The sequence below is a fragment of the Elephas maximus genome, chromosome 7 (assembly GCF_024166365.1).
Source record: "Elephas maximus indicus isolate mEleMax1 chromosome 7, mEleMax1 primary haplotype, whole genome shotgun sequence".
Lineage (NCBI taxonomy): Eukaryota > Metazoa > Chordata > Mammalia > Proboscidea > Elephantidae > Elephas > Elephas maximus.
This window is the reverse complement of record NC_064825.1, coordinates 134,273,547-134,417,195: the sequence shown is the minus strand read 5'-3', so window position 1 is coordinate 134,417,195 and position 143,649 is coordinate 134,273,547. Positions and strand designations below refer to the sequence as shown.

Sequence of the window (143,649 nt, the reverse complement as noted above, 5' to 3'; positions counted from 1 at the left end):
AGCTAATCAGCCTTCCTAACGGTGTTTATTGGAATAAGGTTAAGAACTGCCCTGAAGTGTACTTACATACGGGAAGTTTTCATGGGATATACTTGGTCTATCTAGATGAACTTGGAATTTATAGATTTAAGGATGTACAGAACGTTACTGTCATCTCCGTAGTTACTGAAATAAATTTGAATTATCGAGTGTTAAATGTATTACAAGTAAAATAGATTACTTATCAGCTATTGTACAGAATAATAGTCTTAGATTTGAAGTTTATAATTTTAAACTTACTAGAAATTATCACTCTTATATTTTGAGAATTATAAACATTCAGAAAATGAAATTATAATTAAAATGGACAGAATGTATTTAAGAAAATGATTATTTGTTAAATATTTGTTGATAAATGCCTCCTTTGTTCCAGACCCTGGGGCCATTACAGAGACTAGACTGGATGGAGAGAAAGTCACGTCAAGCACAATCTGCTGTGAGAGAAGCACCAGGGCTCATGGCAAAGCCACGGCCTGAGGGAGGTGAAAGCTGAGGTAGTTACTCCAGCGCGAATAAGAGCCCGGAGACAGGATGGTGCTTTCACAGCATCGCTTAGGTTTCTTCCCGCGCAGATGCTGAGACATCAGACGGTGAAGTCAAACAAGTACGGTCACAACTAACAGCTAAAGGAACGAGGCGAAAGTCTGGGACTGTGATTTGTCAAGAGAAACAACAGAAAGGTCAAATAGTCACTTCATAGGGAAAATACTCAACACAAAATAGTCTCTAAGCATGAGGGTATGGAGCCCTGGCAGTGCAGTGATTAAGAGCTATGGCTGCTAACCAAGAGGTTGGCAGTTCAAGTCCACCAGCCACTTCCTGGAAACCCTATGGGGCAGTTCTATTCTGTCCTACAGAGTTGCTGTGAGTCGAAATAACTCATCCCTGATTCAGAGGTTTCGGTTCATTTCCATATCTCCATTTCCACAGGGCGACCATGGCAGCAGACCCCGGGAGTTGTTTCCTGAGCCCAGAAATGACACCTGGAGCTCCTCTCCCATACCACATCCATGGCCATAAAAAAAAAGATCCAAGAAATGGGTCTGAGTTACCAACAGTGCCAAATCCAACAATGAACAACACATCAAATAGATACCGTTATGATGTCTTTCTCTACTTAAAATACACTGTTTATCTTCTCACTCTCTTAATTAGCCTCTGGGGGTTGATGGGAAATGAAATTGTCATCTGGCTGCTTGGTTTCTCATCAAGGAAAACCCCTTCTCTGTTTACATCCTCAACTTGGCAACTGTTGACTTCACCTATTACCAATATCATATGGATAATAAATTTATTTTACATGATATTAATATATTTAACACATTTTTAAGTATATTCACCTTCTTGTTCTCCCTGGAAGGTCTGATTATCTTAATGGCCATCAGCACTGAGGGCTATCTCTCAGTGTTCTTCCCCCTCTGGTACAATGCCGCCACCCAGCGTGCCATCGTGTGTGGGCTCATCTGGGGACTGTCATTTTGTTTAGTGATATTGATGCATTTAGGTGCTTACTTTTTAGATTTTGTAGTATTTCACCCCTTAGTATTTTTAATATGCTGAATGACATTCTTCCTTGTGTTTTCCGTGGTCTGTGTCCAGCCTGATCCTGGTCATCCAGGTCCAGCGCTGCTCCAGGAAGAGACAGTCTACCAAGTTCTATCTGGTTACCTCTCTCACAGTCGTGGTGTTCCTCATCTTCAGCTACCTCTTGGTGCCACCGTTGTAGCCCATATATTTCCACCATCATCCCTTGATTCTTACAAGTTATTTTACATCTGGCTACCTTCCTTCTGTTGTGAACAGCAGTGTCAACTCCACTATATACTTCTTCGTTAGAAGGATGAGGCAAGAGCAGGTGCAGAAGCCACTCAGAGAAGTTCTCTAGAGTGCTCTGATTTAGAATACTGAGCTGAGCGAGGGGCAGATTCATCATCCTCAGACACAACATAATATTCACTACAGTGGGTAGCTCAGCTGTGGCCTTAACATATGACTCTGTTCAAAGGACACCTTTCGGAGAACTCCAGTAAAAAAAAAGAAATAATACTCAATGTCACCAATGATGAGAGAAACGCAAATCAAAATGATAATGAGCTACCACTTCATAATCACTTGTTGTTAGATGCCATCCAGTTTGTTCTGTTGTGCACTGGTCGGGGTTACATAGGGTCACTAGGTGCAACAGAACAAAGCACTGCCTGTTCCTGAGCCATCCTATGTTTGATCCCATTGTTACAGCTACTGTGTCAAGTCATCTCATCATGGTTCTTCCATTTTTTTTTTTTTTTTTTGCTAACGTTCTACTATACCAAGCATGATATCCTTCTTAAGGGACTGGTTCCACCTGATAACGTGTCCAAAATACATGAGACAAAGACCTGCCATCCTCACTTCCAAGGAGCATTCTGGCTGTACTCTTACAAGACAGACTTGTTTATTCTTCTGGCAATCCATGGTATAATCAGTATTCTTTTTTTTTCCCCCTTAAGAAAGTGTGATCTTTTTTTTTTCAATTGTGCTTTAAGTGAAAGTTTACAAATCAAGTCAGCCTGTCATACAAAAAGTTATACACATCTTACTAGGTACTCCTAGCTGCTCTCCCCCTAATGAGACAGCACATTCCTTCTCTCCACCCTGTATTCCCCATGTCCATTCAACCAGCTCCTGTCCCACTCTGCCTTCTCATCTCGTCTCCAGACAGGAGTTGCCCACATAGTCTTATGTGTCTACCTAAGCCAAGAAGCTCACTCCTCACCATTATAATTTTCTGTCTTATGTTGTTGTTGTTAGGTGCTGTCGAGTCAGTTCTGACTCATAGCGACCCTATGCACAACAGAACCAAACACTGCCTGATCCTGAGCCATCTTTACAATCATTTTTACGCTTGAGCTCATTGTTACAGCCACTGTATCAATCCACCCCGTTGAGGGTCTTCCTCTTTTCTACTGACCCTGTACTCTGCCAAGCATGAGTCCTTCTCAAGGGACTGATTCCTCCTGACAACATGTCCAAAGTTTGTAAGACGCAGTCTCGCCATTCTTGCTTCTAAGGAGCATTCTGGTTGTACTTCTTCTAAGGCAGATTTGTTCATTCTTTTGGCAGTCCATGGTATATTTGATATTCTTACCCAACACTACAACTCAAAGGCGTCAGTTCTTCTTTGGTCTTCCTTATTCATTGTCCAGCTTTCACATGCATATGATGAGATTGAAAACACCATGGCTGGGTCAGGTGCACCTTAGTCTTCAGGGTGACATCTTTGCTCTTCAACACTTTAAAGAGGTCCCTTGCAGCAGATTTACCCAACGCAACGCGTCTTTTGATTTCTCGAGTGCTGCTTCTGTGGCTATTGATTGTAGATCCAAGTAAACTGAAATCCTTGACAACTTCAATCTTTTCTCTATTTATCATGATGTTGCTCATTGATCCAGTTATGAGGAGTTTTGTTTTCTTTATGTTGAGGTGTAATCTATATTGAAGGCCGTGGTCTTTGATCTTCCTTAATAAGTGCTTCAAGTCCTCTTTCCTTTCAGTAAGCAAGGTTGTGTCATCTGCATAACACAGGTTGTTAATGAGTCTTTCTCCAGTCCTGATGCCCCGTTCTTCTTCATACAGTCCAGCTTCTTGTATTATTTGCCCAGCATACGGACTGAATACATATGGTGAAAGGATACAACCCTGACACACACTTTTCCTGACTTTAAAACAATCAGTATCCCCTTGTTCTGTCCAAACAACTGCCTCTTGATCTATGTAAAGGTTCCTCATGAGCACAATTAAGTGTTCTGGAATTCCCGTTCTTTGCAATGTTATCCGTAATTTGTTATGATCCACACAGTTGTATGCCTTTGCATAGTCAATAAAACACAGGTAAGCATCCTTCTGCTATTCTCTGCTTTCAGCCAGGATCCATCCTACATCAGCAATGATGTCCCTGATTCTATGTCCTCTTCTGAAACTGGCCTGAATTTCTGGCAGTTCCCTGTCGATATCCTGCTGCAGCCGTTTTTGTATGATCTTCATCAAAATTTTCCTTGCGTGTGATATTAATGGTATTGTTCTATAATTTGCACATTCGGTTGGATCACCTTTCTTGGGAATAGGCATAAATATGGATCTCTTCCAGTCACTTGGCCAGGAAGCTGTCTTCCATCTTTCTTGGCATAGACGAGTGAGCACCTCCAGCACTGCATCTGTTTGTTGAAACATCTCAGTTGATATCCCATCAATTCCTGGAGCCTTGTTTTTCGCCAGTGCCTTCAGAGCAGCTTGGACTTCTTCCTTCAGTACCATCGGTTCCTGATCATATGCCACCTCTTGAAATGGTTGAACATCGACCAATTCTTTTTGGTATAATGACTCTTTGTATTCCTTCCATCTTCTTTTAATGTTTCCTGCATCATTTAATATTTCCCCCATAGAGTCCTTCAGTATTGCAACTCGAGGCTTAAATTTTTTCTTCAGTTCTTTCAGCTTGAGAAACGTCGAGCGTGTTCTTCCCTTTTGGTTTTCCATCTCCAGTTCTTTGCACGTGTCATTATAGTATTTTACTTTGTCTTCTCGAGACACCCTTTCAAATCTTCTGTTCAGTTCTTTTACTTCATCAATTCTTCCTTTTGCTTTAGCTGCTTGACATTTGAGAGCAAGTTTCAGAGTCTCCTCTGACATCCATCTTGGTCTTTTCTTTCTTTCGTGTCTTTTCAATGACCTCTTGCTTTCTTCATGGATGAAGTCCTTGATGTCATTCCACAACTAGTCTGGTCTTCGGTCACTAGTGTTCAATGCATCAAATCTATTCTTCAAATGGTCTCTAAATTCAGGTGGGATATACTCAAGGTCATATTTTGGCTCTCGTGGACTTGCTCTGATTTTCTTCAGTTTCAGCTTGAACTTGCATAGGTGCAATTGTGGTCTGTTCCACAGTCGGTCCCTGGCCTCTTGTTTCTTTCCACAGATGTAGTCAATTTGATTTCTGTGTGTTCCATGTGGCAAGGTCCATGTGTATAGTCGCCGTTTATGTTGGTGAAAGAAGGTATTTGCAAGGAAGAAGTTGCTGGTCTTGCAAAATTCTATCATTCGATCTCTGGCATTGTTTGTATCACGAAGGCCATGTTTTCCAGCTACTGATCCTTCTTTGTTTCCAACTTTTGCATTCCAATCTCCAGGAATTATCAATGCATCTTGATTGTATGTTTGATCAGTTTCAGACTGCAGTAGCTGATAAAAATTTTCTATTTCTTCTTCTTTGGCCCTAATGGTTGGTGTCTAAATTTGAATGATAGTTGTATTAATTGGTCTTCCTTGTAGGCGTATGGATTTTATCCCAGCACTGACAGTGTTGTACTTCAGGATAGATTTCTATCTTATAGTCCAGTCCAATCCCTGTCTGAAGAATTGGCTTCAGAAATGGTTCCAGTCTTGGACTAACAAAGAGTCCTGGGACCATGACCTCCAGGGTCCCTCTAGTCTCAGCCAGATCATTAAGTCTGGTCTTTGTACAAAAATTTGAAATTTAAACTTGAAACGTTCTTTTTGACGATGAACGCAACATCATTCCTCTTCAAGTTGTCATTCCCAGCATGGTAGACTATTTGATCGTCCAATTCAAAATGGCCAGTACCAGTCCATTTCAGCTCACTAATACTTAGGATATTGATGTTTATGCATTCCATTTCATTTTTGATGATTTCCAATTTTCCTAGATTCATGCTTTGTATATTCCAGGTTCTGATTATTAATGGGTGTTTGCAGCTGTTTCTTCTCATTTTGAGTCATGCCACATCAGTGAATGATGAAATATGCATCCCACAGTTATCCTGCTCCATCAGGGAATCTCTGTTCTGTTCTCTGTCAGGGCAGTGATTGGTGGAAGCCTGGCACCATCTAGCTCTTCCTGTTCAGGCTGATGTAGTCTCTGGTTTATGTGGCCCTTTCATAATCAGTATTCTTTGCCGACAACAAAATTCAAAGGCATCGGGTAGGATGGGTATTATCAAAAGAACAAACATAACAAGTATTAGAGAGCACGTGGAAGAATTAAAGCCCTCATGCATTGCTACTGGAATGTAAAATGGTGCACCCACTGCTGAAAACAGTTCGGAGGTTCTTCGGAAAGTTAAACAGAGTCACCGCATGACCCAGCAATACCGCTCCTAGGTATATACACAAAAAACTTGAAAGCCAGGAGTCAAACAGATACTTATACACCAATGTTCATTGCAGCACAATTCACAATAGCCAAAATGTGGCAACAACGCAAGTGTTCTTCAACAGGTGAACGAATAAATAAAGTGTGATCTATCCATATACTGGAACATTACTCAGCTGTAAACAGGAATTAAGCTCTGGCACATGCTACAACATGGATTAACCTTGAAAACATTATACTGAGTGACATAAGTCAAACACAAAAGGACAGACAGTGTTTGATTCCATTTACGTGAAATCTGTAGAATAAATGCATAGAGACAGAAAGTAGACCAGTGGTTGCCGGGGGGATGAGGAGAGGGAGAGGGGGAGCTACTTCCTCAGAGGTACTGAATCCCCGTTTGGGGTGATGAAAAGCTTTTGGAAATAGTGACGATGATTGCACAGCACGGTGAATGTAATTAATGTCACTGAATTGTGCACTTAAAAACCATTAAAGTAACGATTTTTTTTTTTTATAATAACTTTTATTAAGCTTCAAGTGAACGTTTACAAATCCAATCAGTCTGTCACATATAAGTTTACATACATCTCACTCCCTACTCCCACTTACTCTCCCCGTCTTGAGTCAGCCCTTTCAGTCTCTCCTTTCTTGACAATTTTGCCGGCTTCCCTCTCTCTCTATCCTCCCATCCCCCCTCCAGACAAGAGTTGCCAACACAATCTCAAGTGTACACCTGATATAATTAGCTCACTCTTCATCAGCGTCTCTCTCCCACCCGCTGACCAGTCCCTTTCATGTCTGATGAGTTGTCTTCAGGGATGGTTCCTGTCCTGTGTCAACAGAAGGTCTGGAGAGCATGACCGCCGGGATTCCTCCAGTCTCAGTCAGACCATTAAGTTTGGTCTTCTTATGAGAATTTGGGGTCTGCATCCCACTGCTCTCCTGCTCCCTCAGGGGTCCTCTGCTGAGCTCCCTGTCAGGGCAGTCATCGATTGTGGCCGGGCACCAACTAGTTCTTCTGGTCTCAGGATGATGTAGGTCTCTGGTTCATGTGGCCCTTTCTGTCTCTTGGGCTCTTAGTTGTCATGTGGGGTTGGTGTTCTTCATTTTCCTTTGCTCCAGGTGGGTTGAGACCAATTGCTGCATCTTAGATGGCTGCTTGTTAGCATTTAAGACCCCAGACGCCACATTTCAAAGTGGGATGCAGAATGATTTCATAATAGAATTATTTTGCCAATTGACTTAGAAGTCCCCGCAAACCATGTTCCCCAGACCCCCGCGCTTGCTCCGCTGAGCTTTGAAGCATTCATTTTATCCCGGAAACTTCTTTGCTTTTGGTCCAGTCCAATTGAGCTGACCTTCCATGTATTGAGTGTTGTCTTTCCCTTCACCTAAAGCAGTTCTTATCTACTGATTAATCAATAAAAAAACCCTCTCCCACCCTCCCTCCCTCCCCCCCTCGTAACCACAAAAGTATGTGTTCATCTCAGGTTTACTATTTCTCAAGATCTTATAATAGTGGTCTTATACAATATTTGTCCTTTTGCCTCTGACTCATTTCGCTCAGCATAATGCCTTCCAGGTTCCTCCATGTTATGAAATGTTTCAGAGATTCGTCACTGTTCTTTATCGATGCGTAGTATTCCATTGTGTGAATATACCACAATTTATTTACCCATTCATCCGTTGATGGACACCTTGGTTGCTTCCAACTTTTTGCTATTGTAAACAGAGCTGCAATAAACATGGGTGTGCATATATCTGTTTGTATGAAGGCTCTTGTATCTCTAGGGTATATTCCGAGGAGTGGGATTTCTGGGTTGTATGGTAGTTCTATTTCTAACTGTTTAAGATAACGCCAGATAGATTTCCAAAGTGGTTGTACCATTTTACATTCCCACCAGCAGTGTATGAGAGTTCCAATCTCTCCGCAGCCTCTCCAACATTTATTATTTTGTGTTTTTTGGATTAATGCCAGCCTTGATGGTGTGAGATGGAATCTCATCGTAGTTTTAATTTGCATTTCTCTAATGGCTAATGATCGAGAGCATTTTCTCATGTATCTGTTGGCTGCCTGAATATCTTCTTTAGAGAAATGTGTGTTCATATCCTTTGCCCACTTCTTGATTGGGTTGTTTGTCTTTTTGTGGTTGAGTTTTGACAGAATCATGTAGATTTTAGAGATCAGGCGCTGGTCGGAGATGTCATAGCTGAAAATTCTTTCCCAATCTGTAGGTGGTCTTTTTACTCTTTTGGTGAAGTCTTTAGATGAGCATAGGTGTTTGATTTTTAGGAGCTCCCAGTTATCGGGTTTCTCTTCATCATTTTTGGTAATGTTTTGTATTCTGTTTATGCCTTGTATTAGGGCTCCTAGGGTTGTCCCAATTTTTTCTTCCATGATCTTTATCGTTTTAGTCTTTATGTTTAGGTCTTTGATCCACTTGGAGTTAGTTTTTGTGCATGGTGTGAGGTATGGGTCCTGTTTCATTTTTTTGCAAATGGATATCCAGTTATGCCAGCACCATTTGTTAAAAAGGCTGTCTTTTCCCCAGTTAATTGACACTGGTCCTTTGTCAAATATCAGCTGCTCATACGTGGATGGATCTATGTCTGGGTTCTCAATTCTGTTCCATTGGTCTATGTGTCTGTTGTTGTACCAATACCAGGCTGTTTTGACTACTGTGGCTGTATAATAGGTTCTGAAGTCAGGTAAGGTGAGGCCTCCCACTTTCTTCTTCTTTTTCAGTAGTGCTTTGCTTATCCGGGGCTTCTTTCCCTTCCATATGAAATTGGTGATTTGTTTCTCTATCCCCTTAAAATATGACATTGGAATTTGGATCGGAAGTGCGTTAAATGTATAGATGGCTTTTGGTAGAATAGACATTTTTACTATGTTAAGTCTTCCTATCCATGAGCAAGGTATGTTTTTCCACTTAAGTATGTCCTTTTGAATTTCTTGTAGTAGAGCTTTGTAGTTTTCTTTGTATAGGTCTTTTACATCCTTGGTAAGATTTATTCCTAAGTATCTTATCTTCTTGGGGGCTACTGTGAATGGTATTGATTTGGTTATTTCCTCTTCGGTGTTCTTTTTGTTGATGTAGAGGAATCCAAGTGATTTTTGTATGTTTATTTTATAACCTGAGACTCTGCCAAACTCTTCTATTAGTTTCAGTAGTTTTCTGGAGGATTCCTTAGGGTTTTCTGTGTATATAATCATGTCATCTGCAAATAGTGATAACTTTACTTCTTCCTTGCCAATCCGGATACCTTTTATTTCTTTGTCTAGCCTGATTGCCCTGGCTAAGACTTCCAACACGATGTTGAATAAGAGCGGTGATAAAGGGCATCCTTGTCTGGTTCCCGTTCTCAAGGGAAATGCTTTCAGGTTCTCTCCATTTAGAGTGATATTGGCTGTTGGCTTTGCATAGATGCCCTTTATTATGTTGAGGAATTTTCCTTCAATTCCTATTTTGGTAAGAGTTTTTATCATAAATGGGTGTTGGACTTTGTCAAATGCCTTTTCTGCATCAATTGATAAGATCATGTGGTTTTTGTCTTTTGTTTTATTTATGTGATGGATTACATTAATGGTTTTTCTGATATTAAACCAGCCTTGCATACCTGGTATAAATCCCACTTGATCAGGGTGAATTATTTTTTTGATGTGTTGTTGGATTCTATTGGCTAGAATTTTGTTGAGGATTTTTGCATCAATGTTCATGAGGGATATAGGTCTATAATTTTCTTTTTTTGTAATGTCTTTACCTGGTTTTGGTATCAGGGAGATGGTGGCTTCATAGAATGAGTTGGGTAGTATTCCGTCATTTTCTATGCTTTGGAATACCTTTAGTAGTAGTGGTGTTAACTCTTCTCTGAAAATTTGGTAGAACTCTGCAGTGAAGCCGTCCGGGCCAGGACTTTTTTTTGTTGGGAGTTTTTTGATTACCGTTTCAATCTCTTTTTTTGTTATGGGTCTATTTAGTTGTTCTGCTTCTGAATGTGTTAGTTTAGGTAGGTAGTGTTTTTCAAGGAATTCATCCATTTCTTCTAGGTTTTCAAATTTGTTAGAGTACAATTTTTCATAATAATCTGAAATGATTCTTTTAATTTCATTTGGTTCTGTTGTGATGTGGTCCTTCTCATTTCTTATTCGGGTTATTTGTTTCCTTTCCTGTATTTCTTTAGTCAGTCTAGCCAATGGTTTATCAATTTTGTTAATTTTTTCAAAGAACCAGCTTTTGGCTTTGTTAATTCTTTCAATTGTTTTTCTGTTCTCTAATTCATTTAGTTCAGCTCTAATTTTTATTATTTGTTTTCTTCTGGTGCCTGATGGATTCTTTTGTTGCTCACTTTCTATTTGTTCAAGTTGTAGGGACAGTTCTCTGATTTTGGCTCTTTCTTCTTTTTGTATGTGTGCATTTATTGATATAAATTGACCTCTGAGCACTGCTTTTGCTGTGTCCCAGAGGTTTTGATAGGAAGTATTTTCATTCTCGTTGCTTTCTATGAATTTCCTTATTCCCTCCTTGATGTCTTCTATAACCCAGTCTTTTTTCAGGAGGGTATTGTTCATTTTCCAAGTATTTGATTTCTTTTCCCTCGTTCTTCTGTTATTGATCTCTAGTTTTATTGCCTTGTGGTCTGAGAAGATGCTTTGTAATATTTCGATGTTTTGGACTCTGCAAAGGTTTGTTTTATGACCTAATATGTGGTCTATTCTAGAGAATGTTCCATGTGCGCTAGAAAAAAAAGTATATTTTGCAGCAGTTGGGTGGAGAGTTCTGTATAAGTCAATGAGGTCAAGTTGGTTGATTGTTGTAATTAGATCTTCCGTGTCTCTGTTGAGCTTCTTACTGGATGTCCTGTCCTTCTCCGAAAGGGGTGTGTTGAAGTCTCCTACTATAATTGTGGAGGTATCTATCTCGCTTTTCAGTTCTGTTAAAATTTGATTTATATATCTTGCAGCCCTGTCATTAGGTGCGTAAATATTTAATATGGTTATGTCTTCCTGATCAATTGTCCCTTTTATCATTATATAGTGTCCTTCTTTATCCTTTGTGGTGGATTTAAGTCTAAAGTCTATTTTGTCAGAAATTAATATTGCTACTCCTCTTCTTTTTTGCTTATTGTTTGCTTGATATACTTTTTTCCATCCTTTGAGTTTTAGTTTGTTTGTGTCTCTAAGTCTAAGGTGTGTCTCTTGTAGGCAGCATATAGATGGATCGTGTTTCTTTATCCAGTCTGTGACTCTCTGTCTCTTTATTGGTGCATTTAGTCCATTTACATTCAGGGTAATTATAGATAAATAAGTTTTTAGTGCTGTCATTTTGATGCCTTTTTATGTGTGTTGTTGACAATTTCATTTTTCCACATACTTTTTTGTGCTGAGGCGTTTTTCTTAGTAAATTGTGAGATCCTCACTTTCATAGTGTTTGACTTTATGTTAGTTGAGTCGTTACGTTTTTCTTGGTTTTTGTCTTGAGTTATAGAGTTGTTATACCTTTTTGTGGTTACCTCATTATATACCCCTATTTTTCTAAGTAAAAACCTAACTTGTATTGTTCTATATCGCCTTGTATCACTCTCCATATGGCAGTTCAATGCCTCCTGTATTTAGTCCCTCTTTTTGATTATTGTGATCTTTTACCTATTGACTTCCATGATTCCCTGTTATGTGTATTTTTTTTTTTTAATTAATCTTAATTTGTTTGTTTTTGTGATTTCCCTATTTGAGTTGATATCAGGACGTTCTGTTTTGTGACCTTGTGTTGTGCTGATATCTGATATTATTGGTTCTCTGACCAAACAATATCCTTTAGTATTTCTTGTAGCTTTGGTTTGGTTTTTGCAAATTCTCTAAACTTGTGTTTGTCTGTAAATATCTTAATTTCGCCTTCATATTTCAGAGAGAGTTTTGCTGGATATATGATCCTTGGTTGGCAGTTTTTCTCCTTCAGTGTTCTGTATATGTCGTCCCATTCCCTTCTTGCCTGCATAGTTTCTGCTGAGTAGTCAGAACATATTCTTATTGATTCTCCCTTGAAGGAAACCTTTCTTTTCTCCCTGGCTGCTTTTAAAATTTTCTGTTTATCTTTGGTTTTGGTGAGTTTGATGATAATATGTCTTGGTGTTTTTCTTTTTGGATCAATCTTAAATGGGGTTCGATGAGCATCTTGGATAGATATCCTTTCGTCTTTCATGATGTCAGGGAAGTTTTCTGTCAGAAGTTCTTCAACTATTTTCTCTGTGTTTTCTGTCCCCCCTCCCTGTTCTGGGACTCCAATCACCCGCAGGTTATCCTTCTTGATAGAGTCCCACATAATTCTTAGGGTTTCTTCATTTTTTTTAATTCTTTTATCTGATTTTTTTTCAGCTATGTTGGTGTTGATTCCCTGGTCCTCCAGATGTCCCAGTCTGCATTCTAATTGCTCGAGTCTGCTCCTCTGACTTCCTAGTGTGTTGTCTAATTCTGTTATTTTATTGTTAATCTTTTGCATTTCTACATGTTGTCTCTCTATGGATTCTTGCAACTTATTAATTTTTCCAGTATGTTCTTGAATAATCTTTTTGAGTTCTTCAACAGTTTTATCAGTGTGTTCCTTGGCTTTTTCTGCAGATATCCTAATTTCATTTGTGATATCATTAAGCATTCTGTAAATTAGTTTTTTATATTCTGTATCTGATAATTCCAAAATTGTATCTTCATTTGGGAAAGATTTTGATTCTTTTGTTTGGGGAGTTGGAGAAGCTGTCACGGTCTGCTTCTTTAAGTGGTTTGATATGGATTGTTGTCTCCGAGCCATCACTGGGAAACTAGTTTTTCCAGAAAATCCGCTAAAAAAAAACTGCAGTCAGATCCCTATCAGAGTTCTCCCTCTGGCTCAGGCTATTCAGATGTTAATGAAGCCGCCTGGGGAGGGTGGGGGAGGGAACAGAGAGATAGGAGAGTAGCACCTCAGAATATAGCCAGAGTTGCTTGTCTTGCTTGGAATGACTATTATATCTGAGATTCCCGCGGGCGCGTCACCTATGTGTGCTGTCTGTGTGGAGATTGCCCCCGGGGGGTCTGGCCCGCTGGAGTCACGGTCAGATCCTCCGCTTCCAGCCCCACGCCCAGCGTCAAGGCTCCCCTACTGGGACGATGCACTCTCGACTCCAAAATCAGTCGCTGCCTCCCGGGGACTTCTCGTCCCTCCAGCCGCGTGGCCGTGCCGCCCCCGTGAACCAGGTGGGCCCCCTCCCGGGGTTAGTTCAGATGGGTGGAGTAGCTCCCCATGCTTGTGCCGCGACCGAGTGTCCCGGCTGGAACGCTGTTCTCCCCGCTCCAATACCAGTCGCTGCCTCCCGGGGACTTCTCCTACCGGCTGCGTCCCACGCCGCCCGCGCGACCCGGATGGTCACCTTCCCGGGGTTAGTTCAGGGGGTGGAGCAACTCTCCGTGTTTATGGCGTACCTGCGTGCAGTCCAAATCCCTGTGGGACGGTTCCCCGGCTCGGATGCTGCTCTTTCTGCTCCAAGATCAGTCACTGCCTCCCGGGGACTTCTCCTAACGGCTGCGTCCCACGCCGCCCGTGGAACCGGCTAGTCCCCCTCCCGGGGTTAGTTCAGGGGGGTGGAGCAGGTCTCTGTGCTTGTGCCGTACCTGACTGGTACGCTGGCTCCAGGCTCTGGAAACAATCGCTGCTTCCCCGTATTAGTTCGTTCTCCGTCTCTAAATCTGTGTTTGTTGTTCAGGGTTCGTAGATTGTTATGTATGTGATCGATTCACTTGTTTTTCCGTGTCTTTGTTGTAAGAGGGATCCGAGGTAGCGTCTGCCTAGTCCGCCATTTTGGCTCCGCCTCCCCTAAAGTAATGATTTTTTTATGTGTATTTTACCACAATACAATTTTAAAGAAGACAGAACTAAAAGCCGTCCAATTTATTGCATGAATTAATTATGAGAAATAAATATGTTTTTGTTGGATTGATCTCAGCACTGTTCCTTGGTACTTTCAAGCAGGCTGGTGTTACTGTGTCCATTTTTATGTACCTTATTTCCCATTTAGAATCTTCTCTTCCTATTTTGTTTATCCCAGGGTTTCTGAGGTTTCCAGAACCTCTTGTCATAATGGAGGGGTTGGGCACAAGGCCTGTATGCCCACAAGGTGTCCTCAGCACAGGCAGGAATCCAGCCAGCCATTTGCTATTGCTGACCCCTGGGTCCTGACCCCTCAGCATATTAAAAGACTGTCAGAGACGCAGACATACAGGAAGGACGGCCATGTGAAGATGCATCTAATCACCAAGGAACACTTGGAGCTGAGAGAAGCTGGGAGAGATAAGGAAGGGCCTTCCTCTACAGTCTTGGGGAGAGCATGATCTCTCTGACACCCTGAATTCAAACTAGCCCCCAGAACTGCAAGGATAAATTTCTGTTGCTTTGAGCTGCCCATTTTATGGTATTTTGTTACGGCAGTCCCAGGAAATAAAGATGACATTAAGGGTAAAGTTGGCGCGTGAACTAAAGTTCAAATTCCAGAACTACCCCTTGTCAGTGGGTGAACCAGAGCAAGTTGCAGACACTCTCTAAAGGTCATGTTCCAAGCAATAAAAGACTCTTTAACAATAGCGTGCACCCCATGGAGTTGCTCTGCATGAATATGTGTGAAGTGTGTAGAACATTATCAATGGCATAAAACGTTGCTGGCGATAAGAATCCTGCCATCTTTCATCATAATCGGTTAGAAGTCATTCTGTGCACAATTGTTACAATGACTCATTGGTGTCTCTATGACTGGGTCCAACAAATTCACATAATAAATTTTCCTGAAACACAAAAGGAATCAAAGGGTATATTTGAATTAATTCGGTCACACTGGATCACATTCTGAACTCCATATTCCCCTAACTGATTAATCTCAATGCCTAGAAGTGGGACAGACTGAAAAGAGGAAGTTATTTCCTAGGGTGCACCGAGCTTCTGTTAATGGTGATGGGAAACTTTGGAAGTGATTAGTGGTAATGGCTGCTGTCTTAGTTATCTAGTGCTGCTATGACAGAAATACCACAAGTGGATGGCTTTGACAAACATAAATTTATTCTCTCACAGTCTAGGAGGCTAGAAGTTCAAGTTTAGAGTGTCAGCTCCAGGGAAAGGCTTTCTTTCTCTGTTGGCTCTGGGGGAATGTCCTTGCCATCAGTCTTCCCCGGACAAGGGGCTTCTCAGTGCCGAGACCCTGGTTCCAAAGGACACGCTATTCTCCTGTCTCTTGTTTCTTGGTGGTATAAAGTCCCCATGTCTCTCTTCTGGCTTCTCTCTTTTATGTTCAAAAGAGATTGATTTATGACACAACCTAATTTGTAGATTGAGTCCTGCCTCATTAATGTAACTGTTGCTCATTCTACCTCATTAGCATCGTAGGTGTAGGATTTACAACACGTAGGAAAATCACAGCGGATGACAAAATGGGGGACAACCATACAATAATGGGACTCATGGCCCAGCCATGTCGACACACATTTGGGGGACACAATTCAATCCAAAGCTGTTGCCAAACATGATGAACAGAAGTGTCACCCAACTGTACTTGCAAAAATGTTGAAATGGCAAAATTTAGTTATATATATATTTACTACAATGAATCTTTTTTAAAAAAAATTTGACTCTATATAATGTCAGGATGGAGTTGTAATAGGCTTTTTCCAGTCACCCACTTATCCAAAACCACTGCAGTAACAAAACTTACAGACTTGACCCCTTCCTTACAGAGGAAGTCACATTCAGAAAATGTGGGACTTCTGCAACAAATCAATGATCAAAAGTAGTTGTCAGTATTTTAAGTGAGTTGTCTCGCCTCTCTTTCAGCATATGTATTTGTCATGGATTGAATCATGTCCCCCTAAAATATTTGTCAACTTATCTAGGTTCCCAGTATTGTATGATTGTCTACCATTTTATCATCTGATGTGATTTCTCTATGTGCTGTAAATCATATTACTATGATGTAATGACAAGGATTAGTGGCAGTTATGTTGATGAGATCTATGAGATTAGGTAGTATCTTAAGCCAATCTCCTTTGAGATATAAAAGAGAAAAGGGAGCAGAGAGACATGGGGACCTCATACTACCAAGAAAGAAGTGCCAGGAGCACAGCTCATCCTTTGAACTTGAGGTTCCTGTACTGAGATGCTCCCAGACCAATGGAAGATGAATGTATCACAAGACCTTCCTCCAGAGCCAACAGAGAGAGAAAGTCTTCCCCTGGAGCCAGCGCCCTGAATTCAGACTTCTAGCCTACTGGACTGTGAGAGAATAAACCTCGGTTTGTTAAAGCCAGCCCCTTGTGGTATTTCTGTTATAGCAACAATAGATGACCAAGACAGTGGTCTTCATAATTACACAGCCTAAGAGAATAAAGTGCGTGGGCATGTGACTGAAACACACAAGATATTTCCAAAGGTAAAAAAATACTTTTAAAGAAGGAACAATGATAAAAAAGAGAAATTCCTTGAGAGATTTGAAAGTACCAGGATGGGCATGCCTTCAAATTTGCATATAAGCATGGGTGGTTTCATTTCTCTGATACACACACTTCCAATGCCTTCAGAAACCATTAGGCCCATCTTTAATATGTCAGGGCAATGCAACATTCCTGAAAGGAATAGGCTTGTGTTTTCCTTGTAGAAAACATTGAGGTGATATCAACTAGGCTAGAACGGCAGTTAAAATATTTGTAGAAAAGTCCTATGATAAGTGGGAATGATCAAGGAGGAAGGATGTAGGGATCAATGCATTCTTTAGAGAGCAGTTCCACTAGACGTGTGCCTGGAGATGTATTACAGGAGAAGTGTGCATGTCTAGAAGGAACAATGGAAATGTAATTGATTTATATTCACAGGGTATGAGCCAAACCAAACCTGTTGCCAATGAATTGATTCCAAATCATAGTTAACATGCTTGGAACAAATGAGAAAATAGAAAGTCTCGCCAAAGAGATACAAAGCCTTAGCAAAAAAAGAGAAGATATAAAGAAGAACCAAATGGAAATTTTAGAATCAAAAAGTTCAATGACTGAAATAAAACGGCCAATAAAGGGGCTCAATAGCAGGCTGAGCTGTCAGAAGAGATAATCAATGAACTAGAACAACAATAGAAATTAGTCAGAACAACAGAAGGAATACAGACTGAAAAAAAGAACAGACCCTCAGGAACCTGAGGAACTACAACAAAAGATTGAACATTTGCATCACTGGATTCCCAGAAGAAGAGAAATAGGGTGAAGCTTATAAAGGACTCAAAGAAATAATGGCCAAAATTTTCTTAAGTTTGACAAGACACAGATACCCTAAGATTCAAGAAAATGAGTGAGCCCAAACAGGATAAACTCAAAGAATGCCATGCCAAGACACATCACGATTAAACTTCTGAAAACTAAAGACAAAGAAACAATCTTGAAAGTAACCAGAGAAAAGTGACATCTTACCTATAGGGAAGAAAACACTTCAAATGACAGTGGATTTCTTATCAAAAGCCATGGAGACCAGAAAAAAGTGACACATTTATCAAGTGCTGAAAGAAGAGAACTCTCAACCTAGAATGCTAAACCTGAAATTATCCCTAGGAATGAAAGAGAAATCAAAACATTCTCAGACAAACAAAAATTAAAACAATTTTTTTCCAGCATATCCAACCAAAAAGAATGGTTAAAGAAGTTTGCTAAACAGAAGGGAAATGATAAAGGAAGGAACTTTGGAACATCAGGAAGGGAGAAATAACATAGTAGGCAAAAATATGGGTAAATAAAATAAGCAATTGGCTTTTCCTCTCATCCTAAATTTTATAAATTATGTTGGATGGTTAAAGCAAAAATTAGAACATTCTCTGATGTGGTTCTAAATGTATGCAGAGGAAATATTTAGACCAATCGAATTATAAACTAGGGAAGGTAAGGTTATGCGAAGGGAGGTAAGCTTTCTATGCTTGATCCAAATCAAAATTATGAAATGATGAAAACAACAGACTGTGATAAATTGTGTATATGTAATTTAATTTCTACAGAAATCATTCATTCATGTTTTGGCACGTATCAGTACTTAATTTCTGTTTATGGCAGAATAATATTCCATTGTATGTATTGTTGAATAATTTCTAAGAGTGGAAACAAAGTTAAAATAATGCTAGCCATTTAATAGTCAGCTGTAAAATTCACGAATGGGGCAACAAACAGCATGGGACTGAATGCTGCAAAAAAGATGGGGCACTATCGAGGTTTTTATAGTCCAAGGAACAAAGAAAGTCAGGGATGCCCACACGGTTATGAGAAATCTTTTAGATATTCATCAAACTGTCCCTTAAAGTCCTTTGTTCCTCAGAATTGTGTTTGGCCAAGAAGAAAAATGATGCAGACCTTGAGGGGTCAGTGCCTGCAGATGCAGGTTTCCAAATAGCTAGGTGACTGCTTGTCTGGAATGTAGAAGTTAAACGCACAGTGTTAGTTACACATAATTCTAAAGAAATAAACCAGCTATAATTTTTAAGAGTTTAGGTTACTTATTACCTTACACTTTTGCCCCATGAAACCAGGCTTTGGCGATATTCTCTGGGCTTGGCAAAAATGTTGTCCTCGGTTTCCACATTTTTTTTGTTTTCAACCTCCACGGTATGTACCACATTTTATTTATCCATTCATCTGTTGATGAACATTTAAGTCATTTCCATCTTTTATTTATTGTGAATAGTGCCACAAGAAACATTTCTGTACATGTATGTTTATGTTCCTGCTTTCAATTCTTTTGGATATATACCTAGGAGTGGAATTGCTGGGTCATATGCTAATTCTATATTTAACTTGTTGAGAACCTCCAAACTGTTTTCCACAGTGGCTCTACAATTTTACATTCCCATGGGAGTGCACTGGTGTCTCATTGTGCTTTTGATTTGGATTTCCTTAATGGCTAATGCTGTTGGTGACTCAAACCCACCCAGGAGCTCCTTGGCAGCAAGACCTGGCAATCTGCTCCTGTAAGGATTACAGCCTAGAAAACCATATGGGGCAGTTCCACTGTCACCTGGGGTCACTATGAGTTGAAAATCAACTCAACAGCACTCAACAATAAATGGCTAATGACATTGAGCATCTTTGCTTGTGATTGTTGGGCTCAAATCTCACTTTAACAACTCTGACCTCTGTCTAGGCATTGAGTCGCTATTCAGATGAATTAATCAGTCCCAGGGCATATGGATTTTCATTTTTTTACATCAAAAATGAAATGGAATGCATAAACATCAATAGCCTAGGCATTAGTGAGGTGAAATGGACTGGTGTTGGCCATTTTGAATTGGACAATCATATAGTCTACTATGCCAGGAATGACAACTTGAAGAGGAATAGTGTTGCATTTCATCATCAAAAAGAACCTTTCAAGATCTATCCTGAAGTACAACGCTGTCAGTGATAGGATAATATCCATACACCTACAAGGAAGACCAGTTAATACAACTATTATTCAAATTTACACACCAACCACTAAGGCCAAAGATGAAGAAATAGAAGATTTTTATCAGCTGCTGCAGTCTGAAATTGATCAAATATGCAATCGGGATGCATTGATAATTACTGGCGATTGGAATGCGAAAGTTGGAAACAAAGAAGAAGGCTCAGTAGTTGGAAAATAGGGCCTTGGTGTTAGAAACAATGCTGAAGATCGCATGATAGAATTTTGTAAGACCAATGACTTCTTCATTGCAAACACCTTTTCCCGCCAACATAAACAGTGACTATACACATGGACTTTGCCAGATGAAATACACAGGAATCAAATCAACTACATCTGTGGAAAGAGATGATGGAACAGCTCAGTATCATCAGTCAGAACAAGACCAGGGTCAACTGCAGAACAGACCACCAACTGCTCATATGTAGATTCAAGTTGAAGTTGAAGAAAATTAGAAAAAGTCCACTGGAGCCAAAATACAACCTTGAGTGTATCCCACCTGAATTTAGAGGCCATTTCAAGCATAGATTTGACACATTGAACACTAGGGACAGAAGACCAGATGAGTTGTGGAATGACATCGAGGACATCACACATGAAGAAAGCAAGAGGTCATTAAAAAGATGGTAAAGAAAGAAAAGAACAAAATGTCAGCAGAGAGTCTGAAACTTGCCCTTGAACTTAGAATAGCTAAGGCAAACAGAAGAAATGATGAAGTAAAAGACTTGAACAGAATAGTTCAAAGGGCAGCTCCAGAAGACAAAGTAAAGTATTATAACGATATCTAAAAAGACCTGGAGATAGAAATCCAAAAAAGAAGAACATGCTCAGCATTTCTCAGGTGGTATTACTGGAATACCTTATATTGTTCAAGGACCTTGATGTCTTTTGCGAAGAAGCAAAGGGGTTCTGCTTCCAGGAGGATACCATTTCCTCTCTCACCTCTACTGGTGCGCCCCTGGTACCTGGTACCCACTGAATGTCCTTCAGATGCTCCCATCCACATTCCTAACTCTGACTTGTAATAAATTCTTTATGATTCCTAAATCTCAGGTCTCTATTCCACTTAGATTTGCCTCCTGAGATAAATTATCAGTACTGTGAGTCAAACCATCCTGATTTCCAACACACGTGCTCCAGCAAGGAGGAAAGAGATGAACATCCATGGCCTGGAACGAGTTATAGGTCATATCGTTGCCCCTACAGGTGTACACACACATGAAGCTCTCCATGATGAAATTAAAGAAGAAAAAATTTTAACTGAACTTAGATATTGTAATTTAATACTGAGGATTCTTAATATCAACAAAACACAATTGTATTTCCAATAATAGCCACAACAATATGAACTAATTAGTTTTACACAATACTGGTGATGTCAGATGGACTTTGACTGAAAGCAAAGAATACCATAAAGTTGTCTACCTGTGTTTTGTTGACCTTGCAAAGGCATGGACTGTGTAGATCATAAGATATTATGGATAACATTATGGAGAATGGGAATTCCTGAACATTAATTGTGCTCAGGACGAACCTGTACACAGACAAAGATGTTGGAACAGAACAAGGGGACACCGCATAGTTTAAAATCAGGAAAGGTGTGCTTCAGGGTTGTATCCTTCACCATACTTATTCAATCTGGATATTGAGCAAATAATCTGAGAGGCTGAACTTTATGAAGAAGAATGGGTCATTAGGATTAGACAAAGACTCATTAACAACCTGCAATATGCAGATGACACAACCTTGCTTGCTGAAACTGAAGTGGATTTGAAGCACTTATTGGTAAAAGTCAAAGACTACAGCCTTCAGTATGGATTACACAACAGAAAGAAAATAAAAATCCTCACAACTGGACCAATAAGCCACATTATGATAAACAGAGAAAATATTGAAGTTGTCGAGGATTTCGTTTTACTTGGAGGCATAAACAACGCCCATGGAAGCATCAGTCAAGAAATTCATTGACACATTGCATTGGGCAAATCTGCTGCAAAAGACCTCTTTAAAGTGTTAAAAAGCAAAGATGTCACTCTAAAGACTAAGGTGTATCTGACCCAAGCCATGTTGTTTCCAATTGGCTCATATGCATGTGAAAGCTGGACAATGAATAACGAAGACTGAAGAATAACTGATACCTTTGAATTATTGTGTTGGTCAAGAATATCAAATATACCATGTACTGCCAGAAGAATGAGCAAACCTGCCTTGGAAGAAGTACAACCAGAATGCTCCTTACAAGCAAAAATGGTGAGACTTCATCTCACATACTTTGGACATGTTATCAGAAGGGATCTGTCCCTGAAGATGGACATCATGCTTGGTAAAGGAGAGGGTCAGTGAAAAAGATGAAGACCCTCAGTGAGATGGATTGACACAGTGGCTGCAACAATGGGCTCAAGCATAACAAAAATTGAGCATGGTGCAGGACCAGTGTTTCGTTCTGTTGTACATAGGGTCCCTATGAGTCCGAACCAACTTGATGGCACCTAACAACAACAACAACAGCATTATTCATAATTTGTTACTATCCACACAGTCTAATACATTTGCAGATTCAATAAAACAAGGTAAACATCTTTCTGGTAGTCTCTGTTTTCAGTCAAGATCCATCTGACATCAGCAATGATATCCCTAGTTCCATGTCCTCTTCTGAAGCTGGCTTGAATTTCTGGCACTTTCCTGCCATATACTGTTGCAATCATTTTTGAAGTATCTTCACCAAAATTTTACTTGCATGTGATATTAATGATATTGTTGGATAATTTTTGCATTCTGTTGGATCACCTTTCTTTGGAATGGGCACAAATATGGATTTCTGCCAGTCAGCTGACTAGGTAGCTATCTTCCAAATTTCTTCGCATAGTTGAGTGAGCGCTTCTAATGTAGTATCCATTTGTTGTTGAAACATCTCAGTTGGTATTTCATCAATTCCTAGAGCCTTGTTTTTCACCAGTGTCTTCAGTGCAGCTTAGACTTCTTCCTTCCATACCATGTTTTCTTGATCATATGCTACTCCTGAAATGTTTGAACTTTGACTAACTCTTTTTGGCACAGTGGCTCCGGGTATTCCTTCCGTCTTCCTTTGATGCTTCCTCTGTAGGTCAATATTTTGCCTGTAGAATCCTTCAGTATTGCAATTCAAGGCTTGAATTTTTTCTTCAGTTCTTTCAGCTTGAGAAATGCCCAGTGTCTTCTTCCCTTTTCGTTTTCTTACTCCAGGTCTTTGCACATTTCATTATGATACTTTACTTTGTCTTCTCAAGCAGCCCTTTGAAATCTTTTACTTCATCATTTCTTCCTTGCACTGTCAAATGCTTTTGTGTAGTCAATAAAACACAGGTAAACATTGGTTTGGTATTCTCTGTTTTCAGCCAAGATCCATCTGACATCAGCAATGATATCCCTGTTTCCAAGTCCTCTTCTGGATCCACCTTGAATTTCTGGCAGTTCCCTGTCGATGTACTGCTACAACTGCTTTTGAATGACCTTCAGCAAAATTTTACTTGCGTATGTTTTAATGATATTGTTCGATAATTTCCTCATTCAGTTGGATCACCTTTCTTTGTAATAGGCATAAATATGAATCTCTTCCAGTCGGTTGGCCAAGACCGTCTTCCAAATTTAATGGCATAGACAAGTGAGCACTTCCAATACTGCATCCATTTGTTGAAACATCTCAATTGGTATTCCATTAATTCCTGAAGCCTTCTTTTTCGCCAATGCCTTCAGTGCAGCTTGGACCTCTTCCTTCGGTACCATCAGTTCCTGATCATATGCTACCTCCTGAAATGGTTGAACATCCACCAATTCTTTTTGGTGTAGTGACTATTCCTTCCATCTTCTTCTTTTTTTTTTTTTTTAAGGATTTATTTGGAAATACACAGTATGTGGAGACATTCCTCAAGCCATTTTTCAGCTGGGCAGTGTTGTTCTGTCTATAAACTAAGAACTCCTGGGTTGCAGGGTCACAATAATAGCAAACACATGTACAGTGCTTACTGTGTGCCAGATGCATTTCCAAGTACTTTAAATATATTCCTATCACTGTTGAATCAATTCTGACTCATGGTGACCTCGTGTGTTGCTGAGTAGAACTGCTCCATAGGGTTTTCTTGGCCATAATCTTTACAGGGAAACCCTGGTGGCATAGTGGTTAAGTGCTACGGCTATTAACCAAAAGGTTGGCAGTTTGAATCTGCCAGGCACTCCTTGGAAACTGTATGGGGCAGTTCTACTCTGTCTTATAGGGTCGCTATTAGTTGGAATCAACTTAACGGCTCTGGGTTTTTTTTTTTATTATTAACTTTTATTGAGCTTCAAGTGAACGTTTACAAATCAAGTCAGACTGTCACATATAAGTTTATATACACCTTACTCCGTACTCCCACTTGCGCTCCCCTTAATGAGTCAGCCCTTCCAGTCTCTCCTTTCGTGACAATTTTGCCAGCTTCCAACTCTCTCTATCCTCCCATCCCCCCTCCAGACAGGAGATACCAACACAGTCTCAAGTGACCACTTGATATAGTTAGCTCACTCTTCATCAGCATCTCTCACCTACCCACTGTCCAGTCCCTTTCATGTCTGATGAGTTGTCTTCAGGGATGGTTCCTGTCCTGTGCCAACAGAAGGTTTGGGGACCATGACCGCCGGGATTCCTCTAGTCTCAGTCAGACCATTAATTATGGTCTTCTTATGCGAATTTGGGGTCTGCATTCCACTGATCTCCTGCTCCCTCAGGGGTTCTCTGTTGCGCTCCCTGTGAGGGCAGTCATCGATTGTGGCCAGGCACCAACTGGTTCTTCTGGTCTCAGGATGATGTAGGTCTCCGGTTCATGTGGCCCTTTCTGTCTCATGGGCTCTTAGTTGTCGTGTGGCCTTGGTGTTCTTCATTCTCCTTCGCTCCAGGTGGGTTGAGACCAATTGATGCATCTTAGATGGCCGCTTGTTAGCATTTAAGACCCCAGGCGCCACATTTCAAAGTGGGATGCAGAGTGTTTTCATAATAGAATTATTTTGCCAATTGACTTAGAAGTCCCCTTAAACCATGGTCCCCAAACCCCCGCCCTTGCTCTGCTGACCTTTGAAGCATTCATTTTATCCTGGAAACTTCTTTGCTTTTGGTCCAGTCCAGTTGAGCTGACCTTCCATGTATTGAGTATTGTCCTTCCCTTCACCTAAAGCAGTTCTTATCTACTAATTAATCAGTAAAAAACCCTCTCCCACTCTCCCTCCCTCCCCCCCTCGTAACCACAGAAGTATGTGTTCTTCTCAGTTTATACTATTTCTCAAGATCTTATAATAGTGGTCTTATACAATATTTGTCCTTTTGCCTCTGACTAATTTCGCTCAGCATAATGCCTTCCAGGTTCCTCCATGTTATGAAATGTTTCATAGAATCGTCACTATTCTTTATCGATGCGTAGTATTCCATTGTGTGAATATACCACAATTTATTTACCCATTCATCTGTTGATGAACACCTTGGTTGCTTCCAGGTTTTTGCTATTGTAAACAGAGCTGCAATAAACATGGGTGTGCATATATCTGTTTGTGTGAAGGCTCTTATTTCTCTAGGGTATATTCCGAGGAGTGGGATTTCTGGGTTGTATGGTAGTTCTATTTCTAACTGTTTAAGATATTGCCAGATAGATTTCCAAAGTGGTTGTACCATTTTACAATCCCACCAGCAGTGTATAAGAGTTCCAATCTCTCTGCAGCCTCTCCAACATTTATTATTTTGTGTTTTTTGGATTAATGCCAGCCTTGTTGGAGTGAGATGGAATCTCATCGTAGTTTTAATTTGCATTTCTCTAATGGCTAATGATCGAGAGCATTTTCTCATGCATCTGTTAGCTGCCTGAATATCTTCTTTAGTGAAGTGTGTGTTCATATCCTTTGCCCACTTCTTGATTGGGTTGTTTATCTTTTGTGGTTGAGTTTTGACAGAATCATATAGATTTTAGAGATCAGGCGCTGGTCTGAGATGTCATAGCTGAAAATTCTTTCCCAGTCTGTAGGTGGTCTTTTTACTCTTTTGGTGAAGTCTTTAGATGAGCATAGATGTTTGATTTTTAGGAGCTCCCAGTTATCTGGTTTCTCTTCGTCATTTTTGGTAATGTTTTATATTCTGTTTATGGCTTGTATTAGGGCTCCTAGGGTTGTCCCTATTTTTTCTTCCATGATCTTTATTGTTTTAGTCTTTATGTTTAGGTCTTTGATCCACTTGGAGTTAGTTTTTGTGCTTGGTGTGAGGTATGGGTCCTGTTTCATTTTTTTTGCAAATGGATGTCCAGTTATGCCAGCACCATTTGTTAAAAAGACTATCTTTTCCCCAATTAACTGACACCGGGCCTTTGTCAAATATCAGCTGCTCATATGTGGATGGATTTATATCTGGGTTCTCAATTCTGTTCCATCGGTCTATGTGCCTGTTGTTGTACCAATACCAGGCTGTTTTGACTACTGTGGCTGTATAATAGGTTCTGAAATCAGGTAGAGTGAGGCCTCCCACTTTCTTCTTCTTTTTCAGTAATGCTTTGCTTATCCGAAGCTTCTTTCCCTTCCATATGAAGTTGGTGATTTGTTTCTCTATCACCTTAAAAAATGACATTGGAATTTGGATCGGAAGTGCATTGTATGTATAGATGGCTTTTGGTAGAATAGACATTTTTACTATGTTAAGTCTTCCTATCCATGAGCAAGGTATGTTTTTCCACTTAAGTATGTCCTTTTGAATTTCTTGTAGTAGAGCTTTGTAGTTTTCTTTGTATAGGTCTTTTACATCTTTGGTAAGATTTATTCCTAAGTATTTTATCTTCTTGGGGGCTACTGTGAATGGTATTGATTTGGTTATTTCCTCTTCGATGTTCTTTTTGTTGATATAGAGGAATCCAAATGATTTTTGTATGTTTATCTTATAACCTGAGACTCTGCCAAACTCTTCTATTAGTTTCAGTAGTTTTTCTGGTGGATTCGTTGGGGTTTTCTGTGTATGAGATCATGTCATCTGCAAATAGAGATAATTTTACTTCCTCTTTGCCAATCCGGATGCCCTTTATTTCTTTGTCTAGCCTAATTGCTTTGGCTAGGACTTCTAGCACAATGTTGAATAAGGGCAGTGATAAAGGGCATCCTTGTCTGGTTCCCGTTCTCAAGGGAAATGCTTTCAGGTTCTCTCCATTTAGAGTGATGTTGGTTGTTGGCTTTGCATAGATGCCCTTTATTATGTTGAGGAATTTTCCTTCAATTCCTATTTTGGTGAGAGTTTTTATCATAAATGGGTGTTGGACTTTGTCAAATGCCTTTTCTGCATCAATTGATAAGATCATGTGGTTTTTGTCTTTTGTTTTATTTATGTGGTGGATTACATTAATGGTTTTTCTAATATTAAACCAGCCTTGCATACCTGGTATAAATCCCACTTGATCATGGTGAATTATTTTTTTGATAGGTTGTTGAATTCTATTGGCTAGAATTTTGTTGAGGATTTTTGCATCTATGTTCATGAGGGATATAGGTCTGTAATTTTCTTTTTTTGTAATGTCTTTACCTGGTTTTGGTATCAGGGAGATGGTGGCTTCATAGAATGAGTTGGGTAGTATTCCGTCATTTTCTATGCTTTGAAATACCTTTAGTAGTAGTGGTAGTGGTGTTAACTCTTCTCTGAAAGTTTGGTAGAACTCTGCAGTGAAGCTGTCCAGGCCAGGGATTTTTTCTGTTGGGAGTTTTTTGATTACCATTTCAATCTCTTTTTTTGTTATGGGTCTATTTAGTTGTTCTACTTCTGAATGTGTTAGTTTAGGTAGGTAGTGTTTTTCCAGGAATTCATCCATTTCTTCTAGGTTTTCAAATTTGTTAGAGTACAATTTTTCGTAATAATCTGATATGATTCTTTTAATTTCAGTTGGGTCTGTTGTGATGTGGCCCTTCTTATTTCTTATTCGGGTTATTTGTTTCCTCTCCTGTATTTCTTTAGTCACTCTAGCCAATGGTTTATCAATTTTGTTATTTTTTTCAAAGAACCAGCTTTTGGCTTTGTTAATTCTTTCAATTGTTTTTCTGTTCTCTAATTCATTTAGTTCAGCTCTAATTTTCATTATTTGTTTTCTTCTGGTGCCTGATGGATTCTTTTGTTGCTCACTTTCTATTTGTTCAAGTTGTAGGGACAGTTCTCTGCTTTTCGCTCTTTCTTCTTTTTGTATGTGTGCATTTATCGATATAAATTGGCCTCTGAGCACTGCTTTTGCTGTGTCCCAGAGGTTTTGACAGGAAGTATTTTCATTCTCGTTGCATTCTATGAATTTCCTTGTTCCCTCCTTGATGTCTTCTATAACCCGGTCTTTTTTCAGGAGGGTATTGTTCATTTTCCAAGTATTTGATTTCTTTTCCCTAGTTTTTCTGTTATTGATTTCTACTTTTATTGTCTTGTGGTCTGAGAAGATGCTTTGTAATATTTTGATGTTTTGGATTCTGCAAAGGTTTGTTTTATGACCTAATATGTGGTCTATTCTAGAGAATGTTTCATGTGCGCTAGAAAAAAAAGTATACCTTGCAGTAGTTGGGTGGAGAGTTCTGTACAAGTCAATGAGGTCAAGTTGGTTGATTGTTGTAAGTAGGTCTTCCGTGTCTCTATTGAGCTTCTTACTGGATGTCCTGTCCCTCTCCGAAAGTGGTGTGTTGAAGTCTCCTACTATAATTGTGGAGGTGTCTATCTCACTTTTCAGTTCTGTTAAAATTTGATTTATGTATCTTGCAGCCCAGTCATTGGGTGCATAAATATTTAATATGCTTATATCTTCCTGATCAATTGTCCCTTTTATCATTATGTAGTGTCCTTCTTTATCCTTTGTGGTGGATTTAAGTTTAAGTCTATTTTGTCAGAAATTAATATTGCTACTCCCTTTTTGCTTATTGTTTGCTTGATATATTTTTTTCCATCCTTTGAGTTTTAGTTTGTTTGTGTCTCTAAGTCTAAGGTGTGTCTCTTGTAGGCAACATATAGACAGATCGTGTTTCCTTATCCAGTCCGTGACTCTCTGTCTCTTTATTGGTGCATTTAGTCCATTTACATTCAGGGTAATTATAGATAAATAAGTGTTTAGTGTTGTCATTTTGATGCCTTTTTATGTGTGTTGTTGACAATTTCATTTTTCCACATACTTTTTTGTGCTGAGACGTTTTTCTTAGTAAATTGTGAGATCCTCATTTTCGTAGTGTTTGACTTTATGTTTGTTGAGTCGTTACGTTTTTCTTGGCTTTTATCTTGAGTTATGAAGTTGTTATACCTCTTTGTTGTTACCTTAATATTTACCCCTATTTTTCTAAGTAAAAACCTAACTTGTATTGTCCTGTATCGCCTTGTATCACTCTCCATATGGCAGTTCTATGCCACCTATATTTAGTCCCTGTTTTTGATTATTGTGATCTTTTACATATTGACTTCAATGATTCCCTATTATGAGCTTTTTTTTTTTAATTAATCTTAATTTGTTTTTGTGATTTCCCTATTTGAGTTGATATCAGGATGTTCTGTTCTGTGACCTTGTGTTGTGCTGGTATCTGATATTATTGATTTTCTGACCAACGAAATTCCTTTAGTATTTCTTGTAGCTTTGGTTTGGTTTTTGCAAATTCTCTAAGCTTGTGTTTATCTGTAAAGATCGTAATTTCGCCTTCATATTTTAGAGAGAGTTTTGCTGGATATATGATCCTTGGCTGGCAGTTTTTCTCCTTCTGTGTTCTGTATATGTCATCCCATTGCCTTCTTGCCTGCATGGTTTCTGCTGAGTAGTCTGAACTTATTCTTATTGATTCTCCCTTGAAGGAGACCTTTCTTTTCTCCCTGGCTGCTTTTAAAATTTTCTCTTTATCTTTGGTTTTGGCAAGTTTGATTATAATATGTCTTGGTGTTTTTCTTTTTGGATCAATCTTAAATGGGGTTCGATGAGCATCTTGGATAGATATCCTTTCGTCTTTCATGATGTCAGGGAAGTTTTCTGTCAGGAGATCTTCAACTATTTTCTCTGTGTTTTCTGTCCTCCCTCCCTGTTCTGGGACTCCAATCACACGCAAGTTATCCTTCTTGGTAGAGTCCCACATGATTCTTAGGGTTTCTTCATTTTTTTTAATTCTTTTATCTGATTTTTTTTTTCAGCTATGTTGGTGTTAACTCCCTGGTCCTCCAGATTTCCCAGTCTGCATTCTAATTGCTCGAGTCTGCTCCTCTGACTTCCTATTGCAATGTCTAATTCTGTAATTTTATTGTTAATCTTTTGGATTTCTATATGCTGTCTCTCTATGGATTCTTGCAACTTATTAATTTTTCCACTATGTTCTTGAACAATCTTTTTGAGTTCTTCAACTGTTTTATCAGTGTGTTCCTTGGTTTTTCTGCAGTTTGCCTTATTTCATTTCTGAGGTCATCCCTGATGTCTTGAAAAAAAAAATTTTGTCTTGAAGCACTCTGTAAATCCGTTTTTTATATTCTGTATCTGATAATTCCAGGATAGTATCTTCATTTGGGAAAGATTTTGATTCTTTTGTTTGGGGGAGTGTAGAAGCTGTCATGGTCTGCTTCTTTATGTGGTTTGATATCGACTGCTGTCTCCGAGCCATCAGTAAGATATAAAAAATAGTAGTGGTTTATTCTGTAATTGCTCACTGAGTCTTATCTTGTTTTGTTTTCTTTCAATATACGTGGTTGGGCTACTAGATTGTGCTGTCTTGTATGTTGTAGCCCTTGACTTACTTATGACCTATTACCAGCTGGTTTGGGCTGTTGCCAGATATATATGCCTGAGTCTATTCACTATTCTTGAGTAGAATCTGATTTTGGGTCATCAAGTGTGTGCTGCACCCTAACACCTATCCACCTCGAGAAGTAGTGGTGATAGTTGTGTGCACCAGATTCTATTAGCAGCTGGGGTTCACCCTCCAGGGGGGCCAGGATGCTGACAGGCTTCCCCCAAGTGCCAGTGAGGTAGGTGTGTCTCTATTCCTGTAGCCCTTGGTGGGAGGGCACTGCACCTGTACCTTAGGCCCCCAATGCAAGTACCTCTACTGATTGGTAGGTGTCACCCTCCTTAGACCCCTAAGGCAAGAGGCTAGGTGGTCTGGGGGGAGCTTCAGCCCTCAGTTCCCTGTTGTGGGTCAGTTAGGGCTCTGTTGAATAAGCAGAGATATCAGACCGGGGAAACTTGTTTTTCCAGAAAATCCGCTAAAAAAAAAATGCAGTCAGATCCCTATCAGACCTGCCTTTGGATTATAACCGCCACCTTGTTCCCTGTAAGGATGAAAGTCTGAGATTTGGATCATATATGCTTGGCTGTAGCTGTTTCTGTGTTTTTAGTCCAATTAGGGATGGATTTTTGGTCCCTGGGTTTTTTGTTGTTCCTTCTCTCAGGCCGGAAGGATGGGTTAGGAAAAGACCAAAAAAAAAAAAAGGGAAAAGCAAAGCCGCCACGGAGCCAGAGCCGCTCTCCCTCTGGCTCAGGAAATTCCAATGTTAACGAAGCCGCCTGGGAAGGGTGGGGGAGGGTTCAGAGAAACAGGAGAGTAAAAAAAAAAAGCACCCTGGAATATAGCCAAAGTTGCTTATCTTGCTTGGAATGACTATTTTATCTGAGACTCCTGAGGGGCGTGTCGCCTATGTGTGGTGGCTGTGTGGAGATTGTCCCTGGGGGTCTGGTCTGCTGAAGCCACGGTCAGATCCTCCGCTGCCAATCCAAAGCCCAGCAACAAGGTTCCCCTGCTCGGACGCTGCACTCCCGGCTCCAAAATCAGTCGCTGCCTCCCGGGGACTTCTTGTCCCACCAGCCGTGTCGCCGCGCCCTCCCCGCGGACCGGCTGGGCCCCCTCCCAGGGTTAGTTCAGGGGAATAGGGCTACACCCTGTGCTTGCGCTGTGACAGCACCCAGTCAAAAGCCCGGCGCCAAGGTTCCCCGGCTGGGACGCTGCACTCCTGGCTCCAAATCCAGTCACTGCCTTCCGGGGACTTCTCCCACCAGTCACGTCGCCACTCCGCCCACGCAGACTGGCTGGGCCCCCTCCCGGGGTCAGTTCAGGGGGGTAGGGTTGCACCCCTTGTTTGTGCCATCACAAGTTTTTTAAGTTCAGCTCCCCTGGGCCCAGACCTAAGCCCGGCGCCAAGGTTGCCTGACTGGGACGCTGGCTCCAGGCTCTGAAAACAGTCGCTGCTTCCCCGTATTTGTTCGTTCTCCGTCTCTAAGCCTGTGTTTGTTGTTCAGGGTTCGTAGATTGTTATGTATGTGATCAATTCACTTGTTTTTCCGAGTCTTTGTTGCAAGAGAGATCCGAGGTAGCGTCTACCTAGTCCGCCATCTTGGCCCCGCCTCCCCTTCCATCTTCTTTTGATGCTTCCTGCTTCATTTAATTTCCCCATAGAATTCTTCAATATTGCAACTTGAGAGTTGGATTTTTTCCTCAGTTATTTCAGCTTGAGAAATGCCAAAAGTGGTTTTTTTTTTTTTTTTTTTTGGTCGTAGTTCATGGAACGTTAAAGCGAAGACATCAGAGTCAAGAGCAGTCAGGTGTGGGAGCCAGCCATGTGGGTAACTACAAGAGCCGGCCAGGCAGAGGGAAGAGCAAGGATCCTTGGAGGACCCCAAGGAGGCCACTGAGGCTGGAGGTGACCAGGCAGAGAGAAGGGCAAGAGGTGAGGTAATGAGGCGAAGTAGGGGAGGTGAAGGGGCAGATTCTGAGGGTTGTAAAGGGCAAGACACTCACAACTAGTTAAACCCTGGTGGAGTAGTGGTTAAGTGCTATGGCTGCTAACTAACAGGTCAGCAGTTCAAATCTGCCAGGCGCTCCTTGGAAACTCTATGGGGCAGTTCTACTCTGTCCTATAGGGTCGTTATGAGTCGGAATCGACTCGACGGCAGTACATATTATGATAGAGGAAATAAGAGAGATTGTCCAAAGTGTCAGCCTTTTCTCATCTGATATTACACCGAAGTCTGAATTAGAAATGATGAGGAAGCTTTCTTTGCCTTTCTAGTCCATCACCACTGCTCTTCTGCACAGGCAATTACATCAGAGGAGACCAGTACTCTTAGATTGCCCCTTTGGGGCAGGAAGATCACTCCTTTGTCAGCACTCTCAGTAACTGAGAGTTTCTGCCCAGCCAAGCCCTTGAAATGGGAAGAGGTGAAGTCAAGTAGAAGATTCCTGAGGTCAACACATTACCTGACCCCTTGGTTTGTAACCTAATACTGTCCGCAGCAAAACTTATGCAGCACACAGAAAGACCCAGGTTGACATCACCCACCAGATTCCCGGCTGCTGTCAGAGCTGTAGACCACCCTTCACTCACAGGACCAGGAGGAGCTACAGGTGAGGGAACAGGTTTACCCTTTCATCCCTTGTGTTTCTATTTCTATTTGTTTGTTGTTCTGTTTAATTCTGAAACATTTGTCTTCAGGGCATACTATCTTTTCCCCAAAGCCAAGGGGAGCTGGTGAAGTGGGTCTCGCTGGTCTCTCTGGAGAAGGAGGTGGAAAATATCCAGCAGAGGAAGGCAGGATGAATTTTTCGCTCAAACACTAAAACACTTTGCTCTGGGACTCTCTTTCTTAATTCCCAAGAAACAATTCTTAAGGTCAGTGCTCCAGAAATAATATAGATCTGAAAATAAAGGAATCAAGGGATATTGTTTCATCTCTTGAGGAACAAAACAAAAGTGTTATCATTTGGTGATGGTCATGAGGCAGCACTCCCAAACATGAGAATCAAAATAAGAGAAGCTTTTAATGATGGGATTTGTAATTAACCTCCAAAGTCACCCTTTGCCCCCAGCACACAGTGACTTAGTGGATAGGACTGAGCAGAGCTGCACACAGTGTGAGTGTGGGTTCTAGGGCTTCCAGGTTTCTCCAGACCTGCTGCATCACCTCATAACACAGCATCCAGAAGGGGAAGTCACAAAGACAGAGGGGGTGTCCTATCCAAAATTTTGTAGCCCTCAGCTTTAAAGGTGAAATGTGCCCTGGCTGAAGTCAGGTGGGGCTGGTCCCAATAACAGTCCTAACACCCCTGTGGAGATGGCTCCTTAGGCTATGATAGTCAGCATGCTTAAATGCCTGCATCACAAAATGGAGTGTCCTTATTCTGATTTGATGCCCAAATTAAGGGGAAAAAGTTGAGTATTTTTGAAAGATACGGAAATATCTCAAGAAGCTACACAAAGAAACCTGAGATGGGTGGATTTGGAGGAAAATGAGATGAATTGCTGTCAGGGCCACCTTTGGGTTCTCTTGTTGTTGTTGTTCCCTGCTATCCAGGTGGTTCCAACTTGTAGGGACCCTATGTACAATAGAATGAAACACTGCCTGGTCTTGAGCCATCCTCATAGTCATTATTTTTGAGCCCATTGTTGTGGCCACTGTGTCAATCCATCTCATTGAGGGTCTTCCTGTTTTTGTTGACTCTCTTCCAAGTATGATGTCCTTCTGCAGAGGCTGGTCCCTCCTGATAACATGTCCAAAGAGTGTGAGAGGAAGTCTTGCCATCCTCCCTTCTGAGGAGCATGCTAGGTGTATTTCTTCCAAGACGTTTCTTCGTTCTTCTGGAAGTGCATGGTATATTCACTCAGCCTACAGATTGAATAAGTATGGTGAAAGGCTACGACCCTGATACACACCGTTCCTCATTTTAAACCATACGATATCCCCTTGTTTATTCAAATGAGTGCCTCTTGGTCTATGCACAAGTTCCACATGAGCACATTTAAGTGTCCTAGAATTTCCATTCTTCGCACTGTTATCCATAATTTGTTATAACCCACACAGCTGAATACCTTTGCATAGACAGGGCTATCGCAACACAAACAGTGAAAGTCAGAAGATGATGAAATGATATTGCCCACGATTTGAAAGTAAACACCTCCCAACCTAGGATTCTACAGCTACTGAATATACCTTCAACAAAAAGTAAAGTAAAAACATTCTTTTGAGAGATTCTTACACCAGCAGATCCACAAAATGGAAATTTTGAAGTAACAAAAATAGGGAACTGTGGGTAAATCTAAATAAATATCTACTTTATAAAAGAATAATATTAAGATGTGCTGGTAATTGAATATTAATAATTTTATATATTTTAAAAAAATTAGGGGTGCTAAATTGAAATTGGTTGAAGTAGCTTCTGGAAAGAAGGCAAAACTGGACACACTGACATTAGACCTGGCTAAGCGAGGGGTTGTGATGTGGTAGCAACAGTGTTGACGTCTTCTAACTTCAGGGAGAGTGAGAGTGAGCAGCAGCAGCCCAAGGCTGAGCCCTGCGAGGCAGAGGTCAGACGTGCCTCCTCTCTCCAACCTTTTGACCAATTCTGACACCAGCCATCCTCCCCACGGCACTCTCTCTTCTCTGCTGGGCTTGATAACTCATTGCAGTGGCCACACAGAACTCACAGACCATACTCACAGTTATATGATTTTTTAGGGAAGTAACATTTAACATGAGATCAGGATTAACGTGGCAGTAACAGGAACAGGGCCAATGTCAGCAAGCACACAGGCAGGGTCTGTGAGGATCCCGAAAGTGGAAAACACACCCTTCCCTTTGTACTGAAGAACAGCTTTCTCTCCCTTTCGCATGGGCATGCAGCCTTCTCTCAGCCCCCTCAGGACAGGCTCTTCTATGCCTCAGCACAGGCTCCTCTCAGCCCCCTCAGGACAGGTGTCCTCTTGGCTCCCTCAGGACAGGCATCCTCTCGGCCCCCTCAGGACAGGTGTCCTCTTGGCTCCCTCAGGACAAACTTCCTCTCAGCCCCCTCATGACAGGCATCCCCTCGGCCCCCTCAGGACAGGCTCCGCAGGACAGGAGATTTAAACACTGGTTATTTATTTTTTTTTTTTTTATCTAAAATGAGGGGGGATAAAGGCATGAAGTGACGGGCTTCTATGCTTTCATGAGTGTGCTTAGACTCAAAATGCGGGGGACAAGGGAGGGTCCCCACTGAATAGATTCCTCCTTTTCTGATTGGTCTGCAGAAGGGATGTTGGGGGAAGATGCTGATACGATTATACGATTCAATTGTGAGTGTTGATTGTTAACAGGGTTAACTGTGATTGCAAAAACTGGAATTGTAGAAGCTAAGTGTGGAAGAGTGGACTAAGGGGGAGACACTGCTAGACTGGAGGGCCATGGCTGAATCTAAAGTCCCTCAAGAGTTTTGCTGTATTGATATGAGTGGGATGCAGACCCCAAATTCTTGTAAAAAGACCAGGCTTACTAGTCTGATTGAGACTAGAAGAACCCCAGAGGTCATGGTCCCCAGACCTTCTGTTAGCCCAATACGGGGACAGTTCCCAAAGCCAACTCTTCAGACAGGGATTGGACTGGACTATGGGTTAGAAAATGATACTGGTGAGGAGTGAGCTCCTTGGATCAAGGAGAAACATGAGTATGTGGGTAGCTCCTGCCTGGGTAGAGATGACAAGGCAGAGGAGGGCAGAAGCTGGGCGAGTGAACACGAAAATAGAGAGTGAAGGGGAGGAGTGTGCTGTCTCATCAGGGGGCGAGCAACTAGGAGTATATAGCAAGACATATGTAAGTTTTTGTATGAGAGACTGAGTTGGTTTGTAAACTTTCACTTAAAGCACAACAAAAATTAAAAAAAAAAAGAGTTTTGCTATACTGATATGTTGAGAGGCTCAGAACAAGGGAATAGTAACCTCTTAGTTAATAAATTTTATCAGATGCCAGAAAGGGTGAAGCCAAGGCGACTTTTGAAGAATCTGACCAGATCAGATGGACACTTGCAGCAGACCTGTGTGGCAGGTTCCTGAATGACCTCGCTTTCAGAGGAGATCTTACAATACCAATGAACTAATTGTTAATGACTGAAGTGAACTAAGAATGTAATATTCGTGGTAAAATGTATGGTGAGGGTGAAGTAACCCTTGGACTGTTATATATGTGAAAGAACCTATGGCCAAGAGACCAGATAGTGGTGTGTGGTGAAATGAGTTTATGTGATCTTTTGCCTCAGTTCTGTAAAAAAGAGAGAAAAAGAAAACAGCTTGGGAGATTTTTCCCCTGGGCCCTGAGGAATTGTTACTGTTGCCCAGGGAAGAAGCCAGTCCCTGCTGGCAGGAAATGACAGTTATTATGCAAATAGACAGAGCCACTTGTGAAAGGATTGGTCAGTTTACTCCAGTGAGGGGATTGGTCAGTTATTATGCAATTAAGGTGCATAAAATCCACCCAATAGGTTATGCCACTTGACTACATAAGCAGCCATCCCACACAGGTTGAAGGGGGACCTCACTACCAATGAGAAGAGCCTGTAGCGGAGTGCATCCTTTGGACCCGGTGCTGAGAACCTTCTAGATCCAGGAGACAGAGAGGCCCTAACACTGGAGATGGCATGAGATGACAAGAAGTGACATCAAGCATGGCAGAGACACAGTGACAGCAGAACCAGGAGACCAGTGGGAGATGGCGTGGTGGGCTTTGTGGCCCATGGAGTAAGGCAGCCACAGTGCACTTGGCGACTCAAGGGGCAAGACAGCTGAGTGCCTCTGGGCAGGAGGCTTACTGGTAGAGTGGGGTGCCTCGGGCGGGCACTTGTCAGCTGAGCTGAAGGAATTGAAACATTTGCGCAAGTAGGGTAAGGGCCAACAGGAAGCCTGTTCGAAGGGGACCAAGAGGTGGCCTGTCCTCAGGGGGCCCAGTGGAGTCTGCATTGCCAGCTGAGAGAGAAAGAGAAAGAGAGAGAGCTGGCCTTCACTAAAGAAGAGAAGGACGTGCTCTCCACCTTTGGGAGCCTCAGAGACCTTGCCTCTGTGCTTCACTGATCCTGTTCCCGTTACTTCCAAGTTAATCCTGATTCAGAGTTACTTCCCTGATGAACCCCACAGCTGTGAGTGTGGCCTGTAAGTCCTGTGTCACCTCAGCAACAAATTGTCCAACCCAGCAGAGAAGTGGAGAGTGCCGTGGGAGGGATGGCTGGTGTCAGAATCGGTAAAAAGGTTGGAGACAGACCTCCACCTCATAGGGAGTAACTTTGGGCTGATCCTGATGGTGGTTCTCATTCTTCCTGAAGCTACGTGGGGTCTGACACTATTGGTAATACATGACAGGAATGAAAGTTTTTTGTTTTGTTTTTTAACTTTAACTTCACCAAAAGGAATAAACCAAAGAGAGAATAACTTTCAAAACGACAAAAGAAAGAAAAAGGACAAAGTATTTAAAATAATCTGCGAGAAAGTAGAAAAATCAGAATAAAGCACTTAGTAACATGAAAGCTTGAACCCCAACATGTCAGTATTACCTTAAATATAAACAGACTAAACCCTCCAGTTTAAAGAGTGATGGTCAAACGGGAAAACAAAGTATAGCCCAAACTTTATGCTCTTTGCACTAACTGCATCTAAAATAAAAGTCCACAGAGAGTTTGAAAATGAAATAATGGGAAGAAGTAAAATTGTAAACGTGGACCAAAAGAAATCTGGATAAACCTGCATGCAAAAAATATTCCTAGAGTGTAAGAAGAAAAGTCATTTCGTAAATTAAAGTCTGAATCCCACAGAAAATGTTCAGATTTCCAAGCCTGGAGCGCGACCTACAGGCAGGCAGGAGAGAAGCACTATCTGTTAAGAGAGTGCTCAGAGGGCGTACGTCACTAAGACGTGGGTAGAAGGCCAAGGCAGCATCTCTGTAGGGGAAGAAAGCTGAACTGGGTCTATTCTAGCTCCCATAGAATGGGAAAGGGACAAGACTGGGTCTTCAAAGACAGGACACACCAGTGAAGGTATCCGTGTTTAAATGGACAGTCAGCACGTTTCACTACTAGCTGCATAAATGGGGGTTAAAAATGACGTAAAACCTACCATCTGGGATGCAATGGGCTTGCATGTGAGGGTGTGTATATGTGTGCACCTGCAGGTGGGTGTGTATTACCAATATTGCAAAACGATATCTATACCGAGCCAGTCAAGGGCTGACAATCTTTAAGAAAGTTGATATAAACTGGGAAATCTTTTGGTTAATATGCCACGGAGCAGTACAAATGTTTAAAAAATAAAAAAACAGCAACACTCTTTTAAGAATTTGCCGTACATGGATCATTCAGCAAAATGAGAAGAAATGGCCGTTTAGTAAAATATGAGCTGAAACTAAAATTAAATAACTGTAAACGTATTACTATCTGTTCAAGAGAAGGAGGGGCATACAGCAATATGATGGCGATGCTGAAGGTAATTGGCTCATTTATGATTTCAATGAAAGATTGGTTGAGTCCCACTGGGCATCATCCTTTGAGGACACGAGATGGAAGAATAAAAGGAGAGTTTCAGCACTCAGGCCAATTCTAAAAATAATGTGGGAAAAGATGAAACTGGAAAGTCTGCTCTATTGTATGCTTCCTGCATGTACTCAGGAAGGACTGGCTTGGGGAGGAGCCATGTAATGGGTGTGGGTAAAACACCAATGAGTAAGACACTCTCCCTTTCACTTAAGTGCCGTCCAGAGTATTTTTCCCACCAGATGAGTACTGAAAGGTCACATGTAAACATAAATATTAATGCTTCTTAGGTTCTTGTGGCCTTGTTAACATTCCTTTTTATTTAAATTGTTTTTCCTTTTTGTGGTTTCCACTTTCTAAATAGTCAGTGAAAACAAGAAGACAGAAAGAAAGTGGTGAAAAGAGATAGCCACTGAAGTAAATTTGAAATTCAGAGCGGTTGTCGCACCGTGGCCCTTTGGGTAGACCCTGAGGCCGGATTCTTTTGCTAACCTAGACCGCCAGGTGGATCTGGAGGAGGGGTCTTGAGACCGATCGTTAGGAACTCCTTTGGGATACAGACGCTCCGTGGGCCCTTGACTCAATGAATAGAGTCGTTCAACTCACTAACCTGACAGAGAGAGCACGAGAGGAATTCACAGCCTGAACTTACAGAGCGGTCAGAGAAAGGGCCTGACCTGGTGCTCGCCCTCGGAATGGACCTGTTCTCTGTGCCCTCGCTCCTTAGGATCTGCGGACTGGGATGGAGTGTGAGGATGGTGGGGTAAGGGGGTTGTCTCTGACTATTGTGACAAAAAGCTCACCCCATATTTTTGTGTTAACAGGAGTCACCTCTGCAGCAGAACCCAGGGATAACTACAATGTACTTGTGTTTCAGACCCTAAAACTGACCATGCAGTCCTGATGACAATAGGCAGTGTGACCGGCAAATACAGCAATGGATAGCATACCTCCTGAAGACTGTTACAGATGTTCTTTCAAGTACAAAAAGTCGTTGCTTCTATCATCCTATTCATGAGCCTCTGTGGTTGGTGGGGAATGCAACGGTCAGCTGGCTGCTTGGCTTCTGTATCAGGAGGAACCCCTTCTCTCTCGGTCTACATCCCACACTTGGCGATCACTGACTCCATCACCGCCCTGTGCAACGTGGTGACAGGCCTGTGTTACCGTGTGCAATTGCTGCACGTGTATGTAGACTTTGTCGCCTATATCTTCTACATCGTGGGTCTGAGTTCCTGATGGCCTTTAGCACAGAGCGCTGTCTCTTGGTGCTCTTCCCCCCCCCAGTACAAATGCCACCACCCTGCATACCTCTCTGCCATCGTGTGTGCTCTCATGTGGGGACTGCCATTACTGTGTGCAACAATGGAATTGATATGCACTTGGGTTGTAGCATTAACATGTAAAATCATGGATCACATCTACATGGTCTATTTCCCCCTCACATGTGTGGTGATGTGTGTGTCCAGCCAGGTTCTCCTCCTCCAGGTCCAGTGATGCTCCCAGGGATGGAAGCCGACCAAACTCTACCTGGTCATTCTGCTCACCATCTTGGTGTTCCTCATCTTCACCTTTACTGTGAGTGTAAGCTTGCTATTTTTCATTGACTCTCACAAAAATCTGCCCGTTGTCTATTCCTTATGTTGCATACTGTCCTCTGTCAACAGTGGCATCAATCTGATCATATACTTTGCTGAGAGTCAGGGGCAACAGCATCTGAGGAATTCCCTCAAAGTTGCTCTCCAGAGGGCCCTGGATGATGAGGCTGAACTGGGCAGGGAGGCAACAGTGTCCACCTCAGTCTCCGTGGAGATGCTCACTGAGACACACAGCAAGTCAAGGTGTCTTCCATACCGTAACATGTGAGTGGGCCAGTGTTCTGGCTCTTTGTCTCTCAAAAAAGAAGCACAATAAGACCCTGTGATGGTTAATTTTATGTGTCAGCTAGGCTGTGGTTCCCAGTTATTTGGCCAAACACTAGTTGCTGTCATGGAGTAAATATGTGTGATTAAATCAGTTGGTCTTGGGTAGAACAGATTATTTTCCATAATGAAATGTAATGTAATGCAATGTAATAATCTTTCATAATGTAATCTAATGTAATTACCTTCCAAAATGCAATCTAATACAAAGTAATCATGTTCCATACTGTAATGTAACGCAATCATATTTCATAATGTAATGTAATATAATCACCTCCCCGTACGTAAATGTATGACCTTCCATAATGTAATGTAATATACTCACTTTCCAGAATGTAATGTGATATAATCACTTTCCAGGGTGTAATGTAATATAATGTAATTACTTTCCATGGTGTAATCTCATGTAATGTAATGCAATGTAATCACTTCCAGAATGTGGTATAATGTAATCACATTCTGTAATGTAATCTCATGTGATGTAGCCAATCAAGTGTAGAGTGGGTCCTAAACCTAATCTGTTCCAAGTTATAAAACGACTAGAATAGAAACAGAGGCATACACAGGAACAAAAGGAAGACAGATAATGGAGACAAGTGCATCCATAAGGATTTCAGGCCACTACTAGAAGCTGAAATAGACAAGGAAGGCCCTCCCCTTAAAGCCACACCATGAAGACAGACTTCTTTCCTCCTGAACTGTGAGGAAATAAATTTCTGTTCTAAAAACCCACTTGTAGTATTTATGTTACGGCAGCAGCACTAGGTAACTAAGGCAGAACCACATGTCCTGAATATAAGATGAATAAATGTGCTCGTTTTGGATAATTTTTGACATTTTAAATTTGTAGTTAAAAGTGGATTATTTTATTGTGTCTATTTTCAACTGAGTATAGATCCATTGTGTTAACCTTGCTGCCCATTTCTTGGTTAATACTGTCTTTCTATATTTTCCAGAATATTCTACCCCAAGTGGTCAAGTTGAGTACACAACTCACATGCTCAGAGATTCCTTCAGCTTGGACCAGTCGCCAGCTCTGCTCTGCCCACTCCTGGCCTCTGACCCTTGACCTTACATCAGGCTGCCCTGTCAACACTGAGGAGACTCCTACAGGGTCGTGTGCCTCAACATCCCAACTCCAAAGCCCACTTGTCCCCCACTGTGTTAGAGGCGATGCCTGAGATAATAGTGATCAAATATCTTTTACTAAAACCGATTGCCATTGAGTTGATTCTGACTCATAGCGACGCTGTAGGGCAGAGTAGAACTGCCTCCATAGGATTTCCAAGGTTGTAAATCTTTATGGAAGCAGATTCTCACATCTTTCTCCCACAGAGCTGCTAGTGGGTTCAAATAACTGACCTCTTGGTCAGCAACCAAGCACTTAACCACTACACCAGCCTATTTCTGTAACTGTTCTTGATATTGAAGGTCCAAAGGCCTAATCCTAATTAAACTACATTTTCAACTTGATTTCCTGAGGCTTCCCCATGGTCCAGGCTTCAACAAAAGACAACTGCTTTTGCTTCTTCCACACATTGAGGCCAGAGAGTATCTTCTCTATGATTCTAATTATTTTCTTTTCATTGAGGCGATTTATATGGGCCAGCATATGGTCTATGTCGGTGAGCACACCATGTGGACTTAGAAAATGAATTGTATTCTGCAACTTCTGAGCTCTATAAGTACTCATCAGGACAAGTCCTTAATAGTGTTGTATCCATGTCCTATAGATTGACTGATTTTCTTTCTCGTTTTTCAATCATTTTCTGAGAGTGGGCTATTAAAAATCTTTAGCCATGATTGTAGACCTGTCTGCTTCTTTCATTTTGTCAAGTTTTGCTTCCAGTGATTTGAAGATCTATTTTCAAGCACATACAATTTATGATTGTTATCTACAAGTGCCACTTTCACTTACATGTCCGCTTGTCTGGTATTGTGTTTATCTATCAAGCTGTTTCCAGTTCAGGCAAGGAAACTCAGAATACTATTAACGGTGCCCCCTCAAACTCCATCAGCTGCTGCAGTAGCTGGGAACACTGGTCTGCAGTCTTGCTATTTGGATCTGACTGTCAGAGTCAGTCTGGGAGATGAACCCAAGGTAGTTATTTCTGGGCTCAGAACACACCTGCTGGTGTTGGCTGTGGCGGCTTTTCCTGCAGCACAAAGGAGTGTAATGAATCACTTTACCTGGTGGGTCAGGTGTAGCCCTTCTATTTTACCAGCCTCTCACTCTAGAATCTTCTATAGATCATAATTGTCAAACCCTCAATAAATGGACGGTCCTAGATATCTTATCCCCTGACCCATCTCTGCTTTCAGACTGTGGATTCTTCTATGCCCTCGCCTAATCAATGAGAATGAGTATTTTTTTCCTGATCCCAAGAACCAGGATAGAGCCCTCCCTTCCAAAAGTATCCCTGAGAAGTCTCAATGTAAAGCTATTTATCTCTGCCTACCCAAGAGATGAAGTATTGGTTCAGCGGTTGAATTCTTGCCTTGCATATGGGAGGCCCAGGTTCGATTCCCAGTCAGTGTACCTGATGCATAGCCACCACCTGTCAGTGGAGGCTTGCATGTTGCTGTGATGCTGAACAGGTTTAAGCGAAGCTTCCAGACTAAGACAGACTGGAAATCTACTTCTGAAAATCTTATGAATCACAGCAGTCCAATTCATAATCAATCATGAGGACGGTGCAGAACAAGGCACTGTTTTGTTCTGTTGTGCTTGGTGTTGCCATGAGTTGGGCAACAACCCAAGAGATAGGAATACAGAGGAATCTGCTCACTAGGTCTTGTCTCAAAGGCCATACTCTTGGAAAAGTCTCTTTGAACTTCAAATTTTTGTTGTTGTTGCTTGGTTTCTTCGAGTCGGCTCTGATTCTTAGAGTCTTTATATATAACAGAGCAAAATGTTGCCTGGTTCTGCACCATCCTCACAATTATTGCTATATTTGAGCTCATTGTTGCTGTCACTGTCAATCCATGTCATTGACCCTCTACTTTACCAAGCATGATGTCCTTCTCCAGTGATTGGTCTGTTCTGATGACGGTCCATCTTCACTTCTAAGGAGCATTTGGCTGTACTTCTTCCAGGAGAGATTTGTTCATTATTCTCGCAGTTCATGGTATATTCAATATTCTTCACCAAAACCACGACTCAAATGCATCCATTCTTCTTCCATCTTCCCTTTTCATTGCCCAGCTTTCACATGCATGTGAGGGGATGAAAAATACCACGGCTTGGGTCAGGTGCACCTTAGTCATCAAGTGACATCGTTGCTTTTTAACACTTTAAAGAGGTCTTTTGCACCAGATTTTCCCAATGCAATATGTCTTTTGATTTCTTGACTGCTGCTTCCACGGACATTGATTGTGGATCCAAGTAAAATGAAATCTTTGACAACTTCAATTTTTTCCCCATTTATCATGTTATTCAAATAATCAATTTTCTTAATGGCTATGTGCCTGAGACGTTGTCAGTTCTGGCACGCCTTCAGCAGCAGTGGTTCAAATCACTTATAAATACATCCTTGATAAATATATGGACTTATAAATATAATTGAGCCAAAGATGAATACTTGTATATTATTTTAGCTATCATTTATGTTTTTACTTAAAAGCTTATTATTAATTTTATTTTGCCTTATGAATTGTGGGGGTCTTTCAGTTCCACATTTGTCTATTACCATTTTTGCTGGGTATGTGCAGGGAACAGTTAACATAGCAGGCCTGAGATTGCCATCCTTATAAAGGCCTCCTTGCAAGGTTGCAGTGTAGGCTATGCCAAATATAAGTCTTAAATTTTGGACTGTGTGCTAGGCAGAGGGTATCTATATGACTATAATAATATGACTAGACCCCAATAAAACTTTGAGCACTGAGTCTCTGATGATCTTCCCTGGCAGACAATACTTCACATGTTGCAGTGAGTTGAATAATGTCCCCCAAAATCCATGTCCACCTTATTTGACCTTATTTGGAATAAGGGTCTTTGCAGATGTCAATGAGTCAAGGATCTCAAGATGAGATCCTGCATTTAGGGTGGGCCCTAAATCCAATAGCTAGTGTCCTTATAAGAGAAAGAAGGGGAGATCTGATATACAAAGAGCAGAAACAAAGAAAAGGTAATGTAAAGGTGGAGGTAGAATTGGGGCAATGTATCTACAAGCCAAGGAATGCCAAGGATTGCTAGCAACGACAAGAAGCTAGGAGAGAGGCATGGAACAGGTTGTTTCTCGGTGCCTCCAGAAGGAACCAACACTGCTGACACCTTGATTTTGAACTCTGGCCTCTAGAACTGTAAGATGATAGGTTTCTGTTGTCTTAAGTCAGTTTGTGGTAATTTGTTATGGCAGCCACAGGAAACTAGTAGACATGTATTGTCCAAATTTGATGCTGGAGGAATTAAGTGTGTCCTGTGTGACTCCACTGGGTGAGGACTCTGGACTGTGTACCCGGTCTCCAGACTTTGCTCCATGTGGCTTTTCTCTTTGCTTGTTTTGCTTTGCAACCTCTCACTGTAGTAACTCTTAGCCCCGAGTACGATTATATGTTGAGTCCTGTGCATGCTTCTAGAAAAATCAATGAACCCGGGCTTGGTCTTAGGGACCCCGACACAGGGTTAATACACATGTGAGCCCCTCTGTATAGAACACTGATCCCAGGACATCTAGTTATCATCTACTTTTCTTTGAATGTCCAGCTTCTGTAAAAGGGTATCATCTTCTACAGGGAGATCTCCTAGAATCCCTACCACATTCAGGATTAAAAAAAAATCCTCTAGTCACGCCCATAATCCCCTGCTCTCCTCCTAGTGACTTTTGCAGTATAATCTCATAGTTTATGCTGTTGCCTTTTTGTTCTACTAGGAAATTTTAGGGGCAGGAACTAGATTAGTTTCCTTGTACGTTGTTGTTAGGTGCCATCAAGTCGGCTCTGACCCATTGCAACCTCATACAATGGAACAAAATATTGCCCAGTCCTGTGCCATTCTCATAATCATTGCTATGGTTGAGCCCATTGTTGCAACCACTGTGTCAATCTATCTCATTCAAGGTCTCCTTTTTCACTGACCCTCTACATTGCCAAGCATGATGTCCTTCTCCAGGGATTGACCCCTCCTGATAACATGTCCAAAATACATAAGATGAAGTCTTGCCGTCCTCACTTCTAAGGTGCATTCTGGCTGTACTTCTTCCAAGACAGATTTGTTTTTTTGTCGAAGCAGTTGCTGGGACATCGGAACTCTTACGCACTGCTGGTAGGAATGCAAAATGGTACAATCATTTTGGAAAATGATATGGCACTTTCTTAAAAAGCTAGAAATAGAGGCAGAGCCAAGATGGCAAACTAGTCAGATGCACTAAGCCAACCTGCTGCAACAAAGACCTGAAAAAACAAGTAAAACAGATATGGATGTCAATCCTGGAACCCTGAGCCTTAAGTGAAGGGATAAAGTATTAGATCAGAAGTCACAGAGGAGAGGAAGAAACTGGTAGAAAACAGGGAAGTAATAGAGATACTGAGTGGAGGTTCCTGGCCAAACAGTATGACTCAGTGTAGCCATGCTGGAGTAAAACCAACAACTCCGCATGCAGAAAGGACATCTCCACAAAATTCCCAATAGGAGACAGAAGTACAGTGTGGACACACCCAGGGCTAAGTAAGACCACATTTGCTGGCTGCAACCAAAGGAGGAGCCCAGACTTTCTCACCTGGTAACCCCAGGAACACATTCCTACACCCCATCCCTCTGTTGAACAGCAGCTATGACAACCCCATCCTGCAACCCCGACTGCTGGAAAACACAGTACCAACCCACCCTATTTATTGCCCTCTTCCATCTAGTCCCCTCTGCCCCTGCCTTTATCCCCCTTCTACCTCTCCTGCTCTTCACTGGTCGTGGTCCTGAGGCGACATGGCCAGAACCCAGGCTCTCCTCTGGCAGCTCCAGACCCCTTCTACTACATGCTGCAGCCCTGGGGGGGACCCATTATGGATACCATGCCCTTCTCCACTGGTTCTGGACCCATTCTGCTGCCTGATATGGCCCTGAGGGGACACAACCCAGACACCAGACCTCTCCCCATCATCTCTGGACCCCTCTCACTGCCCACTGTGGCCAAAAGGGGACATGGGCCAGACGCCAGTCCCCTCCCTTCCAGCACCAGACCCCTCATGCCATCTGCTGCAGTCCCAAGGGGACCCTGCCTGGTTCACACTGCAGACAAATGACGTGTCTCCACCACTTCCCCCTGCTAGACCTGCCCTGCTGCACTGTAGCTGAGCAACCGGCCATGCACACCTATTGTGGCCACACATAAGCAAGCAACACCCAGACATAACCAAGCCAAAAAAAAAGCAGGACAAAACAAACAAACCTACAATCAGTAAATAAAGAAAATAATATCTGAATATTTCAGAGCCAACAGACAACATGAAAACATATAAAAAACAAGACAAGATGGCTCCAGTATATGACCAGAATAAAGCATCAGTTGTTCTTCCAGCAAAAGAAAAGGCACTGGGACTACCTGATAGGGAATTCAAAAGTCTAATATTCAAGGCTCTTCAAGAGATTAGGAAGGAGATCAAGGACAATGTAGACAAAATCAAAGAAAACACAGACAAAACCAACCAAACCATAAGTAAAATCAAGTAAAACACAGACAAAGCAATAGAAGAATTCAGGAAAATAATACAAGAACAAAGTGCCAAAATAAATAATTAGAAATCATACAAAAACAGCCATTAAAAATCCAAAAGATGAACAACAAAATTTCAGGAATGGACAATGTGATAGGAGGTTTTAGTAGCAAATTTGAAACAATGGAAGACACAATCAGTGAAATCGAAGACAAATCCATGGATGTTACATTGTTTGAGGAAAAATCAGAGAAGAGAAAGAAGAAAACCTAAGAACTATGTGGAATACAATCAAGAGCAAAAATTTGCAGACAATCAGAGTTCCAGAACAGGGGGAGAAATAAAAAATACAGAGAGGATCATTGAAGATGTGGCAACAGAAAACTTCCCTAATATCATGAAAGAAGAAAAGCCGGCCATTCAAGAAGCTCAACAAACCCCATACAGGAGGGACTCCAAAAGAAAGTCACCAAGACATATCATAATCCCTCTCACTAAAACCAAAGACAAGGAAAGAATCCTGAGAGCTGCTCAAGAAAAATGAAAATCATATACAAAGGGGAAACAATAAGACTAAGCTCTGATTACTCAGCTGAAACTATGTAGGCAAGAAGACAATAAGGCGATGTACATAAAACCTTGAAAGAAAAATATTGCCAACCAAGAATAATATATCCTGCAAAACTCTCTCAAATATGATGGAGAAATTAGGACATATCCAGATAAACAGAAATTAAGGGAATTTGTAAAAACCAAACCAAACTTACAATAATTATTAAAGGGAGTCCTTCAGCTAGAGGACCAACAACATCAGACAACAGCCTTAATCTAGGACACAGGTCAGTATCAGCCAAATACTGACTGAGGTAATGAAATCTCAAGGATAAAACAAAATGAAAGATTTGAAATAGAGAACTAGAAACAATCTGTAAATGACGACAACATCAGAACAACAAAAAGAGGAACTCACGGTATAGGTTAAGAACTTTCAAATGGAGAGGAAATCAAGGCTATATCAAGTAATAAAATACTGGTTCAAACTTATGAAGATAAGGGTAAATTTCAAGATAACTACAGAGAAAGTTAACAAATCTAGTCGTCAAATCAAAGAAGAAAAATAAAAAGTCTCAGTAAACCAAAATCTACAATAACTAAAGAAATGAAAAGAAATTTCGCAAACAAAAGGAACTCAGTACAGGAGAGTGAAAAGAACAAAGAAAACATCAGCACACCACACACACACACACACACACACACACACACACACAAACACTACAAAATAAGTGCAATAAGCTAACACCTATGAAGATCACACCAAATGCAAAAGGCTAAAGTGTACCCAGAAAGAGACAGAGAGTGACAGAATGGATTAAAAAAAACAGGACCCATCAATATGCTGTCTACAAGAGACACACCTTAGGCACAAAGATGCAAGTACATTAAAAATCAAAGGATGGAAAATAATGTATCAAGCAAATAGCAACCAAAAAAGAGCAAGAGCGGCAATAAGAATCTCAGATAAAATAGACTTTAAGGCAAAATTCACGATATAAGACAAGGAAGGACATTAAATAACAATTAAACGGACAATCCACTGTGACAACATAGCCATAATAAATATCTATGCACCCAATGAAAGGGCTCCAAAGTACATAAAACACACTTTAACAGCACTGAAGAGAGAAATTAACAGTTCCCCAATAACAGTAGGAGGCTTCAACACACAACTCTCAGTAAAGGGCAGAATGTCTAGAATGAAACTCGGCAAAGATACAGATCTAAAGGCCACAATCAACAAACTAAAACTCACAGACATATATAGAACACGCCACCTAACATCAGCAAAGCATACACTCTTTCCCAGGGCACATGGAACATTCTCCAGAATAGACTGCATCTTGGGCCACAGAGTAACCCTCAGTCAAACCCAGAACATTGAGATAATGCAAAGCCTCTCCTCTGATCACAACACCATAAAAGTAGAAATTCATAAGAGGAAGAGCAAGGGAGAAAAATAAGATATATGGACACTGAATAACATCTTGCTTAAAAAACACTGGGTAATAGAAGAAATCAAAGATGGGATAAAAAAATTTCTAGAATCAAATGAGAATGAAAACATATCGTACCAAAACCTTTGGAACAGAGCAAAAGCAGTGCTCTGAGGTTAATTTACAACAACAGGTGCACACATCAAAAAAGGTGAAAGGGACAGAATCAAAACGTTAGACCCACAACTTGAACACGTAGAAAGAGAACAACAAAAGAAGCCCACGGCCACCGGAAGAAAGAAAATAGTAAAGGTAAGAGCAGAAGTAGATGAAATAGAGAATAGAAGAACAATAGAAAGAATCAACAAAATTAAAAATGGGTTCTTTGAAAGGATCAACAAAATTGACAAACCACTGGTCAAACTGTCAAAAGAAAAACAGGGGAGGAAGCAAAGAACCCAAACAAGAAATCAAATAGCGGACGATACAACAGACCCAACTGAAATAAAAAGAATCATAATAGAGTGCTATGAAGAACTGTACTCCAACAAATTTGAAAACCTAGAGAAAATGGACAAATTTTGAGGAACACACTACCTACCTAAACTAACAGAAACTGAGGTAGGAAATCTGAACAGATCATAACAAGAGAAGCGATTGAAAAGGTAATTAAAAAAAAAAAAAAAAGCCCAACAACAGAAGTCCTGACCCCGATGGCTTCACAGGAGAATTCTACCAAACATTCTGAGAAGAGCTCACACCAGTACTACTTAAACTATTTCAGAACATATAAAAGGAAGGGATACTTCTGAATTCATTCTATGAAGCCAGCATAACCCTGATACCAAAACCAACCAAAAACACTACAAAAAAAAAAGAACACTAATAGAACACAAATAGAAATACTACATGATTCAGCAATCCCACTCCTGGGAATGTACCCTAGAGAAACAAGAGCCTTTACACGAACAGACTATGCACACCCATGTTCACTGCAGCACTATTCACAATAACAATAAGATGGAAACAATCTAAGTGCCCATCAACAGAGGAATGGATAAACTACGGTACACATACACAATGGAATATAGCGCGACGGAAAAGAACAACGATGAATCTGTCAAACATCTCACAACATGGAGGGCATTATGCAGAGTGAAATAAGTCATTCACAAAAGGACAGATACTGTATGAGACCACTATTATAAAAACACATGAAAATGTTTCCGCACAGAAACTATCTTTGATGGTTACAAGCGAGGTGAAGAGTGGGAGGGAAAAACACTAACTAGACAGTAGATAAGCGGTAACTTTGGGGAAGGTTAAGACAGTACGCAGTACTGGGGAAGTCTGAACAACTTGACCAGGGCAAAGCCATAGAAGCTTCACAGATATATCCAAACGCCCTGAGGGACCGAGCTAATGGGCTGAGGGAAGGAGACTATGGTTTCAGGGGACATCTAGTTCAAACAAAGAGAAAAAAAATACAACAAGATGACAGCAGTAAACATACACCTGTCAATAACTACACTGAAAATAGATTGCCTAAATGCACCAGTAAAGAGACAGAGAGTGGCAGAATGGATTAAAAAAAAACAACAATCCATCTATATGCTGTCTACGAAAGACACACCTTAGACCCAAAGACATAAACAAACTAAAACTCAAAGAATGGAGAAAAATATATTGAACAAACAATAAACAAAAAAGGGCAGGAGTGGCAATATTAACCTCAGATAAAATAGGCTTTAAAGCAAAATCCGCCACAAAGGATAAGGAAGGGCAATATATAATGATTAAAGGGTCAATACACACCAGGAGGGTATAACCAGAGTAAATATATCCACACCCAATGGCAGGGCTCCAAAATACATAAAACAAACTATAACAGTATTGAAAACAGAAATTGACAATTCCACAAAAAGAGTGGAGGACTTCAACACGCCTCTTTCAGTGAAGGACAGAACACCCAGAAAGAAACTCAATAAAGGTACAGAAGATCTAAATGCCACAATAAACCAACGCAAACTCATAGACACGTACAGAACATGCCACCCAACAGCAGCAAAGTGTACGTCCTTTTCCAATGCACATGGAACATTCTCTAGAATAGACCACATCTTAGGCCACAAAGCAAGACTTAACAAAATATCAAAATAATACAAAGCATCTTCTCTGATCATAATGGCATAAAAGCTGAAATCAATAACAGAAGCAGCAAGGCAAAGAAATGAAGTTCATAGAAACTGAACAACACCTTGCTTCAAAACTACTGGGTAATAGAAGAGATCAAGGATGGAATAAAAAAACTTTATAGAACCAAAGCAGTTTTGAAACTGTGAAGGGATAGAGGCTGGAAGAGTTTTAAGATTGCCTTAAAGGGATTACGGACATCGAAGGCAATTCTGGTGAGGACCCAGAAGGAAGGGAAGAAAGCTGTTACACTGGAGATGGCAAGAAGCAGCATCAGAGAACCAGCAACAACAGAGGAACGGTGGCAGCAGCAGAGAAACAGCTGCAGCACAACTGGAGACCAGCGTGAGACAGCCCTGGAGCTGACCCACAGGGCAAGAGGGCTGAGCGCCTGTGCACAGGAGGCTTCCTGGCGGAGTGGCGTGCCTCTGGGCACTCATCAGTGGAGCTAAAGAGCTTTGGAACTCTTGCCCCAGCAGGGCAGGTACGCAGTGAGGCCCCAGGGGCCAGAGGCCAAGGAACCAGCAAGCTGAAGCTGAAGAGACAAGGAACACAGGAAGCAGGGCTGCCTCAGTCTCAAAGGGTATGTATGGCCACAATTTCTGAAGTCTCAAAGGGTGGAGTCGCCACTCCGGTGGACCAGGAGAATGGCGCGTCCCAAAGCCAAGGGAGCAGAGTTGCCATTTTAATGACCTCTTGCTTTCTTCATGTATGATGTCCTTGATATCTTCCCACAGCTCTTTTGGTCTTTGGTCATTTGTGTTCAGTGCGTCAAATGTATTCTTGAGATGGTCTCTAAATTCAGGTGGGACATACTTAATGTCTTATTGTTGTTCTCGTGGGCTTCTTTCAATTTTCTTCAGCTTCAACTTAAACTTGAATGTGAGCAATTAATGGTCTATTCCACACTCAGATCTTGGCCTTGTTCTGACTGATGATATTGAGCTTTGCCATTGTCTGTTTCCGCAGATGTCGTCAATTTGATTCCTGTGTATTCCATCTGCAGAGGTCCTTGTGTATAGCTGCCATTTTTGTTGGTGAAAAAGGTTACTGAAGAAGTCATCAATCTTGCAAAATTCTATCCTGCAATCTCCAGCATTGTTTCTATCACCAAGGCCATACTTTCCAACTATCGTTCCTTCTTATTTATTTCCAACTTTAGCATTCCAATCACCAGTAATTATCAATGCATCTTGATTACATGTTTGATCAATTTCAGACTGCAGAAGTTGGTAAAAATCTTCAATTTCTTCATCTTTTGCCTTAGTGGTTGGTGGGTAAATTTCAATAATAATTGTATTAACTGTTCTTCCTTGTGGCCGTATGGATATTATCCTATCACTGAAAGCGTTGTACTTCATGATAGATCTTGAAATATTCTTTTTGATGATGAACGCAACGCCATTCCTCTTCAATTTGTCATTCCTGGCATAATATACCATGCCAGGAATGTGTTTACACACAGAAAAAAACATTCTTTGATGGTTAAGAAGGTAGGGAGGGAGAAGGAGGAGGAAATCATTAACTAGAGAGTAGACAAGTGCTAACTTTGGTGAAGGGCAAAACAACACACAATATAAAGGAAGTCAGCACAACCTGACCAAAGGAAAGGCCTAGAAGTTTCCTAAACACCTCCAAACACCTTGAGGGACTGAGTTGCTGGGGCTGGGAGCTGGGGACCATAGTCTCAGGGGACACCTAGGTTAATTGGCATAACATAGTTTATAAAGAAAATGTTCTACATTCCACTTCGGTGAGTAGCATCTGTGGTCTTAAAAGCTTGTGAATGGCCATCTAAGATGCATCTACCAGTCCCATCCCATCTGGAGCAAAGGAGAAAAAAGAAAATCAAATACACAAGGCAAATATTAGCCCAAAGGGCTAAAGGACCACTTGAACCAGAGCCTCCACCAGTCTGAGCCCAGAAGAACTAGATGATGCCCGACTACCACCACCAACTGCTCTGCCAGGGATCACAACAGAGAAGTCCTGGGCAAAATAGGAGAAAAACGTAGAACAGTATTCAAATTCACAACAAAAGACCAGACTTACTGGTCTGACAGAGACTGGAGCAACCGCCAAGACTACGGCCCCCAGACACTCTGCTGACTCAGAACTGAACCCACTGCTTGGCTGCTAACCAAAACTTTGTCAATTCGAATCAACTCGCTGCTCCTTGGAAACCCTGCAAGGCAGTTCTACTCTGTCTTATAGGGTCACTATCAGTTGGAATCGACTCAGTGGTAATGGGTTTGTTTGTTTTTTAATATGGTTGTTCTATGTTCAACCCTTTGAGGAACAATCAAACTGTTTTCCACAGTGGCTGTACTCAAAATTATTTATAATATTAAATAAATGGAAACAATTTAAATGTACTTCAGTAAAAAAGTAGTTAAATTAAGTTATATGCACTTAATCACTATTTGCTCCTTAAATTTTTAATATATGCCCAATGTATTGAGACTGAAATACTACAAAATAACACTCTCGACTTAAACTGCCACTTGCATAACAGCTTGCATGATTAAGATACCCTTTTCCAGGGGAGCTTCTTCCTGAACTTTCCTGTTTCTTAGGAACTTGAAAGTAGAGTTAATGAATGGAAAGCCTCTGGGAACACCATATCCCCTAAGAGGTAGGAAGCAGGATTCTAAGTGAGCTGTTGATACCAAGAGAGGGAAGTGTGCTGGCATCTAATGGATCCCTCCTTCTCCAGGGGTCTCCATGATCTCCCGAGCCAGGAAGGTTGAGGAAAGATCAAGGTGTTTTTCTAGGGTATTGATATGTTGTGCTCTTTATTTGAAGCGGTAATGGTTTAAAAAAGCAACTACCACCTCATGCGACCCCATTGAAGAGCAACTGTAAACCTCTGGGGTGGCGCCCCCACCTGACTGAGGTAGTCCGAGGTGATCAGGGGAGTTATGCCGAACCTGCCCTGGACTTGCTTCTTTGGGTGGCAGAGGGGACGTGTGAGTCGGGATTATCCAGTAAGAGGACAAAACCCAAAAGGTGGGAACTGCTTCAGATCGCCTTATTCTCACCCTATCAGCTACTGCTTACTTCTAGTCCTTTCTACGTGTTCCCATAATTTACTTCCAAGGAGCTTCCCTGGTAGCACAGTGGTTAAGAGCTACGGCTGCTAACCAAAAGGTGGGTGGATGGAATCCACCAGCTGCTCCTTGGAAATCCTATGGGGCAGTTCTACTCTGTCCTATAAGGTCACTATGAGTTGGAATAGACTCAATGGCAACAGGTTTGGCTTTTTGGTTTCTGGGGAGAATCTGCTTCAGGCTTCTCTGTCAGCCTCTGGTGGCTCCAGGCGTTCCTTGGCTACGGCTGCAGCATCACATGGCGTCCTTCCTCTGTCTCCCCGTCTCTGTGTCTCTCCTGCTCTTTTATAAGGACCACCACTCAGATGGGATTGGGGCCCACCTAATGTTAGCCTCTAAGGTCTCTGGGTGGTACAGACAGTTTCTGCACAGCTGTGGACAAAAAAGTTGGCAGTCTGAGCCCACCCAATGGCTCCACGGAAGAAAGCCCTGCTTACCTGCTTCCAGTAAAGATCACGGAGCCAAGAAAACCCTGTGGAGCAGCTGTGCTCTGTAACACGTGGGGCTGCCTGAAGTCGGAATCAGCTCGATGGCAATGGGTGGTGTTACCCTCGTGCTAACCCAACCGATAGTATTCAAAGAACCTATTTCCAAACAGGGTCACGTCTGCAGGTACAGGGGTTAGGACTTTGGTACATCTTTTTGAGGGACATGATTCAATCCATAGCAGCCACAGGGAAGGGATGCCTCAACAAGCTACTCTGGAGGCCTGTCTCTGAGGGAATGAATCAATCCTTGGCCACTAACTCTTGAAATCCTGGTCCCAAGCTCTGAAGGTATGGGAGTAGAGAAAGAATAAGCAAGTGATCTCGGAGTTAGACACACCAGGAGAGGTGTTACCCTCCTTTACCAGAAGTAATGTCTGGTAACCCCGAAAAGTACGGGAACTCCCGAGGTATACCTGGAAACCCTCTTGGGACGATGCTCTTCCCTGAGGGGCTAATAGGCTAAGGAGGGAGGTCCAGACAGTGGATGGGGTCACCATCCATGGTCCGTACAGGCGAGCTCAGTACCCCAGACCTGGGCTCTGAGGTAGCCTGTGGAAGTCAGTTAGGTTTGGTGTGTTTAGGGAAGGGCCAGAGCCTTGCTGAGCCTTAAAAGTGTGAACCAAGTGTCACAAGCAAAAATCTAAGGCTATTTACACACTAATTACCCACTTTGGTTATCCAGATTCTATTACCCAAGACAGAAATAGCAGTGATTTCCAAGGGGCTGAGTCAGCAAGATGAGTGGAGGAAGGAGGGGGTGATTGGAGCATTCCTGGCAAAGTGAACAAACGCCCTGGCACAGTAAGAGATCCTGGCTCTGGGGGGACTGAAAGGCCGGAGGCGGAGCTAGAACGCAGGTGAGGCTGGAGATGCAGGTGAGACCATCAACAGGGATGGTTCTGTACTTGACTTTGTGGAAGCCACAGAAGGATTCCAAAGAGGGGAGTGAAGCCCTCCTCACCTTTGTGTCTCATTTTGCCCTCTGAGTTGGGTGGACGTTGCTGACTGTAACGCTGAGAAAACATCTGGAGGCTGTGGAATGAGCCTGTGAGACAGGATGGTGCTGGGACAGGCTGGCAGTACAGGTGGAAGCAGGGGGACAGGTGGACAGGTTGGGAGTGTCACAGGTGGGCAAAGGCAGGCCCAGGAGGAGGCCAACACTGAGCACTCACCCACACAGAGCAACTAACAGATGCGAACCAAGACCCAGAGGCTTCGGCTAACTGGTCTACCTGCATGGCTAGAAGGAAAGCCCACCGGCCCCCAAGGCCAGGCTGAGGGACCTGAGAGTGACGCCTGCTCTTGCTAGCACAACATACGTGACTTCTGTTCAGGGTCATCAGACTAGACCCAGATGTTAAACAAGCAGAAGCAGGAGCCTAATTCTCAAACCCACAGAAGAGCAGAGATCATTTCCTGTGTGACCGTAAGTACCAATTGCAAAAAAGCAGGAAGGAAGACATTTTGGCAGGATCAGCTGGTGAGAAGGTCCAGGTAAGGGCCCCTGGGGCTCACAGCGCAGCAGGAGCTCATGGCTGACCCAAAGGGCAGGCAGGTATCTGGGGTCTCCCGGGCTAGGGACCCGTTATATTTTGGAAAGGCCCTGAATGAGGGCCTGGAGGAGTCTGGGCTGTCCTCTTGTGTCTGCGTCTTAAGACCTTCAGGGACTTGCCAAGTGTCTCTGCAGGGGGGACTGTTTCCTCCTCTGTAAAAAGGGGGTGACTTGTAGCTTGAAGGGACTGCGGCTTTAATGCGCGTACCGTGTCTTGGGTGTGCACCCAGGCTTGCTCAGACCAGGTCCAGCACACGCTGGGTTGAGTGATTTTGCTTTGGTACAGCTGCATTAGCCTTGTTCTGGAAAAAACCTCCCTGCATGTCGGGGTCTATAAATTCCTGGTCTCTGTTTGTGCCCGAGAGGGACATGCTGGACCCTTCCTGCCAAGTCAGGGCGGAGCTAGGTTGAGTGGGTGATGAAGCCCCAGAAGTGTCTGTGATGAAAGCCAGGTGGCCCAGCCAGGGGTCTCATTTGTCAGTGGGGAGAGGTCAGCACCAGGGGCTGGATTGTCTCTTGCCATCTGGGGGCATTTTTAGGACCATAAAATACACCCAGCCCCCTCATTACTCGATCCCAGGGCTGTGTCCACTAGGCTCAACCAACCCATTGCCGTTGAGTTGATTCCGACTCACAGTGGCCCTATAGGACAGAGTAGAACTGCCCTGTAGAGCAAGCAGCTGGTAGAGTCGACCGCTAACTTTTTGGTTAGCAGCCATAGCTCTTAACCTCTGCACCACCAGAGCTCCTAGACCCCACCAGCCGCCTGATTTGGGGGGTTACTTCCGAGGCGTAAGTGTTACCTGCTCCAGCCCAGATCCCTCCCCAAAGCTGTAACACAGCTGGACAAAGGGCCACGGGGCAGAATCATTGCCTGTACAGACGACCTCAGAAGCTTTTCTGACAGTGCCAGCCGCAGGGTGGGGGGTGCAGTGTACACAGCTGGGGGGCAGGTGGGGGTTGAGCTCCCCTGAGGAGACCACCTGCCGCTAAGGGGCCGGGCCACAGCCTCCTCTAGCCACGATGTTCCTAAAGGGAACCAGCTGGACCTACGTTCTATCCTCTTTGTACCTCACACAGCCACCTCTCAGGATGGGGGTGGGCACATAAGAGGAGGAGGGAAGAAGGGGGTACGAAGACTGCAGCAAAGATGCAAAGCTGAGGACCTGGCCAGGCCCTGCTGTCGTGACTCGTCAGTAATTGCTAAACTTTATCAGACGTTCCCCCCATCCCTCGCAACGTGCTAGGTGCTTGGGTGCTTGGGTGCTAAGAGGGTGCTATTTAATTAGCACCTGCTGAGAGTCAGAAATGGGCAGCGCCAAGCAACCTGTGAGAACTCCCTCCATTCCAGAGATGGGGGGCCACCCACTGCCTCAGGCTCCTTCCCAAAACCCAGGTCTCCTCGAGATAAATGGGGGTGCTGGCTTAGGACCCAGGGGAGCTGGAAATACGGGAAGTTTCCGATGCGATGTCGGAGTGCAGAGTCAGGCCAGGTCCTTGCCCCCCTGGCAGAGGCAGCGGCTGCAGCACGCTCCCCTGTGCCGTGCCCAGTGGGAACTTCGTGGTCCTCACGCCAGATGACTTCAGCATGCCCTACGCAGAGAAACTGGAAACTCCCAACCAGGACAACAGGGACAAGGGTCTGAAGAGTCAGGTCAAAGTTCCTGGGGTAAGTGCAGCCCTCATGGAGGGGACACATCCACTGTGGGACGGGGCACGCTTTAGTTTTGCCTGTGGGGCTCCAGGCTGCTCCGGGGCTCCAGGCTGCTCCCGGGGCTCCAGGCTGCTCCCGGGGCTCCAGGCTGCTCCCGGGGCTCCAGGCTGCTCCTGGGGCTCCAGGCTGCTCCCGGGGCTCCAGAGAGCCCTCTGAGCCCACCCTTTCGGGCTCACAGGGGAGCAGTCACCTGAAATCACTTTACTAAACTTTGCTTTCTTAACTCATTTGTAACCAATGATGGTTCATGGTAGCCTTTATTTGCCTACACTTTATTTTTGGAAGATTTTTGATTGAAAATTTACTGCTGAATAGACCATCCTAGATTTATTTTCCAGGGAATTTTTCTTTCTGAAAATTACAGAAAGTTCATCTTCCTGCCCCTCTCCCATTTGAAAACAGATAAACACATGTCCTTTGTCTGCCTTCTGGCATTTTCTTTTAAGAAAATTCATGTTTTCTTAAACACATATCTGTTTAATGACTGAAGGGCAGGAAGGAGGAAAGGGGGAAGGAGCTGGGCAGCCACAGGGACCAGGAGGACAGAGTCCTGGTACCGGTCCTGCCTCAGCACCTCACTGCCCGTAAGGGCTGCTGCAGCTCCTTCGCTTTCACGCATCCATCCCATCATCTGTTTGAGATGAGACCAGGGCTTGATGAGCCTTCATATTACCACACATGAGAAATTGCTTGATGAATGTTAGGGGACCGTGAAACCACCAGGCAGGATTATTTTGAGGCCGACTCAGAGAGGCTATACCCCGTAGCCAGCTGCCACTGAGGTGACTCTGGCTCACGGCGACCCCATATGCTCAGAGTACAACTGCCCTCCATAAAGTTTTCAATGGCCAATTTTTCAGAAATAGATTGCCAGGCCTTTCTTCTGAGGTGCCTGTGGGTGGACTCCAACTACAAACCTTTCGTTTAGTAGCCCAGCACTTAACCATTCGCACCACTCAGAGGCTCCCTACCTAGCACCCAGTCATAGCTCTCGGGATCCCTCTCAGCTACGGAGCCAGCCCTGAACAGAGAGCTCCACGTGTTCAGTCCATCTCGTGCAGGTGGGAACCAGCTCCTCCCCTCCCAGCTGCCTTGGAGACGCTTCTGTGCACACAGTAGGGAGAAATGAGGGTAGGCTCAGAGGACCGGGAAGCCCCGGGCTGGGGTGTCTCACACGCTGGGACACCGCAGTCCAACGAGGAATCCAGGAAGCACAGCCAAGAGCAGTGGGGAAGGAAGTCTGGGATTGCCCTCCACTCCAGTTGGGGGCGCTCCAGGCAGGGCTGGCCAACCTTGGGACCCCCTTCTCCTGCATCCACACAATAACTCTCATTGCACTGAGGGTGCCGGCTCTTGGGCTTTCCGGGGACCAGCGTACCCCTTCCCTTCATCTACTAACCAGGAGCTCTCTTTTCCCTTACAGACCCTCCAGGTCCTAGCCGGCATGATGATTATGAGCTTGGGGATCACTTTGGGGTGTACCTACATCAGCCCTCACTTCAGCCCCATCGTTTCCACCCTAATGGCAACGATGTACCCCTTTGTAGGGGCCAAGTGTGTGAGTAGACGGTGCTCTGGCTGGACGACAGTTTTCTGGGGTGGAGACGCAATCGGCTGCTCACCTGTTACCTTGTGATGTCTCTGTCCTATGGGAAGTGCAGATTCAGGCACGGAACTTGGTTTTGGGGTGACCAGCCAGTAGGGGAGGGCTTGGGAGGAGACCAAGTGGGGGAGCAGTAACGGCTCTGCCAATTGGACAGTATTACACAACCGGCCCTAAGATCATTTCTTCTAAAATCATCGTACTGCCGTCGTATAGAGCTTGGGAAGTCCAGAGGCTTCTCCCTGTGGTGTCCCCACCAGGGACACTTTAAAAAGGGGTGCTATTCATAATTAGGCCCTGAAGGTCCCTAGTGGCACAAGCAGTTTGCTCGGCTAGTAACCAAAAGTTGGCGGTTCGATTCGAACCCACCCAGTGGCACCATGGAGAAAGGCCTGGCCTGTGGGGACTGTGGTCTCAGGGAACATCTAGCTCAATTGGCATAACCTAGTTTATAAAGAATTCCTTCTACATTCTCCTTTGGTGAGTAACGTCTAGGGTCTTAAAAGCCTGTGAGCAGCCATCTAAGATACTCCACTGGTCTCAGTCCTTCGGGAGCAAGGAAGCAGGGTTGAGAAGGGTTGACATGACGTGGGTTGTTAACCAGTGTCGTAGGACAATGTGTGTACTAACTGAAGAGAGCCTAGTTTGTTCTGTAAACCTTCATCTAACGTACAATTAAAAAAAAACAGAAAGGCCTGGTAATCAGCTTCCATAAAGATTACAGTCCAGAAAACCCTATGGGGCAGTTCTGCTCTATAACACGTGGGGTCTCCTAAGTCACAACTCAACAAGAAAAACAAAATCAGCAACATAATTATGCCCTTCACGTTCATGACAACAGGAAAACACCCGGTTGCCGTTAAATTGAGTCCGGCTCATGGCAGCCCCATGTGTGTCAGAGTAGGACTCTGCTCCACTGGGTTTTCAATGGCTGTGATCTTACAGAATCGACAGGATGGCAATGGGTCTGGGTTTTTGGTTTTTAACCTTAACAGAAATAGATTGCCAGGCCTTTCTTCTGTGACACTCCTGGCAGATTCCAACCTCCAACCTTTTGGTTAGTAGCTGAATGCAAACCATTTGCACCACCCAGAGACCCACACCCTACTTTGCTCCAAGTTCAGGAGAAGCTGTGTGGTGGGAGAAGGGCAGGAGGCCCTTTCTATGACAGCGAGTGAGTTAGCAGGCTGGCAGTGTGGACACCACACACACACTCACACACACACGCACACGCACACGCACACACATACAGAGCGGCCAGGCTGTGTGTGCACGACCCACGGGGCCAGCAGACTTCCCTCCAGCAAAAACCAAACCTGTTGCTGTCGAGTTGATTCCTACTCATACCGACCCTATAGGACACAGTAGAGCGGCCCTATGGGGTTTCCAAGGAGTGGCTGCTGGATTTATAGCCTCCCCGAAACGTGAGCACTTGGAAACTCTGCCTGCTGCTTTCTACCTACTGGCCCTCAAGAGTTCTGCTCAGACGCAGTCTGGAAGTCCTGTGCTGTCCCCACGCCTCTGGGGCCAAGGGGCTTCAGGAGAAGGCCTTCAGTCTCCGGAGAGGTGAACAAGCCTTCCGCACAGCCTAGGACCTTCTCCACACCCTCTCCCGCTCCATGGCAACTTTAAACTTTTCCCTCTGAAGACTGGTTTGCTGGGGAGTGCAAACGGTGAGTGTGCTCAGCCGTTAACCGAAAGGCTGGAGGTTTGAGTCCACCCAGAGACACTTTGGAAGAAAGGCCTCGTGATCTACCTCCCCAAAAGCAGTGATTAAAAAGCCCACGGAGCACAGTTGTACTGTGACACACGTGGGGTCGCCATGAGCTGGAGTCAACTCACCTGCCACTGGTTGGTTAGTCTACCGATTCCCTGAGACCCCCAGCTTCTCACCTGCCAGTGGTTGGTTAGTCTACCGATTCCCTGAGACCCCCAGCTTCTCACCTGCCACTGGTTGGTTAGTCTACCGATTCCCTGAGACCCCCAGCTTCTCACCTGCCACTGGTTGGTTAGTCTACCGATTCCCTGAGACCCCCAGCTTCTCACCTGCCACTGGTTGGTTAGTCTACCGCTTCCCTGAGACCCCCAGCTTCTCACCTGCCACTATTTTGCTGGCACCACTGGAAGGAACAACTTTATTTCCTGCTCTTTCCACCATCCCACCCAGTTGTCTTAGGTTACAGCTACTTAGAGCTAGCCCATCCCCCAAACCCATTTTTATTCAATAACCCGGAATCAGACACATTCAACTGGCTTTCACCTCGGCTTCAAACTCTCCCAACTTCCCCGAGTTCCTCTTCTCACCCTGGCAGATCCCGTGGAGCCAAGAGCTTGATCCCACAGGCTGGCTTCTCTCTTCCCACACCTAAGTCTTCCTCAGAAAGCACGCTGTAGGAGGACCAGCCTCTCTCCCTCCAGAATCACTCTCAGGTCCCCTTTAGGAAGCCCTAGTCACTAGGGCCCCTTTGCCTCCGCTTGGAGGCACCTTCTCTCCTAGACTTCTCGGGTCACCTGAACATTTTAGGGGCTGCTTTGTCGTCCTCTGCCCACCGGCCTTCCCTCGGTGTCTCAGCCTCCTACAGCTGCTGTAACAGAAATACCACACATGGGTGGCTTTAAAGAACAGAAATTAATTTTCTCGTTGTTCAGGAGCTAAAGGTCCAAATCAGGGTCTCTGCCTTGTCTATTTCTCTCTCAGTTTCTGGTGCCAGTGGGCATTCCTTGGAAATCCTTGGGCTTCCTTGGTGTCTGTCTTCCCCGTGTATGTGTCTCTGGGTCTAGTCTGCTCTTCTTATAACTCAGAAGTGATTGGGTTTAGGACCCACCCTACTCTGGTATGACTTCATTAGCACAACAAAAGAAGACTCCCTATTTCCATATAGGGTCGCATTTACAGGTACAGGGTTAGGACTTCCACACATGTTTTGGGGGGACACAAGTCAATCCAGAAAAGTCTGTTGGCTCCATCTGTACAGTGGCACCCCATGTGCCCCACGCCGCTGGCCCCACAGGGTTGTCTAACAGAGGGGGCACAGGATGTGATGATTTTGTGGTGAGGATACTAGGGCTGCCTCTTCACGTGGAAACTGACCCGGCCACTTCCTCTTTCCTGAATAGTTTATCATTTCCGGATCACTATCCGTCATCTCGGAAAACAAGTTCAATAAGCGCTTGGTGAGTATGGGAGCACCAGCACCTCACTTAATTAAAAAGGACTTTGGAGGCTGCCCGTCTGGATCAATCTGCCCTGTTTTGCAGATGAAGGAACTGACCCCAGATTGGCTAATAAGCACCTCAGCCGGCGGCCAGGTTAGGAGACCCCAGGTAGCCCACTGACTCCTGGGGCTCCTTTCGGCATCTCTGTTTTGAGATGGTATTGACCCCCTTCCAGGTTCTCAGAGCTTTATGGAAAAACTCCACCTCAGTGTCACGACACCCTTTGGTGCTGACTGGCCACCTGAATTTTGCTCCTTGGTGACCTCGAGGGGAAAGAATTATGCTGGGATCACGGGGTATTTGGTGAGAGCTGGCCACTTGGGTGGCCCCTTGGGCAGGGAGGGCAGGGATGGTGAGAGATGCCCACCCCTCAAGGCTTACTAGTCACTGTGGGGTCAACGCTGACTCAATGGGACCCCCGTGTTTGCTCCCTGGGGTTTTCATCGGCTGGTTATCTGGAAGCACAGTGCCAGGCCTTTCTTCTCAGGCACCTCTGGGCTGACTTGAACCTCTGACCTTTCTATTAGCCGCTCAGCGTGTTGACCATTTCCACTACCCAGGGTCTCCAGACCACGGACCAGGACACGTGTTTTGGATCCAGACAACATGTCCTGGAGGCAATCCTAGGGGCGGAGTGCCCGGTGGGCTGCTGGCAATATCTTATGCCTCCTTCATAGAGACTCCTCCTCATCCCCAATCTCAGCATCTCTTGGATACGGACAAAAGATTGCGGACCCTCCTGGGGAAACCTGCCCTAGCCTACCCCCTCCCCACGGATGCCCCACCTTGCAGAGCAGGCCACAGCAAGCTTGAGCAGAAGGGCGGGTGTGCAGGTGGCATGGTAGTCTCAGAGCCACCCAGGCTGCTGTAGGCACGCTGCCCCTCAGTCCTCGGGGTCTACTCTCTAGTGAGAGAAAAGGGCTTCCTGCAAACCCACTGAGTCCTGCGCCAAGGGCCAGCTTTCAGGAGCCCAAGGCCTGGAGCTGAGGGGGGCCCTTAGCTCCCAGCTCCTGTGGCTGAGTCTGCCCACCCAGAAGCTGACGCTTCATTCACAAATTCCTGCACTCAACACAGGGGCTTGCGAGTGCTGCCAGAGGGCAGACGGTGGACCTGAGGCATCATGGTCCTGCCCCACGAGGACCCGGGACGTGAGCGGCACACATGCGCTCTGGCGGTCCTGAGAGAACGCACTTACCAGAGCCGTGCGGGACTTACAGGGAAGGTCTGTCCAAATGTCCCCTCCAGGCCTGGATCAACCTATCCATCAGTGCCCTGAGCCTGCTCACAGCGGCGGCAGGCTTAGTCATCCTCACCTTGAACCTGGCCTCCGTGCCTCCTGCCCAGGAGCAGTGCACGCCAGAGGCATCAGGCCCAGAAAAATACTCCTACTACTTTTCCAGATCTGAGGCCACCAGCTGCCTCCTGGCCGGCTCCGTTCTACTGGTGAGTATGTCTAGATGAAATGTCCCAGGCCAATGGAGGCTTTATTGAGATCTGGAGGCTAGAAATTCGGATTCAGGGTGTGGGTGGTATTGATACCTTCTGGGGTGGGGGGCCTTTGTGGGAGGAGGTGTTCCCGGCCTCTTTCGTGGTTTCTGGTGGTTGCCGGTGGTCCTCGGCCTCTAGAGGGCCCTTCACTTGCCTTCTTCCCCATGTGTGTCCCTATCTTCATGTCTGTCCTTCTCATTTATAAAATGCCACTCATTTATAAACTAGGATCAGGGCCCACCTTACTGAGGCCTGACTTCATTAACTGATAACATCTACAAAGAAAAACACTATTTCCCCCAAAAAGGGTGCATTCACAAAACCAAACCTGTTCCCGTCAGGTCAGCTCTAACTCAAGGAGACCCAGTGTGTGACAAAGCAGAACTGTGCTCCAGAGGTTTTCTTAGCTGCGATCTTTACAGGAGTAGATGGCCAGACCTTTCTTGCATGGTGCCACTATGTGGGTTCAAACTGCCAACCTTTAGGTTCCTAGTTGAGCCCAAACCATGTGTGCCACCCAGAGACTGTCAGGGTACCAGCAATTAGGACTTTCTTATATATTCAGGGGAAACAATTCAACCCACAGCAGTCAGTAAGCTCGAAAGAAGGTTGAGAAAAGCAGAGGAGGAACAGGAAGGTGGCCTGCCTGCAACGATAAAAGGAGGAGCGGCCAAGGACAGTGAGAACACGGGGGCACCAGACAGGTTATCACCCAGGCCGACCCGGTCCTTACCGATGCTCAGTGCCCTGGCTCTGGTGTCCCCAACAAATGAAGTCAGTGACAGTGATAATGGGCGCATCTCAGATGGACCTGCCAGGGGATTAGACAAGGTCTGGGCACCGGACAAAGAATGAGCTCGACCACGGGGGTCAGGCAGGGCCCACGTGCTGAGGGCTTCTTGGGGAGAGCAGCCAGCTGCACCTTCTTCTCACGTTCCTGGTCAGGGTGGATAAGTACAATGTTCTGCACACACGTGGGCTCACCTGTCCTACCTGGTAGTCATTGCTTCAGGGAATATGACCCAAACTAAAAAAAAAAAAAAAAACGCCAGGCGCCATCAAACTGATTCTGATTCATGGCGCCCCCATGAGTGTCAGAGTAGAACTGTGATCCACAGGGCTTTCAATGGCTGGTTTTTCAGAAGGAGATCACCAGGCTTTTCTTCTGTGGTGCCGCTGGGTGGACTCGAACCTCCAACTTTTCGGTTAGCAGCTGAGCACGTTAACTGCACTGCCAGGGCTGGAGGTGACCCAGGGTGGAGGAATTGTTGGATTCATCCTCCTGGAGCTGTGTCTCCCACAGGTCAGCGTGGGCGCTGGCAACTGTGTGAAATGATTGCTCTCACTGATCGCTGCCCCCAGAAGTCAGGCAGGTGCCCCTGAGGGATGAGGGTGGTAAGCCATGTCGGCATACAATTCAGTGTGCACTCCTCACCTGTGGGCCCCTGACAAGCCTGAGGGGTAAGAACGGAGGTTCCCATGTTACAGAAGAGGACATCTAGGCCCACACAGGCAAAGAGACTCACCCGGGGAGGTAAGACGAAAAGGGGCCAGCTTAGTCCTAAGTGCCATCCTCCACCCTCTGTGTGACCAGAAACCTGGGATGTGACCCTGGCTTGGGCAGGCAGGTCAGGTGCTGAAAGGGAGGGGGAGGTGCCCTTGCAGCAAGCCCATCGCAGGCTGGCAGGAGCGGGGCTGTCGGGTCCCGGCTCAGAAGCCGCCACCCTGGCTGTCCAGGAAGAGTACAGGCAATCGCTGACCATGGCTCCTGCATCCCAGGGCTTGCTATCCATGATGCTCGTATTCTCGGGGCTGGAGCTCACTGTGGCTGCCCTCTCCTCCGTCCTCTGGTGGAAGCAGGCCCGTCCCAACCAACAGCCCTTGGTAGGTGTGCTGGGCTCGGGGCTCAGGTTAAGGCTCAGGTGGTGGGCATGAGACCTGCGGCAGGGGGAGCAGGTAGACGATGAGGGCAGTGGGGGCCCAGAGAGGCAGCTGCTAGGGAGGGCAGGACAGGAAGGGCGTGACGGCCAGGGGGACGCCCACACCAGGCTGGCCAGACCTACAGCGCAGCGCCCACCCACCCAGCTTGCAGAGGACAGGCGAGTCATCAACACCTGATGTGCCGAGCTGAGACGAGGGTTCAAGCCCCTTGCCCCGTAAGGTGCAGTTTCCACCACAGCCCCCTGCTCCCCCGCTGATCCCACAGTGAGATTGCACAGTGCCTGCATAGTGTCCTATGGGACACCTTCGGGGTGTCCTCCTCCTGAGATTGGCCCGGCCCCCACTTCACACCTGTTCGTAAGATCTCAAATACCTGTTTTGCCCTCATAGCCTACAAAAAAATATTTTACCAAAAGGCAAACCAAACCCGTTCCTGTTGAGTCAATTCCGACTCATAGCAACCCTATAGGACAGAGCAGAACTACCCCATGGTAGACTCAAACTTCCAACCTTTTGGTTAACAGCCCTAACTCTTAACCACTGCGCCACCAGGGCTGTGTAGCAAATATGCCCAGCCAAATCCCAAGACCCTCAGAAGTGAGTTGAGCTAACTGGGAAGAAGTCACAGAAGAGCAGCTGCTGGGGGGAGGGTGTCCCATGAGCCTGCTGGGGTTGGTGACCTGCTGTGACTCAGGCAGGCGAGCTAAGGGCTCAGTGTGTCAAGTTACTAGGAAACCGCATGGAGAGAAACATGTGGTTCAGAGTCAAAAGGCCCTTAACACCCTTGTCTTCTCCAGAGTGTGCACTTCCTGCTGCAGAGTGAAGCCATTGTCTCCACCAAGACCCCAGCAGAGCTTGCTGGTCCTGGGCCTGATGAACCGGTGACTCCTGGGGGAGAGGGGGGGAGGGGGAGAAGAAGGGAGGAAGGGAGAGAGGAGGGGAGAGTATGAAAGAGCAGGAGAGAGACAGAAAAACAGAACCAGAGAAGAGAGGGAAGGAGGGAGAGAGAGAGGAAGAATGAGGAAGAAAGAATGCACGAATGAGAGAGAGAGTAAGAGAGAAAAATGACAGAATGATAGGGAAAAGAGAGGGAAGGGTATTGCCAGGTGGAAACCCTAGGTTCTTACTCCTTTTGGCCAATAAACGAGACCGAGGTGGGAGAACAGGAAAGGCACCTTTATTCCATCGTACAAGGAAATGGACTCAGTCAGCGCTTCCTGCTGCTAAGACCGCTCACCAAGGTTGGGCAGGCAGGTTACTTTTAAAGGGGTTTACAAGTAAGGAGTTCACACAAATTATGTCAGCAACAGTCTTAATCCCACTACCAGGCGCAATGGGGTCTACATAGACCCTCCAAGCAAAAGCAGGATTCAGATGCAAAGCTGAGGGGGGAGCCCAGCAAAGGAAAGGATTCTGCAACACAGCGCTGTAGGGGAGGGAGCCGGGTAAAGAATACAGCCCTGTAGAGGCTCTGACTCAAGGAGGGAGAGAGAGGTGGAGGACGGGAGAGCGGAGAGAGAGAAATGAAAGAGAAGCAGAGAGAGTCAGAGAGAGAGAAAATGGCTGTGACTTGAGGCCTCACAGAAAGCGCTGGCCTCCTGCCATCTCCTGGGAAGCTCATGACACGTTTCTGTTTTCTTCTAAGTGTGTCTCTTCAATGTGGTCACCTGGTCGGCCTCACTGACAGCCACCGAAGCAGAGACAGAAGCCCTCTCAGACCCCAGGCACTTGGGGTAGCCCCCCAGGGATGACGGGGGTCCCTGTGGGGACAGGCTCTGTGTCCCCTCCCTGGAGTTTGGGTTGCCTGCGCAGTCCCCACTTGGGGGGACTGGCGGGGCTCTCATGTCTTTTCACCCTCACTGTGCCTATCCACACGCAGCGGGGAGACCCTCGGGTCACATGTGAGGAAGTCAGAATAAAATGTTTGGTTTTCTTTGAAACAAAATGTTTTTCAAAACAAAATATTTCTTCATCGGCCTATCTGCTGTTGATTTCATTCGCCACGTTTCTCTTAACCTCCCCAGACGCCGACAAGGAGAACTAAGAGCTGAACCTCTGATTGAGAACCGGCAGAGGGAAGGCAAGCTGACAGGAGACAACCTGGCCATCCTCTTCCTCACCTGAAGAGGAAGAAGGGCAATGCTTTGAGCTTCTAACTGGAGCCTCAACTCGAAGTGCTGGGCAATGTTCCTTCCTTCAAACCCCATCTTGCTGCGAGCTCCTTTCCCTGGAGACCCTGTCAGAGCTCCCTGACCACTGTCTCCGTCCGTCTCCACCCAGAGGGGAGCCCTGGTGCCACACTGGTTAAGACCTCAGCTGTTAACCAAAAGGCTGACAGTTCAAATCCACCAGCCGCTCCTTGGATACCCCGTGGGGCAGTTCTACTCTCTCTTACTGGGTTGCAATGAGTCCGAATCGACTTGATGGTAACGGCTCTTTTTTTAGGCTCTGGGGAAGGAGCCCTGGTGGCACAGTGGTTAAGTGCTTGGCTGCTCAGTGAAAGGTTGGTGGTTTGAACCCATCAGTCGCTCCTCAGGAAAAAGATGTGGCAGTCTGCTTCTGGAGAGATTACAGCTTTGGAAACCCGATGGGGCAGTTCTACCTTGTCCTATAGAGTCACTACGAGTTGGAATCAACTCGACAGCCACAGGTTTGAGTTTTTGGGGTTTGGGTTCTGGTGGTCCCTGGGCAGTGCAAACAGCTAACACACTCAGCTGCTAACCAAAAGGTTGTAGGTTTAAGTTCAGCCAGAGGTGCCTTGGAAGAAAGGCAGGGCAATCTACTTCTGAAAAACCAGCCGCTGAAAACCCTGTGGAGCACACCTCTGCTCTGACACACACGGGGCCACCATGAGTCAGCATCAACTCGACGGCAGCGGGTTTGGTTTGGGCTCCGCTGGTTTATTCTGACCTCTCTTTCCTCCTTTTCTCCTTCCTTTCTTTTCCCATCTATGGGTATTCCCCAGACACTGACAGGCACCTGCCAGGTAGATGCAGACACCAGACGCGGCTTTCAAAGTCAAGGCCCTGCCTGCCTGGTAGGAGACAGACAGGGAACAGCACCGTTTTTGTTATTTTCTTCTAAAATCTAGCTGAACCCTGTGTGTGTGTGGTTAATATATATATATAACAAAACACTTGGCATTTCAACCTTTTCACCTGTATAATTCAGAGACTAATTATGTTCGTTGCGCTGCATAACCATCACCACTCCCCGTTTTGAAATTTTCCCACCCTGGTGAGCAGGACCTCGCCCTCTCTCTCCCCGCCCAGAACCACTAATAACTCTGGTCTGTCTACATGTCCCTGTTCTAGATGCTGCACGTAAGTGGGCTCATGCAACCCTTGGCCTGCAGTGAAACTTGGACACATTACGCTGAGGAAGCGATGAAGTTTTAATACTCTGTGGGGGTGTTTTCCCAACTGCAGATTATAACTCATTGTGGGGGAACGGGGAGAGCAATCAGGAAGTCAATTTAATCGGCCAAGAGGAGCCCTAAAAAAAAAAGACTAAAAATGATTTAAAAAACAGGAAAAACTATCCAAATGCAGTGTGTTGTTGGCCCCATGTGTTACAGACTGGAACCGCTCTGTAGGGTTTTCTCGACTGTATCTTACCAGAAGCAGATTGCCAGGCCTTTTCTTCTCTGGTACTACTGGGTGGGTTCGAACCGCCAACGTTTAGGTCAGCAGTAGACCACAAACTGTGCCGCCTAGGGACCTGAAAGGTAATATTTGCTGTCGTTCAGTGCCATCGGGTCAATCTAGACGCATAGTGACCCCACGTGACAGAGCAGGACCGCCCTGTAGGGTTTTCTGGGCTGTAATCTTTGTGGGAGTAGATTGTCGGGTCTTTCTCCTGCGAAGCCACGGGGTGGGTCAACCTTTCAGTTAGCAGGTGAGTGCTTGACCATTGCACCGTCAGGCCTCCTTTGAATGTGACTAAAAACACCCGTTGCTGTGGAGTTGATTCCAACTCACAGTGACCCGATAGCGCAGAGCAGAGCTGCCCCTTAGGGGTTCCGAGGCTGCAGGTTTCTATGGAAGCTCACTGCCACCTCCTTCTACAGGGTGGCTGGTGGGTTCAAACCGCCGACCTTTGGGTTAGCAGATGAGCGCTTAACCACTGGGCCACCAGGGCTTCCTCAGATGTACCGTAGCAAGCACGAATACCTGAGGGTGGTATAGTAAGGACCGGTGTTGGGTATGTGGCAGAGACAGAAAGAGAGACGGGAATTTATCTTTGAATTCTTGGGTTGGGATATAAGTGGTTGGTGCTCAGATTCAGTTTATTAAGGCCAACCCTCTTCAGGCTGAAGGAATGACTCCCAGCTATGGGGAGAGCTGCCCCCCGCAAAAGCTGCCCCCCAGCCCCCTCCTGCTGTCAGTTCCCCTTGGAAAGGCCACAGCTGGAGTGAAAGGCCTGCTCCCCAAAACTCAGCCACGGAGAACCCGCTGGAGCACAGTTCTACTCTGACACACGTGCGGTCGCCAGGAGTCGGGGTCAATTCCATGGCAACTGGCGACTGGTCCCTCGACAAAGGTCTCTGCAACCTCACCCTGCAGGCTACCCCTCTCCAGGAGCCGCCCCACAAAGCCCTCCGTCGAGCCACCACTGCAGACCGGAGGGGAGGCCAGCACACTCCCTCTCCAGGATTCTGGTATCTGACCACTCCTAAAGATTCAAAACCTTAAAGGGATAAACGTCTGGCACTAAAACGCCCAGCTCAGGGCCGTTGTCGAAAGTGGGGAGGAAGGAGGCACTGTGGTGGAGGAACCAGTGTGGGGAAGTCCCACCTGCCGGGCCTCGAATCATAGTAAATCAGAGGCTGGACTGTGAGCAGCTGCTGGCAGCCAGCTGCTTCTGGCCTACCGAGATGGCGATTTCGCGTGGTTGGACCCGGTGCCCAGCACGGTGCTGGGCACGAGGTCTCCTCGACAGGGGTTACGGATGACCATCCCTGCATCAGATTCAGCGAGAGGCAGCTCTACTCAGGGCCGGTTTCCCCGTCATCACCCTGACCCATGCCAGGGGCGTGGACGCAGGTGGGGGAAGTGAAACCAGACGCGCTTCTCAAATTCTAGCACATCATGGGGGTTAGGCCACAGGGGAAGCGGGACAATGAATCTGCTGGGAAACAGACAGAGCGGAGGCCCAGGGTGGGGCAAACCGTTAACACACTGAGCTGCTAACTGAAGGTTGAAGGTTTGACTCCACCCAGAGGCACCTCAGAAGAAAGGCCTGGCAATCTACTTCCAAATGATGAGCCATTGAAAACTCCTTGTTTTAGTTACCCAGTGCTACTGTAATACAAATACCACAAGCGGGCGGCTTTAACACTTTTTGTGTGTGTGTGTGTGGTGTCTTTACCTGGTTTTGGTATCAGGGATATGGTGGCTTCATAGAACGAGTTTGGGAGTGTTCCGGCCTTTTCTGTGCTCTGAAACACCTTTAGCAGTAGTGGTGTTAACTCTTCTCTGAAAGCTTGGTAGAACTCTGCAGTGAAGCCGTCCAGGCAGGGCTTTTTTTTGTTGGGAGTTTTTTAAATAACCTTTTCAATCTCTTCTTTTGTTACGGGCTTATTTAGTTGTTCACCTCTGTTTGTGCTAGTTTAGGTAGGTAGTGTGTTCTAGGAATTCATCCATTTCTTCTAGGTTTTCAAATTTATTAGAGTACAATTTTTCTTAGTAATCTGATATGATTCTTTTAATTTCAGTTGCGTCTGTCGTGATACCACCCATCTCATTTCTAATTCAGGTGATTTAATCCTCTCCTGTTTTTCTTTTGTCAGTTTGGCCAATGGCCTATCTATTTGGTTGACTTTTTCGAAGAACTAGCTTTTGGTCTTGTTAACTCTTTCAATTATTTTTCTGTTTTCTATTTCATTTAATTCTGCTCTAATTTTTTGTTATTTGCTTTCTTCTGGTGCCTGTGGGTTTCTTTTGTTGCTCTTTCTATTTTTTCAAGTTGTAGGCATAATTCTTTGATTTTGGCCCTTTCCTCTTTTTGGATGTGTGCATTTATTGATATAAATTGACGTCTGAGCACCGCTTTCGCTGTGTCCCAAAGGTTCTGATAGGAAGTATTTTTATTCTCACTGTATTCTCTGAATTTCTTTATTCCATCCTTGATGTCTTCTATAACCCAGTCCTTTCTGAGCAGGGTATTGTTCAGTTTCCAAGTGTTTGATTTGTTTTCCCTGCTTTTCCTGTTATTGATTCCCATTTTTATGGCCTTATGGTCAGAGAAGATGCTTTGCAATATTCAATGTTTTGGATTCTGCTAAGGCTTGCTTTATGACCTAATATGTGGTCTATTCTAGAGAATGTTCCATGTGCACTAGGAAAGAAAGGAGACTTGGCTGCTGTCGGGTGCAGTGTTCTGTATATGTCTACGAGCTCAAGTTGGCTGATTGTGGCATTTAGATCTTCCGTGTCTTTATTGAGCTTCTTTCTGGATGTCCTGTCCTTCACCGAGAGTGGCGTGTTGACGTCTCCTACTATTATTTTGGAGCTGTCTATCTCACTTTTCAATGTTGTTAGAGTTTGTTTTATGTGTCTTGCAGCTCTGTCATTGGGTGCATAAACATTTAATATGGTGATATCCTCCTGGAATATCGTCTCTTTAATCATTACGTAGTGTCCTTCCTTATCATCTATGGTGGATTTAACTTTAAAGTCTATTTTGTCAGAAATTAATATTACCACTCCTGCTGTTTTTTGATTGTTGTTTGCTTGATATATTTTTTTCCATCCTTTGAGTTTTAGTTTGTTTTGTCTCTAAGTCTAAGGCGTGTCTCTTGCAGGCAGCGTATAGACAGATCATGTTTTTTAATCCCTTCTGCCACTCTCTGTCACTTATTGGTGCCTTTAGTCCATTTACATTCAGCGTAACTACGGAGAGGTGCGAGTTTAGTGCTGTCATTTTGATGCCTTTTTTTGTGTGTTGTGGACAGTTTCTTTTTCCCACTTAATCTTTTGCACTGAGTAATTTATCTTTATATATTGTCTTTTCCTCTTATTTGTTATTGTTGATTTTGTTTCTGCTGAGTCTTTATTTTTTTCTTGTATTTTATTTTGATGAGTGGGATTGTTAGTCTCCTTTGTGGTTACCTCAATATTTACCCGTATTTTTCTAAGTTTAAACCTAACTTTTATTTCTTTATATCGTCTTGTCTTCCTCTCCGTATGAAAGGTCTGTGACTACATTTCTTAAAAAAAAAAAAAAAATTTAGTCCCTCTTTATTGTTTTAATATTTTCTTCTTTTTCATAATAACATCACTGTTTCCCTGTTTTGAGTGTTTTTTTAAACTTGATTTATTTTTGTGATTTCCGTGTCTGGGTTGACGTCTGGTTGCTCTGTCCTGTGTTCTAGTCTTGGGTTGATATCTGATATTATTAATTTTATAACCAGAGAACTCCCTTTTTAGTATTTCTTGTAGTTTTGGTTTGGTTTTTACGAAATCCCTAAACTTCTGTTTATCTGGAAATGTCCTAATTTCGCCTCCATATTTGAGAGAGAGTTTTGCTGGATGTATGATTCTTGGCTGGAAATTTTTTTCCTCCAATGCTTTTTATAAGTCATCCCATTGCCTTTTTGCCTTCATGGTTTCTGCCAAGTAGTCCAAGCTTATTCTTATTGACTCTCCTTTGTAGGTGACTTTTTGTTTATCCCTAGCCACTCTTAAAATCCTCTCTTTATTTTTGGTTTAGGCAAGTTTGATCATAATATTTCTCGGTGACTCTCTTTTAAGATCTACCTTATGTGGAGTTCGATCAGTCTCTTGGATGGATATCTTCTCATCTTTCATGATATCAGGGAAGTTTTCCGCCAACAACTCTTCAACAATTCTCTCTGTATTTTCTGTTATTCCTCCCTGTTTTGGTACTCCAGTCACTCGTAGGTAATTTCCCTTGATAGAGTCCCATATGATTCTTAAGGTATCTTCATTTTTTTTTAGTTCTTTTATCTGATTTTTCTTCAAATATATTGGTGCCAAGTGTTTTATCTTGACTCTCACTAGTTCTGCCTTCCACTTGCTCACTTCTGCTTCTCTGACTTTCTGTTGAGTTGTCTAATTCTGTAAGTTTATTGTTAATCTTCTGGATTTCTGTTTGCTGTCTATGGATTCTTGCCACATATTAAATTGTTCATTATGTTCTTGAATAACCTTTTTAATTTCTTCAACTGCTTTATCTGTGTGTTCCTTGGCTTGCTCTGCATTTTGTCTGATCTCCTTCCTGATGTCTTGAAGGGTTCTATATGTTAATCTTTCGTATTCTACATCTGCTAATTCCAGGAAAGCACCTTCATCCAGAAGATTCCTTGATTCTTTGTTTTGAGAGCTTGTTGAAGCAATCATGGCCTGCTTCTTTATGTGATTTGGTATTGACTTGTCTTCTCTGAGCTATCTATAAGTTATTGTATTAATTTATTCTGTGTTTGCTTACTGTATCCTAGCTTCTTGCTTTGTTTTGTTTTGATATGCCCAAATAGGCTACTTAAGTGTGCTAGCTTGATTATTTTCACCTTTGAAGCTCTAACGTCCTGTCACCAGATGGCTAGAGCTGTTATCAGGTATAGGAGCCTAGGAGTCCATTCACTTTTCTTGTGTGGATTCAGCTCAGGTGTCCAGGTAGTTGGTCATCAAGTGTGTGGTACAGGCTCTGTCCTACAGTCTTAAAGGGGCAGGGGTGATTGGTGTAGGTACAGGTATCTGGTTGCAGCAGGGGTCATGCTCTGAACAAGGCAGGGGGCTGACAACCATCCCCCAAATATCTGTTAACACACATTTTGGGGGACACATTCAATCCATAAGATTCCACCCTTTGGCCACCAAAAATTCATATCCTTCCCACATGCAAAACACATTCACCCCACTACATCACCCCAAAAGTCTTAAATCAACTCCAAGTCCAAAATCTCATCTTCAGGACTCAATCTACAAGATTAGGTTTTATCTCGAGTCAATTTCTTGGGGAAGAAAGGAAAACTTGTTATCATTTGGGGATTATGATGAGGCAGAACTCCCAAATGAAATGAAACTATGTTAATGTCTTAGTCATCCAGTGCTGCTATAACAAAATACCACAGCCGGTGGCTTTAACAAAGAGACATTCATTCTTTCACAGTTTATAAGGCTAGAAGTCCAAAATCAGGGTGCCAGCTCTAGAGGAAGGCTTTCTCTGTCATTTCTGGGGGAAGGCCTTTGTCATCAGTCTTCTCCTGGCCTAGGAGCTTCTCAGCACAGGGACCCTGAGTCCAAAGGACACACTGTACCCGCAGCTTTACTTTCTTGGTGGTATGAGGCCCCCCTGTCTCTTCCCTGCTTCCCCTCTCTACCTCACCTCCTACCCTTCTCTCTGCCTGGTTACCTGCAGTCTCAGTGGCCTCCTTAGGGTCCTCCAAGGATCCAGAATATTCCTTCCTCAGGGCTTTCGCCCTTGCTTTTCCCTCTGCCTGGCTGGTTCTTGTCATAGTTACCCACATGGCCAGCTCCCACTTCTGACTGCTCTTGACTCTGATGTCTTCACTTGAAAGGTCCATACTCTTTGACATTCCCGTTCCTCCTTCCCTGACATATTTTTCTTTATAAAACGTATCAGCTTGAAGGTAAGCTACAAGAAGGCAGGGTTTTTGTCTAATGTGATCACTGCTATATACCCACTGAAGGTTGTAGGACAGAGCAGATGCTCAGTCATTGTTGCATGAATTCATGAAGGAATGCATTTCCTCTTGATCTCATTGTTCCACTAAAGTTGGTCTTCTGTATAAGTTCTCTTGAAAAAAAAAAACTCTCTGTGTTTATCCATACCTGTCTATCTGAATGAACTGGGGAATTTCGTAGGGAGGAAATTAACAAAGAGAGGACTTTACAAATTTATACATGACAGCAGCTCCTAAAGAGAATGTTTACAATCTCCGTCTGCACAATTTTAGATCCAAGGAGTTTCAGGCATCTATTTACAGATGACTTCACAGATTCTGTGCTCTGGAATTTAGTTCCCACAATAATTTGATTATGAGATTACTTCCCAGGTAGTTTAGTGATTGTTGTTATGTGCCATCTAGTTGGTTCTGACTCATAGTAACCTATGGGTACAACAGAACAAAACACCGCCCAGTCCTGCCCCATCCTCAAAATCGGTGTTATGCTTGAGCCCACTGTTGCAGCCACTGTGTCAATCATTCTTGTTGAGGGTCTTCCTCTTTTTCACTGACCCTGTACTCAATCAAGCATGACGTCCTTCTCCAGGGATTGATCCCTCCTGATAACATGTCCAGAGTATGTGAGACATTGTCTCACCAACCGTGCTTCTAATGAGCATTCTGGCTGTGCTTCTTCCTAGAGGGATTTGTTCATTCTTCCGGCAGTCCATGGTATTTTCAATATTCTTCACCGACACCATAACTCGAAGGCATCGATTCTTCTTCGGTCTTCTTTATTCATTGTCCAGCTTTCACATGCATATGAAGTGATCGAAAACACCATGGCTTGGGTCAGGCGCACCTTAGTCATCTGCTCTTTAACACTTTAAAGAGATTTTTTGCAGCAGATTTGTCCGGTGCGATGCGTTATTTGATTTCTTGACTGCTGCTTCTGTTTTTTTTTGCTTCCATGGGCACTGATTGTGGATCAAAGTAAAGTGAAACCCTTGACAACTTCTTTATTTTCTCCATTTATCATGATGTTGCTTATTGGTTCAGTTGTGAGGATTTTTGTTTTCTTTAGGTTGAGGTCTAATGGATACTGAAGAATGTGGTCTTTGATCTTCATCAGTAAGTGGTTCAAGTACTCTTCACTCTAAGCAAGCAAGGTCGTATCATCTGTATAATGCAGGTCATTAATGAGTCTTTCTCCAATCCTGATGCCAAGTTCTCCATATAGTCCAGTTTCTCAGATTATTTGCCCAGCATACAGATTGAATAAGTACAGTGAAAGGATACAACCCTAACATACACCTTTCCTGACATTAAACCACGCAGTATTCCCTTGCTCTGTTGAATGACTGCCTCTTGGTTTAAGTGCAGGTTCCTTATGAGCACAATTAAGTGTTCTGGAATTCCCATTTCTTCGCATGTTATCCGTACTTTGTTATGATCCACACAGACCAATGCCTTTGCATAGTCAATAAAACACAGGTAAACTTCTTTCTGGTATTCTCTGCTTTCAGTCATGATCCATCTGACACTAGCAATGATATCCCTTGTTCCCTGTCCTCTTCTGAATCTGGCTTGAATTTCTGGCAGTTTCCTGTCAATGTAATGCTGCAGCCACTTTTGAATAATCTTCAGCAAAATTTTACTAGCCTGTGATATTGATATTGTTTGATAATTTCCGAATTCTGTTGGATTGCCTTCCTTTAGAATGGGTACAAATATGGATCTCTTCCAGTTGGTTGGCTAGGTGTCAGTCTTCCAAATTTTTTTGCAAGGACAAGTGAGCATTTCCAGCGCTGTATCTGTTTGTCCAAACGCCTCAACTGGTATTCTGTCAATTTCTGGAGTCTTTTTTGGCAGTGCCTTCAGTGTAGCTTAGACCTCTTCGTTTGATACCATCAGTTCTTCATCATGTTCTCACTCCTGAAATGATTGAATGTCGAGCAATTTTTTTTTTTTTTTTTGGTACAGGGACTCTGTGTATTTCTTCCATCTTCCTTTGATGCTTCCTGAATAGTTTAGTATTTTGCCTATAGATTTCTTCAAAATTGCAACTTGAGGCTTAATTTTTTTCTTCAGTTTATTCAGCTTGAGAAATGCCAAGGGTTTTTCTTCACTTTTGGTTTTCTATCTCCAAGTTTTTGCACATTTCATAACAGTTTACTTTGTTTTCTAGCGACACCCTTTGAAATTTGTTCAGCTCTTTTACGTCATCATTTCTTTCTTTCGCTTTAGCTACTCTACATTCAAGAGGAACTTTCAGAGTTTCCTCTGACATCCATCTTGGCCTTTTCTTTCTTTCTTTTTTAATGACCTCTTGCTTTCTTTATGTATGATGTCCTTGATGTCATTTCACAATTCATCTGGCCCTAGATCATTAGTGTTCAATGTGTCAAATCTGTTCTTGACATGGTCTCTAAATTCAGGTGGGATATACTCAAGGTCGAACTTAGACTCTCCTGGACTTTTTCTAAGTTTCTTCAGTTTCAACTTGAATTTGCATATGAGCAATTGACGGTCTGTTCTACAGTCGGCGCCTGGCCTTTTCTGACTGATGATACTGAGCTTTTCCATCATTTCTTTCCACAGACATAGTCGATTCGATTCCTGTGTATTCTGTCTGGCAAGGTCCACGTGTGTAGTCACCATTTATGTTGTTGAAAAAAGATATTTGCAATGAAGAAGTTGTTGGTCTTGCAAAACCCTATCACGCAATCTCTACATTGTTTCTATCACCAAGGTCATATATTCCAACTACCAATTCTTCTTCTTCTTTGTTTCCAACTTTCACATTCCAATTGCCCATTATTAATGCATCTTGATTGCATGAATTATAAATTTCAGACTGCAGAAGTTGGTAAAAATCTTCAATTTCTTCATTTTTGGCCTTAGTCGTTGGTGTGAAAAATTGAGTAATTATTAAGTGGTCTTCCTTGTATGTGTATGGTTATTATCTTATCACTGAAACTGTTGTACATCAGGTAAGATCCTGAAATGTTCTTTTTGACAATGAAGGTGATGCCATTCCTCTTCAATTTGTCATTCCCGGCAAGTAGACCATGTGATTGTCTGATTCAGAATGGCTAATACCAGTCTATTTCAGCTCACCTATGCCTAGGATATCGATGTTTATGCATTCCATTTCATTTTTGATGATTTTTAATTTTCCTCGATTCATACTTCGTAAATTCCAGGTTCCAACTATTAATGGACGTTTGCAGCTGTTTCTTCTCATTTTGGGTTGTGCCACATCAGCAAATGAAGGTCCGGAAAGCTTGACTTCATCCACGTTATTAAGGTCAACTCTACTTTGAGGAGGCAGCTCTTCCCCAGTGGTATTTTGAGTAACTTTCAACCTGAGGGGCTCATCTTCCGGCACTATAACCGACAGTGTTCCGTTACTATTCCTAAGGTTTTCACTGACTAATCTTTTTCAGGAGTAGACAACCTGGTGCATCTTCCTAGCCTGCCTTAGTCTGGCCATTATGAATGAATAGCAGTTTAGTGATAGAGAGGCTCCATTTGGGTTCTTCTTCACTCATTGACCTCAATCGGGGCCAGTTTTTCACATAGGGACAGGTTAAGCAGCTGTCCTTGCTTCCTTAAAGTCTCCCTTTCAAGTCAGTACATAGTTGATGAACTTTCCTCTCCATTAAAGGTAACTGTTTGAAAGTAAGACATTCCCTGAGTTCTCCCATGATAAAGAATGAAGGAGACCAATGTTTCCATTCTTCTTTTATTTTATAGATCCATGTCAGTGAAACTTTTTTATAGGAAAACAATGCGGTCTGATTATTTCCTCCTGGGATCTCAAATCTTCCGAGGCCTTATGGAGATAAGTTCTGGTCACTGATGGAGTCCTTAGGATCAGGGATGGCAATAGGATCACTCCCGTGAGCCCTTCACACTCCCTTCATCACGTAAATGGTCCTGGCTCAGCGAGGCTGCAAGGCCCTTCAGTGGTGAAGTAGGGATTTAACCGTGGAAACAAGAGTAACAGGTACTTTCTCTTTCTGTTTTGTGGTATCTGTTGCAGGAGAGTAAATGACGACTCACTTAGGGCACAGGGAGCACCTAAACCTTGCTGCATTCGCCTCACTGCTGATAATCCAGGCCCGTTTTCTCTCCTGACACATAACCTCAATTATTTGAGTGTTCTCTCTTCCTAAACCCATTAGAACACGTCAATGTGCTGTTTTGGACTGACCGGATGGGCAGTAAATGGGCATATTTCAAGACAGGAGAGGAAGCCTTTTTCCAGATAGGAGGAAATTTGCTAGAAATTTCAGAAGCTGCTTTTGGAAATCCCTAGGATTCAGTGTCCCCCGCTCCCGCCACCCCAGTGTTTTTCAACATCTGCTAGTATGTGGTTTTCTGCGAAGGCCTCTGTATAACAATTTCAAATTTTGTTTGGTAGTTATGTATTGAGTTTTTGTAGGCAAAGCTTAAAAGATCATTTTAATTATATAAAATATTTTTTGCTTGCTGACTATTAATTTTACATTTAGACATTCTGGGGGAGCTTTGTGTCCATATATCATAGATTTCAGTACATGGCGTACTCATGCACACATATTCCTAAAAATACAATAACATCAATTTTTCAAAATTATATTATCAAAGCAAAACCTACTTAAGTTTCTAAAAATTTAATTTTGAAAATGTTTTTATTTTTTTTTTTTTAATTTTTTGTTGTGCTTTAAGTGAAAGTTTACAAATCAGGTCAGTCTTTCATACAAAAATTTATATATACCTTGCTATATACTCGAAGGCAGTGGGTTTATATACTCCTAGTTGCTCGACTCCTAATGAGACAGCACACTCCTTCCCTTCACTCTCTATTTTCGTGTCCACTTGGCCAGCTTCTGTCCTTCTCTGCCTTGTCATCTCCACTCCAGGCAGGGCTGCCCACGTAGTCTCATGTGTCTACTTGATCCAAGAAGCTCACTCCTCACCAGTATCATTTTCTACCCCATAGTCCAGTCTAATCCCTGTCTGAAAAGTTGGCTTTGGGAATGGTTCCTGTCTTGGGCTAACAGAAGGTCTGGGGACCATGACCTCTGGGGGTCCTTCTAGTCTCAGTCAGACCGTTAAGTCTGGGCTTTTTACGAGAATTTGAGGTGTATATAAGTTTTTGTGTGAGAGATTGACTTGATTTGTAAACTTTCACTTAAAGCACAATAAAAATAAAATAGGTTTGACACATTGAACACTAACAAATAAAGACAAGATGAGTTGTGGGATGACATCAAGGACATCATACATGAAGAAAGCAAAAGATTATTAAAAACAAAGGAAACAAGGAAAAGACTAAAATGGATGTCAGGAGAGACTCTGAAACTTGCTCTTGAATGTAGAGTAGCTAAAACAAATGAAAGAAATGATAAAGTAAAAGAGCTGAACAGAAGATTTCAAAGGGCGTCTTGAGAAGACAAAGTCTTATAATGACATGTGCAAAGACCTGGAGATAGAAAACCAAAAGGGAAGAACGCCCTTGAAATTTCTCAAGCTGAAACAACTGTAGTAAAAATTCAAGCCTCAAGTTGCAACATTGAAGGATTTAACAGGGAAAACATTGACCAACACAGGAAAGTCATAAGAAGATGGAAGGTATACCCAGAGTCACTGTGCCAAAATAAGGACTTTCCCCAAGAGCTGACAGAGAAAGAAAGCCTTCCCCTAGTGCTGGCACCCTGAATTTGGACTTCTAGCCACCCTGGTAGAGTAGTGGTTAAGAGCTATGGCTGCTAACCAAAAGGTCGGCAGTTTGAATCCAGCAGCCGCTCCTTGGAAACTCTATGGGGCAGTTCTACTCTGTCCTATAGGGTGGCTATGAGTCTGAATCGATGCAATGGCAGTGGGTTTTAATAGTAAAAGCCTAGACTGCCTTTAGGAAACCGTTGGTAGAATTATGGATGTCAAAGGGAATTCTGGTGAGAACTCAGAAGGAAGTGAGGAGAGCTATAGAGAAAGTCTCTGTTGTTTGTTCACGGTGATGGAAAATTTGGCAACAATTATGGAGGATGTTGCACAACATAATTAATGTAACTGATATCACTATTGTGTACCTGAACAACGTTAAATTGGAAAATGTTGTGTTATATATGGTGGTGCAGTGGTTAAGCACTCGGCTGCTAATGGAAATGTTGGTGGTTTGAACTCCCCAGCCGCTCTGTGGGAGAAAGATGTGGCGGTCTGCTCTGTAAAGATTACAGCCTTGTAACCCTATGGGGCAGCTCTACTTTGTCCTATAGGGTCACTATGGTCAGGATTGACTCAATGGCAACAGTTTTTTTTGTTTGTCTTTTGATGGTTTCCACATTTTTACAATAAAAAAAAAGAAAACGCTATGGAGCACAGTTGTACTCTGACACACATGGGGTCACCATGAGTCGGAGTTGACTGACTTGACCACAACTGGTAAAGGGGGACAGGCACTGGCTGGGACCGTGGCAAAGCCCTCACCCTAAAGTTCAGAGCCATTGGAAGGAAGGTCTAGACGAGGGAGAAAGGGGGCTTGCCTTCCAGGCCTGGGGGCTGATTATACTGCTGGAGGCCCCCTTCGGGTTCTAGTGAGGCAGGATGAGAGATGAGGAGATATCAGAGGTTTGGGTCCATGTCAGACAGGAGCTGGTGTGCCGGTTGTGGGGTGGAGGAGCTGTTGGGGGGACGTGGGTAGAAAGAGAATGTTCTGACTACTTGCAGCCTCATGTGGTGTTTGGTGGTAGCTGTTGTAGTTAGTGGGTCTCTGTATTCTCTGGGATGCTCCTCGACCATCTGCCCCTCTTAAGGTATTTAATCGTCACATTTCAATATTCAGACAAAGGTCAAGTACATGAACGCAAGTAGGAGGGTTAGGGAAAGATAGAGTCTCACACAAACAGATATGAGTAGGGAGGTGCTGTGCCCAACCCCCCTTGGGGCTGGCTGTTTAGCAAAGGGTGCCGAGTCTGAATAGGCAGCAGTACTTCCTTGCACATCTAGGGGGCAGTAGACTGGCTTCTGAAATAGGAACAAAGACAAACCAGATTCTGTAAGTGCTCCCAGCGCCCTGGGTGTGCTGCAACCCTGGGTGCGCCCCAAACCAAAGCTTCAAGAGAGTTAGTGAAGGAGAGTTGGTGGGCTCGTAGGTGACTAAAAGGAAGATCACATTCCTCCTCATCATCCCACTTCTCTGCGTCTGAAACAGACGAGTCCACCCGCCATCTTGAAACCTTGTTCTTTGTGGCTTCCACGTGCCATTCTCATTTTTCTGCTGCACAAGAGTCGACTCTTGTTGCTTGTTTCCTTCTTAACACTTATCACACCTTGTAGTTATTTTTAAATAGATTTTATTTTTTGGAGTAGTTTCAAATTTATAGAAATATTGTGCAGAAAGTACTGGGAGTTCCCATATACCTCCTCTCTCCCTACACACAGTTTCTCCTATTATTACCATCTTGCATTCCTGTGGTACATTTGTGACAACGGACCAACCAATACTGATCCATTATCATAGCTGTAGTCCACAGTTCACATGAGGGCTCACTCTTCATCTTGCACGGTCATATGGGTTTTGCCAAATGTATAATGTCATATGCCCACCATGACAGTGTCACACAGAATTGTGTCACTGCCCTCAAAATGCCCTGTGCTCCACCTATTCATTTCTCCCTCTTGAATCCCTGAACACCTGGCAACTATTGATCTTTTTACTGTCTCTATAGTTTTGTCTTTTCCAGAATGTCATATGGTTGGAATCAAACAGTATATAGCTTTTCAGACTGGTTTCTTTCACTTAGCAGTCAGCATTTAAAGTTCCTCTATTTGTTTTCGTGGCTGGATAGCATACGTATTTTTATCATTGAACAACACCCCATCATATGGATTACCACAGTTTATCCATTCACCTACTGGGGGACATCATGGTTGCTTCCAATTTGGGACAATTATGAATGAAGCTGTTATCAACACCCATGTCTTTTTAGTTATTTCATTGGCCTTTCTGTTTACTTATTTTTGTCTCTCTCTGCAAGAAGGTCAGCTCCCTGAGGGCCCTGACCCACCCTGCCTCGGTTGCCGCTCCCTCCCTTACTACACCTGGCACCTGGTGAGTGCAAAATAAATATTTACTGAGTGAAGAAGTAAGAGGAGGAACTCCGTATGTCTCCAACTAGAAACTAATTCCCTGCCTGCTTCTCACCTCCCTCCTCCCCCAGAAAACACCTCTGTCCACAGGTTGTCACTCAGGGTTTTCTGAGCATTCCTAGGTCTTCAGAAGATTAAAACAGAAGAACAATCCAGAACATTTCGTGGATGGAAAAACTGATCTCCAAAGAAGTGAACGTAAGTCATGTAGGATCCCACAGGTTGTAGTGGAGACGTTCGCGTTTGGGATTCAGCAGAGTCCATGGGTTGACTTGTTTTCTCAACATCTTAAGGAACTCTGGTGGCACAATGGTTAAGAGCTTGGCTGCTAACAAAAAGGTCAACAGTTTGAACCCACAAGCTCCTCTACAGGAGAAAGACCTGGCGACTTGTGTTCATAAAGATCACAACCAATGAAACCCTATGGGGCAGTTCTATTCTGTCACATGGGGTTGCTGTAGGTTGGAACCTACTCGAGGGCACACAACAAACAATACACTGGGGCCTGGAGGGGGATGTCCCAGGGGTGTTATTCTGCTAGGGACCTGCAGAGGGCATTGGAGGCCCAGGGACAGCCATGTTCTGGGGACCCACTTCTCACTCTTTGCTCCACCTCTACCCTTGGAGCAAACCATCACCTGATCCAATGTGAAACCCCTCTGGACAAGCCGTGACCTGGGAACAAGGATGGACTAGGCTCCAGAGGAAGCTGAGGGGTCCGTGAAGGGGGAGCGTAGCCATGGGTGGACGGGGCTGACAACCTGATAGGATTTCTTTGTGGGCAGTTTTGTTCCAACGCCTTTCCTCCAAACATGAAAGCCCTGCCCCTCAACTTTCAGTTCTCCTCTGGGACCTTGGGTGGGACAACAGAAAGGCAGAGCAAGGCCATGAGTGCAGAGGACAGTGGTTATGGCAGACTTGCCTCTAACCTGGGCAGGCTCAACCCGCAGACTGTCTCTCCTACACACTCCTCTGTCCGCTCACATAGAGACCTCCATATCTGAGCCAACGAGCAGAGGGAAACTGCTGTCATGGGGAGGGTGGGGACAAGGGGAGCAGGGGAGAAGGGGAGAAGGGACATCCCCTCCATGGCCCCAGGGGGAAGAGGTCCTGGCCAGACCTTTATTCCATCCTGAAGTAACTGAGGAAAATATGGCAGTCTAAAGAGATCATTTGAGTATCTGCAGAAAAGGTGGTCCTACAGCAAAACCCAACCACCCTCCCCTCCCCACCCTCCATGGAAACTACCATAGTCATCCAGCCATTTCATCAGATTAACCCATTGCTGTCGAGTTGATTCCGACTCATAGCGACCCTATAGGACAGAGTAGAACTTCCCTATTGGGTTTCCTGGAAACCCTGGTGGCACAGTGGTTAAGTGCTACAGCTGCTAACCAAAAGGTCAGCATTTCGAATCCACCAGACGCTCCTTGCAAACTCTATGGCACAGTTCTACTCTGCCCTATGGGGTCGCTATGAGTCGGAATCAACTCGGCGGCAGCAGGTTTTTTGGGTTTATAGGGTTTCCTAAGCTATAAATCTTTATAGAAGCAGACAGCCACATCTTTCTGCCATGAAGCAGCTGGTGGGTTTGAACCACCAACCTTTGGTTAGTAGCCAAACATTCTAAATGCTCTGCTACCAGGGCTGCTTCTCAGACAGCCATACCATGTGTAAAAGCCACTGGTGGAGGCTGAGGAAGCGTAAGGTGCAATCACAGGAATAACAGGTAAGTCGCTGCTATTGGAGTTCTCCTCATTAGCCCCTAAACATCACCTGGGGGCAGGTGTTTCATACCTTGGCTTAAGAAACATATATACCACCACCAACTACCACTGAGTCAAAACCAACTCAAGGTGACCGGCCCCATGTGTGTCAGAGTAGAAATGTGCACCATGGGGTTTTCAATAGCTGATTTTGGGGAAGGACATCACCAAGCCTTTCTTCCGGGGCACCTCTGGGTGGACTCAAACCTCCAACCTTTTGGTTAGCAGCCCAGCACTTAACCATTTGTGCCACTCAGAGATTCCAGAAATGTCCATGGATAACCACTACTGTTTATGAGCGTTAGTCCCAGTTCAAGGAGCCCTGGTGGTGCAATGATTAAGCGAACTGAAATGTCTGCAGTTCAAACCTACTAGTGGCTCTGTGGGAGAAAAGACATGGCAATCTGCCCATAAAGATTGTTGTTGTTGTTGTTAGGTGCCGTCGAGTCGGTTCTGACTCATAGCGACCCCACGCACAACAGAGCAAATCACTGCCTGGTCCTGCGCCATCCTTACAATCGTTGTTATGCTTGAGCCCATTGTTGCAGCCACTGTGTCAATCCACCTCATTGAGGGTCTTCTTCTTTTCCGCTGACCCTGTACTCTGCCAAGCATGATGTCCTTCTCCAGGGACTGGTCCCTCCTGACAACATGGCCAAAGTATGTAAGACGCAGTCTCGCCATCCTTGCCTCTAAGGAGCATTCTGGCTGCACTTCTTCTAAGACAGATTTGTTCGTTCTTTTGGCAGTCCATGGTATATTCAATATTCTTTGCCAACACCACAATTCAAAGGTGTCAACTATTCTTCGGTCTTCCTTATTCATTGTACAGCTTTCACAGGCATATGATGTGATTGAAAATACCATGGCTTGGGTCAGCCGCACCTTAGTCTTCAGGGTGACATCTTTGCTCTTCAACACTTTGAAGAGGTCCTTTGCAGCAGATTTGCCCAATGCAATGCGTCTTTTGATTTCTTGACTGCTGCTTCCATGGCTGTTGATTGTGGATCCAAGTAAAACGAAATCCTTGACAACTTCAATCTTTTCTCCGTTTATCATGATGTTGCTTATTGATCCAGTTCTGAGGATTTTTGTTTTCTTTTTGTTGAGGTGTAACCCATACTGAAGGCTGTGGTCTTTGATCTTCATTAGTAAATGCTCCAAGTCCTTTTCACTTTCAGCAAGCAAGGTTGTGTCATCTGCATAATGCAGGTTGTTAATAAGTCTTTCTCCAATCCTGATGCCCCGTTCTTCTTCGTATACTCCAGCTTCTCGTACAGATTGAATAGGTATGGTGAAAGGATACAACCCTGACGCACACCTTTCCTGACTTTAAACCAGTCAGTATCCCCTGTTCTGTCTGAATAACTGCCTCTTGATCTATGTAAAGGTTCCTCATGAGCACAATTAAGTGTTCTGGAATTCCCTTTCTTCGCGGTGTTATCCATAGTTTGTTATGATCCACACAGTCAAATGCCTTTGCATAGTCAATAAAACACAGGTAAACATCCTTCTGGTATCCTCTGCTTTCAGCCAGGGTCCATCTGACATCAGCAGTGATATCCCTGGTTCCACGTCCTCTTCTAAAATCAGCCTGAATTTCTGGCAGTTCCCTGTTGATATACTGCTGCAGCCGGTTTTGAATGATCTTCAGCAGTATTAAGCTTGCGTGTGATATTAATGATATTGTTCTATAGTTTCCACATTCGTTTGGATCACCTTTCTTGGGAATAGGCATAAATATGGATCTCTTCCAATCAGTTGGCCAGGAAGCTGTCTTCCATATTTCTTCGCATAGGCGAGTGAGCACCTCCAGCGCTGCATCTGTTTGTTGAAACATCTCAATTGATATTCCATCAATTCCTGGAGCTTTGTTTTTCGCCAATGCCTTCAGAGCAGCTTGGACTTCTTCCTTCAGTACTATCGGTTCCTGATCTTATGCCACCTCTTGAAATGGTTGAATATCGACTAATTCTTTTTGGTATAATGACTCTGCATATTCCTTCCACCTTCTTTTGATGCTTCCTGCATCATTTAATATTTTCCCCATGGAATCCTTCACTGTTGCAACTCGAGGCTTGAATTTTTTATTCAGTTCTTTCAGCTTGAGAAACGCTGAGCGTGTTCTTCCCTTTTGGTTTTCCATCTCCAGCTCTTTGCACATGTCATTACAATACTTTATTTTGTCTTCTCAAGAGGCCCTTTGAAATCTTCTGTTCAGTTCTTTTACTGCATGAATTCTTCCTTTTGCTTTAGCTGCTCGGCGCTCAAGGGCAAGTTTCAGAGTCTCCTCTGACATCCATCTTGGTCTTTTCTTTCTTTCCTGTCTTTTCAGTGACCTCTTGCTTTCTTCATGGATGATGTCCTTGATGTCATTCCACAACTCGTCTGGTCTCCGGTCACTAGTGTTCAATGCGTCAAATCTATTCTTGAGAAGGTCTCTAAATTCAGGTGGAATATACTCAAGGTCATATTTTGGCTCTCGTGGACTTGCTCTGATTTTTTTCAGTTTCAGCTTGAACTTGCATATGAGCAATTGATGATCTGTTCCACAATCGGCCCCTGGCCTTGTTCTGACTCATGATATTGAGCTTTTCCATTGTCTCTTTCCACAGATGTAGTCAATTTGATTTCTGTGTGTTCCATCTGGTGAGGTCCATGTGTATAGTCGCCGTTTATGTTGGTGAAAGAAGGTATTTGCAATGAAGAAGTTGTTGGTCTTGAAAAATTCTATCATTCAATCTCCAGCACTGTTTCTATCACCAAGGCCATATTTTCCAACTACTGATTCTTCTTCTTTGTTTCCAACTTTCTCATTCCAATCTCCAGTAATTATCAATGCATCTTGATTGCATGTTCGATCAATTTCAGACTGCAGCAGCTGATAAAAATCTTCTATTTCTTCATCTTTGGCCCTAGTGGTTGGTGCGTAAACTTGAATAATAGTCGTATTAACTGGTCTTCCTTGTAGGCGTATGGATATTATCCTATCACTGACAGTGTTATACTTCAGGATAGATCTTGAAACTTTCTTTTTTTTTTTTTTTTAAATAATTTTTATTGAGCTTTAAGTGAACGTTTACAAATCAAGTCAGTCTGTCACATATAAGCTTATATACACCTTACTCCATACTCCCACTTACTCTCCCCCTAATGAGTCAGCCCTCTCCCTCCTTCCAGTCTCTTCTTTCGTGACAATTTTGCCAGTTTCTAACCCTCTCTACCCTCCTATCTCCCCTCCAGACAGGAGATGCCAACACAGTCTCAAGTGTCCACCTGATACAAGTAGCTCACTCTTCATCAGCATCTCTCTACAACCCATTGTCCAGTCCCTTCCATGTCTGATGAGTTGTCTTCGGGAATGTTTCCTGTCCTGGGCCAACAGAAGGTTTGGGGACCATAGCCGCAGGGATTCCTCTAGTCTCAGTGAGACCATTAAGTCTGGTCTTTTTATGAGAATTTGGGGTTTGCATCCCACTATTCTCCTGCTCCCTCGGGGGTTCTCTGTTGCGCTCCCTGTCAGGGCAGTCATCGGTTGTGGCCGGGCACCATCGGGTTCTTCTGGTCTCAGGATGATCTAAGTCTCTGGTTCATGTGGCCCTTTTTGTCTCTTGGGCTCATAGTTATCGTGTGACCTTGGTGTTCTTCATTCTCCTTTGATCCAGGTGGGTTGAGACCAATTGATGCATCTTAGATGGTCGCTTGTTAGCATTTAAGACCCCAGATGCCACATATCAAAGTGGGATGCAGAATGTTTTCATAATAGTATTATTTTGCCAATTGACTTAGAAGTCCCCTTAAGCCATAGTCCCCAAACCCCCGCCCTTGCTCCGCTGACCTTTGAAGCATTCAGTTTATCCTGGAAACTTCTTTGCTTTTGGTCCAGTCCAGTTGAGCTGACCTTCCGTGTATTGAGTATTGTCCTCCCCTTCACCTAATGTAGTTCTTATCTGCTAACTAATCAGTGAATAACCCTCTCCCACTCTCCCTCCCTCCCCACCTCGTAACCACAAAAGTATGTTTAAAACGTTCTTTTTGACGATGAATGCAACACCATTCCTCTTCAAGTTGTCATTCCCAGCATAGTAGACTATATGATTGCCCAATTCTAAATGGCCAATACCAGTCCATTTTAGCTCACTAATGCCTAGGATATCGATGTTTATGTGTTCCATTTCATTTTTGACAATTTCCAATTTTCCTAGATTCATACTTCATACATTCCAGGTTCCGATTATTAATGGATGCTTGCAGCTGTTTCTTCTCATTTTGAGTCATGCCACATCAGCAAATGAAGGTCCGGAAAGCTTGACTCCATCCACGTTGTTAAGGTCGACTCTACTTTGAGGAGGCAGCTTTTCCCCAGTCGTCTTTTCAATGCCTTCCAACCTGGGGGGCTCGTCTTCCAGCACTATATCAGACAGTGTTCTGCCGCTATTCATAAGGTTTTCACTGGCTAATGCTTTTCAGAAGTAGACTGTCGGGTCCTTCTTCCTAGTCTGTCTTAGTCTGGAAGCTCAGCTGAAACCTGTCCTCCATGGGTGACCCTGCTGGTATCTGAGTACCGGTGGCATAGCTTCCAGCATCACAGCAACACACAAGCCGCCACAGTACAACAAACTGACAGACACATCCATAAAGATTACAGCCTAGGAAACTCTATGGGGCAGTTCTGCTCTGATCTGGGGTCACTATGAGCTGGAATCAACTCGATGGCACCCAACAACAACAAAGCCCCAGTTCAAAGGGGTGTGGAGTGCTCCCTCCTTTACTAAAATTAATGGTATATCACTGTATGATTTAAATTGCTAACTTCCTGACCAGCCTTACCTGGCCTATTCCCAATGATTGGCCCTGACAATAACCCTAGCAGGTGCTGTTGGCCTCTCCTGTGCTGACAAGGAGGCTTGCACACAGAGACAGCTACTTAAGCATTTTCCTTCCTGTGGTCAGTCTTCCTATGAATGACAAAGTGCTGCTTTGTATATAACATCCCACTGCTGACAAGACCGTAGGGAAAAAATTCCCCGGTTTGAAATTCATATCCCTTGTGATTTGATCTTCCCTCACACACCCATGATATCCCCACAACACCCACAAGGCTAAGTAAATTGACCAGAGTTTTTTTTTTTTTTTTTAATTTCCACCTAAGCTTTCAACGTTCAGATCGAATATTGCCTCCTTTGGGAAGCCATGGGCATCCAGTCGAACCTACAGAGGTTTTCTCTGCTCTGAACTACTGCAGCAAACAATACAATGGCATTACGTTTTAAGAAAATTCCTGAAACTGTATTGATAGGAGACCCTTGAGTGGCGATGTCTAGGAGGCTATGATGGCTTTTATCCACCCACCTTCTCTCTATCTCAAAAACCTCCCGAAAATATCTGATCCATAAGTGTTTGGCTGCTAACCAAAAGGTCAGTGGTTTAAACCCACCACAAAGACCCGGCAATCTGCTCCCATAAAGATTACAGCCTAGGAAACTCTCTGTCCTATAGGGTCACTGTGACTTGGAATCGACTCAGTGGCAATATGTTTATTTCCCATCTACTCCTTTCTTGTTTCCCCAAAAATGGTTTGTATGCATGTGGAACGGACAGCAATATATCCTCACAGTTTTGCCCCAGGGATATGTAACCTTGCTTGCTCTCTCTCATGATATAGTCTGAAGAGATCGGCTAATCTGACCAGAATAAGCATGAAGTGGCTGGAATACTGAAGGACTTGGTAAGACAGACTCCAGACTGGGGAGGATCCTACAATGTCACACATGGGTAAAAGATCCAATTGATGTGCAATTTAGATCAATGGATTTTAATGTAACAGAGTATGGAGAAGCTCATTAATATGGTTTCAGACTCCACATTGCGACTAACCTTCAAGAAACTACTACATGCCAAGTCTTGGTGTGGTATCAAAAAGAATGTTTCCAATTTCAAAGAAGAGTGTGTGAAAAAAAAAATCCTTCTTCTTTTTCCAACTACACATCTGTGTGAGGCTTGGTTTCTTCCTATACTTCAACCAAAACAACAGTTTGCCCCAGATTGAATGAATAAACGGATATGAGAACCCAGCTGTCTACCCATAAGCCAACCATTAAAAAAATTGCAGAATGTCTGAAACAATGCTGCTGTTCTCACTACAAGTCTTTGTTTGGGAAAATGTAGTAATTTTTCATAAAATACGTTACTCATGTTATAACAGGTTTATTATTTTTATTTTTAGAGGACTACATAAAATATATTTTTTTAAATGTCTTAATTTTGATTTCTAATATGGTACATATCAACAGATAGGAATCACATAAACAAATGCTGTTTGGGGTCTTGAGACCAAAACATTCAAGTACCACTGTCACAAAGTTTTTTGAAAATTGGAAAAGCAGAAAACTGGGTGCCTTAGTCACCAAGAGTGTCCAGTTGAAAGAGAGGTTCCAACTGGCTTTACAAGTACCCCAAGCAGTGGAAATGGGAGTGGGTTCACAGGATACAACAAGCTCTCCTACAACCAGCCAGAAGAAAAAGACAGTCGTCATCAAGTCAATTCTCACTCATGGCAACCCCATGTGTGTCAGAGCAGAACTGTGCTCCATAGGGTTTTCAACAGCTGTGACCTTTTGGAAGTAGATTTCCAGGGCTTTCTTTTAAGGTGCCGCTGGGTGGACTTGAACTACCAACCTTTTGGTTAGGATCTGAGTGCTTAACCAATGCCTCAATTTCTCCTTCTCATTGGGTTTCCCTAATGTTCGATGCAGGAGGTGTGGTCCTGGAGTGACTACACAAGTTGCCTGCTGTTGTGTCCTGTCAAGTCTCTTCCAACTCATAGTGACTGTGTGACAGAGTAGAACTGCCCCATAGCATTTCCTTGGCTGTAATCTTTATGAGAGAAGATCACCAAGTCTTCCTCCCAGGTAGCCACTGGTGGGTTTGAACCACCGATCTTTTGGTTAGCAGCCAAGCACTTAACCGTTGCACCCCCAGGGCTCCTTAGACGTTGTCTAGTCATTGGAAAGACGTCTCATCCCACTGAATGTAAAAACCTAGACATAGTGAAGGGAAATCATTCTGGTGGGAGTTTGTAGGGTATGATTGAGTGACTTCTGGATGTTTACCCCTTGGGGGCCTTAGGAGCCTGAGACAGACCATTTTGACCCCGCAAAAGTACAGAACAGCCAGAGGGTATGACGTGAGCCCTTCAGCACTCATTTCTGATGTTTCTTTCCATAGGAGGAGCTTGGCCAGAACTATCCTATCTCCCCATCCTCCTCACCCCTGCTGTTTTCTCCTCAGGTGCTTGAGGTCAGCCATGGCATGAGCAGATGCGAGTTCTAAGATGAAGATGTGACTCAGCTCCCCGATGCAGTTCCCTTCTTCTGAGGGAGTGGACCGTCCCTTTCCACCAAGCCCACAGAGGCCTGCCTGGAAGGCTTGGTATAGAACCGAGGGCATGCTACATCTAGGAAGTCTGAGTCGTAGATAAATGCAGGGAGTATGTGAGAGGTTGGGGCTTTGAAAGAGAGACAGAGACAGAGCATCTTATGAATTGAGGAGGAGCATCCCAGAGTCTGGTGGGCCTGGAAGGACATTCTGCCGGGCTTATTTCAAGGAATATTTTAGAGAAGGATCCTCAAATCTGACTTAGTCCCCAGAATGTACCAGATATTTCAAAGTCTCAAACGTTACATGATGCAAAGTGTCTGGCACTTTCTGTGTTGCTTTTGTTGTTAGGTGTCATTGAGCCAGTTCCAACTCATAGCCACCCTATGCACAAAAGAATGAAACATTTCCAGGTCCTGCGCCATCCTCACAATAATTACTATGTTTGAGCCCATTGTTGCAGCCACTGTGTCAATCCATCTTGTCAAGGGTCTTCTTCTTTTTCATTGACCCTCTACTTTACAAGGCATGATGTCCTTTTCCAGGGACTGGTCCCTCTTGATAACATGTCCAAAGTACATGAGATGAAGTCTCGTCATCCTTGCTTCGAAGAAGCATGCTGGCTGTGCTTCTTCCAAGACAGATTTGTTTGTTCCTCTGACAGTCCACCACCCATCTGTCAGTTTTTTGTACTGTGGTGGCTTGCGTGTTGCTATGATGCTGGAATCTGTGCCACCGGTACTTCAAATACCAGCAGGATCATCCATAGTGAACAGGTTTCAGCAGAGCTTTCAGACTAAGACAGACGGGGAAAAAAGGTGTGGCGATGTACTTCCAAAAATTAACCAGTGAGAACCCTATGGATCACAACAGCATGTTGCCCAGTATAGTGCTGGAAGATGAGCCCCTTAGATTGGAAGGCAGTCAGAACACACGGTGGCCCCGAGAGTGGACTCAAGCATGCCAATGAGCGTGAAGATGGCACTGGACTGGGCAGCATTTTGTTCTGCTCCACATCAAGTTGCCATGAGTTGCAGTCTACTTAACAACTAACAACATAAACATGCGGTAGAAGTCTTTTCAAGATAAAAAGTCATGGGAGGAGAATGATTCTGAGAATAGACAGAGACCAGATGTGAGGATGAGGCAATACAGGGGACACATAAAGAGATATGGAGATATTCTCCTGAGATGAAGTTCTGGACTCTGATTGGCCAATGACCCCAACACAGGAAAAAACAAGGGACCTTGAACAATCTGATAACACCGAGACCTCCACTTTCTCCAGAGGTTCCTGAGAGAGGCTGGTGGTCCAAAGGCAGAGCTGATTTTTCCAAGATCAGACTCTCCAGAGAAGGTCCTTCCTAACTCCAGCGCATCTAAGTATTCCTGTACTGGCTTTCAAGGTAAGATACGTCCACCTCTTTACCCCATCCTCCCAAGAGTTTTAAGCCTGTGTCTGGAACAGCTTCAACAAGTTTCTGTGCTCTCCTGGGTTTCTCCAGTCTGGCATTTCCATCATTTCTTCTCTACATAGTCACTGTTCGGTCATCAAACTAGCCAACGTCTTCCCACATGTTGTACTTCAGTCTGACAGCTCACAGGGAACACCAATGCCTGCCTGTATCATAAGGAGCCCTGGTGGTGCAGTGGTGAAGAGCTCCGCTGCTAACCAGAAGGTTGGCAGTTCGAACCCACCAGCTGCTGCTTGGAAACTCTACGGGGAAATTCTCCTCTGTCCTATAGGGTTGCTGAGTCAGATTCAACTTGACAGCAATGGGTTTTGCACCTTCCGGACGTGGGATTCTCCAGTGGTGTTTTACACAACTTTAGCCAACACATGTTTACCCTTCACCCTGCCCCACACCCTACCCCAGCATCCTCACCCAATCATTTTATCCAACCAATGATACAAGAAATGACTTGTATCATTTCTGCATTAGGACTACACAGCACTTAGAGATAAGACACCTCATTTGAAGCCATGAAAGTCTGAAATGGAATACTATTGAAGCCTGCGGTCACACAGCTCCTGAAAGAAGTGGCCAAGAACCAAGAACACAAAGACGGCCTTGGTATCCTGACCATCCTCCAGCCCCCAAACCAGCCTGCCCTGCCTTCAGAAACAGGTTCCCCCTGGAGACAGTGTCCAGGATATTTTGGTGAGTGAAGTAAAGTTATCTTTGGTGATATCAATCTCCTAGTGATCTACTCTCCATTTCATTAGAATATTGTTACTAGCACATTGTTGTTAGTTGCCATTGAGTTAATTCTGACTCATGATGACCCCACATGTGCAGAGTAGAACTGTGCTCCATAGGGTTTTCAAGCCTGTGACCTTTTGGAAGCAGATTGCCAGGCCTGTCTTGCAAGGCACCTCTGGGTGTGTTCGAACCTCCAACCTTTCCACTAGTAGTTGAGTGCTTAACCATTGGTGCCACCCGGGGACTCCACTAGCACATTATGGATCTAAAATCTACAATAATCTAAAATATGCTTGATCCTTCATGCTATTACTACTTTTCACTAGTTCAAGCACCCAAGGAATTGCTACTGCACTACAGAGCACCCTCGGCTCTTGGCTCCTGGGCCTCCCCCTCTCCTGTGTTCTCTTTCTCGCACTTCAGTCTCCTTCACTTGGTCCTTTTCTGCCCGTCCATTTGACGAGGCTCTTCCCCAGCTCTGGTCATGGCTCCCTCCTCCTCTTTCCTCTCGAGAACCTCATCCTCTTTAGTGGCTTCAACTATCACTTACATCACAATGTTTGCGAAATCTGTACCTCTAGACCAGAGCTGTCTCCCCAGATTCCAGCCTACACATCCAACAGCCATCCGGACACCTTCACCTGGGTGTCTCACTAACAACCCGAAATCAACACAGCTAAAAATGAATTCATTACCTGTTACTCACCTCCTTCCCTCAAAGCCTGCTTTTCAATCCACCTAACCCACAGCCCAAATTGGGAGTCTTTACAGACTTCTCTCTCAGTCCCTATAAAGTCCTCTGAGTTCTAACCCTGTGAGAGAAGAAAGTACTCTGAGAATGTTAATCTCAAGTTCTGAGTGGGGCCAGCAGTGGAGAGTCAGGAGAATTTTCCTGGAGAAGGTGATTCCTGAGCTGAGTTTCAAAGAACAAATAGGAATTGTAGACTTGATTCCTGTAGGACTGGGCACTGAGGAATAGGGAGGGAGGTATAGAGAGGAAAGCAGAAGAAAGACAGAGGGAGAAAGGGAAGGAGAGAAAGAGAGGGAGAGAAAGGCAGAGGAGGAGAAAGAGAAGGAGGAAGAAGAAGAGGAGAAGAAGGAGAAAGAAAAGGAGGGAGAGAGGGAAGAGGGAAAGAAGGTGGAGGAGGAAGAGAAGAAAGAGGAGGAGGAAGAGAAGAAAAGGGAGGGGAGGGGAAGGGAGGGAAGGAGAAGAGAAAGGGGGAGAGAGCGAGGAAGGAAGGAGAAGAAGAGGAAGGAGGAGACAAGAGAAGGAAAGGGAAGGGAGGAGAAAAGGTAGGGGGAGAGAAGAGGGGAGCTGGAGCAGCACACTCCCAACTTGCCTGAAGTTGCATTCCCCCATCTTTGTCTTCCCAGGGTACCCAGAACCCGCTGATCCGAGTAGCCCAGCAAGGTTTTCTTGAGCTCAGATCCCTCCACCATGGACGAGGATTGCTTGACAACCAACGGTTCCAATTCCAGCAATGACACAGGGACATCTCCAAGGGCAGACATTGCTGACCAAACGATTTTCTGGTCCTTCACGGTGGTCGTGGCCCTCTGTGGGTTGGTGGGGAATGGAATTGTCATCTGGCTTGTCCGTTTGTCCATCAGGAAGAGCTCATTCTCGATCTATATCTTCAACCTAGCTATCGCAGATTTCCTTCACCTTTGCTTCCAGACCGTGTTCTCTGTCCGCCAGATTCTAAAGCCTTTCCTAGAGCGTTGTTTCCCTCTTCCCGGTATATTTACGGTGCTCAGGTTCTTCTCGTATTTCACTGGCCTGGCTGTCGTAACTGCCATCAGCTTTCAGCGCTGTCTGTCTGTCCTCTTCCCTATCTGGTATCGGTGTCATTGCCCAAAGCAGCTGTCGGCCATAGTGAGTGCCCTGCTCTGGCTTCTGACCCTTCTGATAAACCTAGTGAGGGGCCACGCCTGCGGTCAGCTCTCCAAGCCTGAGTCTGAGTCCTGCCAGACGTTTGAAACCATCACCACCGTGTGGGTTTTCCTCCTGTTCTTTGTCATGGGCGCATCCAGTCTGCTGTTACTCGTGAAGGTCCGGATCAGCTCCCAGAGGCCCCAGCCCATAAAGCTCTCCTTGGTGGTTCTGCTCACTGTCCTGGTGTTCCTCCTCTGCGGTCTGCCCTTCAGCTCCATCAGGTTCCACATTTTCAGCGCGGCCAAAGTCTCTCTCAACATCAGCCTCCTTTTCTGCTGCCTGAACAGCACAGTCAACCCTGCCATTTATTTCTTCATCGGGGGCTTTACGGGGCCGGAGTGGTGGGGGCCCCTCAGGGTGGTGCTCCAGAGGGCCCTGGGTGAAGAGGCAGGGGATGGTGAGGACAGGAAGATGCCCCCCACTGGCAGAACAGAAGCAGTGGACCTCTCCGCTTCTCTGGACTCGACCCCAACAGTCTCTTCAGTGACCACTTCGTATCTCCAAGACGAAAAAGCTCCCCCAACCAAGCATCCCCAAGCAAGTTTCCCTCATAATCTTCGCTTTGTACAAAAATTCAGGAGAAATTGCTAGAAGCAGATTTTTTGTGTGTTAAAAAAAAATCATTTTTTAAGCCTTTGGAAACATCGTCAAGCTGTCCTTCGGCAAGCTTGGAAAGTAGCTATAAAGTCACTCTCGTCAACTATGCAGTGTCTGTAAACATGATGTGACAGCGGTGGCTGACCTCCTCTAACCTCCCAAGGGGGAAGGAGAATCAAGATCAACAGCCCAAGGCTGATTCCTATGAAGCAGCGGTCAGACACGCCCCCTCTCTCCACTATCTTTAGCCACTGTGACACCAGCCGTCCCTCCCATGGCACTCTCTACTTCTCTGCTGGGTTTGATAATTCATTGCAACGGCCGTGCAGAACTCACAGACAGTACTCGTAATTATGGGGTTTATTAGGGAAGTCACAGTTACAATTCAGGCTCAGGAACACTCAGGCCTGCATCAGGACAGGTTCTTCCTTCAGGACAGGCTCTTCCCAGCCATGCTTGCAGACATGCCTCTCCCTTGCCCTAGGCCTCTGCCCAAAGACACTCAGCTTTCTCTCTCTGTGGGCCAGGAAACCCACCACACCTCTCCTGCTGCCTGGTCTCTCCTGCCACCGCTTCTCTGCCACCTTCAGGGTTACAGCTCACTGTCTTTCTCCTGTGTCCAGGAGCTTCTTAATGCAGGGACCTCGGGTCCAAAGGACATGCTGGCTCCTGGCTGTTCTTCCTTGGTGGTGGTGGGATCTTCTCTTCCCCGCCTCTGGGGTGGCTCATTTCAAACCCAGTGGGATGGCAAAACTGACCAATCCCTTTGGTGGCCACAATTACCCTATCACACAGTCTGCCCAATCACTCGGGATGGGAGTTACGAGACCAATGACTAGAGGCTACACAAAAGCGATCCATCCATCACGCCACAGCATCTTGTTTTAATCTTTGCCACATTGTTAGAACTCACACTAATTTTTACTTTTTGATAATTACGGGGTGTTGTGGAGTCGACAACTCATGGCACCCCCATGTGTGTCACAGTAGAACTGCGCTCTACAGAGTTCTCAAATGGCTGATTTTTCAGAAGTGGATCACCTGGCCTTTCTTCCAAGGCACCTCTGGGTGGAATCAGACTGCCAACTTTTTGGTTAGCAGCTGGGCGCTTAACCATTTGCACCCCTAGGGGTTCTGTTTGATAACTAGTGATGCTAAATTCCTTTTGCATGTATATTTGTCTCCTTAAAATGGTCTGTCCTTGTCCTTCACCCATTTTTCTAGGTACATTCTGGAGTCTTACCACGGATTTTCCTTCTTGACTTCTGATGCATTAGACTTGCAGGGTACTAGCCCCTTCTCAAAACTCTCTCCTCTTTTGTGTCTTTAAAATTCCAGTGAAATAAATCTCTGCTGACCAAGTCGATACCTGAATGGCCAACATAAAGCCGTCCATGGTTTTGGGGAGTTCAATAAACTCTGTTCAGTGAGACCTGAGGTCTTCGTGTGGTCTTCTCAGGCTGGTTTTTCCTCTGAGTGGAAGTTTTTAGCCAAAGACTTATAGAGCTTTCCAGTATCTTAGATCTCAGCACCATCGCCAAGGTGGCCATGAGAAGGTTCCTGAGACTGAGTTAGCTCCGTGTTTGACATAAAGGGTCACTTCCCTCTCCAGGAAGGAGGCCTGGTTCTCGTCTGTGACCGGGGCTTAGGAAGAGCCTGCGATCCTTTGTGACCGGGCTCTGGACGCAGAGAGGAGCCAGTTACATCACGTGTGGCCAAGCACTGGTCACTGCTCTATGACTGGGGGGACAGGGGAAAAATCAAAACCACAGTGAGATTCCACTTCACTTCTACTAGGATGGCTGTTGTTAGAAACATGGGAAAATAACAAGAGTCGGTGAGGATGTGGAGAAATCGGGAGCCCTTGTGCACTGCTGATGGAAATGTAAAATGGTGCAGCTGCTATGGAAAACAGTTAGGTGGTTCCTCAAGAAGCTACCCCAAGAATTAACGTGTGACCCAGCAATCCCACTCCTAGGTCAAGAGACCCAGGAGACTTGAAAACAGAGACTCAGAGACTGAGAGACCAGTGTGCACTGCGGCATCATTCGCAACACCCAGAAGATGAACACAATCCAAGCGTCCACCAACGGATGGATGGATAAACACCACGTGCTCACGCAGACCACGGAATATTACGCAGCCATAAAGAGAGATGAAGTCGTGATACATGCTACCACAGAGATGACCCCTGAACACATTAAGCTGAGTGAAGTAAGTCAGAAAGGAAAGGACAAACATTGTATGATCCCTCTGATAGGAAATATCTAGAATAGGCCAATGCATAAAGACAGAGAATAGACTAGTGGCTACCGGGGGCTGGGGGAGAGGAGAGGGGAGAGTTATTGCTTAATGGGCACTGAGTTGCTGTTTGGGGGGATGAAAAACTTCTGCAAACAGTGGTGACGGCTGTATAACCTGGTGAATGTGATTGATGTCACTGAATTGTACACTTAAAAATGGTGAAAGTGACAATGTTTTGTTATATATATATTTTTTACCACAATAAAAATTTTAAATATAAAAACAAACACAAAGCAAAAAAAAAAAAAAGCCCTGAAGGGTGTGTACCCATCTCCCCTCCAGCTATCCTGAGCCATCTGGGGGTGCCTGGGCCCCCTCAGCTCCCAGAATAGCTTCAACTGCTGTTTTATTTTATTTCTGTTCTCCTGTGGACAGGATGATTGCATTCACCCTAGAGAGCAAACTGCTCCTGGGTTTTAGGATAATCACCTTAGCGGGTCTTTGGTTCTACAAAGCCAGGACCCTTCCGGAAGAGAGGCTGGAGGTAATAAGGCGTGAATGGGTTTGTATCACTCCCTAAAAGGTCATCTCTATGTTGGGTGACTCTGCATCACTGAAACGGGGTGAGGGAGAAGCTGCTGCTGAGCTCCTGGGTTTGAGGGAGGGGCATGGGGTTCCAGGAATGGGAGACACGGATGGACAATGGCTTAGGAGGGAAAAGTGCTGCCAAGGACTGCCGGCAGCTACTGGAAGCTGAGGAGTTCCCGGGTGGCACCAATGGTTAACATGCCAGCTGCTAACTGAAAGGTTTGAGTCCACCCAGAGGTGCCTTGGAAGAAAGGCCTGGCGACCTACTTCTGAAAAATCAGCCACTGAAAACTCTGTGGAGCACAGTTGTCCTCTGACACACACGGGGTAGCCCCCAGTCGAATCTACTCGATGGCAACTAGTGCTGGCAGACCCGTCTCCACACTTGTCCCCCACTCACAGACAGGGCCCAGGACAGGAGGAAGGACAGCTGGTCTCCAGGCTCCCAGGAAGGTAGCTCTCCGGGGACTGTCTCCCAGGACCCTCTGGACCCCAGGACAGGAATGCAGATGGGGGTGGGAGGAGAGGTCTTCTCCTGCTTTCTGCTCAGGGCACACCCTCCCTGCCTGGACACACCATCCTTGTTTGTGCCGCACAGCTGATGCCCCCGCCCCGGAGCCCCGCCCACTCCAGCCCTGGAGCCCCGCCCACCCCGGACCCGGAGCCCCGCCCACCCCGGCCAGAGCCCCCGCCCAGCCCAACCCCGGAGCCCCGCCCAGCCCAGAGCCCCGCCCACCACGGCCCTGGAGCCCCACTAGCCCCAGCTGGCTTCATTTCAAGCACTTGCTGAGAGAGGTCCCCAAGGCAGGAAAGCACATGCTTCAAGAAAACAGTAAAAAATTGTACTCTCTTTTATTTTAGCTCGAAGGGTTAAACGAGAACAGTTTGTCACCATTCCCTGGCAGGGGGCATACACTCTTGGCCACCAGTGGTGCCCACGGAGCATCCGGGACCCTCCCGGGCAGGAACCGGCCTCAGTCCACGCTGTCGAGGTCCTGCTGCCCGCTCCCCTCGAGCTGTAGAACCTAGAAAGGGGAGCCACATGGGGAGAAGCCTCGTGAGCACATCCAGTCTGTACACAGACTTCAGCAACCATGCTGCCGGGATGTACCGAGTCACGTCAAGAGGTGGTCACAGTCACGGGGTAAAAAAAGCAGGTTATCAAACAGTATCTGGAGTCCCTGGGTGGTGCAAGCAGTAAGGACACTTAGCTGCTAACCAAAAGGCTGGCGCCTCGGGAGAAAGGGCTGGTGATCCACCGCCAAAAGGTCACAACCTTGACAACTGTATGCAGCACTGTTTTGACACCAAGAGCTGAATCAACTCAACAGTAACTGGTTTGGTGTTTTGGTTTTGGTCCCTTTGTAGAAATAAGAACAGTTTAAAAATACCATGGGGTATATAAAAGGAGATTTCATTCCTCTTGGATCCACACTCAACACCTGTGGAAGCAGCAGTCAAGAAATCAAATGACATACTGCACTGGCCAAGCCTGCTGGAAAAGACCTCTTTAAAGGGTTAAAAAGCAAAGATGTCACTTGGAGGAATAAGGTGCGTCTGATCCAAGCCACGATGTTTTCAATCGCCTCAAATGCACGTGAAAGCTGGTCAATGAGTAAGACCGAAGAAGCATTGATACACTAGAATTACAGCGCTGGCGAAGAGTATTGAATTTACCACGGACGGCCAAAAGAACAAACAAGTCTGCCTTAGAAGAAGTACAGCCCGAATGCTCCTTGGAAGCAAGGATGGCAAGACTTCGTCTCACATACTTTGGACATGTTGTCAGGAGGGACCAGTCCCTGGAGAAGGACATCATGCTTGGTAAAGTAGAGGGTCAGAGAAAAAGAAGACCCTCGACAAGTTGGGTTGACACAGTGGCTGCAACAATGGGCTCAAACATAGCAACGATTGTAAGGATGGCACAAGACTAGGCACTGTTTTTCTCTATCGTACTTGAGGTCACTGTGAGTCAGAACTGTCTCGATGGCACCTAACCACAACACATAAAAAAGGCTTTTCAACCCTCCAATGAAATGAGCTTAGACGTCCTCTCCAGGTATTCAAGAGCAGAGAAACGTCCCTTGCTGGCCTCACCTGTCTCTCTATGCACCGGAACTGCCACGGCCAGCCAGTGTTGTACAGAAACGGCCGCAGGTCAAACCTGTTGTCATCCGGGCTATAGCTTTCTGCGTGGTAGGCCGGGGTGAGCGTGGTCATTTTGTGTCTGTTCGTCGAATACTTGGAGAAAAACTGCTTCACCTTTTCAGCCACCTGGTGGGCAAGCAGAGCGTAGGGCTTCAAGTTAGCAATGCTCCAGAGATCCAAGTCTGGAGATTTTATGAGTGTCACTCTGAATTACACAAGAAAATAGTTAACCGGTCACTGCGCTGCTGCATACAAGCTTCCTTGAAGGCAGGGGGACAGATATCAGCACTCGGGCTGGCCTGAGGGTGAGATCCAACACTGTGGGCTCCCTGACTCTCACCCCTCACCCCCATGATCCTGCTTCAGGTCACGAGGAGGGGTCCCAGGAAGATGTTTTCATGATTACCCTGTGCTGTCCCATGGGGCCACTCTGTTTGTCAGCTTCAGCCCTTATAAGACCGACAAACTGTGGGCAAGTAGCAACAACCTGACCTCAGAAAAGGGGAAGGTGGTGATAATTTGAGATATAAACTCTTGCAGTATGACGGACATATCGAGTCCGATATGACTTCTAAAAACAATGTGATATAAACCAAAAAAATAAATAAATAAACCTTTGCCATCAACTCCACTCTGACTCAAGGCAACCCCATGTGTGTCAAAACAGATCTGTGCTCCACAGGGTTTCCAATGGCTGGTTTTTCGGAAGTAGATTGCCAGGCCTTTCTTCCAAGGTACCTCTGAGTGAATCCAAACCACCAACCTTTCAGTTCATAGTTGAATGCAAACCATTTGTACCACCCAGAGATTCAGAGGAGCCTCTGAAGACAGGCCTGGTGAGCTACTTCTGAAAAATCAGCCATGGAAAACCCTACGGGGCACAGTTCCACTCTGACACACAGGGGGTTGCCACGAGTTGGAACTGACTCGATGATAACTGGTTTGGTTTTTAATATCCTATAGTTCTCTACCAATGGATACTCTATATTTTGGGATCTAGAATCAGGGAAGAATTATTAATGATGAAGAAAATACCAGCAAAAGAAGAAATCCAGTTCTTATGTATTTCAATGTCTAAAGGATCTAACTGAAATAATCTTGATCAAATTGTGCAATTAATAGTTTATACCTAATTGTATTTTCTTCTTGCAGTAAGATGGAAAAAGGGTGGCTCCATGTTGTGTTTAACAAAGAAATTAAATAGGAAAAAACAGTGTATCATTCCTTCTCAAGCATTTTGGAAGGGGCTGTTGGATATTATATTCAGCTTTTGTTTTTACATGTTGTTATTATTTAGAAAGGAAGACCTAATGCTACATAATGGAAGAATCTAGAAATGTTGCTATTCAACTGCTCAACAAAAAAAGAGAAGAGGGGAGCGGGGAGAGCTTTTTGATATTACATATACCTAGGTGAGGCATCCCAGCTGCTAACTGAGAGGTTGGAGGTTCGAGTCTACCCAGAGGTGCCTTGGAAGAAAGGCCTGGGACCTACTGCTGAAAAATCAGCCAGTGAAACCCCTACGGAGCACGGTTCTACTCTGACACACACGGGGTCGCCATGAGCCAACTGTCTTTTTTTAATAGCCGGGTGCAGTCAAACCTCACTCCAGTTAATTCAGTTAGGGCAAAGGGTCAGCGCGAGACGAGAGTGAGACTGTGGGAAACACAGTCATGTGGTTCTAAGGCCATGCTATGTTTACTTGCTCCTGGGAGTCAAGTCCACCACCACAAAGGCGGCTCTACCTATCCTTTGTACCCTGGGGAAGGGCCACCGAGCGTTCTACCTGCCGTGGGGTGCAGCTGTCTCTCCACATGTTGACCAGTTTGCAGAACATGCTGTAGGGCCCCATCTTGGCTATCTTCCGGAGCCTCCCGTAGACAGAGAGTTCCGCGTACGTCATCCCCATGTCTTCCTGTGGAAAGAAACACGCACGTCACAGAGAGACAGCCAGTCAGAGCCGGAGGAGGGCCTGAAGCTTCTTTTGGGGATGAGAACCAGGCCAAGGACCCGGTGGAGGGGACATGTTCCCAGAGAGCCAGAAGTGGACACTGAAGTCTATTTCTGGATATCGACTGGCCAATAAGAAGGTGGCATTCTGAAAAAAAGGCGAAGAACTAGACACACAGTTTTGAGGACCACAGTGGGTGAAATGTGAAATGTGGTCCTCAAGGAGGTATCAGTCACATCCTAACTCCTGAACCTATGACCGTGATCTCACTTAGAAAAAGGGTCTTTGCAGACGTAATCAGGCATCTCAAGACGAGATCGTGCTGGACAGGGGTAGGCCCTGAACTCAACAGCAGGCATGCTTATAAGGCAGAGGAGAGGGATCTGACAGAGACACACGGGGAAGTGATGCAGCCACAAGCCAAGGACGCCTGGGGACACCAGGGGCCGGAAGAGACGAGGCCCCTAAGCCTCTGTAAGGGAGTGCAGCTCTGCCGACACCATGATTTCAAACCTCTTGTCTCCAGAAGGGCGAGGGACTAGATCTTCGTGCTCTTCAGCCCCCTAGTTTGGGGTCGTTTGTTGCAGCAGCCACAGGAAACACCAGCAAGGGCCATTCCACACAAGGCACTATGCACAGAACTGACCCTGGCAACTGCCCCGGTGGGCCACCTTCCCTAGGGAGGGGAACTCAGAGAACAGGGGACAGACTCATGGAAACCTGGCCGTACCACTGAGCCCACCTTCCCTAGGGTGAGGGCACAGATTCACGGAAACCTGGTCGTATCAGAGGACACGGGGCACCGCTAGCATCAAGACACCAGGTCACAGAATGCCTCGAGCCCAGCTCCAAAGGGTCAGTTTTCAGACTGAGCTGGACCTTTTCCTCATTTCTCAGTATTTGCTCCAGTTCCTACCATACCCCACAATAAACAGCCCGAGCCACCAGCAGAGAGACAGATGGATATGTTGGCATTTTAGGGTTCGCAGCAGCGCAGCCCTCACCGGATCAGGGTCTGTAGGACCCTCTGTGACCTGCCCCTGGCTGCCAGCCCCATCATCCACTCTGCTTCAGTGAATGATGCTCCTGGCTGCCCCCCTCAGGCCACAGCTCTAGTGTCCCCTCCTCGGACAGGCCTGTGCTGCCCCATCTGAGGAACATGCTGCCGCCACCTGTCCCTCCAACTTGCCACCTGCGTCAGTCTGCTCCACTGCACTCACCCCCAGTGTCTGCCCTTGTCTGCCTCCCCCAGGGGACGGTGAGCCTTTCAGGAGCTGGCTTGTTCACTACCGAGCCCCCAGCACCTAACAGGTCTGGCGCAGGACTTCCTTGCGGCTTTCATTTGTATAAAGCGGGCATGTTCTAGTGCTAACTTCTACTCCTTTAACTCAGCAGTAAGAGCTGGAGGCATCCACACCCCACTTTCAACAATGGACAGACCAACTAGGCAGGAGATCAGCAAAGAAACAAAGACTTGAACAGCACTGTAAACCAGCTAACTCTGTTGGACAGCCATGGAGCACCCCGCCCAGGATGGCGGGGTACAGTCTTCTCAAGTGCACACTGAATGTTCTCCACGATAGACCACATGCTAGGCTGTAACACAGACCTCGAGCCATCCAAAAATACTGAAGCAGGAAGGGACAGGAACTGGACGAATGGACACAGGGAACCCAGGCAGTGTGCTGGCACATTGTGGAGATTGGAACCAATGTCACAAAACAATATGTGTATAAATTTTTGAATGAGAAATTAACTTGAGCTGCAAACTTTCATCTAAAGCACAATAAAATTAAAGAAAAACTAAAATATCGAAAGCATACAAAGCTCATGAAGAACCTGTACATAAATCAAGAGGCAGTCATTCAAACAGAACAAGGGGATACTCCATGGTTTAAAGTCAGAAAAGGTGTGTGTCAGGGTTGTATCCTTTCACCATACCTACTCAATCTGTATGCTAAGCAGATAATCTGAGAACCTGGACTATATGAAGAAGTACGGGGCATCGGGACTGGAGAAAGACTCATTAACAACCAGGATTACGCAGATAACACAACCTTGCTTGCTGAAAGTGAAGAGGACTTGAAGCACTTACTCAAAGACCACAGCCTTTAGTATGGATTATACCTCAACATAAAGAAAACAAAAATCCTCACAACTGGACCAATAAACATCATCATGATAAACGGAGGAAAGATTGAAGTTGTCAAGGATTTCATTTACTTGGATCCATGTTCAACACCCACGGAAGGAGCAGTCGAGAAATCAGAAGACACGTTGCATTAGGCAAATTGGCTGCAAAAGACCTCTTTAAAGTGTTGAAAAGCAAAGACGTCACCTTGAAGACTAAGGTGCACCTCACCCAAGCCACGGTGTTTTTCAGTCGCCTCACATGCAAGCAAAAGCTGGATGATTAATAAGGAAGAACGAAGAATTACTGACGCCTTTGAATTGTGGTGCTGGCGAAGAATACTGAATATACCAGGGACTGCCAAAAGAACGAACAAATCTGTCTCAGAGGAAGTACAGCCAGAATGCTGCTTAGAAGCAACGATGATGAGACTATGTCTCACATCCTTTGGACATGGTATCGGGGGGACCAGTCCCTGGAGAAGGACACCATGCTTGGTAAAGTAGAGGGTCAGCGAAAAAGAGGAAGACCCTCGATGGCATGGATTGACAGTGGCTGCAACAATGGGCTCAAACGTAGCAACGACTGTGAGGACGGTGCAGGACCTGGTAGTGTTTCGTCCTGTTGTGCACAGAGCCGCTGTAAGTCAGAACCTACTCAACGGCACCTAACGACAACAATGCTCTCTGGCCACGGTGGAAAAAAATCAGAAATGAACAACCAACAGAAATGTGGGTTATTCACAAATACATGAAAATTAAACAGCACAACTCCTAAATAACCAATGAGTCAAAGAAGAAATCACAAGAGAACTTACAAAATACTTTTGAGATGAATAAAAAAGAACACACAACACGCCAAAACTTATGGGATGCAGCTAACAGTGTCCAGAGGGAAATTTATAGCAATAAATGCCAATGTTAAAAAGAACAATGATCTCAAATCAATAACTTAACCTTTCCTCTTAAGACACTGGGAAAAAAAGAGCAAACTAAACCTACAGCAAGCAGAAGGAGGGAAATGATAAAGATTAGAGTGGAAATTAGCAGTACAACCGGAAGGCTCCTTAGAGGACAGGGTGGAGAGACTGCATCTTACACACTTTGGATATATTATCAGGAGGGATCAGTCCCTGGAGAAGGACATTATGGTTAGTAAAGTAGAAGGTCAGTGAAAAAGAGGAAGACCCTCAAAGAGATGGAATGACACAGGGGCTGCAACGGTGGGCTCAGGCACAACAACGATTGTGAGGATGGTGCGGGACAAGGCAGCGTTTTGTTCTGTGGTACACAGGGTTGCTGTGAGTAGGAACCGATTCGAGGGCACCCAGCAACAGAGGGGAAATTCATGAAATAGACAATAGAAAAACCATAGAAAAAACTAGCAACAGAAAAGATTATGAAATTGACAAACCTTTTGCTAGAATGACCAAAAAAACAGAGAGAGAGAGATGACTCAAGTTACTGAAATCAGAAATGAAAGGGGACGTCACTACCAACATTACAGAAACAAAAGGGTAACAAGGGAATTACTAGGGACAACAAATTAGGTAACTAAGATGAAATGGACCTGTTTCTAGAAAGATACAAACTGCCAAAACTGACTCAGGAGGAAATTTGAATACACCTGTAACAAGTAAAGAGGTTGAATTAATAATGAAAGCACTTCTGCTAAAGACAAGTCCTAGGCAGCCCTGGTGGTGCAGTGATTAAAGCGCTCAACTGCCAACCAAAAGGTCAGTGGTTTGGAAGCACCGGCGGCTCCGAGGGAGAAAGACGCGGCAGTCCGCTTCCGGAGAGACTTACAGCCTTGGAACCCGGGGCTCGCTGTGAGTCGGAACCGACTGATGGCAGTGGGTACATAAAGAAAAGCCCCGGTAAAGGTGGTTTCACCGGTGAAGTCTACCAAAAATTTACAGAAAAATGAACACCAACTCTTCATAAACGCTTTCAAAAAACAGAAAAGAAAGGAACACTTCCCAGTCCATTCTATGAGACCAGTATTAATCCTGGCAATTAGTCAAATTAACCCAAAATCCTGCAAAGACATCATAAGAAAAAAAAAGTACAAAACGATACCTCTTACGAATTAAAAAAAAAAAAAAAAAACACCACGGCCATCAAGCCAAGTCCCTATAGGACAGAGCAGAACCGCCCACAGGGCTTCCTAGGCTGTAATCCTTATGGGAGCAGATCAGCAGGTCTCTTCTCCCTTGGAGCTGCTGGTGGGTTTGAACCACCAACCTTTCGGTTAGCAGCTGAGTGGTTAACTGTTACGCACTGTTGGTTCTCTTACAAATATGGACAGAAAAATCTTCAATAAAGTACCAGGAAAACAAATCCAGGAGTATATAAAAAGGATTATACACCGTGACAAAGTGGAATTTATCCCTGGAAAACAAGACTGGTCTAATGTCCGAAAATGGCAGAAAAAACATTTGACAAAATCCCACAGCCTTTCATGATAAAAACACTCAGTAAACCAGGAATAGACGAGAGCTTCATCAATATGATAAAGGATATCTATAAAAGCTCGCGGCCAGCCTCACACTTAACGGTAAATGATCACATGGTTTTCCCCTAAGATCAGGAACAAGTTGAAAGATGTCCGCTCTCGGAGCCAGGGTGGAGCAGGCTTCCCAGGCGGGAAGGGGGCCATGGAGAGACCCAGCACACAACATGGGGCAGGCAGAGGAGGGGACGCCCCGTGACAGGCCCCACCGTACCTCGTCAGTCTGTGACACCCGTCCATCAGCCAAGGGCTCCAACTCTGCGGTGGCCGGGGCAGACAGGATGCTGTGTGTGACAGACAGACAGAGATCAGCTGCTATGGCCACGAAGTGCTCACTGAGTTTGCAAAAAATCACAACACAAAGGTCCCCAACACACTGGCCATGTCCAGACTGGAGCTGGTTCTGAGCACGCCCTGCCACATCACCAAGGCCAAGCAGAGGTCCATGTGGTGCCATCCAAAGGAGAGGGTGCACTGGCTACAGAGTGCAAATCCAACGCAGTGCACACCCGGAGAAAGAGGGGCTGGTCAATGGGGGCCACGTGCAGCAGTGGGTTTATAACTTCGGCACTACGAACACCTGGGGCCCGTCACTGTCTGTGGCGAGGGTGTCCTGGGCATCGTAGGGTGTGGAGCAGCACCCCGACTGTGACAGCAAAAACACCACACTGCCACAGTTACTGCTCTTGGGGGTGGGTTGAGGGGGGGCCACAAAGACCCCAGTGGAGAGCCCCTGGGCTAAGACAAGCAGAAAGAAGAAAAGACTTGCCCAGTACAGGGGCCAACAGACGTCAGGGCTTCAGAAAGCGCGGCTATTTATTAATTCAACAAGTTTGTTAGCACCAGCACTCACTAAGCTCAGAGTGTGTCTGACCTCCGGGTTGAGGACGGCATGAGAAGGCTGGCGAGGGGATGGGGCCAGAGCACAAGGGACAGAGAGGGGGCATCAACAGAAAGAGGGAGGTGGCCTAATCACGGAGCCCCACAGTGGGGCAGGAGGGCAGGACTCCCTTAGCCAGGCAACAGGGAGCTACAGAAGGTGGCTGAGTGGGGGGCGGGGGGAGGCCCTTCCAAAGCCCAGCCTGTGGCCTCAGAGCCACCGGGTGCGCCCAGGGTGCGCCCAGAGCTCGCTCACCGGCACAGGGCGGGCAGCTGGAAGCGCTGGACGCACAGCTGCACGAAGGCTCGGAGGTCCGTCTTGCTGATGCCGCCGATGGGGTTGATGTCCGCGCTGGAGCAGTCGTACTTGGTCAGGTAGCCGAGGAGGCTGCAGTGAGAGACAGTATGGGGTCCCATTCTCCTCTCACTGGGCCCTGACGGTCCCATGGCTCTCACCAGGAGCACGCCCGAGGGGCAAAAGGAAGCTGAGTGGCTGCAGTGAACACGGACGGGACAGAGGTGCAGACACCATGGAGAGGTGTCTCCCTGCCCGAGAAGGCGGCGGGCGGGGGGCGCGTGGCAGTCAGCGTCTGGGGGTGGGGGCGGCCTGTCTGAAGGTAAGGCTGGGGTGATGCAGAACTGAGGATGCAGAGGGGTGCTGAGAAGGGGACGAGGCGTGACCACAGCCAGGAGGGTGCCTGGCCTGGACAGAGAGGGCCACCCCACCATAGCCACCTCTAACTCCTAATGTCCCAAAGAGGTCCACGGAACCTGTGAATACGTGACCCGACATGGCAAAATGGAGCCAGTGGTGGCTCAGTGGCTGGATTCTTGCCTTCCACGCGGGAGACCCGGGTTTGATTCCCGGCCAATGCACCTCACAGACAGCCACAACCTCTCAGTGGAGCCTTGTACATATGATTCTCAACAGGTTTCACTGGAGCTTCCAGACTGAGAGAGAGTAGGAAGAAAGGCCTGGTGACCTGCCTCCAAAAATTCAGCCATTGAAAACCCTCCAGATCCCAATGGTCAGATCTGGACCTAACCACGGGAATAGGGCAGGACCAGCCAGGGTTTTGCTCTGCTGAGCACAGGGTCTCCATGAGTCGGGGGCCAAGTGGACAGCAGCTAACAATAGCTACACGCGGTCAAAGGGTCTTTACGGATGTGATTCAGCTAAGGATCTTAGCTGAGATGGGAAGGCTATCCTGGATTTTCGGGAAGGCTATCCTGGATTTTAAGGAAGCCCGGTGTCATCACAAGGATCCTATGAGAGGGAGGCAAGAGGTGTCAAAGGCAGAAAAAGGAGATGGGGCCATGGAGGAATGGCCAGGGAGATGCTACACTGCTGGCTTTGAAGGTGTGGCAAGGGGCCTGGAGCTGAGGAATGCAGGTGGCCTCTAGAAGCTGGAAAAGGCCAGGGAATGGATTCTCCCCAGAGCCTCCAGAAGGAACCAGCCCTGCCCACATGGGTGAGACCGTGTTGGACTCCTGACCTCCAGAACTGTGCGATAATATGTGTGTCGTTTAAGCCACCAAGACTATGCTGACTTGTGACAGCAGCCACAGAGGACTCATACGGCCCTCCAATTGATCCATCTCTCCCCACCCCACCACTCCGGAGACCTGGTTGAGGCCACCGCGTTCTCTTGCTGGTCTGTGGATGACTGCCATCTCCTCCCTCCCCACCCTAAGTCCATCCCACCCAACCCCAAGGGGATTCTTGACCTGCCACTCCCCTGCCGTGAACTCCTCAAGGGTGCCCTTCACTTGACTTGGCTTCCTTGACCTGGCCCCTTCCCACCTCCCCAGGGGCCTTCCTCAACGCTCTCCCACTTGCGCTCACACACTGGCTTCGTAAGCCCCATGCAGTGCACCAAAAACAGCATGCTCCCCTGAACACCCTTTTAACTCAGTCCTGAAGTCACTCCTGAGGTTCACCCTTCAGTCAAAGATTAGACAGGCCCATAAAACAAAACAAAACTAAATGGGCATACCAGCCCAGGGGCAAGGACGAGAAGGCAGGAGGGGACAGGAAAGTTGGTAATGAGAAACCCAAGGTAGAGAAGGGAAAGTGTTGACAATCGATGTCACAAAACAATGTTTGTTTAATGAGAAGCTAATTTGCTCTGTAAACCTTCATCTTAAACACAATAAAAAAAAAAAAAGAAAAGGCAGCATGTTTCCATCCCACCACCTGAAACTTCCCCACACCTGGTCTGCCAGAAAACACACATGGGCTAGAAGCCCCTGGCTGGATCCAGCCCCCCTACCCCTCACGCACTGACTTTTTCCCAGGTTTAAAGAGAAAAACCTACCTCTGCCCCATCCCCACTCTTACTAAGATGCAATGCTGTGCCTCAGTTTCCCCACCTGTTTGGTGAGTTGATGGGTGGCCTCCCAGGGCCCTCCATGTCCTGACCACACGCTAATCTGGGAGAAATAACATCACCCTTGGGTGGTGCAAATGGTTTACGCTTGGCTACTAACCTAAAGGTTGGTGGTTCGAACCCACCCAGCGGCATCATGTAAGAAAGGCCTGGCGATGTGTTCCCGTAAGAGCACAGCCAAGAAAACCCTGTGGAGCAGTTCTATTCTGTAACACGTGGGGTCACCACGAGTCGAAATCAACTCCATGGCAACGGGTTTGGGTTTTTTTTTTTTGTTTGGGTTCTGTCTTTGCCACAAGTGACTGGGGAAGACACAGCTCTCCCTCCGTGTATCTCACGGGTACTGTGAGAATTGATTGTTTTTGTCGTTGTTAGGTGCCGCTGAGTCGATCCCAGCTCATAGTTACCCGATGTACAACAGAATCAAACACTCCCCGGTCCTGCTCCATCCTCACAATCACTGCTGTGTTTAAGCCCATTGTTGCAGCCACTGTGTCAGTCCATCTTGTTGAGGGTCTTCCTCTTTTCCCCTGACCCTCTGCTTTGCCAAGCATGACGCTCTACTTTACCAAGCGTGACGCTCTACTTGACCAAGAACTCTGCTTTACCCCCTGGCCTCATTTTGAGTGCAAGCACACCCATGAAAACATGTAAGCCAGCCACTTCATGCCTTTATCTCCCCGTCTTACACAGCCAATGCTTAAATTGCCCAACCCTATCACACCAGTGCTCTGAAGAGACGAGCATGTTCCTTGGTCTTGAAGAATCTTCTGTTCAGTTGGAACTTTGAGCATCTACAGCCATGAGCAAAGTCTACCCCAGAGGAAGCCATCAAATTGCAGCAGTCTACACCAGCTCATGGTGTCAAACACCTTTCTCCTCATTCAGTCGGGTTCTGGTCAGCTCATTCCTAGCCATCCTCCGTGTGTTTCCATTCTGGCCTCCCTTCCTCCATTCAGACACTTACCAATTTGTATGTCAATGTATAGTGATGTGCCCATCCCCCCACCAGATATCTGAATGGCTTCTCAGAGACCCCACAGTTCCCTCTGCCCTGCAGCCTCTATTTTTTTTTTAAGCCTATACCCTTTATCCAACCCAAACCACTGCCTTCTCAACGAACTCCCCCGCCACCACCATCAGTCCTTCTCCAGGGACTGATCCCTCCTGACACATTGCCCTCAGAGATCGGGAGCCCGTTGCGGCATGCCCCTGACCATACACACCTCTCGTCCACGTTGGCAGATCCAAGCACGAGGAGTCCCCCACGGACGCCCCGGGACCAGAGGCTCAGCTGGGCAAACAGGTAGGCGAGCACCATCCTGATTCGAGCCTGGATGGACAACACGAGGGAAAAAAGAATTATCTGTAGAGAGGGACTGTGGGAAAACTCATTCTAGCACTATTTCCAACACAGCTCAAGAGAAAAGGGTCTCCCCCAAGCCACCTTTTGAAAAAAAAAGAAAATTTAAATGACACCAGAGGCTTCCTTGTGCTCAGAGAAACAAGAGTCTGAGTCTTGAAGCTTCCAGCACCCGTGCAAGCTCAGCAGGATGCTGGGCTTCAAAGACGGAGAAAATAGGGCCCTGGGTGGGATGAGGGCCAGAGCCAGAAGCCACATCGGCCACCCTATCTCTCCCCTGTGACCACTGGCATTTCTGGAGGAAGGAAAGGCTACACACACTGGGCAGAAAGGGGCCGAGAGGAGGCGGACAGGTGAGAGCTGCTGGAGCCAGGCCTTCTCCCTGCACCGACTGGCCAGGAGGGAGTCTGTGCACCTCGCCCTGCAGGTGAAAAACACACTGTCACACATGCACACACACACACACGTGTGCACACTCACAACGCTCACGTTTCCATGCACACACTCATCATTTCCTCACCCACAGACACGCTCTCATACATTTTCTCATGCCTGACACCCTCTCTCACACACACACTCTGAAGCACCCACATACCCATGCAGTCACACAACTTGCACACTCAGCATACACTGACAACACTCACACAGATACTCACAACGTATGTTCACACACATGCTCTCCTCATACTCATACCACACACACACACACACACACACACACAGACCCTAGGCTTGTCCAGAGGCCGCATGACCGACATCTTTAGCGAGCCATGCAGGTTGCTGCCCCGACCCTGGCCACCCAGGTCCCCAGGCCCCCGAGGTGGAGGCTGAGGCCCCCGCGGCCCCTGGGCTGGCGCACCTGCACGTTCTGAAGAGCCAGGTTCTCCCTGCTGCTTCCCCCGTGCGCTGCAAACAGGGGGTGTTTCCCCGTCACCAGGCTGAAGATGCCCACGACAGCCTTCACTGCAGGGTCTATGCTGAGGCCGATGTGGTGGCTGGAAGGGAAAGGATAAGCGTGGAGCGCAGCTTGTGTGTGCGTGCAAACACACTAGAACAACACCCCCGTGCTCACACACTAGCACAAATGCCCCCGTGCTAACCATTTCGGGGGCCCAGCTCAGTGACATTCAGTGCCTTCACTGTGAGGTGCAACACCCACCTGCATAAAGCTCGGGAACGTTTTCTTCACCCCAAAAGGAGACCCGGTACCCATCAAACAGTTGCTCCCCTTCTTCCCCCTCCCCGCCCCTGGTGACCACATATCTGCTCTCTGTCCCTACAGGTCTGCCTACTCTTGGCATCTTGTACACATGGAATCATACGTTTATCCTTTTCTGACTGGCTATCTCACCCAGCACAGTGCTTTAAGACTCATCTATCTGGCAGCTTGTATCAGAACTTCCTTTCCCTTCACGGCTAAATGATATTCTAATGTGCAGATGGACACACTGTTTATCCATCATCGGCTGCGGGACCCGCGGGCAGATTCCGTCTCTTGGCTGCTGTGACCAGTGCTGCAAGGAACACTGGGGTACACGGCTGTGCCTGGACGAGAGTTTTCAATCCTCCGGGCTACACGCCCAGGAGTGGAGGTGCCAGGGCGCAGATTTTAGCCGAGATCAGCAAACGGACGGGCAGCTCCAGTTTCCCAAGACGCAGAATAAATGGAACGTCCTGCAGAGAACCGACTTTTTCCTCTCTGAAAACATGCCCTCTTCCCACCCTCATACAGTACACGAGGGGGGATAGGTGGGAGCGCCAGCTGAGGGCAGGAGGAAGTGGCAGGGGAGAAAGGTGCCAGCTCACACACCACCAGCCCACCCCAAGACCTGCTGAACTGGTCCCATGCAGAACTCCTCGGAAATGACCGGCAGATGGGCCCCAAAGCCTCAGCCCAGGAAAAGGGAGGAAAGACAGCGTGGGCAAAAAGACAGACTGGGGTAGAAATCCCACAAGGCTTGTCCAAAACCGGGTTAACAGAGACCACTCCTGCGTGGATAAACCCCTAGTTCACCCCTGGGTGGATAAACCCCACGTTCACCCCTGGGTGGATAAACCCCTAGTTCACCCTGGGTGGATAAACCCCTAGTTCACCCCTGGGTGGATAAATCCCTAGTTCACCCTGGGTGGATAAACCCCTAGTTCACCCCTAGGTGGATAAACCCCTAGTTCACCCCGGGTGGATAAATCCCTCGTTCACCCCTGGGTGGATGAACCCCTCGTTCACCCCTGGGTGAATGAACCCCTCGTTCGCCCCTGGGTGGATGAACCCCTCGTTCGCCCCTGGGTGGATGAACCCCTCGTTCGCCCCTGGGTGGATGAACCCCTCGTTCGCCCCTGGGTGGATGAACCCCTAGTTCGCCCCTGGGTGGATGAACCCCTAGTTCGCCCCTGGGTGGATGAACCCCTAGTTCGCCCCTGGGTGGATGAACCCCTAGTTCACCCCTGGGTGGATGAACCCCTAGTTCGCCCCTGGGTGGATGAACCCCTAGTTCGCCCCTGGGTGGATGAACCCCTAGTTCGCCCCTGGGTGGATGAACCCCTAGTTCACCCTGGGTGGATAAACTCCTAGTTCACCCCTGGGTGGATGAACTCCTCGTTCACTCCTGGGTAGATAAACTCCAGTTCATTCCTAGACAGTTAAGCCCTCGTGCAGTCACAGGCAGAGCCGAGTCTGGGCGTCTCTGGTCTTTGTACAGTCACCCCCACGCCCAGCTCCAGCGCCACCTGCCTACCTTCCTATCTGTTGGGCCAAGGCCCTGGCCCTCTCGCACGTCTCCTGGGAGGAGTTCTCACTGGCCATGTAGCAGGTGGTCAGCAGCCGTCCACAGAGGTCTCGGGGGTCCTGTGGGGTGTAGGTGGCCTGGCCAACGATGTTCCGGACGTCAGCCAGCACTTGCCGATCTGAGGACCACAGGCAGTCAGGTTAGGGCGTGTGCACATCCGAGTCCCACTCGGTCAGTACTGTTGACCCGGCAACCTCACTGCTAAGTATTATTGTTGTGGCTGCTAACGCCATCAAGTCAGCCCCGACTTAGGGCGACCCCATGCACATCGGAACAAAACGCTGCCTGGTCTCGCACCCTCCCCCTACCACTGGCTGTGGCTCTGAGCATTCTGATCCACAGTTTTCACCAGCTGATTCTCAGAATTAGATTGCCAGGCCTTTCTTCCTAGTCCATGTAAGTCTGGAAGCACTGCTGAAACCTGTTCAGCACCACAGCGACACACAAGCCTCCACGGACAGGTGGGTGGCGGCTGCGCACGAGGTCCGCTGGCCAGGACTGAACCTGGGTCACCTGCACGGAGGGTGAGCATTCTAGCACTGAATCACCACTGCCCCCCAGACAAGTGTCATCACCCCTGTTTTCCTGGTGCATATAGAAGGCTGTGTTCAATGTCAGAGTGCACAGCGGGAGGGTTTGAACCGGGGTTTGCCTGACCCCAAAGCCCTTGCTCTCTTCGCTGGGTGGCACTTCCGTGACTAACAGCAGGTGTGGCTTGTGACAGCCGAGTCGGCTCAAGGCTGTGGTTTAACAGCCTCGCTGTCCACAGGCCCCGATGCTCGGGCGTGACATTATGACATCTGAGAGCATCTGTACGCCCTCCTTCACCCACAAGGCCCAGGACTTGGGTGTCTGCTCTGCCCACTCTGGCTCCCCAGTCAGATAGCCAAGGGCAGACCCTCCCCTGGACCGATAGTCGCCACCTACTTCCGTTCCTGACAGCCTCGCAGACCAGGTAGCACATGGAGAACACAAGGCAGGCGGTGGCCGCGCTGTCCACCCCGCCGCTCAGGGGCAGGAAGAACCCTGCCTGCAGTGGGTGGGTCAGAGGGCGGGGTGAGAAGAGCCTCAGAGAAGCTACATGTTCACCTCCCATTAACCCAGATCCACCCAACACACCTTCACAGCCACCCACAAAAAAGCAAACGGCGTCAGCTTTCATTGAGGAGGTAAAAAAGTACCCCTCACGTTCCCAAATGGGTTTTCTAGAGGAAAAGGAGAGCCTTTGGAGAGAGGTGCTCCCGCTGACAAGCCACTAGCGAGTTACAGACACGGGCGATCACAGCCATCAGGGAGGCTTGTAGCTGTGAATGTCATCAGATGGAAGCTCCACAGGACCGTCCAGAGACTGGGCCAAATCTAGGGGTACCTCGATCGGCCTCTGGCTAGCGTGGATCAAGCTTCCAACTGAGGCACGGAGAAGACACTCTTTTTGTTGCTTGCATTAGAAGTAAATCGTTACTGACCAGGAGCAAATACATGAAGCCAGCCAGAATGGGAGAAAAATACAGGACAAAACTCAAATTCTTAAAAAAGCCCAGACTACCTGGACCACCTGAGACGAGTGGACCCCCTGAGACTATCGCCCTGAGGCACTCTTTAAACCTTGAACCAAAACTATCCTGAGATCACCTTTCAGCAGAAAAGCAGATTGGTATACCAAATAAGGGATCGCTGCTCTACGAAAAAAAATCTGTATGAGTTCAAAAGCTCAACATTTAACCCAAAGCAAAGACGAGAAGATAAAGGGGCAGGGAAACTAGAGTAGTGGAAATGGAAAAACCAGAACACAATTAAAGAGAATCTTGACACAATGAGAAAAACATAACTAAGGTCATAGATCAATTTGTGTGGAAACTGTCAAATGAGAATCTAATCTGCTGTGTAGACATCCACCAAAAATACAGTATTATTTAAAAAAAAAAAAAAGTCAGCCTGCAGAGAACTAAACACAAACCAATCAGCAGAATAAGCTAAGTGACCGGGTGAGAAACTGGAACTCTTACCTGTTGGCTACGTCTTAAAAAATCCCAGAGCCAGCATGCGGGTCCAAGGCTGGGGAGCAATCAGAAGCATTAAGTTTGGAAACTTCTCACACTAGACTTGTTGGGAAGACGGCCTGCTATGGCCCTTGGGGCTCTCACCAAAGCCATCTAGTCTGAAGGCTTGGGCCCGGAACATTCCCTGATAATGGAGGCTGGGAACCGAGCCTCTCTCTGTTCCGGTTTCTTCTGCTTCCTTTTCATGGAAAGTCCTTCCCTGTTACAGGCCTAATGAGCACTTCTTTGTTCTGCTCATGTGTGTGTCACATTGGGACCTGGCCAACACCATGTCTATATCTTTCTGGCAAGGAGGGAATGGGGTCCTTCAACTGTAGCACAAGAGGGGTACGTGCAGACCACCAGCCCTGTGATGGCTGCAGGGAGTGACTCACTGGACATGGGGGTTGGTGCCCACTATTGAAGATGACTTCGCTCTGTCTCTCCTCTATGTGAGTAAAGCTTCGTTCCAACCAATGCCTGTGTGTGAGTTGTGTCTTTCTGGGCGACCTTGGACCTTGCTCAACAAGACCCAAAACATATTGGGTAGGTATTATGGATTGCATTGTGCCCCCCAAAAATGTTTGTCTACTTGGGTAGGCCATGATTCCCAGTATTGTGTGGTTGTCCTCCATTTTGCAACATGATGTAATTTTCCTATGTGTTGTAAATCCTAACCTCTATGATGTTAATGAGGCAGGGTTAGAGGCAGTTATGTTAATGAGGCAGGACATAATTTACAGGATTAGGTTGTATCTTGCGTCAACCTTTTGAGATATAAAAGAGAGAATCGAACATAGAGGAGAAGGACCTCATACCACCAAGCAAGAAGAGTCAGGAGTGGAGCATGTCCTTTGAACCTGGAGTCTCTGCGCTGAGAAACTCCTAGACCAGGGGGAAGATTGATGACAAGGACCTTCCCTCAGAGCCGACAGAAAAAGAAAGCCTTCCCCTGGAGCTGGAGCCCTGAATTCAGACTTCTAACCTCCTAAATTGTGAAAGAATAAGTTTCTATTTGTCAAAGCCATCCATTTGTGGTATTTCTGTTATAACAGCACTAAATAACTAAGACAGTCGGCTTCCCCAAAAAGGCAGCAGAGCTCGGAACACCAGCTGACACTGACTGAGCTCTCTGATGCACCAGGCTCTGGTTTAGCACTTCCCCTGAATGAACTCATCTTGATTCTCACAACAACCCTGGGATGTAGGTGCTATCATTATCCCCATTTTAAAATGAGGAGTCTGAGACACAGAAAGGACAAGTGCCTCGCCCTAGGTCACGGAGTAAGGAAGTAGCAGAGCTAGGAGGTGAACTCAAACATTCAGACCCCAACATCCCTGACCTCAACCCCAGTGAGGCACATACCCCTCTTAACCAAGTATCTACCCTGAGCAGGTCCTAAAAACCGTCAGGTGCTCCTTGCCACCCCACCATAATGCAAACCCCTTCAGAGCCCTGGGCTGGGTGGAAGGCTAGCTGACCACAAGACAACTGGGTTAGTAAAGGGCCCAGCTCACCTTATCTCCTCTGCGGGGCTGTGGTACTTCCACTCGATGGGCTCAGAGAGTGGCAGCAGCAGGTCGTCCTGGCTTGAGAGGGCAAAGTCCACCTTCACTCGAGGGTAGGGCTCCACTCGGCTGGCCTTATGAAGGAGGTTCTCGTCATTGCCATTACTGAGACCCTTACAGGGTCCCAGGACCCACTCAAGAATACAACACTGTTAGCCATCAGGACAGGCAAATCAAAATCACAGTGAAGTAACCGACAAGGATGGCTAGGAGAAAAACAGGTGATAACAAGGGTTGACAAGGACATGGAGAAGCTGGAACCCCTGTACACTGCTGGAGAAATTGCTGGAGAAATGTAAAACGGTGCAGCCGCTGTGGAAAACAGCTTGGCGGCTTCTCAAAGCGTTCAACACAGAGCTGTCGTATAAGCCAGCACCCACTCCTAGGTGCGCATCCAAAGAAATGAAGTTGTATGTTCACGCAAAAACCTGTACATGAATGTTCAAAACAATATTATTCACAAGAGCCCAAAGGGGGGAAAACCCGAGTGTCCATCAGCAGACGGGAGGACCAAGTGTGGTCGGCAGACCCAGGAACGGAATATTATTTGGCCATAAAAAGGAACGAAGTCCTGATACGCGCTACCACAGGTATGAACCTTGAACACGTTTTGCTGAGTGAAATAAGGCGGTCACGAAAGCACAAATGTTGTATGATTCCATACAAATCAAATCCAGAACAGGGAAATCTACAGAGACAGAAGGCAGATTATGGTTGCTCAGGGCTGGGGAGGGGAGGTCAGGGGTGACAGCTAAAAGATACGGAGTCTCTTCTCACGGGGATGGAAATGTTCTAACCTCGATGGTGACGGTGGTTCCACGACTGTGAAAATACTACAAACTCACTGCACACTTTAAATCAGTGCACGGCACACCGTGTGAATCGTATCTCAATAAAGTCATTAAACTTCGAAATCAAAGACTTCGGCTCCACTCTGTTTTGAGCGTCGCGCTTTAGCACTGTTTGCAAGACTGCTGCCCCTGGTGACCACCGTTTAATATTCTGTCTTTACGGTTTAGAAAGTGCCAAACCCCAGCTTACAAGCAACACCTCTGCGAGTTGGATACAGATCTGGCTTGTGTTCAGCCTAGGGTGCCAGTGCAGACTCGCCCCCAGACCTCAACCCACCCACCCACCATCCAGGGTCCCGGCAGCCCCTGGCTGTACTGGTGGCTGCTGGCCACACTGTCCTCCCTCCAACCTGGGGAGCCCTCCCCCACAACTTGGGGAACCCTTCTCTGGAACTGGGGAGCCCTCCTTCCCACCTAGGAAGCCATCCCCCCCGGTAGTCCTCCCCCCCCCACCAATTTGGAGGTCCTTCCCCCTCCCTGCTGTCCTGGCAGTTCCTGCACCGACAGCTTTGGCCTTTTCATGTGCCTGTACCCCACCACTCTCAGGGGCAGGGAAGGCTCAGGGCCAGGTGGCTCCAGCTAGCAGGGTGACGAAGACAGACGGAGACCCTGGTGCCGCACCACCTCTCCTCCCACGTCCCCGCGTCCTGCCTCTCCCAGTGCGTGCTCAGTTCCCACGTCCCACACCCTGAACCCACGTGGCCCCAGCCACCGCAGCCAGTGGACAGGTCACCAGGTCTTTGAAGCACTTCCTATGCAGATGTCTATGAAAGAACGTACCGCCAGGCTGCGCGAGGAGATCTCTGCCCTGTAGCTCCGGACATCCTCCAAGTCCAGGGTGGCCGTGAGGACTTCCTGGGGGATGGGCAGGGGAGGTTCAGAGAAAAGCCACGACTTCCTGTACACCCCACTTCCACATGTGATATGACCGCTTTGAGGGGTGTGCCAACTACACAAAAGCAGGTCCACCTACTGGAGCAGGGGCTGTGAGCCTGCCATGCCTGGGGGCCCAGGGCCGGGGGCTGGCCAGCAGTGTTGCTGACCCCCAGCCCTTCCCCTTGCTGCGTCCACCTCTGTTACATCCGGACACTGTCCAGTAACCAGTTAGTCACAGACCAAGACACAATTCCACTGATAAGAGCCTGCCAGGGGCTTCCAGGAAAGTGTTTCTCCTCTTGAAGAGAAATGTTTTATGTTTGTATGTGAAGACGGGATGACTGGTGCTGCTGCAGCCATTTTGTGATCATGAGGACAGGTACCCTGAGAATGAGGCCAACACAGAGGAAGGCTGGGCAGGAGAATGACAGAGAGGTGGGGCCAAAGCCCCAGGTCCACATGAGGTAACAGAGAGCTCTGTCACCTGCAACTTACAGCAAAGAAAAGTTTTAATTCCTGGATATTATTCCTTTATGAAAAAAATGCTCAATTAAAGTAAGTTGTTAGAATACTATTTCGTTAAGCACAGGAGTAAGATGGTAAGAACTGCTTCTGTCACCATTAGGTGACACGAGACGGCTGCAGTCATCCCCCTCTCCCCCAAACAGAAGCTCATGAAACAAGCGCCTGCTGCATGATGGTGGAAGCGCCTTGTTCACACTGGGCTAACTAGGCTGGGAGACACTCACAAAGACAAGGACTCCACATACCCTGTGGCTTTGCTGTCACTTCCCAGCATGGGGGTCACCGAAGCCACCAGGCTTCCTGCACGGCAAAGCCACGATGAAGCCACAAACAACGAAAAGACACTGGATGCTGGCAATCTTTTCATAAAGAGGCACCACTCAGTGTTTTTGAAAAACTAGGGAAAAGCTCCAACACAAAATCCTGACTGGAGGCATCCAACAAGGCAGAAGAGCCACCTGCGTGAGGTCTGAGACCCCACGGGAGCCTGCACAGATACATCACCTGGAGCACACGGACAGGAGAGGACAGCTCTGGAACAGCTCCACGCTCCACAACGCTGCTTCTCACCTGCTCAGGTAGCTCATGGAGGAGCTGGCAGAATGGGATTAGCTTTGAGTAACTAAGGCCACCTAGCTAGCCAACCTAACTAACAGGAACGCCAGCTCTCAGCACACTTGGCTGGTAACTGAAAGATTGGAGGTTCAAGTCCACCCAGAGGTGCCTCGGAAGAAAAGCTTGGCGATCTACTTCTGAAAAATCCGCCACTGAAAACCCTGTGGAGTGCAGTTCTACTCGGACACACGGGGGGGCGCCAGGAGTCAGAATCAACTCACAGCAACTGGACATGTTAATATTCATCCATAGAGGAAGGAACCCTGGTGGCGCAATGATTGAGCACTCGGCTGCTAACTGGAAGGTTGGAGGTTCGAGTCTGCCCAGGGGAGCCTTGGAAGAAAGGCCTGGTGATCTCCTTGTGAATGACATTTTGGGAGAGAGGCCATCACTGTCCGAGGACGAGTGGGATGTGCAAAGGGTAGGGGAACAAGGCAGAGACCAAGCCCAGAGCCACATTCTGTAAAACGCATATTAATATGATACACATCTGTAGAGAAGGAGCCCTGGTGGTGCAACAATTAAGTGCTCGGCTAACTGAAAGGCTGGCAGTTCAAACCCACCCAGCCACTCTGTGGGAGAAAGACCAGGCAATCTACTTCCATAAAGACTGCAGCCTAGGAAACCCTATGGGGCAGTTCTACTCTGTCACATGGGATCACTAGGAGTCGGAACCCACTTGGCGGCACCCAACAACATCTTTAGAAGTCGAGCGTGTGCAGTTTCCAGCAGCTTCTCCAAGGAATCTGTAGCCGCCATGGGTTATAAGCCCCCACCTCTAAGTGGGGTGCTTGGCCTGCCAGGAAGGATCTTGCAGACTGTGGTCCTGGGCTTGGCCTCTGCCTTGTTTCCCTGTCCCTTGCATACCCCATCTGTCCTCAGATGGGAACAGCATCTCTCCTGCAATGCAGTTGACTGCTCCTGGACTGACCAGGTCTCTCCCATAGCCAGCTGCAGTCAGCGCGGCCCAGAGAGCCCCCAGAACAAGGAGGCAGAGGCATTGGGCCCCACCTCTGCCTCTAGAGCTCAGAGGGCCGGACACCTGATCACAGGGGAGAGTGATCTAGAAGACCAACTGGGACAGGGCAACATGCTACTCCCCCAAATCCCACCAGCTGGCGCGTTACCACGTCATCCAGGGAGAACTGGGAGCCCTGGGCGAAGATGCTGCCATTCATCGCAATGGTGGCACAACCATCATAGTAGAGGCGGTCCCCGTCGCAGCCCTTCTGGTTGGCCAGCAGGTAGATGCCACCGCTCTGGAAAAGGCAGCGTGGTGGCGGTGTGATCAGCGATGCTCCACACTGCCTCCCACTGCCCACGGCAGACTACCTGGCCACAGCGGCTCACTCCCTCTCCCACCCCGCCTGGTCACACAGCCCTCCCCCAACAAGGAAAATGCTCGCGTACGCGGAAACGGTGCCTGTGCAACAGCCAACCACTTGGCCTTCCATGGCTTCAGGCATAACACGACACGTCTGCTTCCGCCTCACGACCACCCTTCAGGCAGGTGTGTCCTCGCCATCAGTTACGATGACATGGGGGCTCAGGAAAGCCAGAACTCCCAGGGAAGAGTCTGATGTTCACCCCAGGCTGCACTGAATCCAACTCAGTCCCACGGACGACTGTCACGGACTGAACTGTGTCCCCTTAAAACGCGCTGGAATCCTAACCCCTGTATCTGTGCACCTGACCAAGTGTCACGCGACTGTCTTCTGTAACAATCCCGCCTCATGTTGCTGAGGCCATACCAGTGAGGGTGGGTCCTAACCCTAATCCCGTTTGAGTTATAACAGGTACAGATCAGACAGACACACACAGAGGAAGACAGATGCCATGGGAGGATCGCCCACAAGCTGAGGGACCAAGGAGAGCCCGGCCCACCCACAAGGAGGGAACCCACACAGCCAAGACCCTGATTTGGACCTCTAGCCTACTGACCTGTGAGAGAATAAATTCCTGCTCTTTAAAGCCCCCTGCGCATGGTATTTCTGGGTGACTAAGACAACACCTAAACAACATCGTGTCTCACTACGTCCCCGCAGCCAAGAGCCACCACGCCCACGGACAAGAGGCATGTGTGGCTCCTGGCCACCACGTCACCCATCCCATGACACGGTAGTAGTCAACGGTGCTGGTGGACAGCAGGGGTGTGAGCCCATGCCTGGTCCCCTGCCCCAGAGGGGGGTGACGAGAGCCCCTGCTTCCTGGGAGGCTGTGAGGATTAGGTGGTCAGTGGTCAGAGGGGTCGCTGGCGCACACTCGCTGAGTACCAGCTATCTCAGCTTCCTAGTGCTCCTATAACAGAACTACCACCAAGGAGTGGCTTTAAAGAACAGAAATGTATGTTCTCACAGCTCAGGGGCTAGAAGTCCGAATGCAGGGCGCCAGCCTAGGGGAGGCTCTCTCTGTCACTCTGGGGAAGGTCCTCGTCTCTTTTCTGCTTCTGTTCCTCCGTGTCTTGGTGTTCTCCAGGTAGTGTGCACCCTCCCCTGTTTGTGCTCACCCGCTTCTGTGCCGAATCCGCTCCTATTATATCTCAGAAGTGATGGGTTTAAGATACACCCTGTGCCGATACGGCGTCATCAGCATAACTTAAAAAAGTCTATTCCCAAATGGGATCGTGTCCACACCTACTACTAATCCAACCTACTGCCATTCAAGTCCATTCCGACTCATAGCGACCCTATAGGACAGAGTAGAACTGCCCCATAGAGTTTCCAAGGAGCACCTGGCGGATTCGAACTGCCGACCTCTTGGTTAGCAGCTGTAGCACTCAACCACTATGTCACCAGGGTTTCCTGTCCACACCTACAGGGGGTTAGGATTCCAACACATTTTGAAGTACACCTTCCAATCCCTAACAGCAGCCACAAGCACCAGCCCAGAATCCCTACCATGGATGACTCTGGTGCAGGCACTGGGGGCGGGGGCTGCGTGGGACAGACACAGTGCCTACTCTGTGGTGCCCATGCCCCCACCCCCCACCTACCTTGGTGGTGGCCATGGACACCAGGCCCACCCTGTGGTGCACACGCCCCCACCCCCCCACCTACCTTGGTGGTGGCCATGGACACCAGGCCCACCCTGTGGTGCACACGCCCCCACCCCCCCACCTACCTTGGTGGTGGCCATGGACACCAGGCCCACCCTGTGGTGCACACGCCCCCACCCCCCCACCTACCTTGGTGGTGGCCATGGACACCAGGTCCACCCTGTGGTGCACACGCCCCCACCCCCCCACCTACCTTGGTGGTGGCCATGGACACCAGGCCCACCCTGTGGTGCACACGCCCCCACCCCCCCCACCTACCTTGGTGGTGGCCATGGACACCAGGCCCACCCTGTGGTGCACACGCCCCCACCCCCCCCACCTACCTTGGTGGTGGCCATGGACACCAGGCCCACCCTGTGGTGCACACGCCCCCACCCCCCCACCTACCTTGGTGGTGGCCATGGACACCAGGTCCACCCTGGCGTGGGCTTTGCGTAGCACGTGGTGGCTGCCTGAGGCGTTGGTGAAGATCTCTACACCATCCAGGCCCATGTCCACGTGGGGGCTGTGAGCAGGGGTGAGGGAGAGGAGGGACCACTGTGCTTCCCCAGCCCGCCCACCCAGCCCCTCACCAAGGCCACGCCCTGCCATTTCCAAATCCCACCACCCACAGCGCCGGGTAAGCACGGGGTGGCCAGAGCGAGGACAGGGCTGACCTGTGGGGTGTCCACAGCTCCTCGCAGATCTCGCTCCCGATGCAGGTGTCCCGGGTGGCCAGCACAGCGTCCCCAAAGGGGACAGTCTCCTGCAGCGGGAGGGAGGGTACATCTCACATGTGAGCACACGAGGCCCCTCGGCTCAGTGTCTCAGGCACTGGCCCCAAAGCAGACCCCTCCCCAGCCCACTCCACACCCCGCCACGCGAGCCTCAGCAACGTCTCTCCCCGGGGTGGGTCGAGCGGACCCTGGACGATGGACATTCTCCCAGCAGATGAGACCGGCAGCACCAGATGCCGGCCGAGCAGCCCACTCCACCTCCATGGTTCATTCATTCACTCATTCACTCATTCACTGAGCCAATGTTTACCACGCACTGCGGTGGTCCCTGGAGGCTGAGCGGTAAACAGTGAAAACCAAGGCCCTGCACTCGGGGGGGTTTCCGAAAACTCAGCCACTGAAAACCCTGTGGAGCGCGGTTCTGCCCTGACACACGTGGGGTTGCCATGAGTCAGGGTCAACTCAGTGGCGACTGACCACAGCATAACTACAGGAGGAGTCCCTGGCTGGTGCAAAGAGTTAATGTGCGTGGCTCCCGACCAAAAGGCTGGAGGTTCGAGTCCACCCAGAGGTGCCTCAGAAGAAAGGCCTGCTGCTCCAGTCCTGAGAACCCAGTCCCTGAAAACCCCGTGGGGTCCAGTTCTACCGTGACACACACAGGGCCACCACGCGCTGGGGACGACTTCACGGCAACCACACAGGGTGTAGGAGGAGGGCGGGGATTCAGCTGGGTGATCGGGGAGACCTCTCGGCAGGCAACATCAAAGCAGAGGTCCCGATTAAATGGGAGAAGGGTAAAGGGGAGTTTTTATCCTAACTGCCCCCCACGTCCCCGGCCCAGCATGTGGACATGTCGTGCATGGTCACTGCGCTTGACTCTGGGTTCCCCAGCACTTGGAAGAGACAGGTGCTTTCGGGGTTGTGTTTGGAAGAGCCGGATCTCAGCAGGCAGAGGTGTCTGTAAGAATTCCACGTGCAGAAGGAGAGAAAGCCTATATCCTGGGCGGCCAAGGCCTGGAATGTTCTAGACGCCGACAATGCTGCCTACCCAGGACAGCCACCTCTGAGGCTAAGTGTCTCCTGCATCCACACAGCAATCTCTGCTCACCTGCTACCACAGGACCCACCTGCTCCCCAGCCCACACAGACCCCCGCCTCCCTGCCCCACCTCACCGCACACCCACCAGTCACAGTCAACAGCAGCAAAGATGGGTTCACCAGAAATTATGACACTCCTGTCTCACTCCAGACAATCCTTAAGTATAGGCAATGTAAGCCCCAGGCAGGGACGGCCATTTCCTGCCACGTGGGAGAGAAGCCGTGGAGAAAGGCGGCCTGAGCAGGAGGAGGAAGGAGGGAGCCATCCACGGGAAACGCAGCGGTGAAGTAAGACAGAGAAGGAGCCCACCAGACCCAGCTACACGGTTTAGAAATTTCCCTCCTTCGCTTGATTTTCACATAGGCTAGCTACCGTGGTGGAGAAAAAACCTGAAGTTGTCAATGATTTCAGTCGACTTGGATCAACAGCCAATGTTCATGGAGACAGCAGTCAAGAAATCAAAGGAGATATTACACTGGGCAACTCCGCCGCCAAAGATCTCTAGAGCTTTAAAAAGCAAAGATGTCACTTTGAGGACTAAGGTGCGTCTGACCCAAGGCACAGTCTCTTCCTTCTCCTCATAGGTATGCGAAAGCTGGACAAAGAGAAAGAGTGAAGAACTGATTCATTCGAACTGTGGTACTGGCTCCTACTGCCAGAAAAATGAACAAATCTGTTTCAGAAAAAATACAACTGGAATGCTCCTTAGAAGCAAGGATGGTGAGACTTTGGCTTGCTTACTTTGGACGTTATCACAGCAAAGAGGAATCACTAGAAAAGGACATCATGTTTGGTAAAGTAGAGGGTCAGCAAAAACAAGGGCAACACCCCCGAGACAGACTGACACCACAGCTGCAACAACGGACCCAGACGTAACAACGATCACGAAGGTGGTGCAGGACTGGGCAACATCTCGTTCTCCTGTACATGAGGTCGCCATGGGTCGGCACCAACCTGACAGCCAACTAACAACAGCAGCTACCGTGGTTTCTGTTACTTTGATTCAAAAGTGACCCTGCCCCACACGGTCCACCGTTAGCTGGAAATCGTGACGTTTGGCTGGAAGATGAGTATAAACCCAGGACTCACCTGGTTTGTCAGGTCCTGTATCATCCGAGGAAGAAAGTACTCTTCCACTTGCCTGGAAAGGAAACCAGCCCAGGTCTGAGCAAAGAGCACAGAAGGACATCTAAACAGTCATCAAGGCGGGAGCCCCGAGCTGAGGACTCAGCAGGGGAACTCTGAAGTGTTCACACAATGCCAGAAACTACCATTTCAAGATAAAAAGCCTGAAGACAAATTTGACGAAACTCCTGTGCGATCAACATGTGACGTCACGGCATTCGGTGTTCTCTCGTGGTCTGTCTCAGGTTCCCCGCTCTGAGACACAAAGCCTTTCTGGGAGATGTGTCACGCGTGGGTTATGTGAAAACAGGTCACACGTGCCCATGGGGAAATCCAAGTGGCATTCCTGACGGAAGTTGTTGTTGCTGTCATCGTCAGGTGCCGAGTGCCGGCTCCGACTCAGGGCAACCTTACGTGGAACGGAGCACAACCTTTGCCCGACTTCTACCATCTTCCTGATCACTGGAGTGTTTCAGTCCATTGTTGTGGCTCCTGTGTCAATCCATCTCACGGAGGGGTTCTCTCATTTTTGCAGACCCTCTGCTTTACCAACCATGATGTCCTTTTCTAGCAATTGGTCTTTCCTGATGACGCGCCCAAAGTAAGTGAGCCAAAGTCTTGCCAAAATACATACAAATATACATGGCGTTGTATGGAGTCGTTTCTGTTCTAACTTGGGGGGGGGGTGCTCCTGGAATCCAGTGGGTAAAAGCCAGGGATGCTGCTAAACATCCTACAATGCGCAGGACGGTCCCCCATAACAAGAAATTATCCAGCCCCAAATACCCCCAGTGCTGAGGTGGAGAAACACCGCTGTTTAGGGTCATTCAAGATACACGTGGTACTCCACTTAAAATGACCCTTATCACTGGCTGACGACTGGGGAGCTGGTTTTGTTGTGGTGGTAGAAGACATGATAAAACCTTCACCATTTCAACACTTCTTACATGCACAGTTCAGTGGCATTAATTACTTCCGTCGCGCTATGCAACCATCACCACTACCCGTTTCCAGCTTTTTCCATCACCTTAAACACAAGTTCTGTGCCCCCTGAGCAATGACCCTCCTCTCCCCTCCCTCCTGCCCCTGCTGACCACTAATGACCTTGGTCTCTGTGTGTCTGTCTGTTCTAAGTGGGATGACACAGTATCTGTCCTTCTGTGGCTGACTTAGTTCACTCAGCATCGTGCGCTCAGGGTTCATCCATGTCGCAGCGTGTCAGCACCTGGTTCCTCTTTACGGCTGAGTAACACTCCATTGTGTGGACGTACCACGTTTTGTCTATCCATCATCTGTTGAAGGACATGGGTTGCTTCTGCCCATTTCAATGTTTTCTTTTTCTTTTTTAACTTCCCATACTTCCCTCCCCCCAGCCCCTGGTAACTACTAACACGCTTTGGTCTCTACATACTTGCCTATTCTGGGATCGTACGGTCTTTGTCTTTTGTGACTGACTGACTCCACTCAGCATCATACTTTCGAAGGCCTGACTGAGAGCTATAGTACATGATTGTGATAAGCCTGGTATAATTTAATCAACAGCATAAAAACATCAGAACGCTCATTAGAAAGGAGAATGGTAACTTCGTCTCACACACTTTGGACATGTTGTCACGAGGGACCAGTCTCTGGAGAAGGACTTTGTGCTTGGCAAAGTAGAGGGTCAGGGGAAAAGAGGAAGACCCTCAATGAGATGGACTGACACAGTGGCTGCAACATTGGGCTCAAGCCTAACAATGACTGTGAGGATGGTGCAGGACCAGGCAGGGGTTCGTTCAGTTGTGCACTGGGTCACTGTGAGTTGGAGCTGACCTGACGTCACCTAACAATGACAACAAGCATAAAAACATCTATATCTAGGTGACAGGTGCCTCAGGGGGCAGGCACCTTGCCCTGTGTTCTTGAGCGTCTCCCCTGGATCTGAAACCTTGCTGCACCCAGGGAAGATGCCGAACCAACATCCAAGGAGTGACCAGGAACCACCCTCTAGCACACAGAGCCCGACTCACCGACTCCTGGACCAGGGGCTGAACCAGCGCAGCTCCCGGTAGTTGCCTTCATTCGCCAAGGCCATCTTGGGCCGGATGAGCAGGACCCTCCTGCAGGCGGGGACAAGGTGGCTCAGCATGTGCTCACAGGGCAAACACGTCGTTAACAAGGAGCAAGCAGGCAGGCCAGGGGGCCACTGCCTGCAAGGCCATGTGGCAGATGCAATGCCAGCTCAAAAGTGGGCCTCCAAGCAAATTGCTGTCCCTCCCTGGCTGTTACGGATTCTGCCCCCCAAAATGTGTGTCATAAATCCTAACCCCTGTACCTGTGGATGTAATCACATTTGGGGATAGGGTTCTCTTTGTTATGTTAATGAAGCCATAGCAGTGTAGGGTGTGTCTTAAGCCAATCACTTTCGAGATATAAAAGGAGGTTAGGCACAGAAGAAGACAGTGCAGATGGGAGAAAACAGAGGCCATGTGAAGATGGCCAAGCAACAAGGAAGAGAAGCTGAAAGAGACAAGAACCCTCCCCCAGGGTGGACAGAGAGAGCCTGCCCTAGAGACGGCACTCTGAATTCAGACTTCTAGCCTCCTGAACTACAAGAAAATCAAAGTTCCTGTTCCTTAAAGCCCCCCACTTGTGGAGTTTCTGTTAGGGTAGCAGTGGGAGACTGGGACACGGGGTTTCAGCTTCCTGTCTACAGCGCAGCATCCTCCCTGCACTCCCCAGGGCTCCATTCCCTCTGACAGCCGAGAATAACAGCGCCGGGGGTGGGCCCGCTGCTAATGCCCTCCCTCACCTAGATGGAGTTCCAGGCAACAAGGACACGTGTCCCCAAGCCCACCCCCTCTGGGTCTCTAATAGGTGAAGATGTTTATGTAAGACAGACAGGGACACCCAGGGAGTAGGGCCCCCAGGCACCTTTTAGCTCAGTAAAGAAGTCGCTCCTGAGGTTCACCCTTCAGCCTAAGATTAGACAGGACCATGAGACTAAAGGGGCAGGCTAGCCCAGGGGCAAGGACTAGAGCCAGGAGGGACAGGAAAGCTGGTAATAGGGAACCACAGTCAAGAAGGGGAGAGTGTTGACATGTTATGGTGTTGTTAATAAATGTCATAAAACAATACAGGTACTAAAAGTTTAAAAAAATAAAAAAGAGAGAGAGAGACGGGGATGAAGAGAAGCCACGCCACCTGAATCGTCTGTCTGACGCATCGGCTGCCACTGTTGTGATGTACCATCATCATCGATGTACCATCGATCGAGCGGCCCCACGTGACAGAGCAGAACTGCCCCATAGGGTTTTCTATGCTGTAATCTTTATGGACAGGAGCCCTGGTGACACAGTGGTTAAGTGCTCGACTGTTAACCCAAAGGTTGCAGGTTCAAACCCACCAGCCCCTCTGTCTGCAGGACAAAGATGTGACAACCCACTTCCGTAAAGATGACAGCCTAGGAAACCCTATGGGGCAGTTCCACTCTGTCCTACAGGATTGCTATGAATCAGAATCAACTCTACGGCAATGGATTTAATCTTTACAGTAGTGGATCATCAGGTCTTTCTCCCACGGAGCCAGCCACTGGGTGGGTTCAAACCACCAACATTTTGACTAGCAGTCCAGTGTTTAACCATCGCACCACCAGGGCTCGGCTCTCACTGCAAGCTGGTATCCCCAGAAAAAGGCACTGACACGTGGTCTCCAGAGACCACTGTCAGCGGGGGCAGCACAAGTCCCCACAGCCCACCAGCCCAGACCAGAAGGAGTCCAGCAGGGGGAGACATGCCCACCGCTCCCCCAACCCCCCACAGGGTGGCCTACCTATTGAGAAAGATCACCCTGCAGTTGTAGCGGACATTCCTGTGCATCACGGGCCTGCAGAAGAAAGGAAAATGGATGGTGGTCAGCCGGGGGCGTGAGAACGCACAGCAAGGAGAGACCAATCCTGCGGCTCCGGAAACCATACACTCTGCTTTTATAGGAAGCATCCCCAGATCCTTTAAGAAAAACTACAAGGCTCCTATGTAGCTTTCCCAAATCAAATGTGGGATAAGCAAACTGTGGGCATCGGCACCATGGAGTATCATTTAGTCATAAAAACAAACAAGCCTGCAAGACACGAAAAGACCTGGGAGAAACTTAAATGCACATTGCTAAGCGAAAGAAGCCAGTCTGAAAAAGCTGCCTACTGTATGATTCCAAGTACCCGACGTTCTGGAACAGGCAAACCTACAGAGACAGTGTCAGCGGCTGCCAGGGCCTCAGGGGCAGAGGGATGTACTGGGGAGCCCTGGGCACTGTGAAGGCTGTGACACTATCCTGCGGGTTGCGGTCACGGTGGACGCTGACATTAGGCATCGGCCCACGCTTACACAGCACAAAGAGGGGGCCCTAATGGGAACTGCGGACTCTAGTTCACAACAGGGTATCAGTATCAGTTCATCTATTGTAACAAATGCAAGAAGTCAGGGGAACTCTCTGTACTTTTTGTAAACCTAAGACTGCTCTAAAAAATAAACTGTTATTTTTAAAAAGCAACAAATAAAAGGTAAAAGAAAAAACCCTACATGCTAGGTAAATGCTAAGGAAGACAAAGTAAAAATGGCAATATTCATGTCAGATACAACAGGACGTAAGGAGACACAAAGAGAAACAATGTAAACCCATCCCTAGGGAAGGGCTGTGCAAAGGTGGAGCAGACATGTTCTGGAATGCTCCCAGGGTGTTGATACGGGCCTGTGGCGTGTGACCAGCTCCAAACTTACCGTCCAGTGCAGAAAAGTGCACTACCTGACGGGTGAACACTGCTCCTATTTGTGCAAAGTGTTGCACAGGGGCCCTCCAAGGAACATGCCCAGCCTGCTTCCAGGAGCTGCTTCTGGGTGGGGAAGTTAGGAGACTGGGGGGCTGAGGGGAGCGGAAACCAAACCTGCATTTCCACATAGAGCCTCTGTAACCAGTGCAGTCAGTCAGGTTGACCCCGACACGTGTGTCAGAGCAGAACTGTGCTGCACAGGGTTTTCAACGGCTGATTTTTCAGAAGTAGACCATACGGCCTTTCTTCCGAGGTGCCTCTGGGTGGACTTGAACCTCCAACCTTTTGGTTGGCAGAGGAGCCCCTTCACTGTTTGTGCCACCCAGAGACGTGGCCTTCGTAGCTTTGGAAATTTGCAAATTTCACAGCACGGACTTCAGGGCAGCGCTGCATGAAGTAAGTCCTGGGGCCCTTGTCATAGACTTCCCCTTGTTCTGAAGCCCCTCACATCAGCACTCACATGCCCACGTCACAGATGATATCCTGAGTGACTGGAGATTCCAAAAGGGCTGCCAGGACCTGAAGCGAATGTAACAGCGTGTCTGACTCATAATAGTGATCCCAGCAGCCGTAGCCACTGCAGGGACAGAGAACCACAGGTGAGCCACAGCCCGAGGAACCCATCTGCAGGTGGCAGGAATTCTAGGGGTGGGGCCAGCCTCCCTGGCAAGTCCACTGTGTAGCCGAGTTAGGATCCTGCTACAGAAAAAAGGCACAGTTTACAGGAAATAAATGCACACATGCCCATCCCTTCCTCTTAAGTTACTACGAGAAATTTTCTGTCATGTCAACAAGTGCTGCCCTTTGATTTTTTATTATTTTTAATCTTTAATGTGGCCAAAATCACACTGATCTACAAGAAGACCCAACAGAAACAAAACTGGAGTCACAGGAGACTGCCCTTCAGACACGGACTGAACATTCAAACTACAACCCACACGGCCTCCCCTGAGTTTCTTGCCATGCAGGCTTGGAATGGGTCAAACAGTGGCCCCAAAAAAGATGTAGCCATGTCCTAGCTCCCCAAACCTCTGAATAAATGATCTCGCTTAGAAAAAGGGTCTCTGCAGATTAAGCAAGTGAAGGGGTCAGGGGACGTCATTCTGGATTAGTGGGGTAGGCCCCAATTTCAATCACAAGAATCCTTCTGAGAGACAGCAGGAGACACACAGAGAAGAGCGGCAAAAGACTGCAGGATGCAGCCACAAGCCAAGGAAAGCTTGGGACCACCAAGAGCTGGAAGAGGCAAGGAAGGGTCCTCCCCCTAGGTCTTCGGAGGAAGCGTGGCCCTGAAGACACCTTGATTTTGTACCTCTGGCCTCCAGAACTGTGAGAGGATAAACCTCTGTGGTTTTAAGCCCTCAGTTTGTGGTACACTGTTACGGCAGCCCAGGAAGTCCGCACAACGCTCAATGATGTTGTAAAACATGAGAACTGGGCTGATGGCCAGGTCTTAGTATGGGGGGTTGGAAAACAAAATACAGAGTATTTAGAACTTTCAGATCTTCGAAAGGTTTGCCTTTCTACCGTGCAGCAGTCTGGTGGGCATATTTCCAATGTGGAGCCAGCTTTGCACACACAGACGAAACCCCAATCCTGGTGTTGGCTGCTTTCAATGCCAGGGAAAGCATTCCTCTTGGCCCTTGGCTCTGGTTAAGGGGGAAAACTTTGGTTTTCACAGACGGAAACAACACTGAAGAGAGGGCTCCGTGAGGGGTCAAGGCCCGGGGTGTCCATCCTGCCCCGGGGGCTGTCACTCCCGTGGGACACCAATTAACGCTGCAATCCCAGGCATCCTGTTGCCCAACGCCCAGCTGCCAGCACTCCCCACCTTGTCTTTTAGCAAGTGACGGAGCGATTTGTAACATGGGCTGTTTGATCAACAGTCCTGGGGATCCCTGTGAGTACCAGCCTGCCATACACAAAGTCCCCGTACAAAACTGACTCAAAGGCAAGTTGAAAGATGTGTCAGTCACTGACTTATCCACGAACAAACTGTTGAAATGGTGTATGGCTGTGTATATTTTCCCCCAAAAGAGAAGGGTGAAGAAGATTATAGGCAATTCCATTGTTAAACCACCTCAGAGCCACTAAGATTCCTTATCGATGTGACAAAACCATAGATACGCGGTTTTGTGACAAAATTCACAGACTTAAAAATTAACAGCAGAATTAATCACTGTATTTTTCAGTGGAGTCAAACCAAAACCTGACTCTGCCACCAAGTCCATCCCAACTCCTAGCGATCCCTCGTGGTGGAGCAGAATTGCCCCACAGGGTTGCCTCGGCTGTTATCTTTATGGGAGCAGATTGCCAGGTCTTTTCTCCCAAGGAACAGCTGGTGGATTCGAACTGCTGACCTTTCAGTTAGCAGCTAAGCACTTAACCACTGCACCACCAGGGCTCCTTTCAATGGAGTATAATAAAGAAAAAACTTAAAAAAAAACCTGACTCCAAGGATCACTCAGCAGCTCCGGTGAGGATGTATAGATGAGTGAGGTGGCCCGCCTGGGGGGTACTGGTTCTCAGCGCTCCTTCCAGGTGCCCCTGACCAGCAGATACAAAGAGAGGCCACGCTCAGGGAATGACTCGGCTCCCGTCCAGGCCTCTGTCTCCGCTTTGTAGGCCGTGGTGAGTGTTAAATGAGATCCTGCGCCACACACTGCAAACAGTCTAGAGCCCAGCTCAGTGGGGGTCTTATCCCTCCTGATACACCTACACCAGCCTGGGGCCTTTAGTTTAAAATCTTCCATTTGTAAGATGGCAGGTCCAGACTCGGGGCTGTGGACCACACTGTTATAAAGTGAAAGAATAGGAAAGAGAAAGACAGCACCTAACCAGTCGCCGCAGAGTCGATTCCCACTTGTACCAACCCCCTGTGTGTCAGAGTAGAACTGGGCTCCACAGGGCTTTCGATGGCTGGGTATTCAGAAGTAGATCGTCAGGACCTTCTTCCAAGGTGCCTAGGGGTGGACTTGAACCACAAACCTTACAGTTAGCAACCAAGCGCACTCACTGTTTGCATCACCCCGAGATTCCACAGATACACATAAAAAAAAAAGAAAATCTTTTTTTTTTTGTATATATAGACTAAACTAAATACATAGACAACGACAACAACAAAAGTTGCCCTCAAGGTGACTCTGACTCGTGGGGATCCCATGTGTGCCTCAGTAGAACTGTGCCCCGAAGGGTTTTCCACGGCTGATTTTTTGGAAGTAGATCGCCAGGCCTTTCTTCCAAGGGGCCTCTGGGTGTTCTTGAGCCTCTCTAATCTTTAGGTTAGCAGCCAACCATGCTAACCATTTGTGCCACCTGGGGACCAGAGAAACACAGCAGGATCTGACAGGGTAGCAAACATGCCAGGAGGCCTGGGCTGCCGTTCTAAACCCTTCAGGGACAAGAGAAAGGACGTGAGGCTCGAGCTGAGAGCTCAAGGGTGGACACCACTTAAAAGCTATGCAATCCTGGCCAACTCAGGATTCCTGGCACTGAGGGAGGTAACTTCTCAAAGAACAAATGAAATGAGTGTGTTAAGCTTCCTGGATATTATGGAGGAAACAGGTGTATCTGAAGCGTCTAGGGAGAGAAATCAACCTGAAGAGGGAAATGGACCTGGAAGGGCAAAGAGAAAGATGCCTCGAGAATGAATACAAAAAGCCTGAGAGCAGACAGGTTCTGCCTCAACTAAGGCCAGAAACAAGAACCAGCCAAAACAGGGAACAGGACCAAGGACAGACTTCTGGGCCCACAGCTGATGGTGACAGCAAAGACAAACAGAAAACTCGCAAAGTGAAGAAGGCAGCTGACACCCAAAGTAAGAAAGGAACTGTAGCTTGTAAAAGACTCATGATGTGCCAACCAACTGCTTTATTTATTTTTTAACTAAAAGACAAGAAAAGAACCAAGGAATCAGCTTCCCCAACGAGTGCAAAGTGGCAAATTGGACGTGATCCCTTCTGCTTCTTTATGGGAAGGTTCTGAAGACTTTTTTATGGCTAACATGAGTGTGGTAAGCTAGAAGGATAAAGGCAGAATAGATGCAGCCCAGCTCTGGAGTCGGCCCCGACCTGGTGAAATGTGGCTCCCCGAATTCCCGGATGTCGGAATCAAGGACTCCGCAGCCCTCCTGAACCTCCTCTTGCTCACGTGTTCCTGAGGGTTGTTGCTGCTGTTATTAGCTGTGACCCAGGTGACCCCATCCACAACCAGGCTCACGCACAGGTTGCCGATGGCCTCTTCCGCGGATCTGGCATACCCCAGCTCTCAACCTGGCCCAGGGCGCTTCCAGCAGACACAGCCACTGCCACCTGCCCACCCCCGGACTGCACACCCAGCTCATCCCAGGGTATCTGTGAGGTCAGCTCTCACCATATTTCCAGTTCTGGTCCAAGCCTGTACCTTGCTCCTTTGTTTTTGGCAATTTCAATACCTACATGCACAGAGGAAGAAAGAGGGGCAATTTCAGCACCTACAACATATCCAAAGGTAATCTAACACCCTGTTGTGGTTTGTTGTTGTTAGTGCTACTGACTCCAACTCACGGTGACCCCATGTGTGCAGAGTAGAACTGCTCCATAGAGTCTTCAAGGCTGTGACCTTTTGGGAGATTTCCAGGCCTTTCTTCCGAAGCACCTCTGGGTGGATTTGAACTTTTTTTTTTTATTCTGTTTAGGTGAAAGTTTACAGCACAAATTAGTTTCTCATTTAAAAATTTATACACGAGTTGTTTTGTGACATTGCTCGCGATCCCCACAAGGTGTGAGCACTCCCCCCTCTCTACCCCAGGATCCCTGTGGCCATTCGCCTGTTTTCCTGCCCCTTCCTGCCTTCTCACCTTTGCTTTTGGGCAGGTGCTGGCCATTTGATCTCATATATTTGGTTGAACTAAGAAGGACGTTCCTCCCATGTGTTGTTGTGTGTTTTATAGGCCTGTCTAATCTTTGGCTGAAAGTTGGACTTCGGGAGTGGCTTCAGTTCTGAGTTAGCCAGGCACCTGGGGGCCACAGTCTCGGGGTTTCCTCCAGTCTCTGTCAGAGCAGTAAGTCTGGTCTTTTTTTGTGAATTCGAATTATGTTCTACACTTTTTTCTGCTCTGTCCGGGACTCTCTATTGTGAACCCTGTCAGAGTGGTCAGTGGTGGTGGCTGGGCACCATCTAGTTCTGGGCTCAGGCTGGTGGAGGTTGTGGTTTACGTGGTCCATTAGTCCTTTGGACTAATATTTTCCTTGTGTCTTTGGTTTTCTTCATTCTTCTTTGCTCCAAACATGATGGGATCAATAAATGTATTGTTTTCAAACTCACAGCTTTTAAGGCCCCAGATGCTGCTTACCAAAGTAGGGTACAGAACATTTTGTTTATGGACCATGTTATGCCAATTGACCTAAATATCCCCCGAGACCATGGTCCCCAGCACTAAGCCCCAGTAACTCAGTTCCTCCACCAACCTTTCAGTTAATAATCGAGCACTTAACCATTTGCAACACCCAGGGACTCCTGCTGCAGCAGTCACAATTTTAAAAAATGATAATAATAAAAATGAATGAAATTTAAAAAGCCCCGTGAGCTCCCTGACCCCATGCAGCCAGCCCTCCTCCTGGCAGCCTGGCAGCAAAGGACAGCACCTCCCAGACCAGCTCACACCTGACCAAAATGAGAAACGGGGTCAGGTCTCCGGGCTGACCCTTAGCACCAAAGGAGGAGGAGGAAGGGGAGAAGAGGACACACCCTGGTGGTTTATTAACATGTAGACACTGAACACCTGCAGCAGAATGAGTGCAGAACTCGAAGGTGCTGATTGGGGGTCCCAAGGCTTCCAGCCCAGCAGTGGGACCCCTGCAGGCACTACCGCTTGGTGGATGTGGGCAGCAGCTTCTCTAAGGTGGAGGGCCAAGCTGCCTCAAAATCAGTTCTGGCCACCTGAGCTCGCCTCCCTTCACCCCAACCAGACTTGCTCTGCCTCTGATGAAATGAAAGCAGGTTGATTAAAAAAAAAAAAAAAAGTTCAAGGGAAATGGCTGACAAGACGTTATTGCTCAAATTCTGTTTTACCCGCTCTTGGCCAGCCCTCTGGGAGTAAGCAGCTCTGTACGAGACAACCAGGGTGGCTCACATCTGCAGGTGTGCCAGGGCAGGCTAGCTGAGATACAAGCGTGCAACCTTTCACTCACAAAGTGCAACTGTCACCCCACAAAGCCCACAGAGTTTTTAAGCTCGCAGGCTCACCCCCTTAGTCTGCCTTCCCTGTTTGGGCGGATCTCTCCCAGTGCCCACCCACCAGAAAGGTCCTCGCAGGCCACAGGCTGCCCACTGCAGGTCTCTTCTGCAAACACCCCGGCCAGCAGTTGGCCGCCCCTCCGCTAACACACCCCCGAGTATGGGCAGCTCAGCCCCAGCTGTGCCACCTGGGCTGCACGGATGCTGGAGGACAGGTGCGTGCCCCGCCCCCCAGCTGGCTTCCCTCCCCCACGCTCCTCTCTCTCAAGCCTCACAAACCACGTGTCCCACCACAGGCCTGGCCATTATCCACTCTTATCTGGGGTTGCCCCAGGTGCCTCCGGGGCAAGGAGCTGGGGGGTCGCGGGGAGCGGGGCCGCACACTGGACGTCCGCCCCGCCAGCGCAGCCTCCAGACTCACTCTTTAAAATCCTTTGCAAATTGCCCTCGAAGTCCAGGGCCCACTGGTTGAGCGCACACGTGGCCACGGTCACCTTCCGGCCCATTCTGGCCTCCGTGGCTCGGGAAGGCAGCCCGCGGGCCAACCTGCCGGTCTCTCGGTCCTCCGAGCCTGGGGGCCAGTCCCCCTGAGCCCCGCGTCCGGCCCCGCCCCTCCCAGCCCCGCCCCTCCGGGCAGACCGGCGGAGCTCCGCGTCCGGCCCCGCCCCCTCCTCGCCCCGCCCTTCCGGGCAGGCCCGCGGAGCTCCGCGTCGGGCCCCGCCCCCTCCCGGCCCCGCCCCTCCGGGGAGACACCCTGAGCTCCGCGTCCGGCCCCGCCCCCTCCCGGCCCCGCCCCTCCGGGCAGACACCCTGAACTCCGCGTCCGGCCCCGCCCCCTCCTCGCCTCGCCCCTTCCGGTAGTCCCACGAACTGTAACATCCGGCCCCGCCCCCTCCACGCTCCCTCCGCGCCCCGCCCCTTCCGGTAGTCCTACGAACTGGGGCGTCAGGACCCGCCTCCTCCGCGCCCAGCCCGTCAGGGCCCGCTTCGTCAGGCCGCGCCCCGCCCCCCCCGTGGGTAGCCCCGCCCCGTGAGGTCCGCCTGGCAGGAAGGACCCACAGAACCGCTCCTTGAGACTTCGCTCCGCCCCGCCCCTCCCGGCGAGGCCCCGCCCACGCAGGCCTGTAGAGCCGCAGGTCTGGCCCCGCCCCCGCCCCGCCCCGCCCCACCCGACGAGGCCTGGCGGGGGCGGGACCGCGGAGCCTCCGACTTCAGGCCCCGCCTCGCTCCGCCCCCACCCCCGCCCGCCTGGGGAGGCCCGGTCGCGCCTGCGCAGCAGGCAGGTGCTCCGAGCCGCGGGTCACCGCTCGGGTCCGGCTCTGCCAACCCCTTCGGCCGCTCCGTGGGCGCCGCGCAGCCAGACGCCTGGCCCAGGCTGGTGGGGGGTCGCCAGGTCGGGGGTCCGTCCGCTTTATCCACTCGCTGACACCCCACCCGCCAGTGTAGCCGTGTTCTAATGAGATGTCTCCTGAGATGCTGGGTGCCGTGTGGTTAAGAGCTGGGCTGTCAACGCAGAGATCTGCAGCTGGACTCCGCCAGGGGCCCTTGGCGACCTGCGGGCAGGTCTGCTCTGTCCCGTAGGGTTGCTTGGAGTCGGCCCGCCTGGAGGCACATGAAAGTAAAAACCTTCAAAGAGGGAGCCCCGGCGGTGCCAAGGCTGCTAACCCAAAGATCCACGATTTAAACTCGCCAGCGGCTCTGTGGAAGAAAGGCCTTGAAGTAGTGAACATGTTTTTTCTTTAGTGTTTTAATATTAGGGAGAATATATTTTCTTGTTTGTTAGTGAAAAAGGAAATTGGGGATTAAAGTCCCAAGTACCCCGAGTACGAATAGATCAACAAATTTTCAGAAATTTTCAACTTCTCTCTTGATGCAATGGCTCTCTTGTCAACCCCTATTTGTTACATTTTAACTCAAGCATTCCAAATGTCCCGAATGAAGGTTTGTCTTTTTGTGCCCCACTAGTTTTTTTTAGGTTATACTTTTCTGTGTGGGGGCAAGCCATACCCCAATAGCGAGTCACCTAACTCACTCGACTCGCCCTGGACTTGGGCCGTCCAGAGCTGAAATGGGATCCACTTCATTGGCCAGTGCACCTTAGGGTTCCTGGTCTTTCCCACCCAAGTCCATTCCACCACCAGCATTACACATCCATCAAGGAAAAAGCGAGATGTTTTCTCTGTAAATCCTGTTACATTAAAAACCCAGGATGATGTCCTGAGACCAGAAGAACTAGATGGTGCCCAGCCACAACCGATGACTGCCCTGACAGGGAGCACAACAGAGAACCCCTGAGGGAGCAGGAGATCAGTGGGATGCAGACCCCAAATTCTCACAAAAAGACCAGAAGTAACAGTCTGACTGAGACTAGAGGAATCCCGGCCGTCATGGTCCCCAAACCTTCTGTTGGCCCAGGACAGGAAACATTCCCGAAGACAACTCATCAGACATGGAAGGGACTGGACAATGGGTAGGAGAGAGATGCTGATGAAGAGTGAGCTACTTGTATCAGGTGGACACTTGAGACTGTGTTGGCATCTCCTGTCTGGAGGGGAGATAGGAGGGTAGAGGGGGTTAGAAACTGGCAAAATTGTCAAGAAAGGAGAGACTGGAAGGGCTGACTCATTAGGGGGAGAGTAAGTGGGAGTATGGAGTAAGGCGTATATAAGCTTATATGTGACAGACTGACTTGATTTGTAA

General features: G+C 46.7%; 2 protein-coding genes and 1 long non-coding RNA gene across 11 annotated transcripts; 2 read left to right on the top strand and 1 right to left on the bottom strand.

Annotated features, from left to right (window-relative positions):
• The first annotated feature begins 66,647 nt into the window (after positions 1–66,647).
• Positions 66,648–68,703, top strand: LOC126079542 (uncharacterized). The gene is made up of 3 exons (XR_007518220.1): positions 66,648–66,743; positions 67,598–67,681; positions 68,446–68,703. It is a non-coding gene; the product is annotated as an uncharacterized LOC126079542 (long non-coding RNA).
• Positions 68,704–97,373: 28,670 nt separating this feature from the next.
• On the top strand, positions 97,374–102,090 carry MRGPRE (MAS related GPR family member E). The gene is made up of 3 exons (XM_049891877.1): positions 97,374–98,268; positions 101,703–101,815; positions 101,899–102,090. The coding sequence occupies exons 1-3, from the start codon at positions 97,374–97,376 to the stop codon at positions 102,088–102,090; spliced, it is 1,200 nt and encodes a 399-aa protein (XP_049747834.1).
• A 48-nt stretch (positions 102,091–102,138) lies between these two features.
• NADSYN1 (NAD synthetase 1) lies at positions 102,139–141,550 on the bottom strand. 9 transcript variants are annotated; one of them, XM_049892792.1, is made up of 22 exons: positions 141,371–141,409; positions 138,804–139,165; positions 137,181–137,280; positions 135,194–135,432; positions 133,740–133,793; positions 131,939–132,028; positions 129,894–129,945; positions 127,646–127,734; positions 127,377–127,494; positions 125,062–125,193; positions 122,699–122,773; positions 121,017–121,141; positions 119,466–119,514; positions 118,387–118,489; positions 117,409–117,577; positions 115,533–115,668; positions 114,537–114,643; positions 111,177–111,308; positions 110,256–110,325; positions 105,235–105,363; positions 103,398–103,574; positions 102,139–102,325 (listed from the first exon to the last, which is right to left on the bottom strand). In XM_049892792.1, the coding sequence occupies exons 4-22, from the start codon at positions 135,355–135,357 to the stop codon at positions 102,275–102,277; spliced, it is 2,022 nt and encodes a 673-aa protein (XP_049748749.1). In that variant the 5' UTR covers positions 135,358–135,432; positions 137,181–137,280; positions 138,804–139,165; positions 141,371–141,409; the 3' UTR covers positions 102,139–102,274. The 9 variants fall into 9 exon arrangements, with proteins under 9 accessions (XP_049748749.1, XP_049748747.1, XP_049748755.1 ...); XM_049892790.1 differs by lacking the exon at positions 137,181–137,280 and having other exon boundaries at positions 135,194–135,310; positions 139,105–139,165; positions 141,371–141,550; XM_049892798.1 differs by having other exon boundaries at positions 135,194–135,310; positions 137,181–139,165.
• Between the last annotated feature and the right edge of the window lie 2,099 nt (positions 141,551–143,649).

Excerpts from the sequence above, each read along its gene's own strand:
- NADSYN1 (XM_049892790.1), bottom strand. The coding sequence starts at position 141,455 with ATGGGCCGGAAGGTGACCGTGGCCACGTGTGCGCTCAACCAGTGGGCC. Across the intron at positions 127,495-127,645 it reads GAGCTGTGGACACCCCACAG|CCCCCACGTGGACATGGGCC; the intron begins GTCAGCCCTGTC and ends CCCTGCTCACAG. Across the intron at positions 121,142-122,698 it reads TCTCCTCGCGCAGCCTGGCG|GCCAGCCGAGTGGAGCCCTA; the intron begins GTACGTTCTTTC and ends CTCCTTCATAAG.
- MRGPRE (XM_049891877.1), top strand. The coding sequence starts at position 97,374 with ATGGACGAGGATTGCTTGACAACCAACGGTTCCAATTCCAGCAATGAC. Across the intron at positions 98,269-101,702 it reads GGGTGAAGAGGCAGGGGATG|ACAGGGCCCAGGACAGGAGG; the intron begins GTGAGGACAGGA and ends CCCCACTCACAG. Across the intron at positions 101,816-101,898 it reads GGACAGGAATGCAGATGGGG|CTGATGCCCCCGCCCCGGAG; the intron begins GTGGGAGGAGAG and ends TGTGCCGCACAG.